We start from the raw sequence: 144179 nt of genomic DNA, 5'->3' as shown, positions 1-144179 counted from the left end.
TGAGCGCTAGAAGGGTCTCCTGAATAAAATGATGTATTTTTTTGTTTGTATTGTTAAAAATGAGGACGCTACAGGGAGTTAAAAACGAGTGACTTTTCAGCAACGTTTATACTGGGAGTCAATGAGGCCGCTCACCTGTGCTCTCCTCACTTTGAGGCTTGTCATTCAAAAACCGTAAATCCTACCGTTTAGGTAGACACATTGTGTGAATCAGGACAAGTTTTCCTACTACTTTTGAGAAAATCATGTCTGTAGAGTGAAATTTGTGGATGAAAACACAGTTTAAGTGAGAAATTTTGAGCTTTTTTTTGAAGCCGCCTACACTCTGAGATAACGAGGCGCACTGGTGTGTAACGCAATAGACACCCATTCAAAAGCCGGATTTTCTATCAGAACCCACATGGCGTTTGACCCGGGACTGATCCGAAAGTGTAGAACCTAGCAGAAAAGTTGAATGCCAGATCCACAGAGGAGAAGTTTTCCTACGTTTTAGAGTTTGAATCACGTCTCTAGGTGAAAGCATGCCAGAGCAGTGGACGTTTGAAAAACGTTGAAAAAGTGCTTTTTTTTTCAATTAATTCCATAGAAATGAATGGGGTTTTTTTGGACGATTTTTTCGCGACTACGTCGCGAAAAAATCGTAATCTATAGAGAAAAGTAATAGCATAGCGAGTCCGATCGAGCCGCACGTTTTGATACATTGTTTGTCTGTGTGCGACGTACGGTTATTGTGTTACTCGAAATCAAAATTTGTGTCGGAAGAGTAACAAATATAACACTAGACCGGACAATTCCCCGGGGGAAATTGTGAGAGGATGCAGTGCGCGAAGCAATTCGCTCACGCATGTTCGCTGGCCGTGAATGTGTGACCCGCAATGATGTTTCAATGCAATGATCGTGTGTGTGCTCGAGACAGCAGCCATCATGAAGAAGACCTATTCAAGAGAATGACCAAAGTGACTACAGGCGGAAATTAGCATGTACTGCTATAACCTGGGACAGACATCTGTCCTTACCACAAGGATAATGTTTAATTTGTGCACTGTCCCTTTTAAAAATAAAATAAACTCTAAACTCTAAGAAGAGTGTTTGTAGTTTGTATGTACGAACAGAAGTGTTCCTAATAAAGTGGGCGGCTAAGGTGAGGCTGACACACAAGGGCTGGAGTTTTCTACTGTTTTTTTTATGAAGGACCAGGCCTCGAACAATGACAAATAACTCGACAACGGAAGCAGCTATTCACAAAATTCTTTCACAGTGAGCGCTAGAAGGGTCTCCTGAATAAAATGATGTATTTTTTTGTTTGTATTATTAAAAATGAGGACGCTACAGGGAGTTAAAAACGAGTGACTTTTCAGCAACGTTTATACTGGGAGTCAATGAGGCCGCTCACCTGTGCTCTGCTCACTTTGAGGCTTGTCATTCAAAAACCGTAAATCCTATCGTTTAGGTAGACACATTGTGTGAATCAGGACAAGTTTTCCTACTACTTTTGAGAAAATCATGTCTGTAGAGTGAAATTTGTGGCTGAAAACACGGTTTAAAAATAAAATAAACTCTAAACTCTAAGAAGAGTGTTTGTAGTTTGTATGTACGAACAGAAGTGTTCCTAATAAAGTGGGCGGCTAAGGTGAGGCTGACACACAAGGGCTGGAGATTTCTACTGTTTTTTTTATGAAGGACCAGGCCTCGAACAATGACAAATAACTCGACAACGGAAGCAGCTATTCACAAAATTCTTTCACAGTGAGCGCTAGAAGGGTCTCCTGAATAAAATGATGTATTTTTTTGTTTGTATTGTTAAAAATGAGGACGCTACAGGGAGTTAAAAACGAGTGACTTTTCTATCCCGTTTATAATGCATGTCAATGAGCTAACACACACAAGGTCTTGAATTTTGTGCTGTTTTTTACTACGGACCAGACCTCAAACAATGACAAATAACTCGACAACGAAAGCAGCTATTCACAAAATTCTTTCACAGTGAGCGCTAGAAGGGTCTCCTGAATAAAATGATGTTTTTTTTTGTTTGTATTGTTAAAAATGAGGACGCTACAGGGAGTTAAAAACGAGTGACTTTTCAGCAACGTTTATACTGGGAGTCAATGAGGCCGCTCACCTGTGCTCTCCTCACTTTGAGGCTTGTCATTCAAAAACCGTAAATCCTACCGTTTAGGTAGACACATTGTGTGAATCAGGACAAGTTTTCCTACTACTTTTGAGAAAATCATGTCTGTAGAGTGAAATTTGTGGATGAAAACACAGTTTATGTGAGAAATTTTGAGCTTTTTTTTGAAGCCCCCTACACTCTGAGTTAACGAGGCGCACTGGTGTGTAACGCAATAGACACCCATTCAAAAGCCGGATTTTCTCCCAGAAACCACATGGCGTTTGAACCGGGCCTGATCCGAAAGTGTAAAACCTAGCAGAAAAGTTGAATGCCAGATCCACAGAGGAGAAGTTTTCCTACGTTTTAGAGTTTGAATCATGTCTCTAGGTGAAAGCATGCCAGAGCAGCGGATGTTTGAAAAACGTTGAAAAAGTGCTTTTGTTTCAATTAATTCCATAGAAATGAATGGGGTTTTTTGGGGCGATTTTTTCGCGACTACGTCGCGAAAAAATCGTAAACTGTAGAGAAAAGTAATAGCATAGCGAGTCCGATCGAGCCGCACGTTTTGATGTATTGTTTGTCTGTGTGCGACGTACGGTTATTGAGTTATTCGAAATCAAAATTTGCGTAGGAATAATAAATATAAGAATAAGAAGAAGAAGAAGAAACACGTAGAAGAACAATAGTTGCAGTGCTTTGCACTGCAACCTATGGGCTCCCCTAGGGGAGCCCATAGGTTGCTGTGCTGCAGCACTGCATCCTAACTAGACCGGACAATTCCCCGGGGGAAATTGTGAGAGGATGCAGTGCGCGAAGCAATTCGGTCACGCATGTTCGCTGGCCGTGAATGTGTGACCCGCAATGATGTTTCAATGCAATGATTGTGTGTGTGCTCTAGACAGCAGCCATCATGAAGAAGAGCTATTCAAGAGCATGAACAAAGTGACTACAGGCGGAAATTAGCATGTACTGCTATAACCTGGGACAGACATCTGTCCTTACCACAAGGATAATGTTTAATTTGTGCACTGTCCCTTTTAAAAATAAAATAAACTCTAAACACTAAGAAGAGTGTTTGTAGTTTGTATGTACGAACAGAAGTGTTCCTAATAAAGTGGGCGGCTAAGGTGAGGCTAAGACACACAAGGGCTGGAGTTTTCTACTGTTTTTTTATGAAGGACCAGGCCTCGAACAATAACAAATAACTCGACAACGGAAGCAGCTATTCACAAAATTCTTTCACAGTGAGCGCTAGAAGGGTCTCCTGAATAAAATGATGTATTTTTTTGTTTGTACTCTTAAAAATAACGACAATAGAGCGATTTAAAAACGAGTGACTTTTCTCTCATGTTTACAATGGGTTTCAATGAAGCCTGTCAGCTGCCCTGTCCTCAGTTTGACGCTTGTCATTCAAAAACCGTAAATCCTATCGTTTAGGTAGACACATTGTGTGAATCAGGACAAGTTTTCCTACAAGGATAATGTTTAATTTGTGCACTGTCCCTTTTAAAAATAAAATAAACTCTAAACTCTAAGAAGAGTGTTTGTAGTTTGTATGTACGAACAGAAGTGTTCCTAATAAAGTGGGCGGCTAAGGTGAGGCTGACACACAAGGGCTGGAGTTTTCTACTGTTTTTTTTATGAAGGACCAGGCCTCGAACAATGACAAATAACTCGACAACGGAAGCAGCTATTCACAAAATTCTTTCACAGTGAGCGCTAGAAGGGTCTCCTGAATAAAATGATGTATTTTTTTGTTTGTATTTTTAAAAATGACGACGCTACAGGGAGTTAAAAACGAGTGACTTTTCAGCAACGTTTATACTGGGAGTCAATGAGGCCGCTCACCTGTGCTCTCCTCACTTTGAGGCTTGTCATTCAAAAACCGTAAATCCTATCGTGTAGGTAGACACATTGTGTGAATCAGGACAAGTTTTCCTACTACTTTTGAGAAAATCATGTCTGTAGAGTGAAATTTGTGGCTGAAAACAGAGTTTAAGCGAGAAAGTTTGAGCTTTTTTTTTGAAGCCGCCTACACTCTAAGCTTAAAGACCCTCACTGGTGTGTAACGCAATAGACACCCATTCAAAAGCCGGATTTTCTCCCAGAAACCACATGGCGTTTGAACCGGGACTGATCCGAAAGTGTAAAACCTAGCAGAAAAGTTGAATGCCAGATCCACAGAGGAGAAGTTTTCCTACGTTTTAGAGTTTGAATCATGTCTCTAGGTGAAAGCATGCCAGAGCAACGGATGTTTGAAAAACGTTGAAAAAGTGCTTTTTTTTCAATTAATTCCATAGAAATGAATGGGGTTTTTTGGGGCGATTTTTTCACGACTACGTCGCGAAAAAATCGTATTCTATAGAGAAAAGTAATGTACTGTTTGTTTGCATGTACTGCTATAACCTGGGACAGACATCTGTCCTTAACAAAAGGATAATGTTTAATTTGTGCACTGTCCCTTTTAAAAATAAAATAAACTCTAAACTCTAAGAAGAGTGTTTGTAGTTTGTATGTACGAACAGAAGTGTTCCTAATAAAGTGGGCGGCTAAGGTGAGGCTGACACACAAGGGCTGGAGTTTTCTACTGTTTTTTTTATGAAGGACCAGGCCTCGAACAATGACAAATAACTCGACAACGGAAGCAGCTATTCACAAAATTCTTTCACAGTGAGCGCTAGAAGGGTCTCCTGAATAAAATGATGTATTTTTTTGTTTGTATTGTTAAAAATGAGGACGCTACAGGGAGTTAAAAACGAGTGACTTTTCTATCCCGTTTATAATGCATGTCAATGAGCTAACACACACAAGGTCTTGAATTTTGTGCTGTTTTTTACTACGGACCAGACCTCAAACAATGACAAATAACTCGACAACGGAAGCAGCTATTCACAAAATTCTTTCACAGTGAGCGCTAGAAGGGTCTCCTGAATAAAATGATGTATTTTTTTGTTTGTATTGTTAAAAATGAGGACGCTACAGGTAGTTAAAAACGAGTGACTTTTCAGCAACGTTTATACTGGGAGTCAATGAGGCCGCTCACCTGTGCTCTCCTCGCTTTGAGGCTTGTCATTCAAAAACCGTAAATCCTACCGTTTAGGTAGACACATTGTGTGAATCAGGACAAGTTTTCCTACTACTTTTGAGAAAATCATGTCTGTAGAGTGAAATTTGTGGATGAAAACACAGTTTAAGTGAGAAATTTTGAGCTTTTTTTTGAAGCCGCCTACACTCTGAGTTAACGAGGCGCACTGGTGTGTAACGCAATAGACACCCATTCAAAAGCCGGATTTTCTATCAGAACCCACATGGCGTTTGACCCGGGACTGATCCGAAAGTGTAGAACCTAGCAGAAAAGTTGAATGCCAGATCCACAGAGGAGAAGTTTTCCTACGTTTTAGAGTTTGAATCACGTCTCTAGGTGAAAGCATGCCAGAGCAGTGGACGTTTGAAAAACGTTGAAAAAGTGCTTTTTTTTCAATTAATTCCATAGAAATGAATGGGGTTTTTTTGGACGATTTTTTCGCGACTACGTCGCGAAAAAATCGTAATCTATAGAGAAAAGTAATAGCATAGCGAGTCCGATCGATCCGCACGTTTTGATATATTGTTTGTCTGTGTGCGACGTACGGTTATTGAGTTATTCGAAATCAAAATTTGCGTAGGAATAATAAGAAGAAGAAGAAGAAGAAGAAATACGTAGAAGAACAATAGTTGCAGTGCTTTGCACTGCAACCTATGGGCTCCCCTAGGGGAGCCCATAGGTTGCTGTGCTGCAGCACTGCATCCTAACTAGACCGGACAATTCCCCGGGGGAAATTGTGAGAGGATGCAGTGCGCGAAGCAATTCGGTCATGCATGTTTGCCGGCCGTGAATGTGTGACCAGCAATGATGTTTCAATGCAATGATCGTGTGTGTGCTTGAGACAGCAGCCGTCATGAAGGAGACCTATTCAAGAGCATGAACAAAGTGACTACAGGCGGAAATTAGCATGTACTGCTATAACCTGGGACAGACATCTGTCCTTACCACAAGGATAATGTTTAATTTGTGCACTGTCCCTTTTAAAAATAAAATAAACTCTAAACACTAAGAAGAGTGTTTGTAGTTTGTATGTACGAACAGAAGTGTTCCTAATAAAGTGGGCGGCTAAGGTGAGGCCTGTCGGCTGCCCTCTTCTCAGTTTCTCAGAGCAGCGGATGTTTGAAAAAGTGCTTTTTTTTCCAATTAATTCCATAGAAATTAATGGGGGTTTTTTGGGACAAGTGTGACTACTACTTCTGAGAAAATTATGTCTGTAGTGTGAAATTTGTGGCTGAAAACAGTTTAAGTTTGAAATTTTGAGCATGTAAGTGTAGAACCTAGCAGAAAAGTTGAATGACAGATCCACAGAGGAGAAGTTTTCCTACGTTTTAGAGTTTGAATCACGTCTCTAGGTGAAAGCATGCCAGAGCAGCAGACGTTTGAAAAACGTTGAAAAAGTGCTTTTTTTCAATTAATTCCATAGAAATGAATGGGGTTTTTTTGTGACGATTTTTTTTTTATAACCTGGGACAGACATCTGATCTTAACACAAGGATAATGTTTAATTTGTGCACTGTCCCTTTTAAAAATAAAATAAACTCTAAACTCTAAGAAGAGTGTTTGTAGTTTGTATGTACGAACAGAAGTGTTCCTAATAAAGTGGGCGGCTAAGGTGAGGCTGCCACACAAGGGCTGGAGTTTTCTACTGTTTTTTTATGAAGGACCAGGCCTCGAACAATGACAAATAACTCGACAACGGAAGCAGCTATTCACAAAATTCTTTCACAGTGAGCGCTAGAAGGGTCTCCTGAATAAAATGATGTATTTTTTTGTTTGTATTGTTAAAAATGAGGACGCTACAGGGAGTTAAAAACGAGTGACTTTTCAGCAACGTTTATACTGGGAGTCAATGAGGCCGCTCACCTGTGCTCTCCTCACTTTGAGGCTTGTCATTCAAAAACCGTAAATCCTATCGTTTAGGTAGACACATTGTGTGAATCAGGACAAGTTTTCCTACTACTTTTGAGAAAATCATGTCTGTAGAGTGAAATTTGTGGCTGAAAACAGAGTTTAAGCGAGAAAGTTTGACCTTTTTTTTGAAGCCGCCTACACTCTAAGATAATGACCTTCACTGGTGTGTAACGCAATAGACACCCATTCAAAAGCCGGATTTTCTCCCAGAAACCACATGGCGTTTGAACCGGGCCTGATCCGAAAGTGTAAAACCTAGCAGAAAAGTTGAATGCCAGATCCACAGAGGAGAAGTTTTCCTACGTTTTAGAGTTTGAATCATGTCTCTAGGTGAAAGCATGCCAGAGCAGTGGATGTTTGAAAAACATTGAAAAAGTGCTTTTTTTTCAATTAATTCCATAGAAATGAATGGGGTTTTTTGGGGCGATTTTTTCGCGACTACGTCGCGAAAAAATCGCAATCTATAGAGAAAAGTAATAGCATAGCGAGTCCGATCGAGCCGCACGTTTTGATATATTGTTTGTCTGTGTGCGACGTACGGTTATTGAGTTATTCGAAATCAAAATTTGCGTAGGAATAATAAGAAGAAGAAGAAGAAGAAGAAATACGTAGAAGAACAATAGTTGCAGTGCTTTGCACTGCAACCTATGGGCTCCCCTAGGGGAGCCCATAGGTTGCTGTGCTGCAGCACTGCATCCTAACTAGACCGGACAATTCCCCGGGGGAAATTGTGAGAGGATGCAGTGCGCGAAGCAATTCGGTCATGCATGTTTGCCGGCCGTGAATGTGTGACCAGCAATGATGTTTCAATGCAATGATCGTGTGTGTGCTTGAGACAGCAGCCGTCATGAAGGAGACCTATTCAAGAGCATGAACAAAGTGACTACAGGCGGAAATTAGCATGTACTGCTATAACCTGGGACAGACATCTGTCCTTACCACAAGGATAATGTTTAATTTGTGCACTGTCCCTTTTAAAAATAAAATAAACTCTAAACACTAAGAAGAGTGTTTGTAGTTTGTATGTACGAACAGAAGTGTTCCTAATAAAGTGGGCGGCTAAGGTGAGGCCTGTCGGCTGCCCTCTTCTCAGTTTCTCAGAGCAGCGGATGTTTGAAAAAGTGCTTTTTTTTCCAATTAATTCCATAGAAATTAATGGGTTTTTTTTGGGACAAGTGTGACTACTACTTCTGAGAAAATTATGTCTGTAGTGTGAAATTTGTGGCTGAAAACAGTTTAAGTTTGAAATTTTGAGCATGTAAGTGTAGAACCTAGCAGAAAAGTTGAATGACAGATCCACAGAGGAGAAGTTTTCCTACGTTTTAGAGTTTGAATCACGTCTCTAGGTGAAAGCATGCCAGAGCAGCAGACGTTTGAAAAACGTTGAAAAAGTGCTTTTTTTCAATTAATTCCATAGAAATGAATGGGGTTTTTTTGTGACGATTTTTTTTTTTATAACCTGGGACAGACATCTGATCTTAACACAAGGATAATGTTTAATTTGTGCACTGTCCCTTTTAAAAATAAAATAAACTCTAAACTCTAAGAAGAGTGTTTGTAGTTTGTATGTACGAACAGAAGTGTTCCTAATAAAGTGGGCGGCTAAGGTGAGGCTGCCACACAAGGGCTGGAGTTTTCTACTGTTTTTTTATGAAGGACCAGGCCTCGAACAATGACAAATAACTCGACAACGGAAGCAGCTATTCACAAAATTCTTTCACAGTGAGCGCTAGAAGGGTCTCCTGAATAAAATGATGTATTTTTTTGTTTGTATTGTTAAAAATGAGGACGCTACAGGGAGTTAAAAACGAGTGACTTTTCAGCAACGTTTATACTGGGAGTCAATGAGGCCGCTCACCTGTGCTCTCCTCACTTTGAGGCTTGTCATTCAAAAACCGTAAATCCTATCGTTTAGGTAGACACATTGTGTGAATCAGGACAAGTTTTCCTACTACTTTTGAGAAAATCATGTCTGTAGAGTGAAATTTGTGGCTGAAAACGGAGTTTAAGCGAGAAAGTTTGACCTTTTTTTTGAAGCCGCCTACACTCTAAGTTTAACGACCCTCACTGGTGTGTAACGCAATAGACACCCATTCAAAAGCCGGATTTTCTCCCAGAAACCACATGGCGTTTGAACCGGGCCTGATCCGAAAGTGTAAAACCTAGCAGAAAAGTTGAATGCCAGATCCACAGAGGAGAAGTTTTCCTACGTTTTAGAGTTTGAATCATGTCTCTAGGTGAAAGCATGCCAGAGCAGTGGATGTTTGAAAAACATTGAAAAAGTGCTTTTTTTTCAATTAATTCCATAGAAATGAATGGGGTTTTTTGGGGCGATTTTTTCGCGACTACGTCGCGAAAAAATCGTATTCTACAGAGAAAAGTAATAGCATAGCGAGTCCGATCGAGCCGCACGTTTTGATATATTGTTTGTCTGTGTGCGACGTACGGTTATTGAGTTATTCGAAATCAAAATTTGCGTAGGAATAATAAGAAGAAGAAGAAGAAGAAGAAATACGTAGAAGAACAATAGTTGCAGTGCTTTGCACTGCAACCTATGGGCTCCCCTAGGGGAGCCCATAGGTTGCTGTGCTGCAGCACTGCATCCTAATAAGAAGAAACACGTAGAAGAACAATAGTTGCAGTGCTTTGCACTGCAACCTATGGGCTCCCCTAGGGGAGCCCATAGGTTGCTGTGCTGCAGCACTGCATCCTAACTAGACCGGACAATTCCCCGGGGGAAATTGTGAGAGGATGCAGTGCGCGAAGCAATTCGCTCACGCATGTTCGCTGGCCGTGAACGTGTGACCTGCAATGACGTTTCAATGCAATGATCGTGTGTGTGCTCGAGACAGCAGCCATCATGAAGAAGACCTATTCAAGAGTATGACCAAAGTGACTACAGGCGGAAATTAGCATGTACTGCTATAACCTGGGACAGACATCTGTCCTTAACACAAGGATAATGTTTAATTTGTGCACTGTCCCTTTTAAAAATAAAATAAACTCTAAAGTCTAAGAAGAGTGTTTGTAGTTTGTATGTACGAACAGAAGTGTTCCTAATAAAGTGGGCGGCTAAGGTGAGGCTGACACACAAGGGCTGGAGTTTTCTACTGTTTTTTTTATGAAGGACCAGGCCTCGAACAATGACAAATAACTCGACAACGGAAGCAGCTATTCACAAAATTCTTTCACAGTGAGCGCTAGAAGGGTCTCCTGAATAAAATGATGTATTTTTTTGTTTGTATTGTTAAAAATGAGGACGCTACAGGGAGTTAAAAACGAGTGACTTTTCAGCAACGTTTATACTGGGAGTCAATGAGGCCGCTCACCTGTGCTCTCCTCACTTTGAGGCTTGTCATTCGAAAACCGTAAATCCTATCGTTTAGGTAGACACATTGTGTGAATCAGGACAAGTTTTCCTACTACTTTTGAGAAAATTATGTCTGTAGTGTGAAATTTGTGGCTGAAAACAGTTTAAGTTTGAAATTTTGAGCATGATTTGTCTGTGTGCTTGAGACAGCTTTTCCCTCTGCCCCGTCACTGGCCCCAATTGGCATGGTGACGGGCCTGAACAGGAGAGTTAAGCACACACACAAGATTATGTCAGGTGTCTGCTGTTTTGCTAAGGAGTAGGCCTCGAACAATCACAAATAACTCGACAACGAAAGCAGCTATTCACAAAATTCTTTCACAGTGAGCGCTAGAAGGGTCTCCTGAATAAAATGATGTATTTTTTTGTTTGTATTGTTAAAAATGAGGACGCTACAGGGAGTTAAAAACGAGTGACTTTTCAGCAACGTTTATACTGGGAGTCAATGAGGCCGCTCACCTGTGCTCTCCTCACTTTGAGGCTTGTCATTCAAAAACCGTAAATCCTACCGTTTAGGTAGACACATTGTGTGAATCAGGACAAGTTTTCCTACTACTTTTGAGAAAATCATGTCTGTAGAGTGAAATTTGTGGATGAAAACACAGTTTAAGTGAGAAATTTTGAGCTTTTTTTTGAAGCCGCCTACACTCTGAGATAACGAGGCGCACTGGTGTGTAACGCAATAGACACCCATTCAAAAGCCGGATTTTCTATCAGAACCCACATGGCGTTTGACCCGGGACTGATCCGAAAGTGTAAAACCTAGCAGAAAAGTTGAATGCCAGATCCACAGAGGAGAAGTTTTCCTACGTTTTAGAGTTTGAATCATGTCTCTAGGTGAAAGCATGCCAGAGCAGCGGATGTTTGAAAAACGTTGAAAAAGTGCTTTTTTTCCAATTAATTCCATAGAAATGAATGGGGTTTTTTTGGGCGATTTTTTCGCGACTACGTCGCGAAAAAATCGTAATCTGTAGAGAAAACTAATAGCATAGCGAGTCCGATCGATCCGCACGTTTTGATATATTGTTTGTCTGTGTGCGACGTACGGTTGTGTGACCTGCTATGAAGCTACAATGCCATGATTGATGTGTGTGCTTGAGACAGCTGCCCCCCTCCCCTCTGTGCTCGCTTACTGAAGCCAGTAAGCATGGTGACATGCCTGAGCAGGCTAAGAAACACACACAAGATTTTATCAGGTGTCTGCTGTTTTGCTAAGGAGTAGGCCTCGAACAATCACAAATAACTCTACAACGAAAGCAGCTATTCACAAAATTCTTTCACAGTGAGCGCTAGAAGGGTCTCCTGAATAAAATGATGTATTTTTTTGTTTGTATTGTTAAAAATGAGGACGCTACAGGGAGTTAAAAACGAGTGACTTTTCAGCAACGTTTATACTGGGAGTCAATGAGGCCGCTCACCTGTGCTCTCCTCACTTTGAGGCTTGTCATTCAAAAACCGTAAATCCTATCGTTTAGGTAGACACATTGTCTGAATCAGGACAAGTTTTCCTACTACTTTTGAGAAAATCATGTCTGTAGAGTGAAATTTGTGGCTGAAAACAGAGTTTAAGCGAGAAAGTTTGACCTTTTTTTTGAAGCCGCCTACACTCTAAGCTAAACGACCCTCACTGGTGTGTAACGCAATAGACACCCATTCAAAAGCCGGATTTTCTCCCAGAAACCACATGGCGTTTGAACCGGGCCTGATCCGAAAGTGTAAAACCTAGCAGAAAAGTTGAATGCCAGATCCACAGAGGAGAAGTTTTCCTACGTTTTAAAGTTTGAATCATGTCTCTAGGTGAAAGCATGCCAGAGCAGTGGATGTTTGAAAAACATTGAAAAAGTGCTTTTTTTTCAATTAATTCCATAGAAATGAATGGGGTTTTTTGGGGCGATTTTTTCGCGACTACGTCGCGAAAAAATCGTATTCTATAGAGAAAAGTAATAGCATAGCGAGTCCGATCGAGCCGCACGTTTTGATATATTGTTTGTCTGTGTGCGACGTACGGTTATTGAGTTATTCGAAATCAAAATTTGCGTAGGAATAATAATAACTAGACCGGACAATTCCCCGGGGGAAATTGTGAGAGGATGCAGTGCGCGAAGCAATTCGCTCACGCATGTTTGCTGGCCGTGAATGTGTGACCCGCAATGATGTTTCAGTGCAATGATCGTGTGTGTGCTTGAGACAGCAGCCGTCATGAATAAGAACTATTCAAGATTATGAACAAAGTGACTACAGGCGGAAATTAGCATGTACTGCTATAACCTGGGACAGACATCTGTCCTTACCACAAGGATAATGTTTAATTTGTGCACTGTCCCTTTTAAAAATAAAATAAACTCTAAACTCTAAGAAGAGTGTTTGTAGGTTGTATGTACGAACAGAAGTGTTCCTAATAAAGTGGGCGGCTAAGGTGAGGCCTCTCGGCTGCCCTCCTCTCAGTTTGAGGCTTGTCATTCAAAAAGTGTAAATCCTATCGTTTAGGCAGACACATTGTGTGAATCAGGACAAGTTTTACTACTACTTTTGAGAAAATCATGTCTGTAGAGTGAAATTTGTGGCTGAAAACAGAGTTTAAGCGAGAAAGTTTGACCTTTTTTTTGAACCTCTCTCCACTCTGAGCGTAACGAGGTCCACTGGTGTGTAACGCAATAGACACCCATTAAAAGCCGGATTTTCTCCCGGAACCAACATGGCGTTTGAGCCGGGACTGATCCGAAAGTGTAGAACCTAGCAGAAAACTTGAATGCCAGATCCACAGAGGAGAAGTTTTCCTACGTTTTAGAGTTTGAATCACGTCTCTAGGTGAAAGCATGCCAGAGCAGCGGATGTTTGAAAAACGTTGAAAAAGTGCTTTTTTTCCAATTAATTCCATAGAAATGAATGGGGTTTTTTTGGACGATTTTTTCGCGACTACGTCGCGAAAAAATCGTATTCTATAGAGAAAAGTAATAGCATAGCGAGTCCGATCGAGCCGCACGTTTTGATACATTGTTTGTCTGTGTGCGACGTACGGTTATTGTGTTACTCGAAATCAAAATTTGTGTAGGAAGAGTAACAAATATAACACTAGACCGGACAATTCCCCGGGGGAAATTGTGAGAGGATGCAGTGCGCGAAGCAATTCGGTCACGCGTGTTCGCTGGCCGTGAATGTGTGACCCGCAATGATGTTTCAATGCAATGATCGTGTGTGTGCTCGAGACAGCAGTCGTCATGAAGAAGAGCTTTTCAAGAGTATGAACAAAGTGACTACAGGCGGAAATTAGCATGTACTGCTATAACCTGGGACAGACATCTGTCCTTACCACAAGGATAATGTTTAATTTGTGCACTGTCCCTTTTAAAATTAAAATAAACTCTAAACTCTAAGAAGAGTGTTTGTAGTTTGTATGTACGAACAGAAGTGTTCCTAATAAAGTGGGCGGCTAAGGTGAGGCTAAGACACACAAGGGCTGGAGTTTTCTACTGTTTTTTTTATGAAGGACCAGGCCTCGAACAATGACAAATAACTCGACAACGGAAGCAGCTATTCACAAAATTCTTTCACACTGAGCGCTAGAAGGGTCTCCTGAATAAAATGATGTATTTTTTTGTTTGTACTCTTAAAAATAACGACACTAGAGCGATTTAAAAACGAGTGACATTTCTCTCACGTTTACAATGGGTTTCAATGAAGCCTGTCAGCTGCCCTGTCCTCAGTTTGACGCTTGTCATTCAAAAACCGTAAATCCTATCGTTTAGGTAGACACATTGTGTGAATCAGGACAAGTTTTCCTACTACTTTTGAGAAAATCATGTCTGTAGAGTGAAATTTGTGGCTGAAAACAGAGTTTAAGCGAGAAAGTTTGACCTTTTTTTTGAACCTCTCTCCACTCTGAGCTTAACGAGGTCCACTGGTGTGTAACGCAATAGACACCCATAAAAAGCCGGATTTTCTCCCGGAACCAACATGGCGTTTGAGCCGGGACTGATCCGAAAGTGTAGAACCTAGCAGAAAAGTTGAAGGCCAGATCCACAGAGGAGAAGTTTTCCTACGTTTTAGAGTTTGAATCACGTCTCTAGGTGAAAGCATGCCAGAGCAGCGGATGTTTGAAAAACGTTGAAAAAGTGCTTTTTTTTTCAATTAATTCCATAGAAATGAATGGGGTTTTTTTGGACGATTTTTTCGCGACTACGTCGCGAAAAAATCGTATTCTATAGAGAAAAGTAATAGCATAGCGAGTCCGATCGAGCCGCACGTTTTGATACATTGTTTGTCTGTGTGCGACGTACGGTTATTGTGTTACTCGAAATCAAAATTTGTGTAGGAAGAGTAACAAATATAACACTAGACCGGACAATTCCCCGGGGGAAATTGTGAGAGGATGCAGTGCGCGAAGCAATTCGGTCACGCATGTTTGCTGGCCGTGAATGTGTGACCCGGAATGATGTTTCAACGCAATGATTGTGTGTGCTCGAAACAGCAGCCATCATGAATAAGAGCTATTCAAGAGAATAACCAAAGTGACTACAGGCGGAAATTAGCATGTACTGCTATAACCTGGGACAGACATCTGCAGCCGGTTTCACTAAAGTAGTTTAGACTGGTCTATGGGTTAAGATTGGTCTTAAGTTTCTTTATAGACCAGTCTAATGCAAGTAAAACAGTTTCACAAAAGTTAAGACTAATTTTTTAAGTCTAATTTTAGGCTTAAAAAGTAAGACACCCTCCCCCCAGTCTAATATGGGTCTAAGGGCTATATCACCATGGTAATAACTGAAATAGTGTGTGAATCAGTGTGTGTGTGTGTGTGTGTTGTTGTTGTTGTTATTATTATTATTATAGTGTTGTTATTGTGTTCTTGTTATTGTGTTCTTGTTATTATTACTATTGTTATTATTATTACTATTGTTACTATTATTACTGGACATACTTTCTTAAATGAATAAAATTGAATTAAAAAAAAGTCAAGCCATAAGTGCCATCAATGTCAATAACTACAAGAAAGCCTGAAATATTAAGGCAGTGAAGTGCAAGTATGTAATACACAAATTTAGGCTATTATAATCTAACTATAAAGTATTCAAAAAAGAACAAACAGTGTAATGCCAGCTTATTCATTTTATTACTTATAAATAATATAAATATATATAAATAATATAAATATATCAATTCATTTATGCATATAATTACATCACCACTCATCACTTATCTCTCTCTCACACACACACACACACACCACTACATCACTCCTCCATCTGCGCGAGTCTCTTCAATTTAAGTTGCAGTCGCTCCAAAAGGAAAGACTGCAACTTAAATTGAAGAGACTCGCGCAGATGGAGGAGTGATGTAGATAATAACGGCGACTCGCCTCCGTAGATCTCTATCACCATTTCGGTGGTGACTTTGTTTCTTCGCTTTCCCTCCTCCTGTTGGGGGTCCCGTTTTCCGCTTGTATATTAACTTTTTTGCCTCTGGCAATATTTTTAAACCTCTTCTGCACAGCTGACACGTCTCGTACCGCAGCAGGGTTAACGCTGTTCACCGCATCGGTGATTTTTTTCCACACCTCATGTTTCTTTTTGTTGGTACACTCCTCATTGAATTTCCCCAACAAAACCCCTTTGTAGGAATTAAATTCTTCAAGAATGGCTAAATTCTCTGAGTGCGTGAACAGCACTGACCGGTTGCTGTCCACCATTTTTTTTTGTTTTGAAAAGAGTCTTAAATTACCAACAATCCTTTGCGGCATAGTACGACTTAAGATAGTCAGAGTCTTAACTGCTTTGTGCAACAGTTTTTGTTAGACGTCTATGCTAAGTCCGACTATACCCTCTGTCTAAGTTATAGTCATAGTCTATCTTAGTGAAACCGGCTCCTGTCCTTACCACAAGGATAATGTTTAATTTGTGCACTGTCCCTTTTAAAAATAAAATAAACTCTAAACTCTAAGAAGAGTGTTTGTAGTTTGTATGTACGAACAGAAGTGTTCCTAATAAAGTGGGCGGCTAAGGTGAGGCTGACACACAAGGGCTGGAGTTTTCTACTGTTTTTTTTATGAAGGACCAGGCCTCGAACAATGACAAATAACTCGACAACGGAAGCAGCTATTCACAAAATTCTTTCACAGTGAGCGCTAGAAGGGTCTCCTGAATAAAATGATGTATTTTTTTGTTTGTATTGTTAAAAATGAGAACGCTACAGGGAGTTAAAAACGAGTGACTTTTCAGCAACGTTTATACTGGGAGTCAATGAGGCCGCTCACCTGTGCTCTCCTCACTTTGAGGCTTGTCATTCAAAAACCGTAAATCCTACCGTTTAGGTAGACACATTGTGTGAATCAGGACAAGTTTTCCTACTACTTTTGAGAAAATCATGTCTGTAGAGTGAAATTTGTGGCTGAAAACACGGTTTAAAAATAAAATAAACTCTAAACACTAAGAAGAGTGTTTGTAGTTTGTATGTACGAACAGAAGTGTTCCTAATACAGTGGGCGGCTAAGGTGAGGCTGACACACAAGGGCTGGAGTTTTCTACTGTTTTTTTATGAAGGACCAGGCCTCGAACAATAACAAATAACTCGACAACGGAAGCAGCTATTCACAAAATTCTTTCACAGTGAGCGCTAGAAGGGTCTCCTGAATAAAATGATGTATTTTTTTGTTTGTATTGTTAAAAATGAGGACGCTACAGGGAGTTAAAAACGAGTGACTTTTCAGCAACGTTTATACTGGGAGTCAATGAGGCCGCTCACCTGTGCTCTCCTCACTTTGAGGCTTGTCATTCAAAAACCGTAAATCCTACCGTTTAGGTAGACACATTGTGTGAATCAGGACAAGTTTTCCTACTACTTTTGAGAAAATCATGTCTGTAGAGTGAAATTTGTGGATGAAAACACAGTTTAAGTGAGAAATTTTGAGCTTTTTTTTGAAGCCGCCTACACTCTGAGTTAATGAGGCGCACTGGTGTGTAACGCAATAGACACCCATTCAAAAGCCGGATTTTCTCCCAGAAACCACATGGCGTTTGAACCGGGCCTGATCCGAAAGTGTAAAACCTAGCAGAAAAGTTGAATGCCAGATCCACAGAGGAGAAGTTTTCCTACGTTTTAGAGTTTGAATCATGTCTCTAGGTGAAAGCATGCCAGAGCAGTGGATGTTTGAAAAACATTGAAAAAGTGCTTTTTTTTCAATTAATTCCATAGAAATGAATGGGGTTTTTTGGGGCGATTTTTTCGCGACTACGTCGCGAAAAAATCGTATTCTACAGAGAAAAGTAATAGCATAGCGAGTCCGATCGAGCCGCACGTTTTGATATATTGTTTGTCTGTGTGCGACGTATGGTTCTTGAGTTATTCGAAATCAAAATTTGCGTAGGAGGAAGAAGAAGAAGAAGAAGAAGAAATACGTAGAAGAACAATAGTTGCAGTGCTTTGCACTGCAACCTATGGGCTCCCCTAGGGGAGCCCATAGGTTGCTGTGCTGCAGCACTGCATCCTAACTAGACCGGACAATTCCCCGGGGGAAATTGTGAGAGGATGCAGTGCGCGAAGCAATTCGCTCACGCATGTTTGCTGGCCGTGAATGTGTGACCCGCAATGATGTTTCAATGCAATGATCGTGTGTGTGCTCGAGACAGCAGCCATCATGAAGAAGACCTATTCAAGAGTATGACCAAAGTGACTACAGGCGGAAATTAGCATGTACTGCTATAACCTGGGACAGACATCTGTCCTTAACACAAGGATAATGTTTAATTTGTGCACTGTCCCTTGTAAAAATAAAATAAACTCTAAACTCTAAGAAGAGTGTTTGTAGTTTGTATGTACGAACAGAAGTGTTCCTAATAAAGTGGGCGGCTAAGGTGAGGCTGACACACAAGGGCTGGAGTTTTCTACTGTTTTTTTTATGAAGGACCAGGCCTCGAACAATGACAAATAACTCGACAACGGAAGCAGCTTTTCACAAAATTCTTTCACAGTGAGCGCTAGAAGGGTCTCCTGAATAAAATGATGTATTTTTTTGTTTGTATTGTTAAAAATGAGGACGCTACAGGGAGTTAAAAACGAGTGACTTTTCAGCAACGTTTATACTGGGAGTCAATGAGGCCGCTCACCTGTGCTCTCCTCACTTTGAGGCTTGTCATTCAAAAACCGTAAATCCTACCGTTTAGGTAGACACATTGTGTGAATCAGGACAAGTTTTCCTACTACTTTTGAGAAAATCATGTCTGTAGAGTGAAATTTGTGGCTGAAAACGGAGTTTAAGCGAGAAAGTTTGACCTTTTTTTTGAAGCCGCCTACACTCTAAGCTAAACGACCCTCACTGGTGTGTAACGCAATAGACACCCATTCAAAAGCCGGATTTTCTCCCAGAAACCACATGGCGGTTGAGCCGGGACTGATCCGAAAGTGTAGAACCTAGCAGAAAAGTTTAATGCCAGATCCACAGAGGAGAAGTTTTCCTACGTTTTAGAGGTTGAATCACGTCTCTAGGTGAAAGCATGCCAGAGCAGCGGATGTTTGAAAAACGTTGAAAAAGTGCTTTTTTTTCAATTAATTCCATAGAAATGAATGGGGTTTTTTTGGGACAAGTGTGACTACTACTTTTGAGAAAATTATGTCTGTAGTGTGAAATTTGTGGCTGAAAACAGTTTAAGTTTGAAATTTTGAGCATGATGTGTGTGTGCTTGAGACAGCTTTTCCCTCTGCCCCGTCACTGGCCCCAATTGGCATGGTGATGGGCCTGAACAGGAGAGTTAAGAAACACACACAAGATTATGTCAGGTGTCTGCTGTAAATTGCTATGGACCAGGCCTCGAACAATGACAAATAACTCGACAACGGAAGCAGCTATTCACAAAATTTTTTCACAGTGAGCGCTAGAAGGGTCTCCTGAATAAAATGATGTATTTTTTTGTTTGTATTGTTAAAAATGAGGACGCTACAGGGAGTTAAAAACGAGTGACTTTTCAGCAACGTTTATACTGGGAGTCAATGAGGCCGCTCACCTGTGCTCTCCTCACTTTGAGGCTTGTCATTCAAAAACCGTAAATCCTATCGTTTAGGTAGACACATTGTGTGAATCAGGACAAGTTTTCCTACTACTTTTGAGAAAATCATGTCTGTAGAGTGAAATTTGTGGCTGAAAACACGGTTTAAGCGAGAAAGTTTGAGCTTTTTTTTGAAGCCGCCTACACTCTAAGGTTACCGACCCTCACTGGTGTGTAACGCAATAGACACCCATTCAAAAGCCGGATTTTCTCCCAGAAACCACATGGCGTTTGAACCGGGCCTGATCCGAAAGTGTAAAACCTAGCAGAAAAGTTGAATGCCAGATCCACAGAGGAGAAGTTTTCCTACGTTTTAGAGTTTGAATCATGTCTCTAGGTGAAAGCATGCCAGAGCAGTGGATGTTTGAAAAACATTGAAAAAGTGCTTTTTTTTCAATTAATTCCATAGAAATGAATGGGGTTTTTTGGGGCGATTTTTTCGCGACTACGTCGCGAAAAAATCGTATTCTATAGAGAAAAGTAATAGCATAGCGAGTCCGATCGAGCCGCACGTTTTGATATATTGTTTGTCTGTGTGCGACGTACGGTTATTGAGTTATTCGAAATCAAAATTTGCGTAGGAATAATAATAATAAGAAGAAACACGTAGAAGAACAATAGTTGCAGTGCTTTGCACTGCAACCTATGGGCTCCCCTAGGGGAGCCCATAGGTTGCTGTGCTGCAGCACTGCATCCTAACTAGACCGGACAATTCCCCGGGGGAAATTGTGAGAGGATGCAGTGCGCGAAGCAATTCGCTCACGCATGTTCGCTGGCCGTGAACGTGTGACCTGCAATGACGTTTCAATGCAATGATTGTGTGTGTGCTTGAGACAGCAGCCATCATGAAGAAGAGCTATTCAACAGTATGAACAAAGTGACTACAGGCGGAAATTAGCATGTACTGCTTTAACCTGGGACAGACATCTGTCCTTACCACAAGGATAATGTTTAATTTGTGCACTGTCCCTTTTAAAAATAAAATAAACTCTAAGAAGAGTGTTTGTAGTTTGTATGTACGAACAGAAGTGTTCCTAATAAAGTGGGCGGCTAAGGTGAGGCTGACACACAAGGGCTGGAGTTTTCTACTGTTTTTTTTATGAAGGACCAGGCCTCGAACAATGACAAATAACTCGACAACGGAAGCAGCTATTCACAAAATTCTTTCACAGTGAGCGCTAGAAGGGTCTCCTGAATAAAATGATGTATTTTTTTGTTTGTATTGTTAAAAATGAGGACGCTACAGGGAGTTAAAAACGAGTGACTTTTCAGCAACGTTTATACTGGGAGTCAATGAGGCCGCTCACCTGTGCTCTCCTCACTTTGAGGCTTGTCATTCAAAAACCGTAAATCCTATCGTTTAGGTAGACACATTGTGTGAATCAGGACAAGTTTTCCTACTACTTTTGAGAAAATCATGTCTGTAGAGTGAAATTTGTGGCTGAAAACACGGTTTAAAAATAAAATAAACTCTAAACTCTAAGAAGAGTGTTTGTAGTTTGTATGTACGAACAGAAGTGTTCCTAATAAAGTGGGCGGCTAAGGTGAGGCTGACACACAAGGGCTGGAGTTTTCTACTGTTTTTTTTATGAAGGACCAGGCCTCGAACAATGACAAATAACTCGACAACGGAAGCAGCTATTCACAAAATTCTTTCACACTGAGCGCTAGAAGGGTCTCCTGAATAAAATGATGTATTTTTTTGTTTGTACTCTTTAAAATAACGACACTAGACCGATTTAAAAACGAGTGACTTTTCACTCACGTTTATAATGTGTGTCAATGAGCTAAGACACACAAGGTCTTGAATATTGTGCTGTGTTTTACTACGGACCAGACCTCGAACAATGACAAATAACTCGACAACGGAAGCAGCTATTCACAAAATTCTTTCACAGTGAGCGCTAGAAGGGTCTCCTGAATAAAATTATGTATTTTTTTGTTTGTACTCTTAAAAATAACGACACTAGAGCGATTTAAAAACGAGTGACTTTTCTCTCAAGTTTACAATGGGTTTCAATGAAGCCTGTCAGCTGCCCTGTCCTCAGTTTGACGCTTGTCATTCAAAAACCGTAAATCCTATCGTTTAGGTAGACACATTGTGTGAATCAGGACAAGTTTTCCTACTACTTTTGAGAAAATCATGTCTGTAGAGTGAAATTTGTGGATGAAAACACAGTTTAAGCGAGAAAGTTTGACCTTTTTTTTGAACCTCTCTCCACTCTGACCTTAACGAGGTCCACTGGTGTGTAACGCAATAGACACCCATTCAAAAGCCGGATTTTTTCCCAGAAACCACATGGCGTTTGACCCGGGACTGATCCGAAAGTGTAGAACCTAGCAGAAAAGTTGAATGCCAGATCCACAGAGGAGAAGTTTTCCTACGTTTTAGAGTTTGAATCATGCCTCTAGGTGAAAGCATGCCAGAGCAGCGGATGTTTGAAAAACGTTGGAAAAGTGCTTTTTTTTCAATTAATTCCATCGAAATGAATGGGGTTTTTTGAGACGATTTTTTCGCGACTACGTCGCGAAAAAATCGTATTCTGTAGAGAAAAGTAATAGCATAGCGAGTCCAATCAAGCCGCACGTTTTGATATATTGTTTGTCTGTGTGCGACGTACGGTTGTGTGACCTGCTATGAAGCTACAATGCCATGATTCATGTGTGTGCTTGAGACAGCCGGCCCCTCCCCTCTGTGCTCGCTTACTGAAGCCAGTCGGCATGGTAAAGGGCCTGAGCAGGTTAAAAAACACACACAAGAGTTTGTCAGGTGTCTGCTGAATTTTGCTAAGGGACAGGCCTCGAACAATGACAAATAACTCGACAACGGAAGCAGCTATTCACAAAATTCTTTCACAGTGAGCGCTAGAAGGGTTTCCTGAATAAAATGATGTATTTTTTTGTTTGTATTGTTAAAAATGAGGACGCTACAGGGAGTTAAAAACGAGTGACTTTTCAGCAACGTTTATACTGGGAGTCAATGAGGCCGCTCACCTGTGCTCTCCTCACTTTGAGGCTTGTCATTCAAAAACCGTAAATCCTATCGTTTAGGTAGACACATTGTGTGAATCAGGACAAGTTTTCCTACTACTTTTGAGAAAATCATGTCTGTAGAGTGAAATTTGTGGCTGAAAACAGAGTTTAAGCGAGAAAGTTTGACCTTTTTTTTCAAACTGTCTACACTCTAAGATAATGACCTTCACTGGTGTGTAACGCAATAGACACCCATTCAAAAGCCGGATTTTCTCCCAGAAACCACATGGCGGTTGAGCCGGGACTGATCCGAAAGTGTAGAACCTAGCAGAAAAGTTTAATGCCAGATCCACAGAGGAGAAGTTTTCCTACGTTTTAGAGTTTGAATCACGTCTCTAGGTGAAAGCATGCCAGAGCAGCGGATGTTTGAAAAACGTTGAAAAAGTGCTTTTTTTTCAATTAATTCCATAGAAATGAATGGGGTTTTTTTGGGCGATTTTTTCGCGACTACGTCGCGAAAAAATCGCAATCTATAGAGAAAAGTAATAGCATAGCGAGTCCGATCGAGCCGCACGTTTTGATATATTGTTTGTCTGTGTGCGACGTACGGTTATTGAGTTATTCGAAATCAAAATTTGCGTAGGAATAATAAAAATAAAAATAAAAATAACTAGACTGGACAATTCCCCGGGGGAAATTGTGAGAGGATGCAGTGCGCGAAGCAATTCGCTCACGCATGTTCGCTGGCCGTGAACGTGTGACCCGCAATGATGTTTCAATGCAATGATCGTGTGTGTGCTCGAGACAGCAGCCATCATGAAGAAGACCTATTCAAGAGTATGACCAAAGTGACTACAGGCGGAAATTAGCATGTACTGCTATAACCTGGGACAGACATCTGTCCTTAACACAAGGATAATGTTTAATTTGTGCACTGTCCCTTTTAAAAATAAAATAAACTCTAAACTCTAAGAAGAGTGTTTGTAGTTTGTATGTACGAACAGAAGTGTTCCTAATAAAGTGGGCGGCTAAGGTGAGGCTGACACACAAGGGCTGGAGTTTTCTACTGTTTTTTTCATGAAGGACCAGGCCTCGAACAATGACAAATAACTCGACAACGGAAGCAGCTATTCACAAAATTCTTTCACAGTGAGCGCTAGAAGGGTCTCCTGAATAAAATGATGTATTTTTTTGTTTGTATTGTTAAAAATGAGGACGCTACAGGGAGTTAAAAACGAGTGACTTTTCAGCAACGTTTATACTGGGAGTCAATGAGGCCGCTCACCTGTGCTCTCCTCACTTTGAGGCTTGTCATTCAAAAACCGTAAATCCTATCGTTTAGGTAGACACATTGTGTGAATCAGGACAAGTTTTCCTACTACTTTTGAGAAAATCATGTCTGTAGAGTGAAATTTGTGGCTGAAAACACGGTTTAAGCGAGAAAGTTTGACCTTTTTTTTGAACCTCTCTCCACTCTGACCTTAACGAGGTCCACTGGTGTGTAACGCAATAGACACCCATTCAAAAGCCGGATTTTCTCCCAGAAACCACATGGCGTTTGACTCGGGACTGATCCGAAAGTGTAGAACCTAGCAGAAAAGTTGAATGCCAGATCCACAGAGGAGAAGTTTTCCTACGTTTTAGAGTTTGAATCACGTCTCTAGGTGAAAGCATGCCAGAGCAGCGGATGTTTGAAAAACATTGAAAAAGTGCTTTTTTTTCAATTAATTCCATAGAAATGAATGTGGTTTTTTTGGACGATTTTTTCGCGACGTAGTCGCGAAAAAATCGTATTCTATAGAGAAAAGTAATAGCATAGCGAGTCCGATCGAGCCGCACGTTTTGATACATTGTTTGTCTGTGTGCGACATACGGTTATTGTGTTACTCGAAATCAAAATTTGTGTAGGAAGAGTAACAAATATACACTAGACCGGACAATTCCCCGGGGGAAATTGTGAGAGGATGCAGTGCGCGAAGCAATTCGCTCACGCATGTTTGCTGGCCGTGAACGTGTGACCCGCAATGATGTTTCAATGCAATGATCGTGTGTGTGCTCGAGACAGCAGCCATCATGAAGAAGACCTATTCAAGAGTATGACCAAAGTGACTACAGGCGGAAATTAGCATGTACTGCTATAACCTGGGACAGACATCTGTCCTTAACACAAGGATAATGTTTAATTTGTGCACTGTCCCTTTTAAAAATAAAATAAACTCTAAACTCTAAGAAGAGTGTTTGTAGTTTGTATGTACGAACAGAAGTGTTCCTAATAAAGTGGGCGGCTAAGGTGAGGCTGACACACAAGGGCTGGAGTTTTCTACTGTTTTTTTTATGAAGGACCAGGCCTCGAACAATGACAAATAACTCGACAACGGAAGCAGCTATTCACAAAATTCTTTCACAGTGAGCGCTAGAAAGGTCTCCTGAATAAAATGATGTAATTTTTTGTTTGTACTCTTAAAAATAACGACACTAGAGCGATTTAAATACGAGTGACTTTTCACTCACGTTTATAATGTGAGTCAATGAGCTAAGAAACACAAGGTCTTGAATATTGTGCTGTGTTTTACTACGGACCAGACCTCGAACAATGACAAATAACTCGACAACGGAAGCAGCTATTCACAAAATTCTTTCACACTGAGCGCTAGAAGGGTCTCCTGAATAAAATGATGTATTTTTTTGTTTGTACTCTTTAAAATAACGACACTAGAGCGATTTAAAAACGAGTGACTTTTCACTCATGTTTATAATGTGTGTCAATGACCTAAGACACACAAGGTCTTGAATATTGTGCTGTGTTTTACTACGGACCAGACCTCGAACAATGACAAATAACTCGACAACGGAAGCAGCTATTCACAAAATTCTTTCACACTGAGCGCTAGAAGGGTCTCCTGAATAAAATGATGTATTTTTTTGTTTGTACTCTTAAAAATAACGACACTAGAGCGATTTAAAAACGAGTGACTTTTCACTCACGTTTATAATGTGAGTCAATGAGCTAAGAAACACAAGGTCTTGAATATTGTGCTGTGTTTTACTACAGACCAGACCTCGAACAATGACAAATAACTCGACAACGGAAGCAGCTATTCACAAAATTCTTTCACAGTGAGCGCTAGAAGGGTCTCCTGAATAAAATTATGTATTTTTTTGTTTGTACTCTTAAAAATAACGACACTAGAGCGATTTAAAAACGAGTGACTTTTCTATCCCGTTTATAATGCATGTCAATGAGCTAAAACACACAAGGTCTTGAATTTTGGGCTGTGTTTTACTACAGACCAGACCTCGAACAATGACAAATAACTCGACAACGGAAGCAGCTATTCACAAAATTCTTTCACAGTGAGCGCTAGAAGGGTCTCCTGAATAAAATGATGTATTTTTTTGTTTGTATTGTTAAAAATGAGGACGCTACAGGGAGTTAAAAACGAGTGACTTTTCAGCAACGTTTATACTGGGAGTCAATGAGGCCGCTCACCTGTGCTCTCCTCACTTTGAGGCTTGTCATTCAAAAACCGTAAATCCTATCGTTTAGGTAGACACATTGTGTGAATCAGGACAAGTTTTCCTACTACTTTTGAGAAAATCATGTCTGTAGAGTGAAATTTGTGGCTGAAAACAGAGTTTAAGCGAGAAAGTTTGACCTTTTTTTTCAAACTGTCTACACTCTAAGATAATGACCTTCACTGGTGTGTAACGCAATAGACACCCATTCAAAAGCCGGATTTTCTCCCAGAAACCACATGGCGGTTGAGCCGGGACTGATCCGAAAGTGTAGAACCTAGCAGAAAAGTTTAATGCCAGATCCACAGAGGAGAAGTTTTCCTACGTTTTAGAGTTTGAATCACGTCTCTAGGTGAAAGCATGCCAGAGCAGCGGATGTTTGAAAAACGTTGAAAAAGTGCTTTTTTTTCAATTAATTCCATAGAAATGAATGGGGTTTTTTTGGGCGATTTTTTCGCGACTACGTCGCGAAAAAATCGCAATCTATAGAGAAAAGTAATAGCATAGCGAGTCCGATCGAGCCGCACGTTTTGATATATTGTTTGTCTGTGTGCGACGTACGGTTATTGAGTTATTCGAAATCAAAATTTGCGTAGGAATAATAAAAATAAAAATAAAAATAATAATAAAAAGAAACACGTAGAAGAACAATAGTTGCAGTGCTTTGCACTGCAACCTATGGGCTCCCCTAGGGGAGCCCATAGGTTGCTGTGCTGCAGCACTGCATCCTAACTAGACCGGACAATTCCCCGGGGGAAATTGTGAGAGGATGCAGTGCGCGAAGCAATTCGGTCACGCATGTTCGCTGGCCGTGAATGTGTGACCTGCAATGATGTTTCAATGCAATGATCATGTGTGTGCTTGAGACAGCAGCCGTCATGAAGAAGAGCTATTCAGGAGCATAAACAAAGTGACTACAGGCGGAAATTAGCATGTACTGCTATAACCTGGGACAGACATCTGTCCTTACCACAAGGATAATGTTTAATTTGTGCACTGTCCCTTTTAAAAATAAAATAAACTCTAAACTCTAAGAAGAGTGTTTGTAGTTTGTATGTACGAACAGAAGTGTTCCTAATAAAGTGGGCAGCTAAGGTGAGGCCATTTGGCTGCCCTCTTCTCAGTTTGAGGCTTCTCATTCAAAAATTGTAAATCCTATCGTTTAGATAGACACACTGTGTGAATCAGGACAAGTTTTCCTACTACTTTTGAGAAAATCATGTCTGTAGAGTGAAATTTGTGGATGAAAACACAGTTTAAGCGAGAAAGTTTGAGCTTTTTTTCCAAGCTGTCTACACTCTAAGCTTAACAACCTTCACTGGTGTGTAACGCAATAGACACCCATTCAAAAGCCGGATTTTCTCCCGGAAACCACATGGCGTTTGAGGCGGGACTGATCCAAACGTGTAGAACCTAGCAGAAAAGTTGAATGCCAGATCCACAGAGGAGAAGTTTTCCTACGTATTAGAGTTTGAATCACGTCTCTAGGTTAAAGCATGCCAGAGCAGCGGACGTTTGAAAAACGTTGAAAAAGTGCTTTTTTTCAATTAATTCCATAGAAATGAATGGGGTTTTTTGGGGCGATTTTTTCGCGACTACGTCGCGAAAAAATCGTTTTCTATAGAGAAAAGTAATAGCATAGCGAGTCCGATCGAGCCGCACGTTTTGATATATTGTTTGTCTGTGTGCGACGTACGGTTATTGAGTTAATCGAAATCGAAATTTGTGTAGGAAGAGTAACAAATATAACACTAGACCGGACAATTCCCCGGGGGAAATTGTGAGAGGATGCAGTGCGCGAAGCAATTCGCTCACGCACGTTCGCTGGCCGTGAACGTGTGACCCGCAATGATGTTTCAATGCAATGATCGTGTGTGTGCTCGAGACAGCAGCCATCATGAAGAAGACCTATTCAAGAGTATGACCAAAGTGACTACAGGCGGAAATTAGCATGTACTGCTATAACCTGGGACAGACATCTGTCCTTAACACAAGGATAATGTTTAATTTGTGCACTGTCCCTTTTAAAAATAAAATAAACTCTAAACTCTAAGAAGAGTGTTTGTAGTTTGTATGTACGAACAGAAGTGTTCCTAATAAAGTGGGCGGCTAAGGTGAGGCTGACACACAAGGGCTGGAGTTTTCTACTGTTTTTTTTATGAAGGACCAGGCCTCGAACAATGACAAATAACTCGACAACGGAAGCAGCTATTCACAAAATTCTTTCACAGTGAGCGCTAGAAAGGTCTCCTGAATAAAATGATGTAATTTTTTGTTTGTACTCTTAAAAATAACGACACTAGAGCGATTTAAATACGAGTGACTTTTCACTCACGTTTATAATGTGAGTCAATGAGCTAAGAAACACAAGGTCTTGAATATTGTGCTGTGTTTTACTACGGACCAGACCTCGAACAATGACAAATAACTCGACAACGGAAGCAGCTATTCACAAAATTCTTTCACACTGAGCGCTAGAAGGGTCTCCTGAATAAAATGATGTATTTTTTTGTTTGTACTCTTTAAAATAACGACACTAGAGCGATTTAAAAACGAGTGACTTTTCACTCATGTTTATAATGTGTGTCAATGACCTAAGACACACAAGGTCTTGAATATTGTGCTGTGTTTTACTACGGACCAGACCTCGAACAATGACAAATAACTCGACAACGGAAGCAGCTATTCACAAAATTCTTTCACACTGAGCGCTAGAAGGGTCTCCTGAATAAAATGATGTATTTTTTTGTTTGTACTCTTAAAAATAACGACACTAGAGCGATTTAAAAACGAGTGACTTTTCACTCACGTTTATAATGTGAGTCAATGAGCTAAGAAACACAAGGTCTTGAATATTGTGCTGTGTTTTACTACAGACCAGACCTCGAACAATGACAAATAACTCGACAACGGAAGCAGCTATTCACAAAATTCTTTCACAGTGAGCGCTAGAAGGGTCTCCTGAATAAAATTATGTATTTTTTTGTTTGTACTCTTAAAAATAACGACACTAGAGCGATTTAAAAACGAGTGACTTTTCTATCCCGTTTATAATGCATGTCAATGAGCTAAAACACACAAGGTCTTGAATTTTGGGCTGTGTTTTACTACAGACCAGACCTCGAACAATGACAAATAACTCGACAACGGAAGCAGCTATTCACAAAATTCTTTCACAGTGAGCGCTAGAAGGGTCTCCTGAATAAAATGATGTATTTTTTTGTTTGTATTGTTAAAAATGAGGACGCTACAGGGAGTTAAAAACGAGTGACTTTTCAGCAACGTTTATACTGGGAGTCAATGAGGCCGCTCACCTGTGCTCTCCTCACTTTGAGGCTTGTCATTCGAAAACCGTAAATCCTATCGTTTAGGTAGACACATTGTGTGAATCAGGACAAGTTTTCCTACTACTTTTGAGAAAATCATGTCTGTAGAGTGAAATTTGTGGCTGAAAACACGGTTTAAGCGAGAAAGTTTGAGCTTTTTTTTGAAGCCGCCTACACTCTAAGTTTAACGACCCTCACTGGTGTGTAACGCAATAGACACCCATTCAAAAGCCGGATTTTCTCCCAGAAACCACATGGCGTTTGAACCGGGCCTGATCCGAAAGTGTAAAACCTAGCAGAAAAGTTGAATGCCAGATCCACAGAGGAGAAGTTTTCCTACGTTTTAGAGTTTGAATCATGTCTCTAGGTGAAAGCATGCCAGAGCAGCGGATGTTTGAAAAACGTTGAAAAAGTGCTTTTTTTTCAATTAATTCCATAGAAATGAATGGGGTTTTTTGGGGCGATTTTTTCGCGACTACGTCGCGAAAAAATCATAAACTGTAGAGAAAAGTAATAGCATAGCGAGTCCGATCGAGCCGCACGTTTTGATGTATTGTTTGTCTGTGTGCGACGTACGGATATTGAGTTAATCGAAATCAAAATTTGTGTAGGAAGAGTAACAAATATAACACTAGACCGGACAATTCCCCGGGGGAAATTGTGAGAGGATGCAGTGCGCGAAGCAATTCGGTCACGCATGTTCGCTGGCCGTGAACGTGTGACCTGCAATGACGTTTCAATGCAATGATTGTGTGTGTGCTTGAGACAGCAGCCATCATGAAGAAGAGCTATTCAACAGTACAACCAAAGTGACTACAGGCGGAAATTAGCATGTACTGCTATAACCTGGGACAGACATCTGTCCTTAACACAAGGATAATGTTTAATTTGTGCACTGTCCCTTTTAAAAATAAAATAAACTCTAAGAAGAGTGTTTGTAGGTTGTATGTACGAACAGAAGTGTTCCTAATAAAGTGGGCGGCTAAGGTGAGGCCTGTCGGCTGCCCTCCTCTCAGTTTCTCAGAGCAGCGGATGTTTGAAAAAGTGTTTTTTTTTTCCAATTAATTCCATAGAAATGAATGGGGTTTTTTTGGGACAAGTGTGACTACTACTTTTGAGAAAATTATGTCTGTAGTGTGAAATTTGTGGCTGAAAACAGTTTAAGTTTGAAATTTTGAGCATGATTTGTCTGTGTGCTTGAGACAGCTTTTCCCTCTGCCCCGTCACTGGCCCCAATTGGCATGGTGACGGGCCTGAACAGGAGAGTTAAGCACACACACAAGATTATGTCAGGTGTCTGCTGTTTTGCTAAGGAGTAGGCCTCGAACAATCACAAATAACTCGACAACGAAAGCAGCTATTCACAAAATTCTTTCACAGTGAGCGCTAGAAGGGTCTCCTGAATAAAATGATGTATTTTTTTGTTTGTATTGTTAAAAATGAGGACGCTACAGGGAGTTAAAAACGAGTGACTTTTCAGCAACGTTTATACTGGGAGTCAATGAGGCCGCTCACCTGTGCTCTCCTCACTTTGAGGCTTGTCATTCAAAAACCGTAAATCCTACCGTTTAGGTAGACACATTGTGTGAATCAGGACAAGTTTTCCTACTACTTTTGAGAAAATCATGTCTGTAGAGTGAAATTTGTGGATGAAAACACAGTTTAAGTGAGAAATTTTGAGCTTTTTTTTGAAGCCGCCTACACTCTGAGATAACGAGGCGCACTGGTGTGTAACGCAATAGACACCCATTCAAAAGCCGGATTTTCTATCAGAACCCACATGGCGTTTGACCCGGGACTGATCCGAAAGTGTAGAACCTAGCAGAAAAGTTGAATGCCAGATCCACAGAGGAGAAGTTTTCCTACGTTTTAGAGTTTGAATCACGTCTCTAGGTGAAAGCATGCCAGAGCAGTGGACGTTTGAAAAACGTTGAAAAAGTGCTTTTTTTTCAATTAATTCCATAGAAATGAATGGGGTTTTTTTGGACGATTTTTTCGCGACTACGTCGCGAAAAAATCGTAATCTATAGAGAAAAGTAATAGCATAGCGAGTCCGATCGAGCCGCACGTTTTGATACATTGTTTGTCTGTGTGCGACGTACGGTTATTGTGTTACTCGAAATCAAAATTTGTGTCGGAAGAGTAACAAATATAACACTAGACCGGACAATTCCCCGGGGGAAATTGTGAGAGGATGCAGTGCGCGAAGCAATTCGCTCACGCATGTTCGCTGGCCGTGAATGCGTGACCCGCAATGATGTTTCAATGCAATGATTGTGTGTGTGCTCGAGACAGCAGCCATCATGAAGAAGAGCTATTCAAGAGCATGAACAAAGTGACTACAGGCGGAAATTAGCATGTACTGCTATAACCTGGGACAGACATCTGTCCTTACCACAAGGATAATGTTTAATTTGTGCACTGTCCCTTTTAAAAATAAAATAAACTCTAAACTCTAAGAAGAGTGTTTGTAGTTTGTATGTACGAACAGAAGTGTTCCTAATAAAGTGGGCGGCTAAGGTGAGGCTAAGACACACAAGGGCTGGAGTTTTCTACTGTTTTTTTATGAAGGACCAGGCCTCAAACAATGACAAATAACTCGACAACGGAAGCAGCTATTCACAAAATTCTTTCACAGTGAGCGCTTGAAGGGTCTCCTGAATAAAATGATGTATTTTTTTGTTTGTAGTCTTAAAAATAACGACACTAGAGCGATTTAAAAACGAGTGACTTTTCTATCCCGTTTATAATGCATGTCAATGAGCTAAAACACACAAGGTCTTGAATTTTGGGCTGTGTTTTACCACAGACCAGACCTCAAACAATGACAAATAACTCGACAACGGAAGCAGCTATTCACAAAATTCTTTCACAGTGAGCGCTAGAAGGGTCTCCTGAATAAAATTATGTATTTTTTTGTTTGTACTCTTAAAAATAACGACACTAGAGCGATTTAAAAACGAGTGACTTTTCTCTCACGTTTACAATGGGTTTCAATGAAGCCTGTCGGCTGCCCTGTCCTCAGTTTGACGCTTGTCATTCAAAAACCGTAAATCCTATCGTTTAGGTAGACACATTCTGTGAATCAGGACAAGTTTTCCTACTACTTTTGAGAAAATCATGTCTGTAGAGTGAAATTTGTGGCTGAAAACAGAGTTTAAGCGAGAAAGTTTGACCTTTTGTTTTAACCTCTCTCCACTCTGAGCATAACGAGGTCCACTGGTGTGTAACGCAATAGACACCCATTCAAAAGCCGGATTTTCTCCCAGAACTCACATCGTGTTTGAGCCGGGCCTGATCCGAAAGTGTAGAACCTTGCAGAAAAGTTGAATGCCAGATCCACAGAGGAGAAGTTTTCCTACGTTTTAGAGTTTGAATCACGTCTCTAGGTTAAAGCATGCTGGAGCAGCGGATGTTTGAAAAACGTTGAAAAAGTGCTTTTTTTCAAATTAATTCCATAGAAATGAATGGGGTTTTTTTGGACGATTTTTTCGCGACTACGTCGCGAAAAAATCGTAAACTGTAGAGAAAAGTAATAGCATAGCGAGTCCGATAGAGCCGCACGTTTTGATACATTGTTTGTCTGTGTGCGACGTACGGTTATTGTGTTACTCGAAATCAAAATTTGTGGAGGAAGAGTAACAAATATAACACTAGACCGGACAATTCCCCGGGGGAAATTGTGAGAGGATGCAGTGCGCGAAGCAATTCGCTCACGCATGTTTGCTGGCCGTGAATGTGTGACCCGCAATGATGTTTCAATGCAATGATTGTGTGTGTGCTTGAGACAGCAGCCGTCATGAAGAAGAGCTATTCAAGAGCATGAACAAAGTGACTACAGGCGGAAATTAGCATGTACTGCTATAACCTGGGACAGACATCTGTCCTTACCACAAGGATAATGTTTAATTTGTGCACTGTCCCTTTTAAAAATAAAATAAACTCTAAACGCTAAGAAGAGTGTTTGTAGTTTGTATGTACGAACAGAAGTGTTCCTAATAAAGTGGGCGGCTAAGGTGAGGCTAAGACACACAAGGGCTGGAGTTTTCTACTGTTTTTTTTATGAAGGACCAGGCCTCGAACAATGACAAATAACTCGACAACGGAAGCAGCTATTCACAAAATTCTTTCACACTGAGCGCTAGAAGGGTTTCCTGAATTGACTGATGTAATTTTTTTGTCTGTATTGTTAAAAATGAGGACGCTACAGGGAGTTAAAAACGAGTGACTATTCAGCAACGTTTATAATGGGAGTCAATGAGGCCGCTCACCTGTGCTCTCCTCACTTTGAGGCTTGTCATTCAAAAACCGTAAATCCTATCGTTTAGGTAGACACATTGTGTGAATCAGGACAAGTTTTCCTACTACTTTTGAGAAAATCATGTCTGTAGAGTGAAATTTGTGGCTGAAAACAGAGTTTAAGCGAGAAAGTTTGACCTTTTTTTTGAACCTCTCTCCACTCTGACCTTAACGAGGTCCACTGGTGTGTAACGCAATAGACACCCATTCAAAAGCCGGATTTTCTCCCAGAAACCACATGGCGTTTGACCCGGGACTGATCCAAAAGTGTAGAACCTAGCAGAAAAGTTGAATGCCAGATCCACAGAGGAGAAGTTTTCCTACGTTTTAGAGTTTGAATCACGTCTCTAGGTGAAAGCATGCCAGAGCAGCGGATGTTTGAAAAACGTTGAAAAAGTGCTTTTTTTTCAATTAATTCCATAGAAATGAATGGGGTTTTTTTGGACGATTTTTTCGCGACTACGTCGCGAAAAAATCGTATTCTATAGAGAAAAGTAATAGCATAGCGAGTCCGATCGAGCCGCACGTTTTGATACATTGTTTGTCTGTGTGCGACGTACGGTTATTGTGTTACTCGAAATCAAAATTTGTGTAGGAAGAGTAACAAATATAACACTAGACCGGACAATTCCCCGGGGGAAATTGTGAGAGGATGCAGTGCGCGAAGCAATTCGGTCATGCATGTTTGCCGGCCGTGAATGTGTGACCAGCAATGATGTTTCAATGCAATGATTGTGTGTGTGCTTGAGACAGCAGCCGTCATGAAGGAGACCTATTCAAGAGCATGAACAAAGTGACTACAGGCGGAAATTAGCATGTACTGCTATAACCTGGGACAGACATCTGTCCTTACCACAAGGATAATGTTTAATTTGTGCACTGTCCCTTTTAAAAATAAAATAAACTCTAAACTCTAAGAAGAGTGTTTGAAGTTTATATGTACGAACAGAAGTGTTCCTAATAAAGTGGGCGGCTAAGGTGAGGCTAAGACACACAAGGGCTGGAGTTTTCTACTGTTTTTTTTATGAAGGACCAGGCCTCGAACAATGACAAATAACTCGACAACGGAAGCAGCTATTCACAAAATTCTTTCACACTGAGCGCTAGAAGGGTCTCCTGAATAAAATGATGTATTTTTTTGTTTGTACTCTTTAAAATAACGACACTATAGCGATTTAAAAATGAGTGACTTTTCTATCACGTTTATAATGGTTGTCAATGAAGCCTGTCAGCTGCACTGTCCTCAGTTTGACGCTTGTCATTCAAAAACCGTAAATCCTATCGTTTAGGTAGACACATTGTGTGAATCAGGACAAGTTTTCCTACTACTTTTGAGAAAATCATGTCTGTAGAGTGAAATTTGTGGCTGAAAACAGAGTTTAAGCGAGAAAGTTTGACCTTTTTTTTGAAGCCGCCTACACTCTGAGTTAACGAGGCGCACTGGTGTGTAACGCAATAGACACCCATTCAAAAGCCGGATTTTCTCCCAGAAACCACATGGCGTTTGACCCGGGACTGATCCGAAAGTGTAGAACCTAGCAGAAAAGTTGAATGCCAGATCCACAGAGGAGAAGTTTTCCTACGTTTTAGAGTTTGAATCACGTCTCTAGGTGAAAGCATGCCAGAGCAGCGGATGTTTGAAAAACGTTGAAAAAGTGCTTTTTTTCAAATTAATTCCATAGAAATGAATGGGGTTTTTTTGGACGATTTTTTCGCGACTACGTCGCGAAAAAATCGTTTTCTATAGAGAAAAGTAATAGCATAGCGAGTCCGATCGAGCCGCACGTTTTGATATATTGTTTGTCTGTGTGCAACGTACGGTTATTGAGTTAATCGAAATCGAAATTTGCGTAGGAAGAGTAACAAATATAACACTAGACCGGACAATTCCCCGGGGGAAATTGTGAGAGGATGCAGTGCGCGAAGCAATTCGGTCACGCATGTTCGCTGGCCGTGAATGTGTGACCCGCAATGATGTTTCAATGCAATGATTGTGTGTGTGCTCTAGACAGCAGCCATCATGAAGAAGAGCTATTCAAGAGCATGAACAAAGTGACTACAGGCGGAAATTAGCATGTACTGCTATAACCTGGGACAGACATCTGTCCTTACCACAAGGATAATGTTTAATTTGTGCACTGTCCCTTTTAAAAATAAAATAAACTCTAAACACTAAGAAGAGTGTTTGTAGTTTGTATGTACGAACAGAAGTGTTCCTAATAAAGTGGGAGGCTAAGGTGAGGCTAAGACACACAAGGGCTGGAGTTTTCTACTGTTTTTTTATGAAGGACCAGGCCTCGAACAATAACAAATAACTCGACAACGGAAGCAGCTATTCACAAAATTCTTTCACACTGAGTGCTAGAAGGGTCTCCTGAATAAAATTATGTATTTTTTTGTTTGTACTCTTAAAAATAACGACACTAGAGTGATTTAAAAACGAGTGACATTTCTCTCACGTTTACAATGGGTTTCAATGAAGCCTGTCAGCTGCCCTGTCCTCAGTTTGACGCTTGTCATTCAAAAACCGTAAATCCTATCGTTTAGGTAGACACATTGTGTGAATCAGGACAAGTTTTCCTACTACTTTTGAGAAAATCATGTCTGTAGAGTGAAATTTGTGGATGAAAACACAGTTTAAGTGAGAAATTTTGAGCTTTTTTTTGAAGCCGCCTACACTCTGAGTTAACGAGGCACACTGGTGTGTAACGCAATAGACACCCATTCAAAAGCCGGATTTTCTCCCAGAACCCACATGGCGTTTGACCCGGGACTGATCCGAAAGTGTAGAACCTAGCAGAAAAGTTGAATGCCAGATCCACAGAGGAGAAGTTTTCCTACGTGTTAGAGTTTGAATCACATCTCTAGGTGAAAGCATGCCAGAGCAGCGGATGTTTGAAAAACGTTGAAAAAGTGCTTTTTTTCAATTAATTCCCTAGAAATGAATGGGGTTTTTTTGGACGATTTTTTCGCGACTACGTCGCGAAAAAATCGTAATCTGCAGAGAAAAGTAATAGCATAGCGAGTCCGATCGAGCCGCACGTTCTGATACATTGTTTGTCTGTGTGCGACGTACGGTTATTGTGTTACTCGAAATCAAAATTTGTGTAGGAAGAGTAACAAATATAACACTAGACCGGACAATTCCCCGGGGGAAATTGTGAGAGGATGCAGTGCGCGAAGCAATTCGGTCACGCATGTTCGCTGGCCGTGAATGTGTGACCCGCAATGATGTTTCAATGCAATGATTGTGTGTGTGCTCGAGACAGCAGCCATCATGAAGAAGACCTATTCAAGAGTATGACCAAAGTGACTACAGGCGGAAATTAGCATGTACTGCTATAACCTGGGACAGACATCTGTCCTTAACACAAGGATAATGTTGAATTTGTGCACTGTCCCTTTTAAAAATAAAATAAACTCTAAACTCTAAGAAGAGTGTTTGTAGTTTGTATGTACGAACAGAAGTGTTCCTAATAAAGTGGGCGGCTAAGGTGAGGCTGACACACAAGGGCTGGAGTTTTCTACTGTTTTTTTTATGAAGGACCAGGCCTCGAACAATGACAAATAACTCGACAACGGAAGCAGCTATTCACAAAATTCTTTCACAGTGAGCGCTAGAAGGGTCTCCTGAATAAAATGATGTATTTTTTTGTTTGTATTGTTAAAAATGAGGACGCTACAGGGAGTTAAAAACGAGTGACTTTTCAGCAACGTTTATACTGGGAGTCAATGAGGCCGCTCACCTGTGCTCTCCTCACTTTGAGGCTTGTCATTCAAAAACCGTAAATCCTACCGTTTAGGTAGACACATTGTGTGAATCAGGACAAGTTTTCCTACTACTTTTGAGAAAATCATGTCTGTAGAGTGAAATTTGTGGATGAAAACACGGTTTAAGCGAGAAAGTTTGAGCTTTTTTTTGAAGCCGCCTACACTCTAAGTTAACGACCCTCACTGGTGTGTAACGCAATAGACACCCATTCAAAAGCCGGATTTTCTCCCAGAAACCACATGGCGTTTGAACCGGGCCTGATCCGAAAGTGTAAAACCTAGCAGAAAAGTTGAATGCCAGATCCACAGAGGAGAAGTTTTCCTACGTTTTAGAGTTTGAATCATGTCTCTAGGTGAAAGCATGCCAGAGCAGCGGATGTTTGAAAAACGTTGAAAAAGTGCTTTTTTTTCAATTAATTCCATAGAAATGAATGGGGTTTTTTGGGGCGATTTTTTCGCGACTACGTCGCGAAAAAATCGTAAACTGTAGAGAAAAGTAATAGCATAGCGAGTCCGATCGAGCCGCACGTTTTGATGTATTGTTTGTCTGTGTGCGACGTACGGTTATTGAGGTATTCGAAATCAAAATTTGCGTAGGAATAATAATAATAAGAAGAAGAAGAAGAAATACGTAGAAGAACAATAGTTGCAGTGCTTTGCACTGCAACCTATGGGCTCCCCTAGGGGAGCCCATAGGTTGCTGTGCTGCAGCACTGCATCCTAACTAGAAAGGACAATTCCCCGGGGGAAATTGTGAGAGGATGCAGTGCGCGAAGCAATTCGCTCACGCATGTTCGCCGGCCGTGAATGTGTGACCCGCAATGATGTTTCAATGCAATGATTGTGTGTGTGCTTGAGACAGCAGCCGTCATGAAGAAGACCTATTCAACAGTATAAACAAAGTGACTACAGGCGGAAATAAGCATGTACTGCTATAACCTGGGACAGACATCTGTCCTTACCACAAGGATAATGTTTAATTTGTGCACTGTCCCTTTTAAAAATAAAATAAACTCTAAACTCTAAGAAGAGTGTTTGTAGTTTGTATGTACGAACAGAAGTGTTCCTAATAAAGTGGGCGGCTAAGGTGAGGCTGACACACAAGGGCTGGAGTTTTCTACTGTTTTTTTTATGAAGGACCAGGCCTCGAACAATGACAAATAACTCGACAACGGAAGCAGCTATTCACAAAATTCTTTCACAGTGAGCGCTAGAAGGGTCTCCTGAATAAAATGATGTATTTTTTTGTTTGTATTGTTAAAAATGAGGACGCTACAGGGAGTTAAAAACGAGTGACTTTTCAGCAACGTTTATACTGGGAGTCAATGAGGCCGCTCACCTGTGCTCTCCTCGCTTTGAGGCTTGTCATTCAAAAACCGTAAATCCTACCGTTTAGGTAGACACATTGTGTGAATCAGGACAAGTTTTCCTACTACTTTTGAGAAAATCATGTCTGTAGAGTGAAATTTGTGGCTGAAAACACGGTTTAAAAATAAAATAAACTCTAAACTCTAAGAAGAGTGTTTGTAGTTGGTATGTACGAACAGAAGTGTTCCTAATAAAGTGGGCGGCTAAGGTGAGGCTGACACACAAGGGCTGGAGTTTTCTACTGTTTTTTTTATGAAGGACCAGGCCTCGAACAATGACAAATAACTCGACAACGGAAGCAGCTATTCACAAAATTCTTTCACAGTGAGCGCTAGAAGGGTCTCCTGAATAAAATGATGTATTTTTTTGTTTGTATTGTTAAAAATGAGGACGCTACAGGGAGTTAAAAACGAGTGACTTTTCAGCAACGTTTATACTGGGAGTCAATGAGGCCGCTCACCTGTGCTCTCCTCACTTTGAGGCTTGTCATTCGAAAACCGTAAATCCTATCGTTTAGGTAGACACATTGTGTGAATCAGGACAAGTTTTCCTACTACTTTTGAGAAAATTATGTCTGTAGTGTGAAATTTGTGGCTGAAAACAGTTTAAGTTTGAAATTTTGAGCATGATTTGTCTGTGTGCTTGAGACAGCTTTTCCCTCTGCCCCGTCACTGGCCCCAATTGGCATGGTGACGGGCCTGAACAGGAGAGTTAAGCACACACACAAGATTATGTCAGGTGTCTGCTGTTTTGCTAAGGAGTAGGCCTCGAACAATCACAAATAACTCGACAACGAAAGCAGCTATTCACAAAATTCTTTCACAGTGAGCGCTAGAAGGGTCTCCTGAATAAAATGATGTATTTTTTTGTTTGTATTGTTAAAAATGAGGACGCTACAGGGAGTTAAAAACGAGTGACTTTTCAGCAACGTTTATACTGGGAGTCAATGAGGCCGCTCACCTGTGCTCTCCTCACTTTGAGGCTTGTCATTCAAAAACCGTAAATCCTACCGTTTAGGTAGACACATTGTGTGAATCAGGACAAGTTTTCCTACTACTTTTGAGAAAATCATGTCTGTAGAGTGAAATTTGTGGATGAAAACACAGTTTAAGTGAGAAATTTTGAGCTTTTTTTTGAAGCCGCCTACACTCTGAGATAACGAGGCGCACTGGTGTGTAACGCAATAGACACCCATTCAAAAGCCGGATTTTCTATCAGAACCCACATGGCGTTTGACCCGGGACTGATCCGAAAGTGTAAAACCTAGCAGAAAAGTTGAATGCCAGATCCACAGAGGAGAAGTTTTCCTACGTTTTAGAGTTTGAATCATGTCTCTAGGTGAAAGCATGCCAGAGCAGCGGATGTTTGAAAAACGTTGAAAAAGTGCTTTTTTTCCAATTAATTCCATAGAAATGAATGGGGTTTTTTTGGGCGATTTTTTCGCGACTACGTCGCGAAAAAATCGTAATCTGTAGAGAAAACTAATAGCATAGCGAGTCCGATCGATCCGCACGTTTTGATATATTGTTTGTCTGTGTGCGACGTACGGTTGTGTGACCTGCTATGAAGCTACAATGCCATGATTGATGTGTGTGCTTGAGACAGCTGCCCCCCTCCCCTCTGTGCTCGCTTACTGAAGCCAGTAAGCATGGTGACATGCCTGAGCAGGCTAAGAAACACACACAAGATTTTATCAGGTGTCTGCTGTTTTGCTAAGGAGTAGGCCTCGAACAATCACAAATAACTCTACAACGAAAGCAGCTATTCACAAAATTCTTTCACAGTGAGCGCTAGAAGGGTCTCCTGAATAAAATGATGTATTTTTTTGTTTGTATTGTTAAAAATGAGGACGCTACAGGGAGTTAAAAACGAGTGACTTTTCAGCAACGTTTATACTGGGAGTCAATGAGGCCGCTCACCTGTGCTCTCCTCACTTTGAGGCTTGTCATTCAAAAACCGTAAATCCTATCGTTTAGGTAGACACATTGTCTGAATCAGGACAAGTTTTCCTACTACTTTTGAGAAAATCATGTCTGTAGAGTGAAATTTGTGGCTGAAAACAGAGTTTAAGCGAGAAAGTTTGACCTTTTTTTTGAAGCCGCCTACACTCTAAGCTAAACGACCCTCACTGGTGTGTAACGCAATAGACACCCATTCAAAAGCCGGATTTTCTCCCAGAAACCACATGGCGTTTGAACCGGGCCTGATCCGAAAGTGTAAAACCTAGCAGAAAAGTTGAATGCCAGATCCACAGAGGAGAAGTTTTCCTACGTTTTAAAGTTTGAATCATGTCTCTAGGTGAAAGCATGCCAGAGCAGTGGATGTTTGAAAAACATTGAAAAAGTGCTTTTTTTTCAATTAATTCCATAGAAATGAATGGGGTTTTTTGGGGCGATTTTTTCGCGACTACGTCGCGAAAAAATCGTATTCTATAGAGAAAAGTAATAGCATAGCGAGTCCGATCGAGCCGCACGTTTTGATATATTGTTTGTCTGTGTGCGACGTACGGTTATTGAGTTATTCGAAATCAAAATTTGCGTAGGAATAATAATAACTAGACCGGACAATTCCCCGGGGGAAATTGTGAGAGGATGCAGTGCGCGAAGCAATTCGCTCACGCATGTTTGCTGGCCGTGAATGTGTGACCCGCAATGATGTTTCAGTGCAATGATCGTGTGTGTGCTTGAGACAGCAGCCGTCATGAATAAGAACTATTCAAGATTATGAACAAAGTGACTACAGGCGGAAATTAGCATGTACTGCTATAACCTGGGACAGACATCTGTCCTTACCACAAGGATAATGTTTAATTTGTGCACTGTCCCTTTTAAAAATAAAATAAACTCTAAACTCTAAGAAGAGTGTTTGTAGGTTGTATGTACGAACAGAAGTGTTCCTAATAAAGTGGGCGGCTAAGGTGAGGCCTCTCGGCTGCCCTCCTCTCAGTTTGAGGCTTGTCATTCAAAAAGTGTAAATCCTATCGTTTAGGCAGACACATTGTGTGAATCAGGACAAGTTTTACTACTACTTTTGAGAAAATCATGTCTGTAGAGTGAAATTTGTGGCTGAAAACAGAGTTTAAGCGAGAAAGTTTGACCTTTTTTTTGAACCTCTCTCCACTCTGAGCGTAACGAGGTCCACTGGTGTGTAACGCAATAGACACCCATTAAAAGCCGGATTTTCTCCCGGAACCAACATGGCGTTTGAGCCGGGACTGATCCGAAAGTGTAGAACCTAGCAGAAAACTTGAATGCCAGATCCACAGAGGAGAAGTTTTCCTACGTTTTAGAGTTTGAATCACGTCTCTAGGTGAAAGCATGCCAGAGCAGCGGATGTTTGAAAAACGTTGAAAAAGTGCTTTTTTTCCAATTAATTCCATAGAAATGAATGGGGTTTTTTTGGACGATTTTTTCGCGACTACGTCGCGAAAAAATCGTATTCTATAGAGAAAAGTAATAGCATAGCGAGTCCGATCGAGCCGCACGTTTTGATACATTGTTTGTCTGTGTGCGACGTACGGTTATTGTGTTACTCGAAATCAAAATTTGTGTAGGAAGAGTAACAAATATAACACTAGACCGGACAATTCCCCGGGGGGAAATTGTGAGAGGATGCAGTGCGCGAAGCAATTCGCTCACGCATGTTCGCTGGCCGTGAATGTGTGACCCGCAATGATGTTTCAATGCAATGATTATGTGTGTGCTTGAGACAGCAGCCGTCATGAAGAAGAGCTATTCAACAGTATGACCAAAGTGACTACAGGCGGAAATTAGCATGTACTGCTATAACCTGGGACAGACATCTGTCCTTACCACAAGGATAATGTTTAATTTGTGCACTGTCCCTTTTAAAAATAAAATAAACTCTAAACTCTAAGAAGAGTGTTTGTAGTTTGTATGTACGAACAGAAGTGTTCCTAATAAAGTGGGCGGCTAAGGTGAGGCTGACACACAAGGGCTGGAGTTTTCTACTGTTTTTTTTATGAAGGACCAGGCCTCGAACAATGACAAATAACTCGACAACGGAAGCAGCTATTCACAAAATTCTTTCACAGTGAGCGCTAGAAGGGTCTCCTGAATAAAATGATGTATTTTTTTGTTTGTATTGTTAAAAATGAGGACGCTACAGGGAGTTAAAAACGAGTGACTTTTCAGCAACGTTTATACTGGGAGTCAATGAGGCCGCTCACCTGTGCTCTCCTCACTTTGAGGCTTGTCATTCAAAAACCGTAAATCCTATCGTTTAGGTAGACACATTGTGTGAATCAGGACAAGTTTTCCTACTACTTTTGAGAAAATCATGTCTGTAGAGTGAAATTTGTGGCTGAAAACAGAGTTTAAGCAAGAAAGTTTGACCTTTTTTTTGAAGCCGCCTACACTCTAAGCCTAACAACCCTCACTGGTGTGTAACGCAATAGACACCCATTCAAAAGCCGGATTTTCTCCCAGAAACCACATGGCGTTTGACCCGGGACTGATCCGAAAGTGTAAAACCTAGCAGAAAAGTTGAATGCCAGATCCACAGAGGAGAAGTTTTCCTACGTTTTAGAGTTTGAATCACGTCTCTAGGTTAAAGCATGCCAGAGCAGCGGATGTTTGAAAAACGTTGAAAAAGTGCTTTTTTTCAAATTAATTCCATAGAAATGAATGGGGTTTTTTGGGGCGATTTTTTTGCGACTACGTCGCGAAAAAATCGTATTCTATAGAGATAAGTAATAGCATAGCGAGTCCGATCGAGCCGCACGTTTTGATATATTGTTTGTCTGTGTGCGACGTACGGTTATCGAGTTAATCGAAATCGAAATTTGCGTAGGGAGAGTAACAAATATAACACTAGACCGGACAATTCCCCGGGGGAAATTGTGAGAGGATGCAGTGCGCGAAGCAATTCGGTCACGCATGTTTGCTGGCCGTGAATGTGTGACCCGCAATGATGTTTCAATGCAATGATTATGTGTGTGCTTGAGTCAGCAGCCGTCATGAATAAGAGCTATTCAAGAGTAGTGACTACAGGTGGAAATTAGCATGTACTGCTATAACCTGGGACAGACATCTGTCCTTACCACAAGGATAATGTTGAATTTGTGCACTGTCCCTTTTAAAAATAAAATAAACTCTAAACTCTAAGAAGAGTGTTTGTAGTTTGTATGTACGAACAGAAGTGGTCCTAATAAAGTGGGCGGCTAAGGTGAGGCTGACACACAAGGGCTGGAGTTTTCTACTGTTTTTTTTATGAAGGACCAGGCCTCGAACAATGACAAATAACTCGACAACGGAAGCAGCTATTCACAAAATTCTTTCACAGTGAGCGCTAGAAGGGTCTCCTGAATAAAATGATGTATTTTTTTGTTTGTATTGTTAAAAATGAGGACGCTACAGGGAGTTAAAAACGAGTGACTTTTCAGCAACGTTTATACTGGGAGTCAATGAGGCCGCTCACCTGTGCTCTCCTCACTTTGAGGCTTGTCATTCAAAAACCGTAAATCCTATCGTTTAGGTAGACACATTGTGTGAATCAGGACAAGTTTTCCTACTACTTTTGAGAAAATCATGTCTGTAGAGTGAAATTTGTGGCTGAAAACACGGTTTAAAAATAAAATAAACTCTAAACTCTAAGAAGAGTGTTTGTAGTTTGTATGTACGAACAGAAGTGTTCCTAATAAAGTGGGCGGCTAAGGTGAGGCTGACACACAAGGGCTGGAGTTTTCTACTGTTTTTTTTATGAAGGACCAGGCCTCGAACAATGACAAATAACTCGACAACGGAAGCAGCTATTCACAAAATTCTTTCACAGTGAGCGCTAGAAGGGTCTCCTGAATAAAATGATGTATTTTTTTGTTTGTATTTTTAAAAATGACGACGCTACAGGGAGTTAAAAACGAGTGACTTTTCAGCAACGTTTATACTGGGAGTCAATGAGGCCGCTCACCTGTGCTCTCCTCACTTTGAGGCTTGTCATTCAAAAACCGTAAATCCTATCGTGTAGGTAGACACATTGTGTGAATCAGGACAAGTTTTCCTACTACTTTTGAGAAAATCATGTCTGTAGAGTGAAATTTGTGGATGAAAACGGAGTTTAAGCGAGAAAGTTTGACCTTTTTTTTGAAGCCGCCTACACTCTAAGCTAAACGACCCTCACTGGTGTGTAACGCAATAGACACCCATTCAAAAGCCGGATTTTCTCCCAGAAACCACATGGCGTTTGAACCGGGCCTGATCCGAAAGTGTAAAACCTAGCAGAAAAGTTGAATGCCAGATCCACAGAGGAGAAGTTTTCCTACGTTTTAGAGTTTGAATCAGGTCTCTAGGTGAAAGCATGCCAGAGCAGTGGATGTTTGAAAAACATTGAAAAAGTGCTTTTTTTTCAATTAATTCCATAGAAATGAATGGGGTTTTTTGGGGCGATTTTTTCGCGACTACGTCGCGAAAAAATCGTATTCTATAGAGAAAAGTAATAGCATAGCGAGTCCGATCGAGCCGCACGTTTTGATATATTGTTTGTCTGTGTGCGACGAACGGTTATTGAGTTAATCGAAATCGAAATTTGCGTAGGAAGAGTAACAAATATAACACTAGACCGGACAATTCCCCGGGGGAAATTGTGAGAGGATGCAGTGCGCGAAGCAATTCGCTCACGCATGTTCGCTGGCCGTGAATGTGTGACCCGCAATGATGTTTCAATGCAATGATCGTGTGTGTGCTCGAGACAGCAGCCATCATGAAGAAGAGCTATTCAAGAGCATGAACAAAGTGACTACAGGCGGAAATTAGCATGTACTGCTATAACCTGGGACAGACATCTGTCCTTACCACAAGGATAATGTTTAATTTGTGCACTGTCCCTTTTAAAAATAAAATAAACTCTAAACTCTAAGAAGAGTGTTTGTAGGTTGTATGTACGAACAGAAGTGTTCCTAATAAAGTGGGCGGCTAAGGTGAGGCTGACACACAAGGGCTGGAGTTTTCTACTGTTTTTTTTATGAAGGACCAGGCCTCGAACAATGACAAATAACTCGACAACGGAAGCAGCTATTCACAAAATTCTTTCACACTGAGCGCTAGAAGGGTCTCCTGAATAGACTGATGTAATTTTTTTGTCTGTATTGTTAAAAATGAGGACGCTACAGGGAGTTAAAAACGAGTGACTTTTCAGCAACGTTTATAATGGGAGTCAATGAGGCCGCTCACCTGTGCTCTCCTCACTTTGAGGCTTGTCATTCAAAAACCGTAAATCCTATCGTTTAGGTAGACACATTGTGTGAATCAGGACAAGTTTTCCTACTACTTTTGAGAAAATCCTGTCTGTAGAGTGAAATTTGTGGCTGAAAACAGAGTTTAAGCGAGAAAGTTTGACCTTTTTTTTGAACCTCTCTCCACTCTGACCTTAACGAGGTCCACTGGTGTGTAACGCAATAGACACCCATTCAAAAGCCGGATTTTCTCCCAGAAACCACATGGCGTTTGACCCGGGACTGATCCGAAAGTGTAGAACCTAGCAGAAAAGTTGAATGCCAGATCCACAGAGGAGAAGTTTTCCTACGTTTTAGAGTTTGAATCACGTCTCTAGGTGAAAGCATGCCAGAGCAGCGGATGTTTGAAAAACGTTGAAAAAGTGCTTTTTTTTCAATTAATTCCATAGAAATGAATGGGGTTTTTTTGGACGATTTTTTCGCGACTACGTCGCGAAAAAATCGTATTCTATAGAGAAAAGTAATAGCATAGCGAGTCCGATCGAGCCGCACGTTTTGATACATTGTTTGTCTGTGTGCGACGTACGGTTATTGTGTTACTCGAAATCAAAATTTGTGTAGGAAGAGTAACAAATATAACACTAGACCGGACAATTCCCCGGGGGAAATTGTGAGAGGATGCAGTGCGCGAAGCAATTCGCTCACGCACGTTCGCTGGCCGTGAATGTGTGACCCGCAATGATGTTTCAATGCAATGATCGTGTGTGTGCTCGAGACAGCAGCCATCATGAAGAAGACCTATTCAAGAGCATGACCAAAGTGACTACAGGCGGAAATTAGCATGTACTGCTATAACCTGGGACAGACATCTGTCCTTACCACAAGGATAATGTTTAATTTGTGCACTGTCCCTTTTAAAAATAAAATAAACTCTAAACTCTAAGAAGAGTGTTTGTAGTTTGTATGTACGAACAGAAGTGTTCCTAATAAAGTGGGCGGCTAAGGTGAGGCTGACACACAAGGGCTGGAGTTTTCTACTGTTTTTTTTATGAAGGACCAGGCCTCGAACAATGACAAATAACTCGACAACGGAAGCAGCTATTCACAAAATTCTTTCACAGTGAGCGCTAGAAGGGTCTCCTGAATAAAATGATGTATTTTTTTGTTTGTATTGTTAAAAATGAGGACGCTACAGGGAGTTAAAAACGAGTGACTTTTCAGCAACGTTTATACTGGGAGTCAATGAGGCCGCTCACCTGTGCTCTCCTCACTTTGAGGCTTGTCATTCAAAAACCGTAAATCCTATCGTTTAGGTAGACACATTGTGTGAATCAGGACAAGTTTTCCTACTACTTTTGAGAAAATCATGTCTGTAGAGTGAAATTTGTGGCTGAAAACACGGTTTTAGCGAGAAAGTTTGAGCTTTTTTTTGAAGCCGCCTACACTCTAAGCTTAAAGACCCTCACTGGTGTGTAACGCAATAGACACCCATTCAAAAGCCGGATTTTCTCCCAGAAACCACATGGCGTTTGAACCGGGCCTGATCCGAAAGTGTAAAACCTAGCAGAAAAGTTGAATGCCAGATCCACAGAGGAGAAGTTTTCCTACGTTTTAGAGTTTGAATCATGTCTCTAGGTGAAAGCATGCCAGAGCAACGGATGTTTGAAAAACGTTGAAAAAGTGCTTTTTTTTCAATTAATTCCATAGAAATGAATGGGGTTTTTTGGGGCGATTTTTTCACGACTACATCGCGAAAAAATGGTATTCTATAGAGAAAAGTAATGTACTGTTTGTTTGCATGTACTGCTATAACCTGGGACAGACATCTGTCCTTAACACAAGGATAATGTTTAATTTGTGCACTGTCCCTTTTAAAAATAAAATAAACTCTAAACTCTAAGAAGAGTGTTTGTAGTTTGTATGTACGAACAGAAGTGTTCCTAATAAAGTGGGCGGCTAAGGTAAGGCTGACACACAAGGGCTGGAGTTTTCTACTGTTTTTTTATGAAGGACCAGGCCTCGAACAATAACAAATAACTCGACAACGGAAGCAGCTATTCACAAAATTCTTTCACAGTGAGCGCTAGAAGGGTCTCCTGAATAAAATGATGTATTTTTTTGTTTGTATTGTTAAAAATGAGGACGCTACAGGGAGTTAAAAACGAGTGACTTTTCAGCAACGTTTATACTGGGAGTCAATGAGGCTGCTCACCTGTGCTCTCCTCACTTTGAGGCTTGTCATTCAAAAACCGTAAATCCTATCGTTTAGGTAGACACATTGTGTGAATCAGGACAAGTTTTCCTACTACTTTTGAGAAAATAATGTCTGTAGAGTGAAATTTGTGGCTGAAAACGGAGTTTAAGCGAGAAAGTTTGACCTTTTTTTTGAAGCCGCCTACACTCTAAGTTTAACGACCCTCACTGGTGTGTAACGCAATAGACACCCATTCAAAAGCCGGATTTTCTCCCAGAAACCACATGGCGTTTGAACCGGGCCTGATCCGAAAGTGTAAAACCTAGCAGAAAAGTTGAATGCCAGATCCACAGAGGAGAAGTTTTCCTACGTTTTAGAGTTTGAATCATGTCTCTAGGTGAAAGCATGCCAGAGCAGTGGATGTTTGAAAAACATTGAAAAAGTGCTTTTTTTTCAATTAATTCCATAGAAATGAATGGGGTTTTTTGGGGCGATTTTTTCGCGACTACGTCGCGAAAAAATCGCATTCTATAGAGAAAAGTAATAGCATAGCGAGTCCGATCGAGCCGCACGTTTTGATATATTGTTTGTCTGTGTGCGACGTACGGTTATTGAGTTATTCGAAATCAAAATTTGCGTAGGAATAATAATAATAATAAGAAGAAGAAGAAATACGTAGAAGAACAATAGTTGCAGTGCTTTGCACTGCAACCTATGGGCTCCCCTAGGGGAGCCCATAGGTTGCTGTGCTGCAGCACTGCATCCTAACTAGACCGGACAATTCCCCGGGGGAAATTGTGAGAGGATGCAGTGCGCGAAGCAATTCGGTCACGCATGTTCGCTGGCCGTGAATGTGTGACCCGCAATGATGTTTCAATGCAATGATTGTGTGTGTGCTCTAGACAGCAGCCATCATGAAGAAGAGCTATTCAAGAGCATGAACAAAGTGACTACAGGCGGAAATTAGCATGTACTGCTATAACCTGGGACAGACATCTGTCCTTACCACAAGGATAATGTTTAATTTGTGCACTGTCCCTTTTAAAAATAAAATAAACTCTAAACACTAAGAAGAGTGTTTGTAGTTTGTATGTACGAACAGAAGTGTTCCTAATAAAGTGGGCGGCTAAGGTGAGGCTAAGACACACAAGGGCTGGAGTTTTCTACTGTTTTTTTATGAAGGACCAGGCCTCGAACAATAACAAATAACTCGACAACGGAAGCAGCTATTCACAAAATTCTTTCACAGTGAGCGCTAGAAGGGTCTCCTGAATAAAATGATGTATTTTTTTGTTTGTACTCTTAAAAATAACGACAATAGAGCGATTTAAAAACGAGTGACTTTTCTCTCATGTTTACAATGGGTTTCAATGAAGCCTGTCAGCTGCCCTGTCCTCAGTTTGACGCTTGTCATTCAAAAACCGTAAATCCTATCGTTTAGGTAGACACATTGTGTGAATCAGGACAAGTTTTCCTACAAGGATAATGTTTAATTTGTGCACTGTCCCTTTTAAAAATAAAATAAACTCTAAACTCTAAGAAGAGTGTTTGTAGTTTGTATGTACGAACAGAAGTGTTCCTAATAAAGTGGGCGGCTAAGGTGAGGCTGACACACAAGGGCTGGAGTTTTCTACTGTTTTTTTTATGAAGGACCAGGCCTCGAACAATGACAAATAACTCGACAACGGAAGCAGCTATTCACAAAATTCTTTCACAGTGAGCGCTAGAAGGGTCTCCTGAATAAAATGATGTATTTTTTTGTTTGTATTTTTAAAAATGACGACGCTACAGGGAGTTAAAAACGAGTGACTTTTCAGCAACGTTTATACTGGGAGTCAATGAGGCCGCTCACCTGTGCTCTCCTCACTTTGAGGCTTGTCATTCAAAAACCGTAAATCCTATCGTGTAGGTAGACACATTGTGTGAATCAGGACAAGTTTTCCTACTACTTTTGAGAAAATCATGTCTGTAGAGTGAAATTTGTGGCTGAAAACAGAGTTTAAGCGAGAAAGTTTGAGCTTTTTTTTGAAGCCGCCTACACTCTAAGCTTAAAGACCCTCACTGGTGTGTAACGCAATAGACACCCATTCAAAAGCCGGATTTTCTCCCAGAAACCACATGGCGTTTGAACCGGGACTGATCCGAAAGTGTAAAACCTAGCAGAAAAGTTGAATGCCAGATCCACAGAGGAGAAGTTTTCCTACGTTTTAGAGTTTGAATCATGTCTCTAGGTGAAAGCATGCCAGAGCAACGGATGTTTGAAAAACGTTGAAAAAGTGCTTTTTTTTCAATTAATTCCATAGAAATGAATGGGGTTTTTTGGGGCGATTTTTTCACGACTACGTCGCGAAAAAATCGTATTCTATAGAGAAAAGTAATGTACTGTTTGTTTGCATGTACTGCTATAACCTGGGACAGACATCTGTCCTTAACAAAAGGATAATGTTTAATTTGTGCACTGTCCCTTTTAAAAATAAAATAAACTCTAAACTCTAAGAAGAGTGTTTGTAGTTTGTATGTACGAACAGAAGTGTTCCTAATAAAGTGGGCGGCTAAGGTGAGGCTGACACACAAGGGCTGGAGTTTTCTACTGTTTTTTTTATGAAGGACCAGGCCTCGAACAATGACAAATAACTCGACAACGGAAGCAGCTATTCACAAAATTCTTTCACAGTGAGCGCTAGAAGGGTCTCCTGAATAAAATGATGTATTTTTTTGTTTGTATTGTTAAAAATGAGGACGCTACAGGGAGTTAAAAACGAGTGACTTTTCTATCCCGTTTATAATGCATGTCAATGAGCTAACACACACAAGGTCTTGAATTTTGTGCTGTTTTTTACTACGGACCAGACCTCAAACAATGACAAATAACTCGACAACGGAAGCAGCTATTCACAAAATTCTTTCACAGTGAGCGCTAGAAGGGTCTCCTGAATAAAATGATGTATTTTTTTGTTTGTATTGTTAAAAATGAGGACGCTACAGGTAGTTAAAAACGAGTGACTTTTCAGCAACGTTTATACTGGGAGTCAATGAGGCCGCTCACCTGTGCTCTCCTCGCTTTGAGGCTTGTCATTCAAAAACCGTAAATCCTACCGTTTAGGTAGACACATTGTGTGAATCAGGACAAGTTTTCCTACTACTTTTGAGAAAATCATGTCTGTAGAGTGAAATTTGTGGATGAAAACACAGTTTAAGTGAGAAATTTTGAGCTTTTTTTTGAAGCCGCCTACACTCTGAGTTAACGAGGCGCACTGGTGTGTAACGCAATAGACACCCATTCAAAAGCCGGATTTTCTATCAGAACCCACATGGCGTTTGACCCGGGACTGATCCGAAAGTGTAGAACCTAGCAGAAAAGTTGAATGCCAGATCCACAGAGGAGAAGTTTTCCTACGTTTTAGAGTTTGAATCACGTCTCTAGGTGAAAGCATGCCAGAGCAGTGGACGTTTGAAAAACGTTGAAAAAGTGCTTTTTTTTCAATTAATTCCATAGAAATGAATGGGGTTTTTTTGGACGATTTTTTCGCGACTACGTCGCGAAAAAATCGTAATCTATAGAGAAAAGTAATAGCATAGCGAGTCCGATCGATCCGCACGTTTTGATATATTGTTTGTCTGTGTGCGACGTACGGTTATTGAGTTATTCGAAATCAAAATTTGCGTAGGAATAATAAGAAGAAGAAGAAGAGGAAGAAATACGTAGAAGAACAATAGTTGCAGTGCTTTGCACTGCAACCTATGGGCTCCCCTAGGGGAGCCCATAGGTTGCTGTGCTGCAGCACTGCATCCTAACTAGACCGGACAATTCCCCGGGGGAAATTGTGAGAGGATGCAGTGCGCGAAGCAATTCGCTCACGCATGTTCGCTGGCCGTGAATGTGTGACCCGCAATGATGTTTCAATGCAATGATCATGTGTGTGCTCGAGACAGCAGCCGTCATGAAGAAGAGCTTTTCAAGAGTATGAACAAAGTGACTACAGGCGGAAATTAGCATGTACTGCTATAACCTGGGACAGACATCTGTCCTTACCACAAGGATAATGTTTAATTTGTGCACTGTCCCTTTTAAAAATAAAATAAACTCTGAACTCTAAGAAGTGTGTTTGTAGTTTGCATGTACGAACAGAAGTGTTCCTAATAAAGTGGGCGGCTAAGGTGAGGCTAAGACACACAAGGGCTGGAGTTTTCTACTGTTTTTTTTATGAAGGACCAGGCCTCGAACAATGACAAATAACTCGACAACGGAAGCAGCTATTCACAAAATTCTTTCAAAGTGAGCGCTAGAAGGGTCTCCTGAATAAAATGATGTATTTTTTTGTTTGTATTGTTAAAAATGAGGACGCTACACGGAGTTAAAAACGAGTGACTTTTCAGCAACGTTTATACTGGGAGTCAATGAGGCCGCTCACCTGTGCTCTCCTCACTTTGAGGCTTGTCATTCAAAAACCGTAAATCCTATCGTTTAGGTAGACACATTGTGTGAATCAGGACAAGTTTTCCTACTACTTTTGAGAAAATCATGTCTGTAGAGTTAAATTTGTGGCTGAAAACAGAGTTTAAGCGAGAAAGTTTGACCTTTTTTTTGAACCTCTCTCCACTCTGACCTTAACGAGGTCCACTGGTGTGTAACGCAATAGACACCCATTCAAAAGCCGGATTTTCTCCCAGAAACCACATGGCGTTTGACCCGGGACTGATCCGAAAGTGTAGAACCTAGCAGAAAAGTTGAATGCCAGATCCACAGAGGAGAAGTTTTCCTACGTTTTAGAGTTTGAATCACGTCTCTAGGTGAAAGCATGCCAGAGCAGCGGACGTTTGAAAAACGTTGAAAAAGTGCTTTTTTTTCAATTAATTCCATAGAAATGAATGGGGTTTTTTGGACGATTTTTTCGCGACTACGTCGCGAAAAAATCGTATTCTATAGAGAAAAGTAATAGCATAGCGAGTCCGATCAAGCCGCACGTTTTGATACATTGTTTGTCTGTGTGCGACGTACGGTTATTGTGTTACTCGAAATCAAAATTTGTGTAGGAAGAGTAACAAATATAACACTAGACGGGACAATTCCCCGGGGGAAATTGTGAGAGGATGCAGTGCGCGAAGCAATTCGCTCACGCATGTTCGCTGGCCGTGAACGCGTGACCCGCAATGATGTTTCAATGCAATGATCGTGTGTGTGCTCGAGACAGCAGCCATCATGAAGAAGACCTATTCAAGAGTATGACCAAAGTGACTACAGGCGGAAATTAGCATGTACTGCTATAACCTGGGACAGACATCTGTCCTTAACACAAGGATAATGTTTAATTTGTGCACTGTCCCTTTTAAAAATAAAATAAACTCTAAACTCTAAGAAGAGTGTTTGTAGTTTGTATGTACGAACAGAAGTGTTCCTAATAAAGTGGGCGGCTAAGGTGAGGCTGACACACAAGGGCTGGAGTTTTCTACAGTTTTTTTTATGAAGGACCAGGCCTCGAACAATGACAAATAACTCGACAACGGAAGCAGCTATTCACACAATTCTTTCACAGTGAGCGCCAGAAGGGTTTCCTGAATAAAATGATGTATTTTTTTGTTTGTATTGTTAAAAATGAGGACGCTACAGGGAGTTAAAAACGAGTGACTTTTCAGCAACGTTTATACTGGGAGTCAATGAGGCCGCTCACCTGTGCTCTCCTCACTTTGAGGCTTGTCATTCAAAAACCGTAAATCCTATCGTTTAGGTAGACACATTGTGTGAATCAGGACAAGTTTTCCTACTACTTTTGAGAAAATCATGTCTGTAGAGTGAAATTTGTGGCTGAAAACGGAGTTTAAGCGAGACAGTTTGACCTTTTTTTTGAAGCCGCCTACACTCTAAGCTAAATGACCCTCACTGGTGTGTAACGCAATAGACACCCATTCAAAAGCCGGATTTTCTCCCAGAAACCACATGGCGTTTGAACCGGGCCTGATCAGAAAGTGTAAAACCTAGCAGAAACGTTGAATGCCAGATCCACAGAGGAGAAGTTTTCCTACGTTTTAGAGTTTGAATCATGTCTCTAGGTGAAAGCATGCCAGAGCAGTGGATGTTTGAAAAACATTGAAAAAGTGCTTTTTTTTCAATTAATTCCATAGAAATGAATGGGGTTTTTTGGGGCGATTTTTTCGCGACTATGTCGCGAAAAAATCGTATTCTATAAAGAAAAGTAATAGCATAGCGAGTCCGATCGAGCCGCACGTTTTGATACATTGTTTGTCTGTGTGCGACGTACGGTTATTGTGTTACTCGAAATCAAAATTTGTGTAGGAAGAGTAACAAATATAACACTAGACCGGACAATTCCCCGGGGGAAATTGTGAGAGGATGCAGTGCGCGAAGCAATTCGGTCACGCATGTTCGCTGGCCGTGAACGTGTGACCCGCAATGACGTTTCAATGCAATGATTATGTGTGTGCTTGAGACAGCAGCCGTCATGAAGAAGAGCTATTCAACAGTATGACCAAAGTGACTACAGGCGGAAATTAGCATGTACTGCTATAACCTGGGACAGACATCTGTCCTTACCACAAGGATAATGTTTAATTTGTGCACTGTCCCTTTTAAAAATAAAATAAACTCTAAACTCTAAGAGTTTTTGTAGTTTGTATGTACGAACAGAAGTGTTCCTAACAAAGTGGGCGGCTAAGGTGAGGCCTGTCGGCTGCCCTCCTCTCAGTTTCTCAGAGCAGCGGATGTTTGAAAAAGTGCTTTTTTTTTCCAATTAATTCCATAGAAATGAATGGGTTTTTTTTGGGACAAGTGTGACTACTACTTTTGAGAAAATTATGTCTGTGGTGTGAAATTTGTGGCTGAAAACAGTTTAAGTTTGAAATTTTGAGCATGATTTGTGTTTGTGCTTGAGACAGCTTTTCCCTCTGCCCCGTCACTGGCCCCAATTGGCATGGTGACGGGCCTGAACAGGAGAGTTAAGAAACACACACAAGATTATGTCAGGTGTCTACTGTGTTTTGCAAAGAGTAGGCCTCGCACAATCACAAATAACTCGACAACGAAAGCAGCTATTCACAAAATTCTTTCACAGTGAGCGCTAGAAGGGTCTCCTGAATAGACTGATGTAATTTTTTTGTCTGTATTGTTAAAAATGAGGACGCTACAGGGAGTTAAAAACGAGTGACTTTTCAGCAACGTTTATAATGGGAGTCAATGAGGCCGCTCACCTGTGCTCTCCTCACTTTGAGGCTTGTCATTCAAAAACCGTAAATCCTATCGTTTAGGTAGACACATTGTGTGAATCAGGACAAGTTTTCCTACTACTTTTGAGAAAATCATGTCTGTAGAGTGAAATTTGTGGCTGAAAACAGAGTTTAAGCGAGAAAGTTTGACCTTTTGTTTTAACCTCTCTCCACTCTGAGCATAACGAGGTCCACTGGTGTGTAACGCAATAGACACCCATTCAAAAGCCGGATTTTCTCCCAGAACTCACATCGTGTTTGAGCCGGGCCTGATCCGAAAGTGTAGAACCTTGCAGAAAAGTTGAATGCCAGATCCACAGAGGAGAAGTTTTCCTACGTTTTAGAGTTTGAATCACGTCTCTAGGTTAAAGCATGCCAGAGCAGCGGATGTTTGAAAAACGTTGAAAAAGTGCTTTTTTTCAAATTAATTCCATAGAAATGAATGGGGTTTTTTTGGACGATTTTTTCGCGACTACGTCGCGAAAAAATCGCTATCTATAGAGAAAAGTAATAGCATAGCGAGTCCGATCGAGCCGCACGTTTTGATATATTGTTTGTCTGTGTGCGACGTACGGTTATTGAGTTAATCGAAATCGAAATTTGCGTAGGGAGAGTAACAAATATAACACTAGACCGGACAATTCCCCGGGGGAAATTGTGAGAGGATGCAGTGCGCGAAGCAATTCGCTCACGCATGTTCGCTGGCCGTGAATGTGTGACCCGCAATGATGTTTCAATGCAATGATCGTGTGTGTGCTCGAGACAGCAGCCATCATGAAGAAGACCTATTCAAGAGTATGACCAAAGTGACTACAGGCGGAAATTAGCATGTACTGCTATAACCTGGGACAGACATCTGTCCTTAACACAAGGATAATGTTTAATTTGTGCACTGTCCCTTTTAAAAATAAAATAAACTCTAAACTCTAAGAAGAGTGTTTGTAGTTTGTATGTACGAACAGAAGTGTTCCTAATAAAGTGGGCGGCTAAGGTGAGGCTGACACACAAGGGCTGGAGTTTTCTACTGTTTTTTTTATGAAGGACCAGGCCTCGAACAATGACAAATAACTCGACAACGGAAGCAGCTATTCACAAAATTCTTTCACACTGAGCGCTAGAAGGGTCTCCTGAATAAAATGATGTATTTTTTTGTTTGTACTCTTTAAAATAACGACACTAGACCGATTTAAAAACGAGTGACTTTTCACTCACGTTTATAATGTGTGTCAATGAGCTAAGACACACAAGGTCTTGAATATTGTGCTGTGTTTTACTACGGACCAGACCTCGAACAATGACAAATAACTCGACAACGGAAGCAGCTATTCACAAAATTCTTTCACAGTGAGCGCTAGAAGGGTCTCCTGAATAAAATTATGTATTTTTTTGTTTGTACTCTTAAAAATAACGACACTAGAGCGATTTAAAAACGAGTGACTTTTCTCTCAAGTTTACAATGGGTTTCAATGAAGCCTGTCAGCTGCCCTGTCCTCAGTTTGACGCTTGTCATTCAAAAACCGTAAATCCTATCGTTTAGGTAGACACATTGTGTGAATCAGGACAAGTTTTCCTACTACTTTTGAGAAAATCATGTCTGTAGAGTGAAATTTGTGGATGAAAACACAGTTTAAGCGAGAAAGTTTGACCTTTTTTTTGAACCTCTCTCCACTCTGACCTTAACGAGGTCCACTGGTGTGTAACGCAATAGACACCCATTCAAAAGCCGGATTTTTTCCCAGAAACCACATGGCGTTTGACCCGGGACTGATCCGAAAGTGTAGAACCTAGCAGAAAAGTTGAATGCCAGATCCACAGAGGAGAAGTTTTCCTATGTTTTAGAGTTTGAATCATGCCTCTAGGTGAAAGCATGCCAGAGCAGCGGATGTTTGAAAAACGTTGGAAAAGTGCTTTTTTTTCAATTAATTCCATCGAAATGAATGGGGTTTTTTTGGGCGATTTTTTCGCGACTACGTCGCGAAAAAATCGCAATCTATAGAGAAAAGTAATAGCATAGCGAGTCCGATCGAGCCGCACGTTTTGATATATTGTTTGTCTGTGTGCGACGTACGGTTGTGTGACCTGCTATGAAGCTACAATGCCATGATTCATGTGTGTGCTTGAGACAGCCGGCCCCTCCCCTCTGTGCTCGCTTACTGAAGCCAGTCGGCATGGTAAAGGGCCTGAGCAGGTTAAAAAACACACACAAGAGTTTGTGAGGTGTCTGCTGAATTTTGCTAAGGGACAGGCCTCGAACAATGACAAATAACTCGACAACGGAAGCAGCTATTCACAAAATTCTTTCACAGTGAGCGCTAGAAGGGTTTCCTGAATAAAATGATGTATTTTTTTGTTTGTATTGTTAAAAATGAGGACGCTACAGGGAGTTAAAAACGAGTGACTTTTCAGCAACGTTTATACTGGGAGTCAATGAGGCCGCTCACCTGTGCTCTCCTCACTTTGAGGCTTGTCATTCAAAAACCGTAAATCCTATCGTTTAGGTAGACACATTGTGTGAATCAGGACAAGTTTTCCTACTACTTTTGAGAAAATCATGTCTGTAGAGTGAAATTTGTGGCTGAAAACAGAGTTTAAGCGAGAAAGTTTGACCTTTTTTTTCAAACTGTCTACACTCTAAGATAATGACCTTCACTGGTGTGTAACGCAATAGACACCCATTCAAAAGCCGGATTTTCTCCCAGAAACCACATGGCGGTTGAGCCGGGACTGATCCGAAAGTGTAGAACCTAGCAGAAAAGTTTAATGCCAGATCCACAGAGGAGAAGTTTTCCTACGTTTTAGAGGTTGAATCACGTCTCTAGGTGAAAGCATGCCAGAGCAGCGGATGTTTGAAAAACGTTGAAAAAGTGCTTTTTTTTCAATTAATTCCATAGAAATGAATGGGGTTTTTTTGGGCGATTTTTTCGCGACTACGTCGCGAAAAAATCGCAATCTATAGAGAAAAGTAATAGCATAGCGAGTCCGATCGAGCCGCACGTTTTGATATATTGTTTGTCTGTGTGCGACGTACGGTTATTGAGTTATTCGAAATCAAAATTTGCGTAGGAATAATAAAAATAAAAATAATAATAAAAAGAAACACGTAGAAGAACAATAGTTGCAGTGCTTTGCACTGCAACCTATGGGCTCCCCTAGGGGAGCCCATAGGTTGCTGTGCTGCAGCACTGCATCCTAACTAGACCGGACAATTCCCCGGGGGAAATTGTGAGAGGATGCAGTGCGCGAAGCAATTCGGTCACGCACGTTCGCTGGCCGTGAACGTGTGACCCGCAATGATGTTTCAATGCAATGATTATGTGTGTGCTTGAGACAGCAGCCGTCATGAAGAAGAGCTATTCAACAGTACAACCAAAGTGACTACAGGCGGAAATTAGCATGTACTGCTATAACCTGGGACAGACATCTGTCCTTACCACAAGGATAATGTTTAATTTGTGCACTGTCCCTTTTAAAAATAAAATAAACTCTAAGAAGAGTGTTTGTAGTTTGTATGTACGAACAGAAGTGTTCCTAATAAAGTGGGCGGCTAAGGTGAGGCCTGTCGGCTGCCCTCCTCTCAGTTTCTCAGATCAGCGGATGTTTGAAAAAGTGCTTTTTTTTCCAATTAATTCCATAGAAATGAATGGGTTTTTTTTGGGACAAGTGTGACTACTACATTTGAGAAAATTATGTCTGTAGTGTGAAATTTGTGGCTGAAAACAGTTTAAGTTTGAAATTTTGAGCATGATGTGTGTGTTCTTGAGACAGCTTTTCCCTCTGCCCCGTCACTGGCCCCAATTGGCATGGTGATGGGCCTGAACAGGAGAGTTAAGAAACACACACAAGATTGTCAGGTGTCTGCTGTAAATTGCTATGGACCAGGCCTCGAACAATGACAAATAACTCGACAACGGAAGCAGCTATTCACAAAATTCTTTCACAGTGAGCGCTAGAAGGGTCTCCTGAATAAAATGATGTATTTTTTTGTTTGTATTGTTAAAAATGAGGACGCTACAGGGAGTTAAAAACGAGTGACTTTTCAGCAACGTTTATACTGGGAGTCAATGAGGCCGCTCACCTGTGCTCTCCTCACTTTGAGGCTTGTCATTCAAAAACCGTAAATCCTATCGTTTAGGTAGACACATTGTGTGAATCAGGACAAGTTTTCCTACTACTTTTGAGAAAATCATGTCTGTAGAGTGAAATTTGTGGCTGAAAACATGGTTTAAAAATAAAATAAACTCTAAACTCTAAGAAGAGTGTTTGTAGTTTGTATGTACGAACAGAAGTGTTCCTAATAAAGTGGGCGGCTAAGGTGAGGCTGACACACAAGGGCTGGAGTTTTCTGTTTTTTTTATGAAGGACCAGGCCTCGAACAATGACAAATAACTCGACAACGGAAGCAGCTATTCACAAAATTCTTTCACAGTGAGCGCTAGAAGGGTCTCCTGAATAAAATGATGTATTTTTTTGTTTGTATTGTTAAAAATGAGGACGCTACAGGGAGTTAAAAACGAGTGACTTTTCAGCAACGTTTATACTGGGAGTCAATGAGGCCGCTCACCTGTGCTCTCCTCACTTTGAGGCTTGTCATTCAAAAACTGTAAATCCTATCGTTTAGGTAGACACATTGTGTGAATCAGGACAAGTTTTCCTACTACTTTTGAGAAAATAATGTCTGTAGAGTGAAATTTGTGGCTGAAAACGGAGTTTAAGCGAGAAAGTTTGACCTTTTTTTTGAAGCCGCCTACACTCTAAGTTTAACGACCCTCACTGGTGTGTAACGCAATAGACACCCATTCAAAAGCCGGATTTTCTCCCAGAAACCACATGGCGTTTGAACCGGGCCTGATCCGAAAGTGTAAAACCTAGCAGAAAAGTTGAATGCCAGATCCACAGAGGAGAAGTTTTCCTACGTTTTAGAGTTTGAATCATGTCTCTAGGTGAAAGCATGCCAGAGCAGTGGATGTTTGAAAAACGTTGAAAAAGTGCTTTTTTTTCAATTAATTCCATAGAAATGAATGGGGTTTTTTGGGGCGATTTTTTCACGACTACGTCGCGAAAAAATCGTATTCTATAGAGAAAAGTAATGTACTGTTTGTTTGCATGTACTGCTATAACCTGGGACAGACATCTGTCCTTAACACAAGGATAATGTTTAATTTGTGCACTGTCCCTTTTAAAAATAAAATAAACTCTAAACTCTAAGAAGAGTGTTTGTAGTTTGTATGTACGAACAGAAGTGTTCCTAATAAAGTGGGCGGCTAAGGTGAGGCTGACACACAAGGGCTGGAGTTTTCTACTGTTTTTTTATGAAGGACCAGGCCTCGAACAATGACAAATAACTCGACAACGGAAGCAGCTATTCACAAACTTCTTTCACAGTGAGCGCTAGAAGGGTCTCCTGAATAAAATGATGTATTTTTTTGTTTGTATTGTTAAAAATGAGGACGCTACAGGGAGTTAAAACCGAGTGACTTTTCAGCAACGTTTATACTGGGAATCAATGAGGCCGCTCACCTGTGCTCTCCTCACTTTGAGGCTTGTCATTCAAAAACCGTAAATCCTACCGTTTAGGTAGACACATTGTGTGAATCAGGACAAGTTTTCCTACTACTTTTGAGAAAATCATGTCTGTAGAGTGAAATTTGTGGATGAAAACACAGTTTAAGTGAGAAATTTTGAGCTTTTTTTTGAAGCCGCCTACACTCTGAGTTAACGAGGCGCACTGGTGTGTAACGCAATAGACACCCATTCAAAAGCCGGATTTTCTCCCAGAAACCACATGGCGTTTGAACCGGGCCTGATCCGAAAGTGTAGAACCTAGCAGAAAAGTTGAATGCCAGATCCACAGAGGAGAAGTTTTCCTACGTTTTAGAGTTTGAATCATGTCTCTAGGTGAAAGCATGCCAGAGCAGCGGATGTTTGAAAAACGTTGAAAAAGTGCTTTTTTTTCAATTAATTCCATAGAAATGAATGGGGTTTTTTTGGACGATTTTTTCGCGACTACGTCGCGAAAAAATCGTATTCTGTAGAGAAAAGTAATAGCATAGCGAGTCCTATCGAGCCGCACGTTTTGATACATTGTTTGTCTGTGTGCGACGTACGGTTATTGTGTTACTCGAAATCAAAATTTGTGTAGGAAGAGTAACAAATATAACACTAGACCGGACAATTCCCCGGGGGAAATTGTGAGAGGATGCAGTGCGCGAAGCAATTCGGTCACGCATGTTTGCTGGCCGTGAACGTGTGACCCGCAATGATGTTTCAATGCAATGATTGTGTGTGTGCTTGAGACAGCAGCCGTCATGAAGAAGAACTATTCAAGAGTATAACCAAAGTGACTACAGGCGGAAATTAGCATGTACTGCTATAACCTGGGACAGACATCTGTCCTTACCACAAGGATAATGTTTAATTTGTGCACTGTCCCTTTTAAAAATAAAATAAACTCTAAGAAGAGTGGTTGTAGTTTGTATGTACGAAGAGAAGTGTTCCTAATAAAGTGGGCGGCTAAGGTGAAGTGTCATGCCGACCGAGGCTGTTTTTCTGTCACGTTTATAATGCGTGTCAATGAGGCCATTCGGCTGCCCTCTTCTGAGTTTTAGGCTTCTCATTCAAAAATTGTAAATCCTATTGTTTAGATAGACACATTGTGTGAATCAGGACAAGTTTTCCTACTACTTTTGAGAAAATCATGTCTGTAGAGTGAAATTTGTGGATGAAAACACAGTTTAAGCGAGAAAGTTTGAGCTTTTTTTCCAAGTTGTCTACACTCTAAGCTTAACGACCTTCACTGGTGTGTAACGCAATAGACACCCATTCAAAAGCCGGATTTTCTCCCGGAAACCACATGGCGTTTGAGCCGGGACTGATCCAAAAGTGTGGAACCTAGCAGAAAAGTTGAATGCCAGATCCACAGAGGAGAAGTTTTCCTACGTTTTAGAGTTTGAATCACGTCTCTAGGTTAAAGAATGCCAGAGCAGCGGACGTTTGAAAAACGTTGAAAAAGTGCTTTTTTTCAATTAATTCCATAGAAATGAATGGGTTTTTTTGGGGCGATTTTTTCGCGACTACGTCGCGAAAAAATCGTTTTCTATAGAAAAAAGTAATAGCATAGCGAGTCCGATCGAGCCGCACGTTTTGATATATTGTTTGTCTGTGTGCGACGTACGGTTATTGAGTTAATCGAAATCGAAATTTGTGTAGGAAGAGTAACAAATATAACACTAGACCGGACAATTCCCCGGGGGAAATTGTGAGAGGATGCAGTGCGCGAAGCAATTCGCTCACGCACGTTCGCTGGCCGTGAACGTGTGACCCGCAATGATGTTTCAATGCAATGATTATGTGTGTGCTTGAGACAGCAGCCGTCATGAAGAAGAGCTATTCAACAGTACAACCAAAGTGACTACAGGCGGAAATTAGCATGTACTGCTATAACCTGGGACAGACATCTGTCCATACCACAAGGATAATGTTTAATTTGTGCACTGTCCCTTTTAAAAATAAAATAAACTCTAAGAAGAGTGTTTGTAGTTTGAATGTACGAACAGAAGTGTTCCTAATAAAGTGGGCGGCTAAGGTGAGGCCTGTCGGCTGCCCTCCTCTCAGTTTCTCAGAGCAGCGGATGTTTGAAAAAGTGCTTTTTTTTCCAATTAATTCCATAGAAATGAATGGGTTTTTTTTGGGACAAGTGTGACTACTACTTTTGAGAAAATTATGTCTGTAGTGTGAAATTTGTGGCTGAAAACAGTTTAAGTTTGAAATTTTGAGCATGATGTGTGTGTGCTTGAGACAGCTTTTCCCTCTGCCCCGTCACTGGCCCCAATTGGCATGGTGACGGGCCTGAACAGGAGAGTTAAGCACACACACAAGATTATGTCAGGTGTCTGCTGTGTTTTTTGCAAAGAGTAGGCCTCGAACAATCACAAATAACTCGACAACGAAAGCAGCTATTCACAAAATTCTTTCACAGTGAGCGCTAGAAGGGTCTCCTGAATAAAATGATGTATTTTTTTGTTTGTATTGTTAAAAATGAGGACGCTACAGGGAGTTAAAAACGAGTGACTTTTCAGCAACGTTTATACTGGGAGTCAATGAGGCCGCTCACCTGTGCTCTCCTCACTTTGAGGCTTGTCATTCAAAAACCGTAAATCCTATCGTTTAGGTAGACACATTGTGTGAATCAGGACAAGTTTTCCTACTACTTTTGAGAAAATCATGTCTGTAGAGTGAAATTTGTGGCTGAAAACACGGTTTAAGCGAGAAAGTTTGAGCTTTTTTTTGAAGCCGCCTACACTCTAAGATTAACGACCCTCACTGGTGTGTAACGCAATAGACACCCATTCAAAAGCCGGATTTTCTCCCAGAAACCACATGGCGTTTGAACCGGGCCTGATCCGAAAGTGTAAAACCTAGCAGAAAAGTTGAATGCCAGATCCACAGAGGAGAGGTTTTCCTACGTTTTAGAGTTTGAATCATGTCTCTAGGTGAAAGCATGCCAGAGCAGTGGATGTTTGAAAAACATTGAAAAAGTGCTTTTTTTTCAATTAATTCCATAGAAATGAATGGGGTTTTTTGGGGCGATTTTTTCACGACTACGTCGCGAAAAAATCGTATTCTATAGAGAAAAGTAATGTACTGTTTGTTTGCATGTACTGCTATAACCTGGGACAGACATCTGTCCTTAACACAAGGATAATGTTTAATTTGTGCACTGTCCCTTTTAAAAATAAAATAAACTCTAAACTCTAAGAAGAGTGTTTGTAGTTTGTATGTACGAACAGAAGTGTTCCTAATAAAGTGGGCGGCTAAGGTGAGGCTGACACACAAGGGCTGGAGTTTTCTACTGTTTTTTTATGAAGGACCAGGCCTCGAACAATGACAAATAACTCGACAACGGAAGCAGCTATTCACAAACTTCTTTCACAGTGAGCGCTAGAAGGGTCTCCTGAATAAAATTATGTATTTTTTTGTTTGTATTGTTAAAAATGAGGACGCTACAGGGAGTTAAAACCGAGTGACTTTTCAGCAACGTTTATACTGGGAATCAATGAGGCCGCTCACCTGTGCTCTCCTCACTTTGAGGCTTGTCATTCAAAAACCGTAAATCCTACCGTTTAGGTAGACACATTGTGTGAATCAGGACAAGTTTTCCTACTACTTTTGAGAAAATCATGTCTGTAGAGTGAAATTTGTGGATGAAAACACAGTTTAAGTGAGAAATTTTGAGCTTTTTTTTGAAGCCGCCTACACTCTGAGTTAACGAGGCGCACTGGTGTGTAACGCAATAGACACCCATTCAAAAGCCGGATTTTCTCCCAGAAACCACATGGCGTTTGAACCGGGCCTGATCCGAAAGTGTAGAACCTAGCAGAAAAGTTGAATGCCAGATCCACAGAGGAGAAGTTTTCCTACGTTTTAGAGTTTGAATCATGTCTCTAGGTGAAAGCATGCCAGAGCAGCGGATGTTTGAAAAACGTTGAAAAAGTGCTTTTTTTTCAATTAATTCCATAGAAATGAATGGGGTTTTTTTGGACGATTTTTTCGCGACTACGTCGCGAAAAAATCGTATTCTGTAGAGAAAAGTAATAGCATAGCGAGTCCTATCGAGCCGCACGTTTTGATACATTGTTTGTCTGTGTGCGACGTACGGTTATTGTGTTACTCGAAATCAAAATTTGTGTAGGAAGAGTAACAAATAAAACACTAGACCGGACAATTCCCCGGGGGAAATTGTGAGAGGATGCAGTGCGCGAAGCAATTCGCTCACGCACGTTCGCTGGCCGTGAACGTGTGACCCGCAATGATGTTTCAATGCAATGATCGTGTGTGTGCTCGAGACAGCAGCCATCATGAAGAAGACCTATTCAAGAGTATGACCAAAGTGACTACAGGCAGAAATTAGCATGTACTGCTATAACCTGGGACAGACATCTGTCCTTAACACAAGGATAATGTTTAATTTGTGCACTGTCCCTTTTAAAAATAAAATAAACTCTAAACTCTAAGAAGAGTGTTTGTAGTTTGTATGTACGAACAGAAGTGTTCCTAATAAAGTGGGCGGCTAAGGTGAGGCTGACACACAAGGGCTGGAGTTTTCTACTGTTTTTTTTATGAAGGACCAGGCCTCGAACAATGACAAATAACTCGACAACGGAAGCAGCTATTCACAAAATTCTTTCACAGTGAGCGCTAGAAGGGTCTCCTGAATAAAATGATGTATTTTTTTGTTTGTATTGTTAAAAATGAGGACGCTACAGGGAGTTAAAAACGAGTGACTTTTCAGCAACGTTTATACTGGGAGTCAATGAGGCCGCTCACCTGTGCTCTCCTCACTTTGAGGCTTGTCATTCAAAAACCGTAAATCCTATCGTTTAGGTAGACACATTGTGTGAATCAGGACAAGTTTTCCTACTACTTTTGAGAAAATCATGTCTGTAGAGTGAAATTTGTGGCTGAAAACAGAGTTTAAGCCAGAAAGTTTGACCTTTTTTTTGAACCTCTCTCCACTCTGAGCTAAACGAGGTCCACTGGTGTGTAACGCAATAGACACCCATTCAAAAGCCGGATTTTCTCCCAGAAACCACATGGCGTTTGACCCGGGACTGATCCGAAAGTGTAGAACCTAGCAGAAAAGTTGAATGCCAGATCCACAGAGGAGAAGTTTTCCTACGTTTTAGAGTTTGAATCACGTCTCTAGGTGAAAGCATGCCAGAGCAGCGGACGTTTGAAAAACGTTGAAAAAGTGCTTTTTTTCAAATTAATTCCATAGAAATGAATGGGGTTTTTTTGGACGATTTTTTCGCGACTACGTCGCGAAAAAATCGTTTTCTGTAGAGAAAAGTAATAGCATAACGAGTCCGATCGAGCCGCACGTTTTGATACATTGTTTGTCTGTGTGGGAAGTACGGTTATTGTGTTACTCGAAATCAAAATTTGTGTAGGAAGAGTAACAAATATAACACTAGACCGGACAATTCCCCGGGGGAAATTGTGAGAGGATGCAGTGCGCGAAGCAATTCGCTCACGCACGTTCGCTGGCCGTGAACGTGTGACCCGCAATGATGTTTCAATGCAATGATCGTGTGTGTGCTCGAGACAGCAGCCATCATGAAGAAGACCTATTCAAGAGTATGACCAAAGTGACTACAGGCGGAAATTAGCATGTACTGCTATAACCTGGGACAGACATCTGTCCTTAACACAAGGATAATGTTTAATTTGTGCACTGTCCCTTTTAAAAATAAAATAAACTCTAAACTCTAAGAAGAGTGTTTGTAGTTTGTATGTACGAACAGAAGTGTTCCTAATAAAGTGGGCGGCTAAGGTGAGGCTGACACACAAGGGCTGGAGTTTTCTACTGTTTTTTTTATGAAGGACCAGGCCTCGAACAATGACAAATAACTCGACAACGGAAGCAGCTATTCACAAAATTCTTTCACAGTGAGCGCTAGAAGGGTTTCCTGAATAAAATGATGTATTTTTTTGTTTGTATTGTTAAAAATGAGGACGCTACAGGGAGTTAAAAACGAGTGACTTTTCAGCAACGTTTATACTGGGAGTCAATGAGGCCGCTCACCTGTGCTCTCCTCACTTTGAGGCTTGTCATTCGAAAACCGTAAATCCTATCGTTTAGGTAGACACATTGTGTGAATCAGGACAAGTTTTCCTACTACTTTTGAGAAAATCATGTCTGTAGAGTGAAATTTGTGGCTGAAAACACGGTTTAAAAATAAAATAAACTCTAAACTCTAAGAAGAGTGTTTGTAGTTTGTATGTACGAACAGAAGTGTTCCTAATAAAGTGGGCGGCTAAGGTGAGGCTGACACACAAGGGCTGGAGTTTTCTACTGTTTTTTTTATGAAGGACCAGGCCTCGAACAATGACAAATAACTCGACAACGGAAGCAGCTATTCACAAAATTCTTTCACAGTGAGCGCTAGAAGGGTTTCCTGAATAAAATGATGTATTTTTTTGTTTGTATTGTTAAAAATGAGGACGCTACAGGGAGTTAAAAACGAGTGACTTTTCAGCAACGTTTATACTGGGAGTCAATGAGGCCGCTCACCTGTGCTCTCCTCACTTTGAGGCTTGTCATTCAAAAACCGTAAATCCTATCGTTTAGGTAGACACATTGTGTGAATCAGGACAAGTTTTCCTACTACTTTTGAGAAAATAATGTCTGTAGAGTGAAATTTGTGGCTGAAAACGGAGTTTAAGCGAGAAAGTTTGACCTTTTTTTTGAAGCCGCCTACACTCTAAGCTAAACGACCCTCACTGGTGTGTAACGCAATAGACACCCATTCAAAAGCCGGATTTTCTCCCAGAAACCACATGGCGTTTGAACCGGGCCTGATCCGAAAGTGTAAAACCTAGCAGAAAAGTTGAATGCCAGATCCACAGAGGAGAAGTTTTCCTACGTTTTAGAGTTTGAATCATGTCTCTAGGTGAAAGCATGCCAGAGCAGTGGATGTTTGAAAAACATTGAAAAAGTGCTTTTTTTTCAATTAATTCCATAGAAATGAATGGGGTTTTTTGGGGCGATTTTTTCGCGACTACGTCGCGAAAAAATCGTATTCTATAGAGAAAAGTAATAGCATAGCGAGTCCGATCGAGCCGCACGTTTTGATATATTGTTTGTCTGTGTGCGACGTACGGTTATTGAGTTATTCGAAATCAAAATTTGCGTAGGAATAATAAGAAGAAGAAGAAATACGTAGAAGAACAATAGTTGCAGTGCTTTGCACTGCAACCTATGGGCTCCCCTAGGGGAGCCCATAGGTTGCTGTGCTGCAGCACTGCATCCTAACTAGACCGGACAATTCCCCGGGGGAAATTGTGAGAGGATGCAGTGCGCGAAGCAATTCGCTCACGCATGTTTGCTGGCCGTGAATGTGTGACCCGCAATGATGTTTCAATGCAATGATTATGTGTGTGCTTGAGACAGCAGCCGTCATGAAGAAGAGCTATTCAAGACTTTAACCAAAGTGACTACAGGCGGAAATTAGCATGTACTGCTATAACCTGGGACAGACATCTGTCCTTACCACAAGGATAATGTTTAATTTGTGCACTGTCCCTTTTAAAAATAAAATAAACTCTAAACTCTAAGAAGAGTGTTTGTAGGTTGTATGTACGAACAGAAGTGTTCCTAATAAAGTGGGCGGCTAAGGTGAGGCCTGTCGGCTGCCCTCCTCTCAGTTTCTCAGAGCAGCAGATGTTTGAAAAAGTGCTTTTTTTTCCAATTAATTCCATAGAAATGAATGGGTTTTTTTTGGGACAAGTGTGACTACTACTTTTGAGAAAATTATGTCTGTAGTGTGAAATTTGTGGCTGAAAACAGTTTAAGTTTGAAATTTTGAGCATGATGTGTGTGTTCTTGAGACAGCTTTTCCCTCTGCCCCGTCACTGGCCCCAATTGGCATGGTGATGGGCCTGAACAGGAGAGTTAAGAAACACACACAAGATTATGTCAGGTGTCTGCTGTAAATTGCTATGGACCAGGCCTCGAACAATGACAAATAACTCGACAACGGAAGCAGCTATTCACAAAATTCTTTCACAGTGAGCGCTAGAAGGGTCTCCTGAATAAAATGATGTATTTTTTTGTTTGTATTGTTAAAAATGAGGACGCTACAGGGAGTTAAAAACGAGTGACTTTTCAGCAACGTTTATACTGGGAGTCAATGAGGCCGCTCACCTGTGCTCTCCTCACTTTGAGGCTTGTCATTCGAAAACCGTAAATCCTATCGTTTAGGTAGACACATTGTGTGAATCAGGACAAGTTTTCCTACTACTTTTGAGAAAATCATGTCTGTAGAGTGAAATTTGTGGCTGAAAACACGGTTTAAAAATAAAATAAACTCTAAACTCTAAGAAGAGTGTTTGTAGTTTGTATGTACGAACAGAAGTGTTCCTAATAAAGTGGGCGGCTAAGGTGAGGCTGACACACAAGGGCTGGAGTTTTCTACTGTTTTTTTTATGAAGGACCAGGCCTCGAACAATGACAAATAACTCGACAACGGAAGCAGCTATTCACAAAATTCTTTCACAGTGAGCGCTAGAAGGGTTTCCTGAATAAAATGATGTATTTTTTTGTTTGTATTGTTAAAAATGAGGACGCTACAGGGAGTTAAAAACGAGTGACTTTTCAGCAACGTTTATACTGGGAGTCAATGAGGCCGCTCACCTGTGCTCTCCTCACTTTGAGGCTTGTCATTCAAAAACCGTAAATCCTATCGTTTAGGTAGACACATTGTGTGAATCAGGACAAGTTTTCCTACTACTTTTGAGAAAATAATGTCTGTAGAGTGAAATTTGTGGCTGAAAACGGAGTTTAAGCGAGAAAGTTTGACCTTTTTTTTGAAGCCGCCTACACTCTAAGCTAAACGACCCTCACTGGTGTGTAACGCAATAGACACCCATTCAAAAGCCGGATTTTCTCCCAGAAACCACATGGCGTTTGAACCGGGCCTGATCCGAAAGTGTAAAACCTAGCAGAAAAGTTGAATGCCAGATCCACAGAGGAGAAGTTTTCCTACGTTTTAGAGTTTGAATCATGTCTCTAGGTGAAAGCATGCCAGAGCAGTGGATGTTTGAAAAACATTGAAAAAGTGCTTTTTTTTCAATTAATTCCATAGAAATGAATGGGGTTTTTTGGGGCGATTTTTTCGCGACTACGTCGCGAAAAAATCGTATTCTATAGAGAAAAGTAATAGCATAGCGAGTCCGATCGAGCCGCACGTTTTGATATATTGTTTGTCTGTGTGCGACGTACGGTTATTGAGTTATTCGAAATCAAAATTTGCGTAGGAATAATAAGAAGAAGAAGAAATACGTAGAAGAACAATAGTTGCAGTGCTTTGCACTGCAACCTATGGGCTCCCCTAGGGGAGCCCATAGGTTGCTGTGCTGCAGCACTGCATCCTAACTAGACCGGACAATTCCCCGGGGGAAATTGTGAGAGGATGCAGTGCGCGAAGCAATTCGGTCACGCATGTTTGCTGGCCTTGAATGTGTGACCCGCAATGATGTTTCAATGCAATGATCGTGTGTGTGCTCGAGACAGCAGCCATCATGAAGAAGACCTATTCAAGAGTATGACCAAAGTGACTACAGGCGGAAATTAGCATGTACTGCTATAACCTGGGACAGACATCTGTCTTTAACACAAGGATAATGTTTAATTTGTGCACTGTCCCTTTTAAAAATAAAATAAACTCTAAACTCTAAGAAGAGTGTTTGTAGTTTGTATGTACGAACAGAAGTGTTCCTAATAAAGTGGGCGGCTAAGGTGAGGCTGACACACAAGGGCTGGAGTTTTCTACTGTTTTTTTTATGAAGGACCAGGCCTCGAACAATGACAAATAACTCGACAACGGAAGCAGCTATTCACAAAATTCTTTCACAGTGAGCGCTAGAAGGGTTTCCTGAATAAAATGATGTATTTTTTTGGTTGTATTGTTAAAAATGAGGACGCTACAGGGAGTTAAAAACGAGTGACTTTTCAGCAACGTTTATACTGGGAGTCAATGAGGCCGCTCACCTGTGCTCTCCTCACTTTGAGGCTTGTCATTCAAAAACCGTAAATCCTATCATTTAGGTAGACACATTGTGTGAATCAGGACAAGTTTTCCTACTACTTTTGAGAAAATCATGTCTGTAGAGTGAAATTTGTGGCTGAAAACGGAGTTTAAGCGAGACAGTTTGACCTTTTTTTTGAAGCCGCCTACACTCTAAGCTAAACGACCCTCACTGGTGTGTAACGCAATAGACACCCATTCAAAAGCCGGATTTTCTCCCAGAAACCACATGGCGTTTGAACCGGGCCTGATCAGAAAGTGTAAAACCTAGCAGAAAAGTTGAATGCCAGATCCACAGAGGAGAAGTTTTCCTACGTTTTAGAGTTTGAATCATGTCTCTAGGTGAAAGCATGCCAGAGCAGTGGATGTTTGAAAAACATTGAAAAAGTGCTTTTTTTTCAATTAATTCCATAGAAATGAATGGGGTTTTTTGGGGCGATTTTTTCGCGACTACGTCGCGAAAAAATCGTATTCTATAGAGAAAAGTAATAGCATAGCGAGTCCGATCGAGCCGCACGTTTTGATACATTGTTTGTCTGTGTGCGACGTACGGTTATTGTGTTACTCGAAATCAAAATTTGTGTAGGAAGAGTAACAAATATAACACTAGACCGGACAATTCCCCGGGGGAAATTGTGAGAGGATGCAGTGCGTGAAGCAATTCGGTCACGCATGTTCGCTGGCCGTGAATGTGTGACCCGCAATGATGTTTCAATGCAATGATTGTGTGTGTGCTCTAGACAGCAGCCATCATGAAGAAGAGCTATTCAAGAGCATGAACAAAGTGACTACAGGCGGAAATTAGCATGTACTGCTATAACCTGGGACAGACATCTGTCCTTACCACAAGGATAATGTTTAATTTGTGCACTGTCCCTTTTAAAAATAAAATAAACTCTAAACACTAAGAAGAGTGTTTGTAGTATGTATGTACGAACAGAAGTGTTCCTAATAAAGTGGGCGGCTAAGGTGAGGCTAAGACACACAAGGGCTGGAGTTTTCTGCTGTTTTTTTATGAAGGACCAGGCCTCGAACAATAACAAATAACTCGACAACGGAAGCAGCTATTCACAAAATTCTTTCACAGTGAGCGCTAGAAGGGTCTCCTGAATAAAATGATGTATTTTTTTGTTTGTACTCTTAAAAATAACGACAATAGAGCGATTTAAAAACGAGTGACTTTTCTCTCATGTTTACAATGGGTTTCAATGAAGCCTGTCAGCTGCCCTGTCCTCAGTTTGACGCTTGTCATTCAAAAACCGTAAATCCTATCGTTTAGGTAGACACATTGTGTGAATCAGGACAAGTTTTCCTACAAGGATAATGTTTAATTTGTGCACTGTCCCTTTTAAAAATAAAATAAACTCTAAACTCTAAGAAGAGTGTTTGTAGTTTGTATGTACGAACAGAAGTGTTCCTAATAAAGTGGGCGGCTAAGGTGAGGCTGACACACAAGGGCTGGAGTTTTCTACTGTTTTTTTTATGAAGGACCAGGCCTCGAACAATGACAAATAACTCGACAACGGAAGCAGCTATTCACAAAATTCTTCCACAGTGAGCGCTAGAAGGGTCTCCTGAATAAAATGATGTATTTTTTTGTTTGTATTGTTAAAAATGAGGACGCTACAGGGAGTTAAAAACGAGTGACTTTTCAGCAACGTTTATACTGGGAGTCAATGAGGCCGCTCACCTGTGCTCTCCTCACTTTGAGGCTTGTCATTCAAAAACCGTAAATCCTACCGTTTAGGAAGACACATTGTGTGAATCAGGACAAGTTTTCCTACTACTTTTGAGAAAATCATGTCTGTAGAGTGAAATTTGTGGCTGAAAACACGGTTTAAAAATAAAATAAACTCTAAACTCTAAGAAGAGTGTTTGTAGTTTGTATGTACGAACAGAAGTGTTCCTAATAAAGTGGGCGGCTAAGGTGAGGCTGACACGCAAGGGCTGGAGTTTTCTACTGTTTTTTTTATGAAGGACCAGGCCTCAAACAATGACAAATAACTCGACAACGGAAGCAGCTATTCACAAAATTCTTTCACAGTGAGCGCTAGAAGGGTCTCCTGAATAAAATGATGTATTTTTTTGTTTGTATTGTTAAAAATGAGGACGCTACAGGGAGTTAAAAACGAGTGACTTTTCAGCAACGTTTATACTGGGAGTCAATGACGCCGCTCACCTGTGCTCTCCTCACTTTGAGGCTTGTCATTCAAAAACCGTAAATCCTATCGTTTAGGTAGACACATTGTGTGAATCAGGACAAGTTTTCCTACTACTTTTGAGAAAATCATGTCTGTAGAGTGAAATTTGTGGCTGAAAACACGGTTTAAGCGAGAAAGTTTGAGCTTTTATTTCAAACTGTCTGCACTCTAAGATAATGACCCTCACTGGTGTGTAACGCAATAGACACCCATTCAAAAGCCGGATTTTCTCCCAGAAACCACATGGCGTTTGAACCGGGCCTGATCCGAAAGTGTAAAACCTAGCAGAAAAGTTGAATGCCAGATCCACAGAGGAGAAGTTTTCCTACGTTTTAGAGTTTGAATCATGTCTCTAGGTGAAAGCATGCCAGAGCAGCGGATGTTTGAAAAACGTTGAAAAAGTGCTTTTTTTTTCAATTAATTCCATAGAAATGAATGGGGTTTTTTTGGGCCATTTTTTCGCGACTACGTCGCGAAAAAATCGCAATCTGTAGAGAAAGGTAATAGCATAGCGAGTCCGATCGACCCGCACGTTTTGATTTATTGTTTGTCTGTGTGCGACGTACGGTTATTGAGTTAATCGAAATCGAAATTTGTGTAGGAAGAGTAACAAATATAACACTAGACCGGACAATTCCCCAGGGGAAATTGTGAGAGGATGCAGTGCGCGAAGCAATTCGGTCACGCATGTTCGCTGGCCGTGAACGTGTGACCTGCAATGACGTTTCAATGCAATGATTGTGTGTGTGCTTGAGACAGCAGCCATCATGAAGAAGAGCTATTCAACAGTATGAACAAAGTGACTACAGGCGGAAATTAGCATGTACTGCTTTAACCTGGGACAGACATCTGTCCTTACCACAAGGATAATGTTTAATTTGTGCACTGTCCCTTTTAAAAATAAAATAAACTCTAAGAAGAGTGTTTGTAGTTTGTATGTACGAACAGAAGTGTTCCTAATAAAGTGGGCGGCTAAGGTGAGGCCTGTCGGCTGATCTCTTCTCAGTTTCTCAGAGCAGCGGATGTTTGAAAAAGTGCTTTTTTTTTCCAATTAATTCCATAGAAATGAATGGGTTTTTTTTGGGACAAGTGTGACTACTACTTTTGAGAAAATTATGTCTGTAGTGTGAAATTTGTGGCTGAAAACAGTTTAAGTTTGAAATTTTGAGCATGATGTGTGTGTGCTTGAGACAGCTTTTCCCTCTGCCCCGTCACTGGCCCCAATCGGCATGGTGACGGGCCTGAACAGGAGAGTTAAGAGACACACACAAGATTATGTCAGGTTTCTGCTGTGTTTTGCTAAGAAGTAGGCCTCGAACAATCACAAATAACTCGACAACGAAAGCTTCTATTCAGAAAATTCTTTCACAGTGAGCGCTAGAAGGGTCTCCTGAATAAAATGATGTATTTTTTTGTTTGTACTCTTAAAAATAACGACAATAGAGCGATTTAAAAACGAGTGACTTTTCTCTCATGTTTACAATGGGTTTCAATGAAGCCTGTCAGCTGCCCTGTCCTCAGTTTGACGCTTGTCATTCAAAAACCGTAAATCCTATCGTTTAGGTAGACACATTGTGTGAATCAGGACAAGTTTTCCTACAAGGATAATGTTTAATTTGTGCACTGTCCCTTTTAAAAATAAAATAAACTCTAAACTCTAAGAAGAGTGTTTGTAGTTTGTATGTACGAACAGAAGTGTTCCTAATAAAGTGGGCGGCTAAGGTAAGGCTGACACACAAGGGCTGGAGTTTTCTACTGTTTTTTTTATGAAGGACCAGGCCTCGAACAATGACAAATAACTCGACAACGGAAGCAGCTATTCACAAAATTCTTTCACAGTGAGCGCTAGAAGGGTCTCCTGAATAAAATGATGTATTTTTTTGTTTGTATTGTTAAAAATGAGGACGCTACAGGGAGTTAAAAACGAGTGACTTTTCAGCAACGTTTATACTGGGAGTCAATGAGGCCGCTCACCTGTGCTCTCCTCACTTTGAGGCTTGTCATTCAAAAACCGTAAATCCTATCGTTTAGGTAGACACATTGTGTGAATCAGGACAAGTTTTCCTACTACTTTTGAGAAAATCATGTCTGTAGAGTGAAATTTGTGGCTGAAAACACGGTTTAAGCGAGAAAGTTTGAGCTTTTATTTCAAACTGTCTGCACTCTAATTTTAATGACCCTCACTGGTGTGTAACGCAATAGACACCCATTCAAAAGCCGGATTTTCTCCCAGAAACCACATGGCGTTTGAACCGGGCCTGATCCGAAAGTGTAAAACCTAGCAGAAAAGTTGAATGCCAGATCCACAGAGGAGAAGTTTTCCTACGTTTTAGAGTTTGAATCATGTCTCTAGGTGAAAGCATGCCAGAGCAGCGGATGTTTGAAAAACGTTGAAAAAGTGATTTTTTTTCAATTAATTCCATAGAAATGAATGGGGTTTTTTGGGGCGATTTTTTCGCGACTACGTCGCGAAAAAATCGTAAACTGTAGAGAAAAGTAATAGCATAGCGAATCCGATCGAGCCGCACATTTTGATGTATTGTTTGTCTGTGTGCGACGTACGGTTATTGAGGTATTCGAAATCAAAATTTGCGTAGGAATAATAATAATAACTAGACCGGACAATTCCCCGGGGGAAATTGTGAGAGGATGCAGTGCGCGAAGCAATTCGCTCACGCATGTTCGCTGGCCGTGAATGTGTGACCCGCAATGATGTTTCAATGCAATGATCGTGTGTGTGCTCGAGACAGCAGCCATCATGAAGAAGACCTATTCAAGAGTATGACCAAAGTGACTACAGGCGGAAATTAGCATGTACTGCTATAACCTGGGACAGACATCTGTCCTTAACACAAGGATAATGTTTAATTTGTGCACTGTCCCTTTTAAAAATAAAATAAACTCTAAACTCTAAGAAGAGTGTTTGTAGTTTGTATGTACGAACAGAAGTGTTCCTAATAAAGTGGGCGGCTAAGGTGAGGCTGACACACAAGGGCTGGAGTTTTCTACTGTTTTTTTTATGAAGGACCAGGCCTCGAACAATGACAAATAACTCGACAACGGAAGCAGCTATTCACAAAATTCTTTCACAGTGAGCGCTAGAAGGGTCTCCTGAATAAAATGATGTATTTTTTTGTTTGTATTGTTAAAAATGAGGACGCTACAGGGAGTTAAAAACGAGTGACTTTTCAGCAACGTTTATACTGGGAGTCAATGAGGCCGCTCACCTGTGCTCTCCTCACTTTGAGGCTTGTCATTCAAAAACCGTAAATCCTATCGTTTAGGTAGACACATTGTGTGAATCAGGACAAGTTTTCCTACTACTTTTGAGAAAATCATGTCTGTAGAGTGAAATTTGTGGCTGAAAACACGGTTTAAAAATAAAATAAACTCTAAACTCTAAGAAGAGTGTTTGTAGTTTGTATGTACGAACAGAAGTGTTCCTAATAATGTGGGCGGCTAAGGTGAGGCTGACACACAAGGGCTGGAGTTTTCTACTGTTTTTTTTATGAAGGACCAGGCCTCGAACAATGACAAATAACTCGACAACGGAAGCAGCTATTCACAAAATTCTTTCACAGTGAGCGCTAGAAGGGTCTCCTGAATAAAATGATGTATTTTTTTGTTTGTATTGTTAAAAATGAGGACGCTACAGGGAGTTAAAAACGAGTGACTTTTCAGCAACGTTTATACTGGGAGTCAATGAGGCCGCTCACCTGTGCTCTCCTCACTTTGAGGCTTGTCATTCGAAAACCGTAAATCCTATCGTTTAGGTAGACACATTGTGTGAATCAGGACAAGTTTTCCTACTACTTTTGAGAAAATCATGTCTGTAGAGTGAAATTTGTGGCTGAAAACACGGTTTAAGCGAGAAAGTTTGAGCTTTTTTTTTGAAGCCGCCTACACTCTAAGATTAACGACCATCACTGGTGTGTAACGCAATAGACACCCATTCAAAAGCCGGATTTTCTCCCAGAACTCACATCGTGTTTGAGCCGGGCCTGATCCGAAAGTGTAGAACCTTGCAGAAAAGTTGAATGCCAGATCCACAGAGGAGAAGTTTTCCTACGTTTTAGAGTTTGAATCACGTCTCTAGGTTAAAGCATGCCAGAGCAGCGGACGTTTGAAAAACGTTGAAAAAGTGCTTTTTTTCCAATTAATTCCATAGAAATGAATGGGTTTTTTTTGGGACAAGTGTGACTACTACTTTTGAGAAAATTATGTCTGTAGTGTGAAATTTGTGGCTGAAAACAGTTTAAGTTTGAAATTTTGAGCATGATGTGTGTGTTCTTGAGACAGCTTTTACCTCTGCCCCGTCACTTGCCCCAATTGGCATGGTGATGGGCCTGAACAGGAGAGTTAAGAAACACACACAAGATTATGTCAGGTGTCTGCTGTAATTGCTATGGACCAGGCCTCGAACAATGACAAATAACTCGACAACGGAAGCAGCTATTCACAAAATTCTTTCACAGTGAGCGCTAGAAGGGTCTCCTGAATAAAATGATGTATTTTTTTGTTTGTATTGTTAAAAATGAGGACGCTACAGGGAGTTAAAAACGAGTGACTTTTCAGCAACGTTTATACTGGGAGTCAATGAGGCCGCTCACCTGTGCTCTCCTCACTTTGAGGCTTGTCATTCAAAAACCGTAAATCCTATCGTTTAGGTAGACACATTGTGTGAATCAGGACAAGTTTTCCTACTACTTTTGAGAAAATCATGTCTGTAGAGTGAAATTTGTGGCTGAAAACAGAGTTTAAGCGAGAAAGTTTGACCTTTTTTTTCAAACTGTCTACACTCTAAGATAATGACCTTCACTGGTGTGTAACGCAATAGACACCCATTCAAAAGCCGGATTTTCTCCCAGAAACCACATGGCGGTTGAGCCGGGACTGATCCGAAAGTGTAGAACCTAGCAGAAAAGTTTAATGCCAGATCCACAGAGGAGAAGTTTTCCTACGTTTTAGAGTTTGAATCACGTCTCTAGGTGAAAGCATGCCAGAGCAGCGGACGTTTGAGAAACGTTGAAAAAGTGCTTTTTTTTCAATTAATTCCATAGAAATGAATGGGGTTTTTTGGGGCGATTTTTTCGCGACTACGTCGCGAAAAAATCTTATTCTATAGAGCAAAGTAATAGCATAGCGAGTCCGATTGAGCCGCACGTTTTGATATATTGTTTGTCTGTGTGCGACGTACGGTTATTGAGTTAATCGAAATCGAAATTTGTGTAGGAAGAGTAACAAATATAACACTAGACCGGACAATTCCCCGGGGGAAATTGTGAGAGGATGCAGTGCGCGAAGCAATTCGCTCACGCACGTTCGCTGGCCGTGAATGTGTGACCCGCAATGATGTTTCAATGCAATGATCGTGTGTGTGCTCGAGACAGCAGCCATCATGAAGAAGACCTATTCAAGAGCATGACCAAAGTGACTACAGGCGGAAATTAGCATGTACTGCTATAACCTGGGACAGACATCTGTCCTTACCACAAGGATAATGTTTAATTTGTGCACTGTCCCTTTTAAAAATAAAATAAACTCTAAACTCTAAGAAGAGTGTTTGTAGTTTGTATGTACGAACAGAAGTGTTCCTAATAAAGTGGGCGGCTAAGGTGAGGCTGACACACAAGGGCTGGAGTTTTCTACTGTTTTTTTTATGAAGGACCAGGCCTCGAACAATGACAAATAACTCGACAACGGAAGCAGCTATTCACAAAATTCTTTCACAGTGAGCGCTAGAAGGGTCTCCTGAATAAAATGATGTATTTTTTTGTTTGTATTGTTAAAAATGAGGACGCTACAGGGAGTTAAAAACGAGTGACTTTTCAGCAACGTTTATACTGGGAGTCAATGAGGCCGCTCACCTGTGCTCTCCTCACTTTGAGGCTTGTCATTCAAAAACCGTAAATCCTATCGTTTAGGTAGACACATTGTGTGAATCAGGACAAGTTTTCCTACTACTTTTGAGAAAATCATGTCTGTAGAGTGAAATTTGTGGCTGAAAACACGGTTTAAGCGAGAAAGTTTGAGCTTTTATTTCAAACTGTCTGCACTCTAAGGTTAACGACCCTCACTGGTGTGTAACGCAATAGACACCCATTCAAAAGCCGGATTTTCTCCCAGAAACCACATGGCGTTTGAACCGGGCCTGATCCGAAAGTGTAAAACCTAGCAGAAAAGTTGAATGCCAGATCCACAGAGGAGAAGTTTTCCTACGTTTTAGAGTTTGAATCATGTCTCTAGGTGAAAGCATGCCAGAGCAGCGGACGTTTGAAAAACGTTGAAAAAGTGCTTTTTTTTTCAATTAATTCCATAGAAATGAATGGGGTTTTTTGGGGCGATTTTTTCGCGACTACGTCGCGAAAAAATCATAAACTGTAGAGAAAAGTAATAGCATAGCGAGTCCGATCGAGCCGCACGTTTTGATGTATTGTTTGTCTGTGTGCGACGTACGGATATTGAGTTAATCGAAATCAAAATTTGTGTAGGAAGAGTAACAAATATAACACTAGACCGGACAATTCCCCGGGGGAAATTGTGAGAGGATGCAGTGCGCGAAGCAATTCGCTCACGCATGTTTGCTGGCCGTGAATGTGTGACCCGCAATGATGTTTCAAGGCAATGATTATGTGTGTGCTTGAGACAGCAGCCGTCATGAAGAAGAGCTATTCAAGAGTTGAACAAAGTGACTACAGGCGGAAATTAGCATGTACTGCTATAACCTGGGACAGACATCTGTCCTTACCACAAGGATAATGTTTAATTTGTGCACTGTCCCTTTTAAAAATAAAATAAACTCTAAACTCTAAGAAGAGTGTTTGTAGGTTGTATGTACGAACAGAAGTGTTCCTAATAAAGTGGGCGGCTAAGGTGAGGCTAAGACACACAAGGGCTGGAGTTTTCTACTGTTTTTTTTATGAAGGACCAGGCCTCGAACAATGACAAAGAACTCGACAACGGAAGCAGCTATTCACAAAATTCTTTCACACTGAGCGCTAGAAGGGTCTCCTGAATAAAATGATGTATTTTTTTGTTTGTACTCTTTAAAATAACGACACTAGAGCGATTTAAAAACGAGTGACTTTTCACTCATGTTTATAATGTGTGTCAATGACCTAAGACACACAAGGTCTTGAATATTGTGCTGTGTTTTACTACGGACCAGACCTCGAACAATGACAAATAACTCGACAACGGAAGCAGCTATTCACAAAATTCTTTCACAGTGAGCGCTAGAAGGGTCTCCTGAATAAAATGATGTATTTTTTTGTTTGTACTCTTAAAAATAACGACACTAGAGCGATTTAAAAATGAGTGACTTTTCACTCACGTTTATAATGTGAGTCAATGAGCTAAGAAACACAAGGTCTTGAATATTGTGCTGTGTTTTACTACGGACCAGACCTCGAACAATGACAAATAACTCGACAACGGAAGCAGCTATTCACAAAATTCTTTCACACTGAGCGCTAGAAGGGTCTCCTGAATAAAATGATGTATTTTTTTGTTTGTACTCTTTAAAATAACGACACTAGAGCGATTTAAAAACGAGTGACTTTTCACTCACGTTTATAATGTGAGTCAATGAGCTAAGAAACACAAGGTCTTGAATATTGTGCTGTGTTTTACTACGGACCAGACCTCGAACAATGACAAATAACTCGACAACGGAAGCAGCTATTCACAAAATTCTTTCACAGTGAGCGCTAGAAGGGTCTCCTGAATAAAATTATGTATTTTTTTGTTTGTACTCTTAAAAATAACGACACTAGAGCGATTTAAAAACGAGTGACTTTTCTATCCAGTTTATAATGCATGTCAATGAGCTAAAACACACAAGGTCTTGAATTTTGGGCTGTGTTTTACTACAGACCAGACCTCGAACAATGACAAATAACTCGACAACGGAAGCAGCTATTCACAAAATTCTTTCACAGTGAGCGCTAGAAGGGTCTCCTGAATAAAATGATGTATTTTTTTGTTTGTATTGTTAAAAATGAGGACGCTACAGGGAGTTAAAAACGAGTGACTTTTCAGCAACGTTTATACTGGGAGTCAATGAGGCCGCTCACCTGTGCTCTCCTCACTTTGAGGCTTGTCATTCAAAAACCGTAAATCCTACCGTTTAGGTAGACACATTGTGTGAATCAGGACAAGTTTTCCTACTACTTTTGAGAAAATCATGTCTGTAGAGTGAAATTTGTGGATGAAAACACAGTTTAAGTGAGAAATTTTGAGCTTTTTTTTGAAGCCGCCTACACTCTGAGTTAACGAGGCGCACTGGTGTGTAACGCAATAGACACCCATTCAAAAGCCGGATTTTCTCCCAGAAACCACATGGCGTTTGAACCGGGCCTGATCCGAAAGTGTAAAACCTAGCAGAAAAGTTGAATGCCAGATCCACAGAGGAGAAGTTTTCCTACGTTTTAGAGTTTGAATCATGTCTCTAGGTGAAAGCATGCCAGAGCAGCGGATGTTTGAAAAACGTTGAAAAAGTGCTTTTTTTTCAATTAATTCCATAGAAATGAATGGGGTTTTTTTGGGCGATTTTTTCGCGACTACGTCGCGAAAAAATCGCTATCTATAGAGAAAAGTAATAGCATAGCGAGTCCGATCGAGCCGCACGTTTTGATGTATTGTTTGTCTGTGTGCGACGTACGGTTATTGAGGTATTCGAAATCAAAATTTGCGTAGGAATAATAATAATAAAAAAAAGAAGAAGAAGAAGAAGAAGAAGAAATACGTAGAAGAACAATAGTTGCAGTGCTTTGCACTGCAACCTATGGGCTCCCCTAGGGGAGCCCATAGGTTGCTGTGCTGCAGCACTGCATCCTAATAATAATAAGAAGAAATACGTAGAAGAACAATAGTTGCAGTGCTTTGCACTGCAACCTATGGGCTCCCCTAGGGGAGCCCATAGGTTGCTGTGCTGCAGCACTGCATCCTAACTAGACCGGACAATTCCCCGGGGGAAATTGTGAGAGGATGCAGTGCGTGAAGCAATTCGCTCACGCATGTTCGCTGGCCGTGAATGTGTGACCCGCAATGATGTTTCAATGCAATGATCGTGTGTGTGCTTGAGACAGCAGCCATCATGAAGAAGACCTATTCAAGAGTATGACCAAAGTGACTACAGGCGGAAATTAGCATGTACTGCTATAACCTGGGACAGACATCTGTCCTTAACACAAGGATAATGTTTAATTTGTGCACTGTCCCTTTTAAAAATAAAATAAACTCTAAACTCTAAGAAGAGTGTTTGTAGTTTGTATGTACGAACAGAAGTGTTCCTAATAAAGTGGGCGGCTAAGGTGAGGCTGACACACAAGGGCTGGAGTTTTCTACTGTTTTTTTTATGAAGGACCAGGCCTCGAACAATGACAAATAACTCGACAACGGAAGCAGCTATTCACAAAATTCTTTCACAGTGAGCGCTAGAAGGGTCTCCTGAATAAAATGATGTATTTTTTTGTTTGTATTGTTAAAAATGAGGACGCTACAGGGAGTTAAAAACGAGTGACTTTTCAGCAACGTTTATACTGGGAGTCAATGAGGCCGCTCACCTGTGCTCTCCTCACTTTGAGGCTTGTCATTCAAAAACCGTAAATCCTATCGTTTAGGTAGACACATTGTGTGAATCAGGACAAGTTTTCCTACTACTTTTGAGAAAATCATGTCTGTAGAGTGAAATTTGTGGATGAAACCACAGTTTAAGTGAGAAATTTTGAGCTTTTTTTTGAAGCCGCCTACACTCTGAGTCAACGAGGCGCACTGGTGTGTAACGCAATAGACACCCATTCAAAAGCCGGATTTTCTATCAGAACCCACATGGCGTTTGACCCGGGACTGATCCGAAAGTGTAGAACCTAGCAGAAAAGTTGAATGCCAGATCCAAAGAGGAGAAGTTTTCCTACGTTTTAGAGTTTGAATCACGTCTCTAGGTGAAAGCATGCCAGAGCAGTGGACGTTTGAAAAAGTGCTTTTTTTTCAATTAATTCCATAGAAATGAATGGGTTTTTTTTGGGACAAGTGTGACTACTACTTTTGAGAAAATTATGTCTGTAGTGTGAAATTTGTGGCTGAAAACAGTTTAAGTTTGAAATTTTGAGCATGATGTGTGTGTTCTTGAGACAGCTTTTCCCTCTGCCCCGTCACTGGCCCCAATTGGCATGGTGATGGGCCTGAACAGGAGAGTTAAGAAACACACACAAGATTATGTCAGGTGTCTGCTGTAAATTGCTATGGACCAGGCCTCGAACAATGACAAATAACTCGACAACGGAAGCAGCTATTCACAAAATTCTTTCACAGTGAGCGCTAGAAGGGTCTCCTGAATAAAATGATGTATTTTTTTGTTTGTATTGTTAAAAATGAGGACGCTACAGGGAGTTAAAAACGAGTGACTTTTCAGCAACGTTTATACTGGGAGTCAATGAGGCCGCTCACCTGTGCTCTCCTCACTTTGAGGCTTGTCATTCAAAAACCGTAAATCCTATCGTTTAGGTAGACACATTGTGTGAATCAGGACAAGTTTTCCTACTACTTTTGAGAAAATCATGTCTGTAGAGTGAAATTTGTGGCTGAAAACACGGTTTAAAAATAAAATAAACTCTAAACTCTAAGAAGAGTGTTTGTAGTTTGTATGTACGAACAGAAGTGTTCCTAATAAAGTGGGCGGCTAAGGTGAGGCTGACACACAAGGGCTGGAGTTTTCTACTGTTTTTTTTATGAAGGACCAGGCCTCGAACAATGACAAATAACTCGACAACGGAAGCAGCTATTCACAAAATTCTTTCACAGTGAGCGCTAGAAGGGTCTCCTGAATAAAATGATGTATTTTTTTGTTTGTATTGTTAAAAATGAGGACGCTACAGGGAGTTAAAAACGAGTGACTTTTCAGCAACGTTTACAATGGGAGTCAATGAGGCCGCTCACCTGTGCTCTCCTCACTTTGAGGCTTGTCATTCAAAAACCGTAAATCCTATCGTTTAGGTAGACACATTGTGTGAATCAGGACAAGTTTTCCTACTACTTTTGAGAAAATAATGTCTGTAGAGTGAAATTTGTGGCTGAAAACGGAGTTTAAGTGAGAAAGTTTGACCTTTTTTTTGAAGCCGCCTACACTCTAAGCTAAACGACCCTCACTGGTGTGTAACGCAATAGACACCCATTCAAAAGCCGGATTTTCTATCAGAACCCACATGGCGTTTGACCCGGGACTGATCCGAAAGTGTAGAACCTAGCAGAAAAGTTGAATGCCAGATCCACAGAGGAGAAGTTTTCCTACGTTTTAGAGTTTGAATCATGTCTCTAGGTGAAAGCATGCCAGAGCAGTGGATGTATGAAAAACATTGAAAAAGTGCTTTTTTTTCAATTAATTCCATAGAAATGAATGGGGTTTTTTGGGGCGATTTTTTCGCGACTACGTCGCGAAAAAATCATATTCTATAGAGAAAAGTAATAGCATAGCGAGTCCGATCGAGCCGCACGTTTTGATATATTGTTTGTCTGTGTGCGACGTACGGTTATTGAGTTATTCGAAATCAAAATTTGCGTAGGAATAATAAGAAGAAGAAGAAATACGTAGAAGAACAATAGTTGCAGTGCTTTGCACTGCAACCTATGGGCTCCCCTAGGGGAGCCCATAGGTTGCTGTGCTGCAGCACTGCATCCTAACTAGACCGGACAATTCCCCAGGGGAAATTGTGAGAGGATGCAGTGCGCGAAGCAATTCGCTCACGCATGTTCGCTGGCCGTGAATGTGTGACCCGCAATGATGTTTCAATGCAATGATCGTGTGTGTGCTCGAGACAGCAGCCGTCATGAAGAAGACCTATTCAAGAGTATGACCAAAGTGACTACAGGCGGAAATTAGCATGTACTGCTATAACCTGGGACAGACATCTGTCCTTACCACAAGGATAATGTTTAATTTGTGCACTGTCCCTTTTAAAAATAAAATAAACTCTAAACTCTAAGAAGAGTGTTTGTAGTTTGTATGTACGAACAGAAGTGTTCCTAATAAAGTGGGCGGCTAAGGTGAGGCTGACACACAAGGGCTGGAGTTTTCTACTGTTTTTTTTATGAAGGACCAGGCCTCGAACAATGACAAATAACTCGACAACGGAAGCAGCTATTCACAAAATTCTTTCACAGTGAGCGCTAGAAGGGTCTCCTGAATAAAATGATGTATTTTTTTGTTTGTATTGTTAAAAATGAGGACGCTACAGGGAGTTAAAAACGAGTGACTTTTCAGCAACGTTTATACTGGGAGTCAATGAGGCCGCTCACCTGTGCTCTCCTCACTTTGAGGCTTGTCATTCAAAAACCGTAAATCCTATCATTTAGGTAGACACATTGTGTGAATCAGGACAAGTTTTCCTACTACTTTTGAGAAAATCATGTCTGTAGAGTGAAATTTGTGGCTGAAAACACGGTTTAAGCGAGAAAGTTTGAGCTTTTTTTTGAAGCCGCCTACACTCTAAGCTTAAAGACCCTCACTGGTGTGTAACGCAATAGACACCCATTCAAAAGCCGGATTTTCTCCCAGAAACCACATGGCGTTTGAACCGGGCCTGATCCGAAAGTGTAAAACCTAGCAGAAAAGTTGAATGCCAGATCCACAGAGGAGAAGTTTTCCTACGTTTTAGAGTTTGAATCATGTCTCTAGGTGAAAGCATGCCAGAGCAGCGGATGTTTGAAAAACGTTGAAAAAGTGCTTTTTTTTTCAATTAATTCCATAGAAATGAATGGGGTTTTTTGGGGCGATTTTTTCGTGACTACGTCGCGAAAAAATCGTATTCTATAGAGAAAAGTAATAGCATAGCGAGTCCGATCGAGCCGCACGTTTTGATACATTGTTTGTCTGTGTGCGACGTACGGTTATTGTGTTACTCGAAATCAAATTTTGTGTAGGAAGAGTAACAAATATAACACTAGACCGGACAATTCCCCGGGGGAAATTGTGAGAGGATGCAGTGCGCGAAGCAATTCGCTCACGCATGTTCGCTGGCCGTGAATGTGTGACCCGCAATGATGTTTCAATGCAATGATTGTGTGTGTGCTCTAGACAGCAGCCATCATGAAGAAGACCTATTCAAGAGCATGAACAAAGTGACTACAGGCGGAAATTAGCATGTACTGCTATAACCTGGGACAGACATCTGTCCTTACCACAAGGATAATGTTTAATTTGTGCACTGTCCCTTTTAAAAATAAAATAAACTCTAAACACTAAGAAGAGTGTTTGTAGTTTGTATGTACGAACAGAAGTGTTCCTAATAAAGTGGGCGGCTAAGGTGAGGCTAAGACACACAAGGGCTGGAGTTTTCTACTGTTTTTTTATGAAGGACCAGGCCTCGAACAATAACAAATAACTCGACAACGGAAGCAGCTATTCACAAAATTCTTTCACAGTGAGCGCTAGAAGGGTCTCCTGAATAAAATGATGTATTTTTTTGTTTGTACTCTTAAAAATAACGACAATAGAGCGATTTAAAAACGAGTGACTTTTCTCTCATGTTTACAATGGGTTTCAATGAAGCCTGTCAGCTGCCCTGTCCTCAGTTTGACGCTTGTCATTCAAAAACCGTAAATCCTATCGTTTAGGTAGACACATTGTGTGAATCAGGACAAGTTTTCCTACAAGGATAATGTTTAATTTGTGCACTGTCCCTTTTAAAAATAAAATAAACTCTAAACTCTAAGAAGAGTGTTTGTAGTTTGTATGTACGAACAGAAGTGTTCCTAATAAAGTGGGCAGCTAAGGTGAGGCTGACACACAAGGGCTGGAGTTTTCTACTGTTTTTTTTATGAAGGACCAGGCCTCGAACAATGACAAATAACTCGACAACGGAAGGAGCTATTCACAAAATTCTTTCACAGTGAGCGCTAGAAGGGTCTCCTGAATAAAATGATGTATTTTTTTGTTTGTATTGTTAAAAATGAGGACGCTACAGGGAGTTAAAAACGAGTGACTTTTCAGCAACGTTTATACTGGGAGTCAATGAGGCCGCTCACCTGTGCTCTCCTCACTTTGAGGCTTGTCATTCAAAAACCGTAAATCCTATCGTTTAGGTAGACACATTGTGTGAATCAGGACAAGTTTTCCTACTACTTTTGAGAAAATCATGTCTGTAGAGTGAAATTTGTGGCTGAAAACACGGTTTAATTGAGAAAGTTTGAGCTTTTATTTCAAACTGTCTGCACTCTAAGCTTAATGACCCTCACTGGTGTGTAACGCAATAGACACCCATTCAAAAGCCGGATTTTCTCCCAGAAACCACATGGCGTTTGAACCGGGCCTGATCCGAAAGTGTAAAACCTAGCAGAAAAGTTGAATGCCAGATCCACAGAGGAGAAGTTTTCCTACGTTTTAGAGTTTGAATCATGTCTTTAGGTGAAAGCATGCCAGAGCAGCGGATGTTTGAAAAACGTTGAAAAAGTGCTTTTTTTTCAATTAATTCCATAGAAATGAATGGGGTGTTTTTGGACGATTTTTTCGCGACTACGTCGCGAAAAAATCGTATTCTATAGAGAAAAGTAATAGCATAGCGAGTCCGATCGAGCCGCACGTTTTGATACATTGTTTGTCTGTGTGCGACGTACGGTTATTGTGTTACTCGAAATCAAAATTTGTGTAGGAAGAGTAACAAATATAACACTAGACCGGACAATTCCCCGGGGGAAATTGTGAGAGGATGCAGTGCGCGAAGCAATTCGGTCACGCATGTTCGCTGGCCGTGAACGTGTGACCTGCAATGACGTTTCAATGCAATGATTGTGTGTGTGCTTGAGACAGCAGCCGTCATGAAGAAGAGCTATTCAACAGTATGAACAAAGTGACTACAGGCGGAAATTAGCATGTACTGCTTTAACCTGGGACAGACATCTGTCCTTACCACAAGGATAATGTTTAATTTGTGCACTGTCCCTTTTAAAAATAAAATAAACTCTAAGAAGAGTGTTTGTAGTTTGTATGTACGAACAGAAGTGTTCCTAATAAAGTGGGCGGCTAAGGTGAGGCCTGTCGGCTGCCCTCTTCTCAGTTTCTCAGAGCAGCGGATGTTTGAAAAAGTGCTTTTTTTTCCAATTAATTCCATAGAAATGAATGGGTTTTTTTTGGGACAAGTGTGACTACTTCTTTTGAGAAAATTATGTCTGTAGTGTGAAATTTGTGGCTGAAAACAGTTTAAGTTTGAAATTTTGAGCATGATTTGTGTGTGTGCTTGAGACAGCAGCCCCCCTCTGCCCCGTCACTGGCCCCAATCGGCATGGTGACGGGCCTGAACAGGAGAGTTAAGAAACACACACAAGATTATGTCAGGTTTCTGCTGTGTTTTGCTAAGAAGTAGGCCTCGAACAATCACAAATAACTCGACAACGAAAGCTTCTATTCACAAAATTCTTTCACAGTGAGCGCTAGAAGGGTCTCCTGAATAAAATGATGTATTTTTTTGTTTGTATTGTTAAAAATGAGGACGCTACAGGGAGTTAAAAACGAGTGACTTTTCAGCAACGTTTATACTGGGAGTCAATGAGGCCGCTCACCTGTGCTCTCCTCACTTTGAGGCTTGTCATTCAAAAACCGTAAATCCTATCGTTTAGGTAGACACATTGTGTGAATCAGGACAAGTTTTCCTACTACTTTTGAGAAAATCATGTCTGTAGAGTGAAATTTGTGGATGAAAACACAGTTTAAGTGAGAAATTTTGAGCTTTTTTTTGAAGCCGCCTACACTCTGAGTTAACGAGGCGCACTGGTGTGTAACGCAATAGACACCCATTCAAAAGCCGGATTTTCTATCAGAACCCACATGGCGTTTGACCCGGGACTGATCCGAAAGTGTAGAACCTAGCAGAAAAGTTGAATGCCAGATCCACAGAGGAGAAGTTTTCCTACGTTTTAGAGTTTGAATCACGTCTCTAGGTGAAAGCATGCCAGAGCAGTGGACGTTTGAAAAACGTTGAAAAAGTGCTTTTTTTTCAATTAATTCCATAGAAATGAATGGGGTTTTTTTGGACGATTTTTTCGCGACTACGTCGCGAAAAAATCGTAATCTATAGAGAAAAGTAATAGCATAGCGAGTCCGATCGAGCCGCACGTTTTGATATATTGTTTGTCTGTGTGCGACGTACGGTTATTGAGTTAATCGAAATCGAAATTTGCGTAGGAATAATAATAATAAATACTAGACCGGACAATTCCCCGGGGGAAATTGTGAGAGGATGCAGTGCGCGAAGCAATTCGCTCACGCATGTTTGCTGGCCGTGAATGTGTGACCCGCAATGATGTTTCAATGCAATGATTGTGTGTGTGCTCGAGACAGCAGCCATCATGAAGAAGAGCTATTCAAGAGTAAAACAAAAAGTGACTACAGGCGGAAATTAGCATGTACTGCTATAACCTGGGACAGACATCTGTCCTTACCACAAGGATAATGTTTAATTTGTGCACTGTCCCTTTTAAAAATAAAATAAACTCTAAACTCTAAGAAGAGTGTTTGTAGTTTGTATGTACGAACAGAAGTGTTCCTAATAAAGTGGGCGGCTAAGGTGAGGCAAAGACACACAAGGGCTGGAGTTTTCTACTGTTTTTTTTATGAAGGACCAGACCTCGAACAATGACAAATAACTCGACAACGGAAGCAGCTATTCACAAAATTCTTTCACAGTGAGCGCTAGAAGGGTCTCCTGAATAAAATGATGTATTTTTTTGTTTGTACTCTTTAAAATAACGACACTAGAGCGATTTAAAAACGAGTGACTTTTCTATCCCGTTTATAATGTGTGTCAATGAGCAAAGACACACAAGGTCTTGAATATTGTGCTGTGTTTTACTACGGACCAGACCTCGAACAATGACAAATAACTCGACAACGGAAGCAGCTATTCACAAAATTCTTTGACATTGAGCGCTAGAAGGGTCTCCTGAATAAAATTATGTATTTTTTTGTTTGTACTCTTAAAAATAATGACACTAGAGCGATTTAAAAACGAGTGACTTTTCTCTCACGTTTACAATGGGTTTCAATGAAGCCTGTCAGCTGCCCTGTCCTCAGTTTGACGCTTGTCATTCAAAAACCGTAAATCCTATCGTTTAGGTAGACACATTGTGTGAATCAGGACAAGTTTTCCTACTACTTTTGAGAAAATCAAGTCTGTAGAGTGAAATTTGTGGCTGAAAACAGAGTTTAAGCGAGAAAGTTTGACCTTTTTTTTTAACCTCTCTCCACTCTGAGCATAACGAGGTCCACTGGTGTGTAACGCAATAGACACCCATAAAAAGCCGGATTTTCTCCCGGAACCAACATGGCGTTTGAACCGGGCCTGATCCGAAAGTGTAGAACCTAGCAGAAAAGTTGAAGGCCAGATCCACAGAGGAGAAGTTTTCCTACGTTTTAGAGTTTGAATCACGTCTCTAGGTGAAAGCATGCCAGAGCAGCGGATGTTTGAAAAACGTTGAAAAAGTGCTTTTTTTTTCAATTAATTCCATAGAAATTAATGGGGTTTTTTTGGACGATTTTTTCGCGACTACGTCGCGAAAAAATCGTATTCTATAGAGAAAAGTAATAGCATAGCGAGTCCGATCGAGCCGCACGTTTTGATACATTGTTTGTCTGTGTGCGACGTACGGTTATTGTGTTACTCGAAATCAAAATTTGTGTAGGAAGAGTAACAAATATAACACTAGACCGGACAATTCCCCGGGGGAAATTGTGAGAGGATGCAGTGCGCGAAGCAATTCGCTCACGCATGTTCGCTGGCCGTGAATGTGTGACCCGCAATGATGTTTCAATGCAATGATTGTGTGTGTGCTCGAGACAGCAGCCATCATGAAGAAGACCTATTCAAGAGTATGACCAAAGTGACTACAGGCGGAAATTAGCATGTACTGCTATAACCTGAGACAGACATCTGTCCTTAACACAAGCATAATGTTTAATTTGTGCACTGTCCCTTTTAAAAATAAAATAAACTCTAAACTCTAAGAAGAGTGTTTGTAGTTTGTATGTACGAACAGAAGTGTTCCTAATAAAGTGGGCGGCTAAGGTGTGGCTGACACACAAGGGCTGGAGTTTTCTACTGTTTTTTTTATGAAGGACCAGGCCTCGAACAATGACAAATAACTCGACAACGGAAGCAGCTATTCACAAAATTCTTTCACAGTGAGCGCTAGAAGGGTCTCCTGAATAAAATGATGTATTTTTTTGTTTGTATTGTTAAAAATGAGGACGCTACAGGGAGTTAAAAACGAGTGACTTTTCAGCAACGTTTATACTGGGAGTCAATGAGGCCGCTCACCTGTGCTCTCCTCACTTTGAGGCTTGTCATTCAAAAACCGTAAATCCTATCGTTTAGGTAGACACATTGTGTGAATCAGGACAAGTTTTCCTACTACTTTTGAGAAAAACATGTCTGTAGAGTGAAATTTGTGGCTAAAAACAGAGTTTAAGCGAGAAAGTTTGACCTTTTTTTTGAAGCCGCCTACACTCTAAGCTTAACGACCCTCACTGGTGTGTAACGCAATAGACACCCATTCAAAAGCCGGATTTTCTCCCAGAAACCACATGGCGTTTGAACCGGGCCTGATCCGAAAGTGTAAAACCTAGCAGAAAAGTTGAATGCCAGATCCACAGAGGAGAAGTTTTCCTACGTTTTAGAGTTTGAATCATGTCTCTAGGTGAAAGCATGCCAGAGCAGTGGATGTTTGAAAAACATTGAAAACGTGCTTTTTTTCAATTAATTCCATAGAAATGAATGGGGTTTTTTTGGACGATTTTTTCGCGACTACGTCGCGAAAAAATCGTATTCTATAGAGAAAAGTAATAGCATAGCGAGTCCGATCGAGCCGCACGTTTTGATACATTGTTTGTCTGTGTGCGACATACGGTTATTGTGTTACTCGAAATCAAAATTTGTGTAGGAAGAGTAACAAATATAACACTAGACCGGACAATTCCCCGGGGGAAATTGTGAGAGGATGCAGTGCGCGAAGCAATTCGCTCACGCACGTTTGCTGGCCGTGAACGTGTGACCCGCAATGATGTTTCAATGCAATGATTATGTGTGTGCTTGAGACAGCAGCCGTCATGAAGAAGAGCTATTCAACAGTATAACCAAAGTGACTACAGGCGGAAATTAGCATGTACTGCTATAACCTGGGACAGACATCTGTCCTTACCACAAGGATAATGTTTAATTTGTGCACTGTCCCTTTTAAAAATAAAATAAACTCTAAACACTAAGAAGAGTGTTTGTAGTTTGTATGTACGAACAGAAGTGTTCCTAATAAAGTGGGCGGCTAAGGTGAGGCCTGTCGGCTGCCCTCTTCTCAGTTTCTCAGAGCAGCGGATGTTTGAAAAAGTGCTTTTTTTTCCAATTAATTCCATAGAAATTAATGGGGTTTTTTTGGGACAAGTGTGACTACTACTTCTGAGAAAATTATGTCTGTAGTGTGAAATTTGTGGCTGAAAACAGTTTAAGTTTGAAATTTTGAGCATGTAAGTGTAGAACCTAGCAGAAAAGTTGAATGACAGATCCACAGAGGAGAAGTTTTCCTACGTTTTAGAGTTTGAATCACGTCTCTAGGTGAAAGCATGCCAGAGCAGCAGACGTTTGAAAAACGTTGAAAAAGTGCTTTTTTTCATTTAATTCCATAGAAATGAATGGGGTTTTTTTGTGACGAATTTTTCGCGACTACGTCGCGAAAAAATGGTATTCTGTAGAGAAAAGGAATAGCATAGCGAGTCCGATCGAGCCGCACGTTTTGATATATTGTTTGTCTGTGTGCAACGAACGGTTATTGAGTTAATCGAAATCGAAATTTGCGTAGGATGAGTAACAAATATAACACTAGACCGGACAATTCCCCGGGTGAAATTCTGAGAGGATGCAGTGCGCGAAGCAATTCGCTCACGCATGTTCGCTGGCCGTGAATGTGTGACCCGCAATGATGTTTCAATGCAATGATCGTGTGTGTGCTCGAGACAGCAGCCATCATGAAGAAGACCTATTCAAGAGTTTGACCAAAGTGACTACAGGCGGAAATTAGCATGTACTGCTATAACCTGGGACAGACATCTGTCCTTAACACAAGGATAATGTTTAATTTGTGCACTGTCCCTTTTAAAAATAAAATAAACTCTAAACTCTAAGAAGAGTGTTTGTAGTTTGTATGTACGAACAGAAGTGTTCCTAATAAAGTGGGCGGCTAAGGTGAGGCTGACACATAAGGGCTGGAGTTTTCTACTGTTTTTTTTATGAAGGACCAGGCCTCGAACAATGACAAATACCTCGACAACGGAAGCAGCTATTCACAAAATTCTTTCACAGTGAGCGCTAGAAGGGTCTCCTGAATAAAATGATGTATTTTTTTGTTTGTATTGTTAAAAATGAGGACGCTACAGGGAGTTAAAAACGAGTGACTTTTCAGCAACGTTTATACTGGGAGTCAATGAGGCCGCTCACCTGTGCTCTCCTCATTTTGAGGCTTGTCATTCAAAAACCGTAAATCCTATCGTTTAGGTAGACACATTGTGTGAATCAGGACAAGTTTTCCTACTACTTTTGAGAAAATCATGTCTGTAGAGTGAAATTTGTGGCTGAAAACAGAGTTTAAGCGAGAAAGTTTGACTTTTTTTTAGAACCTCTCTCCACTCTAATCTTAACGAGGTCCACTGGTGTGTAACGCAATAGACACCCATTCAAAAGCCGGATTTTCTCCCAGAAACTACATGGCGTTTGACCCGGGACTGATCCGAAAGTGTAGAACCTAGCAGAAAAGTTGAATGCCAGATCCACAGAGGAGAAGTTTTCCTACGTTTTAGAGTTTGAATCACGTCTCTAGGTTAAAGCATGCCAGAGCAGCGGATGTTTGAAAAACGTTGAAAAAGTGCTTTTTTTTCTGTTAATTCCATCGAAATGAATGGGGTTTTTTGAGACGATTTTTTCGCGACTACGTCGCGAAAAAATCGTATTCTATAGAGAAAAGTAATAGCATAGCGAGTCCAATCAAGCCGCACGTTTTGATATATTGTTTGTCTGTGTGCGACGTACGGTTGTGTGACCTGCTATGAAGCTACAATGCCATGATTTATGTGTGTGCTTGAGACAGCCGGCCCCTCCCCTCTGTGCTCGCTTACTGAAGCCAGTCGGCATGGTAAAGGGCCTGAGCAGGTTAAAAAACACACACAAGAGTTTGTCAGGTGTCTGCTGAATTTTGCTAAGGGACAGGCCTCGAACAATGACAAATAACTCGACAACGGAAGCAGCTATTCACAAAATTCTTTCACAGTGAGCGCTAGAAGGGTCTCCTGAATAAAATGATGTATTTTTTTGTTTGTATTGTTAAAAATGAGGACGCTACAGGGAGTTAAAAACGAGTGACTTTTCAGCAACGTTTATACTGGGAGTCAATGAGGCCGCTCACCTGTGCTCTCCTCACTTTGAGGCTTGTCATTCAAAAACCGTAAATCCTATCGTTTAGGTAGACACATTGTGTGAATCAGGACAAGTTTTCCTACTACGTTTGAGAAAATCATGTCTGTAGAGTGAAATTTGTGGCTGAAAACAGAGTTTAAGCGAGAAAGTTTGACCTTTTTTTTGAACCTCTCTCCACTCTGAGCGTAACGAGGTCCACTGGTGTGTAACGCAATAGACACCCATTCAAAAGCCGGATTTTCTCCCAGAAACCACATGGCGTTTGACCCGGGACTGATCCGAAAGTGTAGAACCTAGCAGAAAAGTTTAATGCCAGATCCACAGAGGAGAAGTTTTCCTACGTTTTAGAGTGTGAATCACGTCTCTAGGTGAAAGCATGCCAGAGCAGCGGATGTTTGAAAAACGTTGAAAAAGTGCTTTTTTTTCAATTAATTCCATAGAAATGAATGGGGTTTTTTTGGACGATTTTGTCGCGACTACGTCGCGAAAAAATCGTATTCTATAGAGAAAAGTAATAGCATAGCGAGTCCGATCGAGCCGCACGTTTTGATACATTGTTTGTCTGTGTGCGACGTACGGTTATTGTGTTACTCGAAATCAAAATTTGTGTAGGAAGAGTAACAAATATAACACTAGACCGGACAATTCCCCGGGGGAAATTGTGAGAGGATGCAGTGCGCGAAGCAATTCGCTCACGCATGTTTGCTGGCCGTGAACGTGTGACCCGCAATGATGTTTCAATGCAATGATTATGTGTGTGCTTGAGACAGCAGCCGTCATGAAGAAGAGCTATTCAACAGTATAAACAAAGTGACTACAGGCGGAAATTAGCATGTACTGCTATAACCTGGGACAGACATCTGTCCTTACCACAAGGATAATGTTTAATTTGTGCACTGTCCCTTTTAAAAATAAAATAAACTCTAAGAAGAGTGGTTGTAGTTTGTATGTACGAACAGAAGTGTTCCTAATAAAGTGGGCGGCTAAGGTGAGGCCATTTGGCTGCCCTCTTCTCACTTTGAGGCTTCTCATTCAAAAATTGTAAATCCTATCATTTAGATAGACACATTGTGTGAATCAGGACAAGTTTTCCTACTACTTTTGAGAAAATCATGTCTGTAGAGTGAAATTTGTGGATGAAAACACAGTTTAAGCGAGAAAGTTTGAGCTTTTTTTCCAAGCTGTCTACACTCTAAGCTTAACGACCTTCACTGGTGTGTAACGCAATAGACACCCATTCAAAAGCCGGATTTTCTCCCACAACCCACATGGCGTTTGAGCCGGGACTGATCCAAAAGTGTAGAACCTAGCAGAAAAGTTGAATGCCAGATCCACAGAGGAGAAGTTTTCCTACGTTTTAGAGTTTGAATCACGTCTCTAGGTGAAAGCATGCCAGAGCAGTGGATGTTTGAAAAAGTGCTTTTTTTTCCAATTAATTCCAAATGAATGGGGTTTTTTTGGGACAAGTGTGACCACTACTTTTGAGAAAATTATGTCTGTAGTGTGAAATTTGTGGCTGAAAACAGTTTAAGTTTGAAATTTTGAGCATGATTTGTGTGTGCTTGAGACAGCTTTTCCCTCTGCCCCGTCACTGGCCCCAATTGGCATGGTGATGGGCCTGAACAGGAGAGTTAAGAGACACAGACAAGATTTTGTCAGGTGTCTGTCTGCTGTGTTTTGCTAAGGAGTAGGCCTCGAACAATCACAAATAACTTGACAACGAAAGCAGCTATTCACAAAATTCTTTCACAGTGAGCGCTAGAAGGGTCTCCTGAATAGACTGATGTAATTTTTTTGTCTGTATTGTTAAAAATGAGGACGCTACAGGGAGTTAAAAACGAGTGACTTTTCAGCAACGTTTATAATGGGAGTCAATGAGGCCGCTCACCTGTGCTCTCCTCACTTTGAGGCTTGTCATTCAAAAACAGTAAATCCTATCGTTTAGGTAGACACATTGTGTGAATCAGGACAAGTTTTCCTACTACTTTTGAGAAAATCATGTCTGTAGAGTGAAATTTGTGGCTGAAAACAGAGTTTAAGCGAGAAAGTTTGACCTTTTTTTTGAACCTCTCTCCACTCTGAGCTTAAGGAGGTCCACTGGTGTGTAACGCAATAGACACCCATTCAAAAGCCGGATTTTCTCCCGGAACCCACATGGCGTTTGACCCGGGACTGATCCGAAAGTGTAGAACCTAGCAGAAAAGTTGAATGCCAGATCCACAGAGGAGAAGTTTTCCTACGTTTTAGAGTTTGAATCACGTCTCTAGGTGAAAGCATGCCAGAGCAGCGGATGTTTGAAAAAGTGCTTTTTTTTCAATTAATTCCATAGAAATGAATGGGGTTTTTTTGGACGATTTTTTCGCGACTACGTCGCGAAAAAATCATATTCTATAGAGAAAAGTAATAGCATAGCGAGTCCGATCGAACCGCACGTTTTGATACATTGTTTGTCTGTGTGCGACGTACGGTTATTGTGTTACTCGAAATCAAAATTTGTGTAGGAAGAGTAACAAATATAACACTAGACCGGACAATTCCCCGGGGGAAATTGTGAGAGGATGCAGTGCGCGAAGCAATTCGCTCACGCATGTTCGCTGGCCGTGAACGTGTGACCCGCAATGATGTTTCAATGCAATGATCGTGTGTGTGCTCGAGACAGCAGCCATCATGAAGAAGACCTATTCAAGAGTATGACCAAAGTGACTACAGGCGGAAATTAGCATGTACTGCTATAACCTGGGACAGACATCTGTCCTTAACTCAAGGATAATGTTTAATTTGTGCACTGTCCCTTTTAAAAATAAAATAAACTCTAAACTCTAAGAAGAGTGTTTGTAGTTTGTATGTACGAACAGAAGTGTTCCTAATAAAGTGGGCGGCTAAGGTGAGGCTGACACACAAGGGCTGGAGTTTTCTACTGTTTTTTTTATGAAGGACCAGGCCTCGAACAATGACAAATAACTCGACAACGGAAGCAGCTATTCACAAAATTCTTTCACAGTGAGCGCTAGAAGGGTCTCTTGAATAAAATTATGTATTTTTTTGTTTGTACTCTTAAAAATAACGACACTAGAGCGATTTAAAAACGAGTGACTTTTCTATCCCGTTTATAATGCATGTCAATGAGCTAACACACACAAGGTCTTGAATTTTGTGCTGTGTTTTACTACGGACCAGACCTCAAACAATGACAAATAACTCGACAACGGAAGCAGCTATTCACAAAATTCTTTCACAGTGAGCGCTAGAAGGGTCTCCTGAATAAAATGATGTATTTTTTTGTTTGTATTGTTAAAAATGAGGACGCTACAGGGAGTTAAAAACGAGTGACTTTTCAGCAACGTTTATACTGGGAGTCAATGAGGCCGCTCACCTGTGCTCTCCTCACTTTGAGGCTTGTCATTCAAAAACCGTAAATCCTATCGTTTAGGTAGACACATTGTGTGAATCAGGACAAGTTTTCCTACTACTTTTGAGAAAATCATGTCTGTAGAGTGAAATTTGTGGCTGAAAACACGGTTTAAGCGAGAAAGTTTGAGCTTTTTTTTGAAGCCGCCTACACTCTAAGCTTAACGACCCTCACTGGTGTGTAACGCAATAGACACCCATTCAAAAGCCGGATTTTCTCCCAGAAACCACATGGCGTTTGAACCGGGCCTGATCCGAAAGTGTAAAACCTAGCAGAAAAGTTGAAGGCCAGATCCACAGGGGAGAAGTTTTCCTACGTTTTAGAGTTTGAATCACGTCTCTAGGTGAAAGCATGCCAGAGCAGCGGATGTTTGAAAAACGTTGAAAAAGTGCTTTTTTTTCAATTAATTCCATAGAAATTAATGGGGGTTTTTTGGACGATTTTTTCGCGACTACGTCGCGAAAAAATCGTATTCTATAGAGAAAAGTAATAGCATAGCGAGGCCGATCGAGCCGCACGTTTTGATACATTGTTTGTCTGTGTGCGACGTACGGTTATTGTGTTACTCGAAATCAAAATTTGTGTAGGAAGAGTAACAAATATAACACTAGACCGGACAATTCCCCGGGGGAAATTGTGAGAGGATGCAGTGCGCGAAGCAATTCGCTCACGCATGTTCGCTGGCCGTGAATGTGTGACCCGCAATGATGTTTCAATGCAATGATCGTGTGTGTGCTCGAGACAGCAGCCGTCATGAAGAAGACCTATTCAAGAGTATGACCAAAGTGACTACAGGCGGAAATTAGCATGTACTGCTATAACCTGGGACAGACATCTGTCCTTACCACAAGGATAATGTTTAATTTGTGCACTGTCCCTTTTAAAAATAAAATAAACTCTAAACTCTAAGAAGAGTGTTTGTAGTTTGTATGTACGAACAGAAGTGTTCCTAATAAAGTGGGCGGCTAAGGTGAGGCTGACACACAAGGGCTGGAGTTTTCTACTGTTTTTTTTATGAAGGACCAGGCCTCGAACAATGACAAATAACTCGACAACGGAAGCAGCTATTCACAAAATTCTTTCACAGTGAGCGCTAGAAGGGTCTCCTGAATAAAATGATGTATTTTTTTGTTTGTATTGTTAAAAATGAGGACGCTACAGGGAGTTAAAAACGAGTGACTTTTCAGCAACGTTTATACTGGGAGTCAATGAGGCCGCTCACCTGTGCTCTCCTCACTTTGAGGCTTGTCATTCAAAAACCGTAAATCCTATCATTTAGGTAGACACATTGTGTGAATCAGGACAAGTTTTCCTACTACTTTTGAGAAAATCATGTCTGTAGAGTGAAATTTGTGGCTGAAAACACGGTTTAAGCGAGAAAGTTTGAGCTTTTTTTTGAAGCCGCCTACACTCTAAGCTTAAAGACCCTCACTGGTGTGTAACGCAATAGACACCCATTCAAAAGCCGGATTTTCTCCCAGAAACCACATGGCGTTTGAACCGGGACTGATCCGAAAGTGTAAAACCTAGCAGAAAAGTTGAATGCCAGATCCACAGAGGAGAAGTTTTCCTACGTTTTAGAGTTTGAATCATGTCTCTAGGTGAAAGCATGCCAGAGCAACGGATGTTTGAAAAACGTTGAAAAAGTGCTTTTTTTTCAATTAATTCCATAGAAATGAATGGGGTTTTTTGGGGCGATTTTTTCACGACTACGTCGCGAAAAAATCGTATTCTATAGAGAAAAGTAATGTACTGTTTGTTTGCATGTACTGCTATAACCTGGGACAGACATCTGTCCTTAACACAAGGATAATGTTTAATTTGTGCACTGTCCCTTTTAAAAATAAAATAAACTCTAAACTCTAAGAAGAGTGTTTGTAGTTTGTATGTACGAACAGAAGTGTTCCTAATAAAGTGGGCGGCTAAGGTGAGGCTGACACACAAGGGCTGGAGTTTTCTACTGTTTTTTTTATGAAGGACCAGGCCTCGAACAATGACAAATAACTCGACAACGGAAGCAGCTATTCACAAAATTCTTTCACAGTGAGCGCTAGAAGGGTCTCCTGAATAAAATGATGTATTTTTTTGTTTGTATTGTTAAAAATGAGGACGCTACAGGGAGTTAAAAACGAGTGACTTTTCTATCCCGTTTATAATGCATGTCAATGAGCTAACACACACAAGGTCTTGAATTTTGTGCTGTTTTTTACTACGGACCAGACCTCAAACAATGACAAATAACTCGACAACGAAAGCAGCTATTCACAAAATTCTTTCACAGTGAGCGCTAGAAGGGTCTCCTGAATAAAATGATGTATTTTTTTGTTTGTATTGTTAAAAATGAGGACGCTACAGGGAGTTAAAAACGAGTGACTTTTCAGCAACGTTTATACTGGGAGTCAATGAGGCCGCTCACCTGTGCTCTCCTCACTTTGAGGCTTGTCATTCAAAAACCGTAAATCCTATCGTTTAGGTAGACACATTGTGTGAATCAGGACAAGTTTTCCTACTACTTTTGAGAAAATCATGTCTGTAGAGTGAAATTTGTGGCTGAAAACACGGTTTAAGCGAGAAAGTTTGAGCTTTTTTTTGAAGCCGCCTACACTCTAAGCTTAATGACCCTCACTGGTGTGTAACGCAATAGACACCCATTCAAAAGCCGGATTTTCTCCCAGAAACCACATGGCGTTTGAACCGGGCCTGATCCGAAAGTGTAAAACCTTGCAGAAAAGTTGAATGCCAGATCCACAGAGGAGAAGTTTTCCTACGTTTTAGAGTTTGAATCATGTCTCTAGGTGAAAGCATGCCAGAGCAGTGGATGTTTGAAAAACATTGAAAAAGTGCTTTTTTTTCAATTAATTCCATAGAAATGAATGGGATTTTTTGGGGCGATTTTTTCGCGACTACGTCGCGAAAAAATCGTATTCTACAGAGAAAAGTAATAGCATAGCGAGTCCGATCGAGCCGCACGTTTTGATATATTGTTTGTCTGTGTGCGACGTACGGTTATTGAGTTATTCGAAATCAAAATTTGTGTAGGAATAAGAAGAAGAAGAAGAGGAAGAAGAAGAAGAAATACGTAGAAGAACAATAGTTGCAGTGCTTTGCACTGCAACCTATGGGCTCCCCTAGGGGAGCCCATAGGTTGCTGTGCTGCAGCACTGCATCCTAACTAGACCGGACAATTCCCCGGGGGAAATTGTGAGAGGATGCAGTGCGCGAAGCAATTCGCTCACGCACGTTCGCTGGCCGTGAACGTGTGACCCGCAATGATGTTTCAATGCAATGATCGTGTGTGTGCTCGAGACAGCAGCCATCATGAAGAAGACCTATTCAAGAGTATGACCAAAGTGACTACAGGCGGAAATTAGCATGTACTGCTATAACCTGGGACAGACATCTGTCCTTAACACAAGGATAATGTTTAATTTGTGCACTGTCCCTTTTAAAAATAAAATAAACTCTAAACTCTAAGAAGAGTGTTTGTAGTTTGTATGTACGAACAGAAGTGTTCCTAATAAAGTGGGCGGCTAAGGTGAGGCTGACACACAAGGGCTGGAGTTTTCTACTGTTTTTTTTATGAAGGACCAGGCCTCGAACAATGACAAATAACTCGACAACGGAAGCAGCTATTCACAAAATTCTTTCACAGTGAGCGCTAGAAGGGTCTCCTGAATAAAATGATGTATTTTTTTGTTTGTATTGTTAAAAATGAGGACGCTACAGGGAGTTAAAAACGAGTGACTTTTCAGCAACGTTTATACTGGGAGTCAATGAGGCCGCTCACCTGTGCTCTCCTCACTTTGAGGCTTGTCATTCAAAAACCGTAAATCCTATCGTTTAGGTAGACACATTGTGTGAATCAGGACAAGTTTTCCTACTACTTTTGAGAAAATCATGTCTGTAGAGTGAAATTTGTGGCTGAAAACAGAGTTTAAGCGAGAAAGTTTGACCTTCTTTTTGAAGCCGCCTACACTCTGAGTTAACGAGGCGCACTGGTGTGTAACGCAATAGACACCCATTCAAAAGCCGGATTTTCTCCCAGAAACCACATGGCGTTTGACCCGGGACTGATCCGAAAGTGTAGAACCTAGCAGAAAAGTTGAATGCCAGATCCACAGAGGAGAAGTTTTCCTACGTTTTAGAGTTTGAATCACGTCTCTAGGTGAAAGCATGCCAGAGCAGCGGATGTTTGAAAAACGTTGAAAAAGTGCTTTTTTTCAAATTAATTCCATAGAAATGAATGGGGTTTTTTTGGACAATTTTTTCGCGACTACGTCGCGAAAAAATCATTTTCTATAGAGAAAAGTAATAGCATAGCGAGTCCGATCGAGCCGCACGTTTTGATATATTGTTTGTCTGTGTGCAACGTACGGTTATTGAGTTAATCGAAATCGAAATTTGCGTAGGAAGAGTAACAAATATAACACTAGACCGGACAATTCCCCGGGGGAAATTGTGAGAGGATGCAGTGCGCGAAGCAATTCGCTCACGCATGTTCGCTGACCGTGAATGTGTGACCCGCAATGATGTTTCAATGCAATGATCGTGTGTGTGCTCGAGACAGCAGCCGTCATGAAGAAGACCTATTCAAGAGTATGACCAAAGTGACTACAGGCGGAAATTAGCATGTACTGCTATAACCTGGGACAGACATCTGTCCTTACCACAAGGATAATGTTTAATTTGTGCACTGTCCCTTTTAAAAATAAAATAAACTCTAAACGGGCGGCACGGTGGTGTAGTGGTTAGCGCTGTCGCCTCACAGCAAGAAGGTCCTGGGTTCGAGCCCCGGGGCCGGCGAGGGCCTTTCTGTGCGGAGTTTGCATGTTCTCCCCGTGTCCGCGTGGGTTTCCTCCGGGTGCTCCGGTTTCCCCCACAGTCCAAAGACATGCAGGTTAGGTTAACTGGTGACTCTAAATTGACCGTAGGTGTGAATGTGAGTGTGAATGGTTGTCTGTGTCTATGTGTCAGCCCTGTGATGACCTGGCGACTTGTCCAGGGTGTACCCCGCCTTTCGCCCGTAGTCAGCTGGGATAGGCTCCAGCTTGCCTGCGACCCTGTAGAAGGATAAAGCGGCTAGAGATAATGTGATGTGTGATGTGATAAACTCTAAACTCTAAGAAGAGTGTTTGTAGTTTGTATGTACGAACAGAAGTGTTCCTAATAAAGTGGGCGGCTAAGGTGAGGCCTGTCGGCTGCCCTCCTCTCAGTTTCTCAGAGCAGCGGATGTTTGAAAAAGTGCTTTTTTTTTCCAATTAATTCCATAGAAATGAATGGGTTTTTTTGGGGACAAGTGTGACTACTACTTTTGAGAAAATTATGTCTGTAGTGTGAAATTTGTGGCTGAAAACAGTTTAAGTTTGAAATTTTGAGCATGATTTGTGTTTGTGCTTGAGACAGCTTTTCCCTCTGCCCCGTCACTGGCCCCAATTGGCATGGTGACGGGCCTGAACAGGAGAGTTAAGAAACACACACAAGATTATGTCAGGTGTCTACTGTGTTTTGCAAAGAGTAGGCCTCGAACAATCACAAATATGATGTTTCAATGCAATGATCGTGTGTGTGCTCGAGACAGCAGCCATCATGAAGAAGACCTATTCAAGAGTATGACCAAAGTGACTACAGGCGGAAATTAGCATGTACTGCTATAACCTGGGACAGACATCTGTCCTTAACACAAGGATAATGTTTAATTTGTGCACTGTCCCTTTTAAAAATAAAATAAACTCTAAACTCTAAGAAGAGTGTTTGTAGTTTGTATGTACGAACAGAAGTGTTCCTAATAAAGTGGGCGGCTAAGGTGAGGCTGACACACAAGGGCTGGAGTTTTCTACTGTTTTTTTTATGAAGGACCAGGCCTCGAACAATGACAAATAACTCGACAACGGAAGCAGCTATTCACAAAATTCTTTCACAGTGAGCGCTAGAAGGGTCTCCTGAATAAAATGATGTATTTTTTTGTTTGTATTGTTAAAAATGAGGACGCTACAGGGAGTTAAAAACGAGTGACTTTTCAGCAACGTTTATACTGGGAGTCAATGAGGCCGCTCACCTGTGCTCTCCTCACTTTGAGGCTTGTCATTCAAAAACTGTAAATCCTATCGTTTAGGTAGACACATTGTGTGAATCAGGACAAGTTTTCCTACTACTTTTGAGAAAATCATGTCTGTAGAGGGAAATTTGTGGCTGAAAACGGAGTTTAAGCGAGAAAGTTTGACCTTTTTTTTGAAGCCGCCTACACTCTAAGTTTAACGACCCTCACTGGTGTGTAACGCAATAGACACCCATTCAAAAGCCGGATTTTCTCCCAGAAACCACATGGCGTTTGAACCGGGCCTGATCCAAAAGTGTAAAACCTAGCAGAAAAGTTGAATGCCAGATCCACAGAGGAGAAGTTTTCCTACGTTTTAGAGTTTGAATCATGTCTCTAGGTGAAAGCATGCCAGAGCAGTGGATGTTTGAAAAACATTGAAAAAGTGCTTTTTTTTCAATTAATTCCATAGAAATGAATGGGGTTTTTTGGGGCGATTTTTTCGCGACTACGTCGCGAAAAAATCGTATTCTATAGAGAAAAGTAATAGCATAGCGAGTCCGATCGAGCCGCACGTTTTGATACATTGTTTGTCTGTGTGCGACGTACGGTTATTGTGTTACTCGAAATCAAAATTTGCGTAGGAATAATAAATATAAGAATAAGAAGAAGAAGAAGAAGAAACACGTAGAAGAACAATAGTTGCAGTGCTTTGCACTGCAACCTATGGGCTCCCCTAGGGGAGCCCATAGGTTGCTGTGCTGCAGCACTGCATCCTAACTAGACCGGACAATTCCCCGGGGGAAATTGTGAGAGGATGCAGTGCGCGAAGCAATTCGCTCACGCATGTTCGCTGGCCGTGAACGCGTGACCCGCAATGATGTTTCAATGCAATGATCGTGTGTGTGCTCGAGACAGCAGCCATCATGAAGAAGACCTATTCAAGAGTATGACCAAAGTGACTACAGGCGGAAATTAGCATGTACTGCTATAACCTGGGACAGACATCTGTCCTTAACACAAGGGTAATGTTTAATTTGTGCACTGTCCCTTTTAAAAATAAAATAAACTCTAAACTCTAAGAAGAGTGTTTGTAGTTTGTATGTACGAACAGAAGTGTTCCTAATAAAGTGGGCGGCTAAGGTGAGGCTGACACACAAGGGCTGGAGTTTTCTACTGTTTTTTTTATGAAGGACCAGGCCTCGAACAATGACAAATAACTCGACAACGGAAGCAGCTATTCACAAAATTCTTTCACAGTGAGCGCTAGAAGGGTCTCCTGAATAAAATGATGTATTTTTTTGTTTGTACTCTTAAAAATAACGACAATAGAGCGATTTAAAAACGAGTGACTTTTCTCTCATGTTTACAATGGGTTTCAATGAAGCCTGTCAGCTGCCCTGTCCTCAGTTTGACGCTTGTCATTCAAAAACAGTAAATCCTATCGTTTAGGTAGACACATTGTGTGAATCAGGACAAGTTTTCCTACAAGGATAATGTTTAATTTGTGCACTGTCCCTTTTAAAAATAAAATAAACTCTAAACTCTAAGAAGAGTGTTTGTAGTTTGTATGTACGAACAGAAGTGTTCCTAATAAAGTGGGCGGCTAAGGTGAGGCTGACACACAAGGGCTGGAGTTTTCTACTGTTTTTTTTATGAAGGACCAGGCCTCGAACAATGACAAATAACTCGACAACGGAAGCAGCTATTCACAAAATTCTTTCACAGTGAGCGCTAGATGGGTTTCCTGAATAAAATGATGTATTTTTTTGTTTGTATTGTTAAAAATGAGGACGCTACAGGGAGTTAAAAACGAGTGACTTTTCAGCAACGTTTATACTGGGAGTCAATGAGGCCGCTCACCTGTGCTCTCCTCACTTTGAGGCTTGTCATTCAAAAACCGTAAATCCTATCGTTTAGGTAGACACATTGTGTGAATCAGGACAAGTTTTCCTACTACTTTTGAGAAAATCATGTCTGTAGAGTGAAATTTGTGGCGGAAAACACGGTTTAAGCGAGAAAGTTTGAGCTTTTTTTTGAAGCCGCCTACACTCTAAGCTTAAAGACCCTCACTGGTGTGTAACGCAATAGACACCCATTCAAAAGCCGGATTTTCTCCCAGAAACCACATGGCGTTTGAACCGGGACTGATCCGAAAGTGTAAAACCTAGCAGAAAAGTTGAATGCCAGATCCACAGAGGAGAAGTTTTCCTACGTTTTAGAGTTTGAATCATGTCTCTAGGTGAAAGCATGCCAGAGCAACGGATGTTTGAAAAACGTTGAAAAAGTGCTTTTTTTTCAATTAATTCCATAGAAATGAATGGGGTTTTTTGGGGCGATTTTTTCACGACTACGTCGCGAAAAAATCGTATTCTATAGAGAAAAGTAATGTACTGTTTGTTTGCATGTACTGCTATAACCTGGGACAGACATCTGTCCTTAACACAAGGATAATGTTTAATTTGTGCACTGTCCCTTTTAAAAATAAAATAAACTCTAAACTCTAAGAAGAGTGTTTGTAGTTTGTATGTACGAACAGAGGTGTTCCTAATAAAGTGGGCGGCTAAGGTGAGGCTGACACACAAGGGCTGGAGTTTTCTACTGTTTTTTTCATGAAGGACCAGGCCTCGAACAATGACAAATAACTCGACAACGGAAGCAGCTATTCACAAAATTCTTTCACCGTGAGCGCTAGAAGGGTCTCCTGAATAAAATGATGTATTTTTTTGTTTGTATTGTTAAAAATGAGGACGCTACAGGGAGTTAAAAACGAGTGACTTTTCAGCAACGTTTATACTGGGAGTCAATGAGGCCGCTCACCTGTGCTCTCCTCACTTTGAGGCTTGTCATTCAAAAACCGTAAATCCTATCGTTTAGGTAGACACATTGTGTGAATCAGGACAAGTTTTCCTACTACTTTTGAGAAAATCATGTCTGTAGAGTGAAATTTGTGGCGGAAAACACGGTTTAAGCGAGAAAGTTTGAGCTTTTTTTTGAAGCCGCCTACACTCTAAGCGTAACGACCCTCACTGGTGTGTAACGCAATAGACACCCATTCAAAAGCCGGATTTTCTCCCAGAAACCACATGGCGTTTGAACCGGGACTGATCCGAAAGTGTAAAACCTAGCAGAAAAGTTGAATGCCAGATCCACAGAGGAGAAGTTTTCCTACGTTTTAGAGTTTGAATCATGTCTCTAGGTGAAAGCATGCCAGAGCAACGGATGTTTGAAAAACGTTGAAAAAGTGCTTTTTTTTCAATTAATTCCATAGAAATGAATGGGGTTTTTTGGGGCGATTTTTTCACGACTACGTCGCGAAAAAATCGTATTCTATAGAGAAAAGTAATGTACTGTTTGTTTGCATGTACTGCTATAACCTGGGACAGACATCTGTCCTTAACACAAGGATAATGTTTAATTTGTGCACTGTCCCTTTTAAAAATAAAATAAACTCTAAACTCTAAGAAGAGTGTTTGTAGTTTGTATGTACGAACAGAAGTGTTCCTAATAAAGTGGGCGGCTAAGGTGAGGCTGACACATCAAGGGCTGGAGTTTTCTACTGTTTTTTTATGAAGGACCAGGCCTCGAACAATGACAAATAACTCGACAACGGAAGCAGCTATTCACAAAATTCTTTCACAGTGAGCGCTAGAAGGGTCTCCTGAATAAAATGATGTATTTTTTTGTTTGTATTGTTAAAAATGAGGACGCTACAGGGAGTTAAAAACGAGTGACTTTTCAGCAACATTTATACTGGGAGTCAATGAGGCCGCTCACCTGTGCTCTCCTCACTTTGAGGCTTGTCATTCAAAAACCGTAAATCCTACCGTTTAGGTAGACACATTGTGTGAATCAGGACAAGTTTTCCTACTACTTTTGAGAAAATCATGTCTGTAGAGTGAAATTTGTGGCTGAAAACGGAGTTTAAGCGAGAAAGTTTGACCTTTTTTTTGAAGCCGCCTACACTCTAAGTTTAACGACCCTCACTGGTGTGTAACGCAATAGACACCCATTCAAAAGCCGGATTTTCTCCCAGAAACCACATGGCGTTTGAACCGGGCCTGATCCGAAAGTGTAAAACCTAGCAGAAAAGTTGAATGCCAGATCCACAGAGGAGAAGTTTTCCTACGTTTTAGAGTTTGAATCATGTCTCTAGGTGAAAGCATGCCAGAGCAGTGGATGTTTGAAAAACATTGAAAAAGTGCTTTTTTTTCAATTAATTCCATAGAAATGAATGGGGTTTTTTGGGGCGATTTTTTCGCGACTACGTCGCGAAAAAATCGTATTCTACAGAGAAAAGTAATAGCATAGCGAGTCCGATCGAGCCGCACGTTTTGATATATTGTTTGTCTGTGTGCGACGTACGGTTATTGAGTTATTCGAAATCAAAATTTGCGTAGGAATAATAATAAGAAGAAGAAGAAGAAGAAGAAATACGTAGAAGAACAATAGTTGCAGTGCTTTGCACTGCAACCTATGGGCTCCCCTAGGGGAGCCCATAGGTTGCTGTGCTGCAGCACTGCATCCTAACTAGACCGGACAATTCCCCGGGGGAAATTGTGAGAGGATGCAGTGCGCGAAGCAATTCGGTCACGCACGTTCGCTGGCCGTGAACGTGTGACCCGCAATGATGTTTCAATGCAATGATCATGTGTGTGCTCGAGACAGCAGCCGTCATGAAGAAGAGCTTTTCAAGAGTATGAACAAAGTGACTACAGGCGGAAATTAGCATGTACTGCTATAACCTGGGACAGACATCTGTCCTTACCACAAGGATAATGTTTAATTTGTGCACTGTCCCTTTTAAAAATAAAATAAACTCTGAACTCTAAGAAGTGTGTTTGTAGTTTGTATGTACGAACAGAAGTGTTCCTAATAAAGTGGGCGGCTAAGGTGAGGCTGACACACAAGGGCTGGAGTTTTCTACTGTTTTTTTTATGAAGGACCAGGCCTCGAACAATGACAAATAACTCGACAACGGAAGCAGTTATTCACAAAATTCTTTCACAGTGAGCGCTAGAAGGGTCTCCTGAATAAAATGATGTATTTTTTTGTTTGTATTGTTAAAAATGAGGATGCTACAGGGAGTTAAAAACGAGTGACTTTTCAGCAACGTTTATACTGGGAGTCAATGAGGCCGCTCACCTGTGCTCTCCTCACTTTGAGGCTTGTCATTCAAAAACCGTAAATCCTATCGTTTAGGTAGACACATTGTGTGAATCAGGACAAGTTTTCCTACTACTTTTGAGAAAATCATGTCTGTAGCGTGAAATTTGTGGCTGAAAACAGAGTTTAAGCGAGAAAGTTTGACCTTTTTTTTGAAGCCGCCTACACTCTAAGCTTAACGACCCTCACTGGTGTGTAACGCAATAGACACCCATTCAAAAGCCGGATTTTCTCCCAGAAACCACATGGCGTTTGAATCGGGCCTGATCCGAAAGTGTAAAACCTAGCAGAAAAGTTGAATGCCAGATCCACAGAGGAGAAGTTTTCCTACGTTTTAGAGTTTGAATCATGTCTCTAGGTGAAAGCATGCCAGAGCAGTGGATGTTTGAAAAACGTTGAAAAAGTGCTTTTTTTCCAATTAATTCCATAGAAATGAATGGGGTTTTTTTGGACGATTTTTTCGCGACTACGTCGCGAAAAAATCGTAATCTGTAGAGACATGTAATAGCATAGCGAGTCCGATCGAGCCGCACGTTTTGATATATTGTTTGTCTGTGTGCGAAGTACGGTTATTGAGTTAATCGAAATCGAAATTTGCGTAGGAAGAGTAACAAATATAACACTAGACCGGACAATTCCCCGGGGGAAATTGTGAGAGGATGCAGTGCGCGAAGCAATTCGCTCACGCATGTTCGCTGGCCGTGAACGTGTGACCTGCAATGACGTTTCAATGCAATGATTGTGTGTGTGCTTGAGACAGCAGCCATCATGAAGAAGAGCTATTCAACAGTATGAACAAAGTGACTACAGGCGGAAATTAGCATGTACTGCTTTAACCTGGGACAGACATCTGTCCTTACCACAAGGATAATGTTTAATTTGTGCACTGTCCCTTTTAAAAATAAAATAAACTCTAAGAAGAGTGTTTGTAGTTTGTATGTACGAACAGAAGTGTTCCTAATAAAGTGGGCGGCTAAGGTGAGGCCTGTCGGCTGCCCTCTTCTCAGTTTCTCAGAGCAGCGGATGTTTGAAAAAGTGCTTTATTTTCCAATTAATTCCATAGAAATGAATGGGGTTTTTTTGGGACAAGTGTGACTACTACATTTGAGAAAATTATGTCTGTAGTGTGAAATTTGTGGCTGAAAACAGTTTAAGTTTGAAATTTTGAGCATGATTTGTGTGTGTGCTTGAGACAGCAGCCCCCCTCTGCCCCGTCACTGGCCCCAATCGGCATGGTGACGGGCCTGAACAGGAGAGTTAAGAGACACACAGAAGATTATGTCAGGTTTCTGCTGTGTTTTGCTAAGAAGTAGGCCTCGAACAATCACAAATAACTCGACAACGAAAGCTTCTATTCACAAAATTCTTTCACAGTGAGCGCTAGAAGGGTCTCCTGAATAAAATGATGTATTTTTTTGTTTGTATTGTTAAAAATGAGGACGCTACAGGGAGTTAAAAACGAGTGACTTTTCAGCAACGTTTATACTGGGAGTCAATGAGGCCGCTCACCTGTGCTCTCCTCACTTTGAGGCTTCTCATTCAAAAACCGTGAATCCTATCGTTTAGGTAGACACATTGTGTGAATCAGGACAAGTTTTCCTACTACTTTTGAGAAAATCATGTCTGTAGAGTGAAATTTGTGGATGAAAACACAGTTTAAGCGAGAAAGTTTGAGCTTTTTTTTGAAGCCGCCTACACTCTGAGTTAACGAGGCGCACTGGTGTGTAACGCAATAGACACCCATTCAAAAGCCGGATTTTCTCCCAGAAACCACATGGCGTTTGACCCGGGACTGATCCGAAAGTGTAGACCTAGCAGAAAAGTTTAATGCCAGATCCACAGAGGAGAAGTTTTCCTACGTTTTAGAGTTTGAATCACGTCTCTAGGTGAAAGCATGCCAGAGCAGCGGATGTTTGAAAAACGTTGAAAAAGTGCTTTTTTTCAAATTAATTCCATAGAAATGAATGGGGTTTTTTTGGACGATTTTTTCGCGACTACGTCGCGAAAAAATCGTTTTCTATAGAGAAAAGTAATAGCATAGCGAGTCCGATCGAGCCGCACGTTTTGATATATTGTTTGTCTGTGTGCAACGTACGGTTATTGAGTTAATCGAAATCGAAATTTGCGTAGGAAGAGTAACAAATATAACACTAGACCGGACAATTCCCCGGGGGAAATTGTGAGAGGATGCAGTGCGCGAAGCAATTCGCTCACGCATGTTTGCTGGCCGTGAATGTGTGACCCGCAATGATGTTTCAATGCAATGATCGTGTGTGTGCTCGAGACAGCAGCCATCATGAAGAAGACCTATTCAAGAGTATGACCAAAGTGACTACAGGCGGAAATTAGCATGTACTGCTATAACCTGGGACAGACATCTGTCCTTAACACAAGGATAATGTTTAATTTGTGCACTGTCCCTTTTAAAAATAAAATAAACTCTAAACTCTAAGAAGAGTGTTTGTAGTTTGTATGTACGAACAGAAGTGTTCCTAATAAAGTGGGCGGCTAAGGTGAGGCTGACACACAAGGGCTGGAGTTTTCTACTGTTTTTTTTATGAAGGACCAGGCCTCGAACAATGACAAATAACTCGACAACGGAAGCAGCTATTCACAAAATTCTTTCACAGTGAGCGCTAGAAGGGTCTCCTGAATAAAATAATGTATTTTTTTGTTTGTATTGTTAAAAATGAGGACGCTACAGGGAGTTAAAAACGAGTGACTTTTCAGCAACGTTTATACTGGGAGTCAATGAGGCCGCTCACCTGTGCTCTCCTCACTTTGAGGCTTGTCATTCAAAAACCGTAAATCCTACCGTTTAGGTAGACACATTGTGTGAATCAGGACAAGTTTTCCTACTACTTTTGAGAAAATCATGTCTGTAGAGTGAAATTTGTGGCTGAAAACACGGTTTAAAAATAAAATAAACTCTAAACTCTAAGAAGAGTGTTTGTAGTTTGTATGTACGAACAGAAGTGTTCCTAATAAAGTGGGCGGCTAAGGTGAGGCTGACACACAAGGGCTGGAGTTTTCTACTGTTTTTTTTATGAAGGACCAGGCCTCGAACAATGACAAATAACTCGACAACGGAAGCAGCTATTCACAAAATTCTTTCACACTGAGCGCTAGAAGGGTCTCCTGAATAAAATGATGTATTTTTTGTTTGTACTCTTTAAAATAACGACACTAGAGCGATTTAAAAACGAGTGACTTTTCTATCACGTTTATAATGGATGTCAATGAAGCCTGTCAGCTGCACTGTCCTCAGTTTGACGCTTGTCATTCAAAAACCGTAAATCCTACCATTTAGGTAGACACATTGTGTGAATCAGGACAAGTTTTCCTACTACTTTTGAGAAAATCATGTCTGTAGAGTGAAATTTGTGGATGAAAACACAGTTTAAGTGAGAAATTTTGATCTTTTTTTTGAAGCCGCCTACACTCTGAGTTAACGAGGCGCACTGGTGTGTAACGCAATAGACACTCATTCAAAAGCCGGATTTTCTATCAGAACCCACATGGCGTTTGACCCGGGACTGATCCGAAAGTGTAGAACCTAGCAGAAAAGTTGAATGCCAGATCCACAGAGGAGAAGTTTTCCTACGTTTTAGAGTTTGAATCACGTCTCTAGGTTAAAGCATGCCAGAGCAGCGGACGTTTGAAAAACGTTGAAAAAGTGCTTTTTTTCCAATTAATTCCATAGAAATGAATGGGGTTTTTTTGGGCGATTTTTTCGCGACTACGTCGCGAAAAAATCGTAATCTGTAGAGAAAACTAATAGCATAGCGAGTCTGATCGATCCGCACGTTTTGATATATTGTTTGTCTGTGTGCGACGTACGGTTATTGAGTTATTCGAAATCAAAATTTGCGTAGGAAGAGTAACAAATATAACACTAGACCGGACAATTCCCCGGGGGAAATTGTGAGAGGATGCAGTGCGCGAAGCAATTCGGTCACGCACGTTCGCTGGCCGTGAACGTGTGACCCGCAATGATGTTTCAATGCAATGATTATGTGTGTGCTTGAGACAGCAGCCGTCATGAAGAAGAGCTATTCAACAGTATAACCAAAGTGACTACAGGCGGAAATTAGCATGTACTGCTATAACCTGGGACAGACATCTGTCCTTACCACAAGGATAATGTTTAATTTGTGCACTGTCCCTTTTAAAAATAAAATAAACTCTAAACTCTAAGAAGAGTGTTTGTAGTTTGTATGTACGAACAGAAGTGTTCCTAATAAAGTGGGCGGCTAAGGTGAGGCCTGTCGGCTGCCCTCTTCTCAGTTTCTCAGAGCAGCGGATGTTTGAAAAAGTGCTTTTTTTTCCAATTAATTCCATAGAAATGAATGGGTTTTTTTTGGGACAAGTGTGACTACTACTTTTGAGAAAATTATGTCTGTAGTGTGAAATTTGTGGCTGAAAACAGTTTAAGTTTGAAATTTTGAGCATGATGTGTGTGTTCTTGAGACAGCTTTTCCCTCTGCCCCGTCACTGGCCCCAATTGGCATGGTGATGGGCCTGAACAGGAGAGTTAAGAAACACACACAAGATTATGTCAGGTGTCTGCTGTAAATTGCTATGGACCAGGCCTCGAACAATGACAAATAACTCGACAACGGAAGCAGCTATTCACAAAATTCTTTCACAGTGAGCGCTAGAAGGGTCTCCTGAATAAAATGATGTATTTTTTTGTTTGTATTGTTAAAAATGAGGACGCTACAGGGAGTTAAAAACGAGTGACTTTTCAGCAACGTTTATACTGGGAGTCAATGAGGCCGCTCACCTGTGCTCTCCTCACTTTGAGGCTTGTCATTCAAAAACCGTAAATCCTATCGTTTAGGTAGACACATTGTGTGAATCAGGACAAGTTTTCCTACTACTTTTGAGAAAATCATGTCTGTAGAGTGAAATTTGTGGCTGAAAACAGAGTTTAAGCGAGAAAGTTTGACCTTTTTTTTGAACCTCTCTCCACTCTGACCTTAACGAGGTCCACTGGTGTGTAACGCAATAGACACCCATTCAAAAGCCGGATTTTCTCCCAGAAACCACATGGCGTTTGACCCGGGACTGATCCGAAAGTGTAGAACCTAGCAGAAAAGTTGAATGCCAGATCCACAGAGGAGAAGTTTTCCTACGTTTTAGAGTTTGAATCACGTCTCTAGGTGAAAGCATGCCAGAGCAGCGGATGTTTGAAAAACGTTGAAAAAGTGCTTTTTTTTCAATTAATTCCATAGAAATGAATGGGGTTTTTTTGGACGATTTTTTCGCGACTACGTCGCGAAAAAATCATATTCTATATAGAAAAGTAATAGCATAGCGAGTCCGATCGAGCCGCACGTTTTGATACATTGTTTGTCTGTGTGCGACGTACGGTTATTGTGTTACTCGAAATCAAAATTTGTGTAGGAAGAGTAACAAATATAACACTAGACCGGACAATTCCCCGGGGGAAATTGTGAGAGGATGCAGTGCGCGAAGCAATTCGCTCACGCACGTTCGCTGGCCGTGAACGTGTGACCCGCAATGATGTTTCAATGCAATGATTATGTGTGTGCATGAGACAGCAGCCGTCATGAAGAAGAGCTATTCAACAGTACAACCAAAGTGACTACAGGCGGAAATTAGCATGTACTGCTATAACCTGGGACAGACATCTGTCCTTACCACAAGGATAATGTTTAATTTGTGCACTGTCCCTTTTAAAAATAAAATAAACTCTAAGAAGAGTGTTTGTAGTTTGTATGTACGAACAGAAGTGTTCCTAATAAAGTGGGCGGCTAAGGTGAGGCCTGTCGGCTGCCCTCCTCTCAGTTTCTCAGAGCAGCGGATGTTTGAAAAAGTGCTTTTTTTTCCAATTAATTCCATAGAAATGAATGGGGTTTTTTTGGGACAAGTGTGACTACTACTTTTGAGAAAATTATGTCTGTAGTGTGAAATTTGTGGCTGAAAACAGTTTAAGTTTGAAATTTTGAGCATGATGTGTGTGTGCTTGAGACAGCTTTTCCCTCTGCCCCGTCACTGGCCCCAATTGGCATGGTGACGGGCCTGAACAGGAGAGTTAAGCACACACACAAGATTATGTCAGGTGTCTGCTGTGTTTTTTGCAAAGAGTAGGCCTCGAACAATCACAAATAACTCGACAACGGAAGCAGCTATTCACAAAATTCTTTCACAGTGAGCACTAGAAGGGTCTCCTGAATAAAATGATGTATTTTTTTGTTTGTATTGTTAAAAATGAGGACGCTACAGGGAGTTAAAAACGAGTGACTTTTCAGCAACGTTTATACTGGGAGTCAATGAGGCCGCTCACCTGTGCTCTCCTCACTTTGAGGCTTGTCATTCAAAAACCGTAAATCCTATCGTTTAGGTAGACACATTGTGTGAATCAGGACAAGTTTTCCTACTACTTTTGAGAAAATCATGTCTGTAGAGTGAAATTTGTGGCTGAAAACACGGTTTAAAAATAAAATAAACTCTAAACTCTAAGAAGAGTGTTTGTAGTTTGTATGTACGAACAGAAGTGTTCCTAATAAAATGGGCGGCTAAGGTGAGGCTGACACACAAGGGCTGGAGTTTTCTACTGTTTTTTTTATGAAGGACCAGGCCTCGAACAATGACAAATAACTCGACAACGGAAGCAGCTATTCACAAAATTCTTTCACAGTGAGCGCTAGAAGGGTCTCCTGAATAAAATGATGTATTTTTTTGTTTGTATTGTTAAAAATGAGGACGCTACAGGGAGTTAAAAACGAGTGACTTTTCTATCCCGTTTATAATGCATGTCAATGAGCTAACACACACAAGGTCTTGAATTTTGTGCTGTTTTTTACTACGGACCAGACCTCAAACAATGACAAATAACTCGACAACGAAAGCAGCTATTCACAAAATTCTTTCACAGTGAGCGCTAGAAGGGTCTCCTGAATAAAATGATGTATTTTTTTGTTTGTATTGTTAAAAATGAGGACGCTACAGGGAGTTAAAAACGAGTGACTTTTCAGCAACGTTTACAATGGGAGTCAATGAGGCCGCTCACCTGTGCTCTCCTCACTTTGAGGCTTGTCATTCAAAAACCGTAAATCCTATCGTTTAGGTAGACACATTGTGTGAATCAGGACAAGTTTTCCTACTACTTTTGAGAAAATCATGTCTGTAGAGTGAAATTTGTGGCTGAAAACAGAGTTTAAGCGAGAAAGTTTGACCTTTTTTTTCAAACTGTCTACACTCTAAGATAACGACCTTCACTGGTGTGTAACGCAATAGACACCCATTCAAAAGCCGGATTTTCTCCCAGAAACCACATGGCGGTTGAGCCGGGACTGATCCGAAAGTGTAGAACCTAGCAGAAAAGTTTAATGCCAGATCCACAGAGGAGAAGTTTTCCTACGTTTTAGAGTTTGAATCACGTCTCTAGGTGAAAGCATGCCAGAGCAGCGGATGTTTGAAAAACGTTGAAAAAGTGCTTTTTTTTCAATTAATTCCATAGAAATGAATGGGGTTTTTTTGGGCGATTTTTTCGCGACTACGTCGCGAAAAAATCGCAATCTATAGAGAAAAGTAATAGCATAGCGAGTCCGATCGAGCCGCACGTTTTGATGTATTGTTTGTCTGTGTGCGACGTACGGTTATTGAGTTATTCGAAATCAAAATTTGCGTAGGAATAATAAAAATAATAAAAATAATAATAATAAGAAGAAACACGTAGAAGAACAATAGTTGCAGTGCTTTGCACTGCAACCTATGGGCTCCCCTAGGGGAGCCCATAGGTTGCTGTGCTGCAGCACTGCATCCTAACTAGACCGGACAATTCCCCGGGGGAAATTGTGAGAGGATGCAGTGCGCGAAGCAATTCGCTCACGCGTGTTCGCTGGCCGTGAATGTGTGACCCGCAATGATGTTTCAATGCAATGATCGTGTGTGTGCTCGAGACAGCAGTCGTCATGAAGAAGAGCTTTTCAAGAGTATGAACAAAGTGACTACAGGCGGAAATTAGCATGTACTGCTATAACCTGGGACAGACATCTGTCCTTACCACAAGGATAATGTTTAATTTGTGCACTGTCCCTTTTAAAATTAAAATAAACTCTAAACTCTAAGAAGAGTGTTTGTAGTTTGTATGTACGAACAGAAGTGTTCCTAATAAAGTGGGCGGCTAAGGTGAGGCTAAGACACACAAGGGCTGGAGTTTTCTACTGTTTTTTTTATGAAGGACCAGGCCTCGAACAATGACAAATAACTCGACAACGGAAGCAGCTATTCACAAAATTCTTTCACACTGAGCGCTAGAAGGGTCTCCTGAATAAAATGATGTATTTTTTTGTTTGTACTCTTAAAAATAACGACACTAGAGCGATTTAAAAACGAGTGACATTTCTCTCACGTTTACAATGGGTTTCAATGAAGCCTGTCAGCTGCCCTGTCCTCAGTTTGACGCTTGTCATTCAAAAACCGTAAATCCTATCGTTTAGGTAGACACATTGTGTGAATCAGGACAAGTTTTCCTACTACTTTTGAGAAAATCATGTCTGTAGAGTGAAATTTGTGGCTGAAAACAGAGTTTAAGCGAGAAAGTTTGACCTTTTTTTTGAACCTCTCTCCACTCTGAGCTTAACGAGGTCCACTGGTGTGTAACGCAATAGACACCCATAAAAAGCCGGATTTTCTCCCGGAACCAACATGGCGTTTGAGCCGGGACTGATCCGAAAGTGTAGAACCTAGCAGAAAAGTTGAAGGCCAGATCCACAGAGGAGAAGTTTTCCTACGTTTTAGAGTTTGAATCACGTCTCTAGGTGAAAGCATGCCAGAGCAGCGGATGTTTGAAAAACGTTGAAAAAGTGCTTTTTTTTTCAATTAATTCCATAGAAATGAATGGGGTTTTTTTGGACGATTTTTTCGCGACTACGTCGCGAAAAAATCGTATTCTATAGAGAAAAGTAATAGCATAGCGAGTCCGATCGAGCCGCACGTTTTGATACATTGTTTGTCTGTGTGCGACGTACGGTTATTGTGTTACTCGAAATCAAAATTTGTGTAGGAAGAGTAACAAATATAACACTAGACCGGACAATTCCCCGGGGGAAATTGTGAGAGGATGCAGTGCGCGAAGCAATTCGCTCACGCATGTTCGCTGGCCGTGAATGTGTGACCCGCAATGTTGTTTCAATGCAATGATCGTGTGTGTGCTCGAGACAGCAGCCATCATGAAGAAGACCTATTCAAGAGTATGACCAAAGTGACTACAGGCGGAAATTAGCATGTACTGCTATAACCTGGGACAGACATCTGTCCTTAACACAAGGATAATGTTTAATTTGTGCACTGTCCCTTTTAAAAATAAAATAAACTCTAAACTCTAAGAAGAGTGTTTGTAGTTTGTATGTACGAACAGAAGTGTTCCTAATAAAGTGGGCGGCTAAGGTGAGGCTGACACACAAGGGCTGGAGTTTTCTACTGTTTTTTTTATGAAGGACCAGGCCTCGAACAATGACAAATAACTCGACAACGGAAGCAGCTATTCACAAAATTCTTTCACAGTGAGCGCTAGAAGGGTCTCCTGAATAAAATGATGTATTTTTTTGTTTGTATTGTTAAAAATGAGGACGCTACAGGGAGTTAAAAACGAGTGACTTTTCAGCAACGTTTATACTGGGAGTCAATGAGGCCGCTCACCTGTGCTCTCCTCACTTTGAGGCTTGTCATTCGAAAACCGTAAATCCTATCGTTTAGGTAGACACATTGTGTGAATCAGGACAAGTTTTCCTACTACTTTTGAGAAAATCATGTCTGTAGAGTGAAATTTGTGGCTGAAAACACGGTTTAAGCGAGAAAGTTTGAGCTTTTTTTTGAAGCCGCCTACACTCTAAGATTAACGACCATCACTGGTGTGTAACGCAATAGACACCCATTCAAAAGCCGGATTTTCTCCCAGAACTCACATCGTGTTTGAGCCGGGCCTGATCCGAAAGTGTAGAACCTTGCAGAAAAGTTGAATGCCAGATCCACAGAGGAGAAGTTTTCCTACGTTTTAGAGTTTGAATCACGTCTCTAGGTTAAATCATGCCAGAGCAGCGGACGTTTGAAAAACGTTGAAAAAGTGCTTTTTTTCCAATTAATTCCATAGAAATGAATGGGTTTTTTTTGGGACAAGTGTGACTACTACTTTTGAGAAAATTATGTCTGTAGTGTGAAATTTGTGGCTGAAAACAGTTTAAGTTTGAAATTTTGAGCATGATGTGTGTGTTCTTGAGACAGCTTTTCCCTCTGCCCCGTCACTGGCCCCAATTGGCATGGTGATGGGCCTGAACAGGAGAGTTAAGAAACACACACAAGATTATGTCAGGTGTCTGCTGTAAATTGCTATGGACCAGGCCTCGAACAATGACAAATAACTCGACAACGGAAGCAGCTATTCACAAAATTCTTTCACAGTGAGCGCTAGAAGGGTCTCCTGAATAAAATGATGTATTTTTTTGTTTGTATTGTTAAAAATGAGGACGCTACAGGGAGTTAAAAACGAGTGACTTTTCAGCAACGTTTATACTGGGAGTCAATGAGGCCGCTCACCTGTGCTCTCCTCACTTTGAGGCTTGTCATTCAAAAACCGTAAATCCTATCGTTTAGGTAGACACATTGTGTGAATCAGGACAAGTTTTCCTACTACTTTTGAGAAAATCATGTCTGTAGAGTGAAATTTGTGGCTGAAAACACGGTTTAAAAATAAAATAAACTCTAAACTCTAAGAAGAGTGTTTGTAGTTTGTATGTACGAACAGAAGTGTTCCTAATACTGTGGGCGGCTAAGGTGAGGCTGACACACAAGGGCTGGAGTTTTCTACTGTTTTTTTTATGAAGGACCAGGCCTCGAACAATGACAAATAACTCGACAACGGAAGCAGCTATTCACAAAATTCTTTCACAGTGAGCGCTAGAAGGGTCTCCTGAATAAAATGATGTATTTTTTTGTTTGTATTGTTAAAAATGAGGACGCTACAGGGAGTTAAAAACGAGTGACTTTTCAGCAACGTTTATACTGGGAGTCAATGAGGCCGCTCACCTGTGCTCTCCTCACTTTGAGGCTTGTCATTCGAAAACCGTAAATCCTATCGTTTAGGTAGACACATTGTGTGAATCAGGACAAGTTTTCCTACTACTTTTGAGAAAATCATGTCTGTAGAGTGAAATTTGTGGCTGAAAACACGGTTTAAGCGAGAAAGTTTGAGCTTTTTTTTTGAAGCCGCCTACACTCTAAGATTAACGACCATCACTGGTGTGTAACGCAATAGACACCCATTCAAAAGCCGGATTTTCTCCCAGAACTCACATCGTGTTTGAGCCGGGCCTGATCCGAAAGTGTAGAACCTTGCAGAAAAGTTGAATGCCAGATCCACAGAGGAGAAGTTTTCCTACGTTTTAGAGTTTGAATCACGTCTCTAGGTTAAAGCATGCCAGAGCAGCGGACGTTTGAAAAACGTTGAAAAAGTGCTTTTTTTCCAATTAATTCCATAGAAATGAATGGGTTTTTTTTGGGACAAGTGTGACTACTACTTTTGAGAAAATTATGTCTGTAGTGTGAAATTTGTGGCTGAAAACAGTTTAAGTTTGAAATTTTGAGCATGATGTGTGTGTTCTTGAGACAGCTTTTCCCTCTGCCCCGTCACTGGCCCCAATTGGCATGGTGATGGGCCTGAACAGGAGAGTTAAGAAACACACACAAGATTATGTCAGGTGTCTGCTGTAAATTGCTATGGACCAGGCCTCGAACAATGACAAATAACTCGACAACGGAAGCAGCTATTCACAAAATTCTTTCACAGTGAGCGCTAGAAGGGTCTCCTGAATAAAATGATGTATTTTTTTGTTTGTATTGTTAAAAATGAGGACGCTACAGGGAGTTAAAAACGAGTGACTTTTCAGCAACGTTTATACTGGGAGTCAATGAGGCCGCTCACCTGTGCTCTCCTCACTTTGAGGCTTGTCATTCAAAAACCGTAAATCCTATCGTTTAGGTAGACACATTGTGTGAATCAGGACAAGTTTTCCTACTACTTTTGAGAAAATCATGTCTGTAGAGTGAAATTTGTGGCTGAAAACAGAGTTTAAGCGAGAAAGTTTGACCTTTTTTTTCAAACTGTCTACACTCTAAGATAATGACCTTCACTGGTGTGTAACGCAATAGACACCCATTCAAAAGCCGGATTTTCTCCCAGAAACCACATGGCGGTTGAGCCGGGACTGATCCGAAAGTGTAGAACCTAGCAGAAAAGTTTAATGCCAGATCCACAGAGGAGAAGTTTTCCTACGTTTTAGAGGTTGAATCACGTCTCTAGGTGAAAGCATGCCAGAGCAGCGGATGTTTGAAAAACGTTGAAAAAGTGCTTTTTTTTCAATTAATTCCATAGAAATGAATGGGGTTTTTTTGGGCGATTTTTTCGCGACTACGTCGCGAAAAAATCGCAATCTATAGAGAAAAGTAATAGCATAGCGAGTCCGATCGAGCCACACGTTTTGATATATTGTTTGTCTGTGTGCGACGTACAGTTATTGAGTTATTCGAAATCAAAATTTGCGTAGGAATAATAATAAATATAAGAAGAAGAAGAAATACGTAGAAGAACAATAGTTGCAGTGCTTTGCACTGCAACCTATGGGCTCCCCTAGGGGAGCCCATAGGTTGCTGTGCTGCAGCACTGCATCCTAACTAGACCGGACAATTCCCCGGGGGAAATTGTGAGAGGATGCAGTGCGCGAAGCAATTCGCTCACGCACGTTTGCTGGCCGTGAATGTGTGACCCGCAATGATGTTTCAATGCAATGATTGTGTGTGTGCTCTAGACAGCAGCCATCATGAAGAAGAGCTATTCAAGAGCATGAACAAAGTGACTACAGACGGAAATTAGCATGTACTGCTATAACCTGGGACAGACATCTGTCCTTACCACATGGATAATGTTTAATTTGTGCACTGTCCCTTTTAAAAATAAAATAAAACTCTAAACACTAAGAAGAGTGTTTGTAGTATGTATGTACGAACAGAAGTGTTCCTAATAAAGTGGGCGGCTAAGGTGAGGCTAAGACACACAAGGGCTGGAGTTTTCTACTGTTTTTTTATGAAGGACCAGGCCTCGAACAATAACAAATAACTCGACAACGGAAGCAGCTATTCACAAAATTCTTTCACAGTGAGCGCTAGAAGGGTCTCCTGAATAAAATGATGTATTTTTTTGTTTGTACTCTTAAAAATAACGACAATAGAGCGATTTAAATACGAGTGACTTTTCTCTCATGTTTACAATGGGTTTCAATGAAGCCTGTCAGCTGCCCTGTCCTCAGTTTGACGCTTGTCATTCAAAAACCGTAAATCCTATCGTTTAGGTAGACACATTGTGTGAATCAGGACAAGTTTTCCTACAAGGATAATGTTTAATTTGTGCACTGTCCCTTTTAAAAATAAAATAAACTCTAAACTCTAAGAAGAGTGTTTGTAGTTTGTATGTACGAACAGAAGTGTTCCTAATAAAGTGGGCGGCTAAGGTGAGGCTGACACACAAGGGCTGGAGTTTTCTACTGTTTTTTTTATGAAGGACCAGGCCTCGAACAATGACAAATAACTCGACAACGGAAGCAGCTATTCACAAAATTCTTTCACAGTGAGCGCTAGAAGGGTCTCCTGAATAAAATGATGTATTTTTTTGTTTGTATTTTTAAAAATGACGACGCTACAGGGAGTTAAAAACGAGTGACTTTTCAGCAACGTTTATACTGGGAGTCAATGAGGCCGCTCACCTGTGCTCTCCTCACTTTGAGGCTTCTCATTCAAAAACCGTGAATCCTATCGTTTAGGTAGACACATTGTGTGAATCAGGACAAGTTTTCCTACTACTTTTGAGAAAATCATGTCTGTAGAGTGAAATTTGTGGATGAAAACACAGTTTAAGTGAGAAATTTTGAGCTTTTTTTTGAAGCCGCCTACACTCTGAGTTAACGAGGCGCACTGGTGTGTAACGCAATAGACACCCATTCAAAAGCAGGATTTTCTATCAGAACCCACATGGCGTTTGACCCGGGACTGATCCGAAAGTGTAGAACCTAGCAGAAAAGTTGAATGCCAGATCCACAGAGGAGAAGTTTTCCTACGTTTTAGAGTTTGAATCACGTCTCTAGGTGAAAGCATGCCAGAGCAGTGGACGTTTGAAAAACGTTGAAAAAGTGCTTTTTTTTCAATTAATTCCATAGAAATGAATGGGGCTTTTTTGGACGATTTTTTCGCGACTACGTCGCGAAAAAATCGTAATCTATAGAGAAAAGTAATAGCATAGCGAGTCCGATCGAGCCGCACGTTTTGATATATTGTTTGTCTGTGTGCGACGTACGGTTATTGAGTTAATCGAAATCAAAATTTGCGTAGGAATAATAAAAATAATAATAAATATAAGAATAAGAAGAAGAAGAAGAAACACGTAGAAGAACAATAGTTGCAGTGCTTTGCACTGCAACCTATGGGCTCCCCTAGGGGAGCCCATAGGTTGCTGTGCTGCAGCACTGCATCCTAACTAGACCGGACAATTCCCCGGGGGAAATTGTGAGAGGATGCAGTGCGCGAAGCAATTCGCTCACGCATGTTCGCTGGCCGTGAATGTGTGACCCGCAATGATGTTTCAATGCAATGATCGTGTGTGTGCTCGAGACAGCAGCCATCATGAAGAAGACCTATTCAAGAGTATGACCAAAGTGACTACAGGCGGAAATTAGCATGTACTGCTATAACCTGGGACAGACATCTGTCCTTAACACAAGGATAATGTTTAATTTGTGCACTGTCCCTTTTAAAAATAAAATAAACTCTAAACTCTAAGAAGAGTGTTTGTAGTTTGTATGTACGAACAGAAGTGTTCCTAATAAAGTGGGCGGCTAAGGTGAGGCTGACACACAAGGGCTGGAGTTTTCTACTGTTTTTTTTATGAAGGACCAGGCCTCGAACAATGACAAATAACTCGACAACGGAAGCAGCTATTCACAAAATTCTTTCACACTGAGCGCTAGAAGGGTCTCCTGAATAAAATGATGTATTTTTTTGTTTGTACTCTTTAAAATAACGACACTAGACCGATTTAAAAACGAGTGACTTTTCACTCACGTTTATAATGTGTGTCAATGAGCTAAGACACACAAGGTCTTGAATATTGTGCTGTGTTTTACTACGGACCAGACCTCGAACAATGACAAATAACTCGACAACGGAAGCAGCTATTCACAAAATTCTTTCACAGTGAGCGCTAGAAGGGTCTCCTGAATAAAATTATGTATTTTTTTGTTTGTACTCTTAAAAATAACGACACTAGAGCGATTTAAAAACGAGTGACTTTTCTCTCAAGTTTACAATGGGTTTCAATGAAGCCTGTCAGCTGCCCTGTCCTCAGTTTGACGCTTGTCATTCAAAAACCGTAAATCCTATCGTTTAGGTAGACACATTGTGTGAATCAGGACAAGTTTTCCTACTACTTTTGAGAAAATCATGTCTGTAGAGTGAAATTTGTGGATGAAAACACAGTTTAAGCGAGAAAGTTTGACCTTTTTTTTGAACCTCTCTCCACTCTGACCTTAACGAGGTCCACTGGTGTGTAACGCAATAGACACCCATTCAAAAGCCGGATTTTTTCCCAGAAACCACATGGCGTTTGACCCGGGACTGATCCGAAAGTGTAGAACCTAGCAGAAAAGTTGAATGCCAGATCCACAGAGGAGAAGTTTTCCTACGTTTTAGAGTTTGAATCATGCCTCTAGGTGAAAGCATGCCAGAGCAGCGGATGTTTGAAAAACGTTGGAAAAGTGCTTTTTTTTCAATTAATTCCATCGAAATGAATGGGGTTTTTTGAGACGATTTTTTCGCGACTACGTCGCGAAAAAATCGTATTCTGTAGAGAAAAGTAATAGCATAGCGAGTCCAATCAAGCCGCACGTTTTGATATATTGTTTGTCTGTGTGCGACGTACGGTTGTGTGACCTGCTATGAAGCTACAATGCCATGATTCATGTGTGTGCTTGAGACAGCCGGCCCCTCCCCTCTGTGCTCGCTTACTGAAGCCAGTCGGCATGGTAAAGGGCCTGAGCAGGTTAAAAAACACACACAAGAGTTTGTCAGGTGTCTGCTGAATTTTGCTAAGGGACAGGCCTCGAACAATGACAAATAACTCGACAACGGAAGCAGCTATTCACAAAATTCTTTCACAGTGAGCGCTAGAAGGGTTTCCTGAATAAAATGATGTATTTTTTTGTTTGTATTGTTAAAAATGAGGACGCTACAGGGAGTTAAAAACGAGTGACTTTTCAGCAACGTTTATACTGGGAGTCAATGAGGCCGCTCACCTGTGCTCTCCTCACTTTGAGGCTTGTCATTCAAAAACCGTAAATCCTATCGTTTAGGTAGACACATTGTGTGAATCAGGACAAGTTTTCCTACTACTTTTGAGAAAATCATGTCTGTAGAGTGAAATTTGTGGCTGAAAACAGAGTTTAAGCGAGAAAGTTTGACCTTTTTTTTCAAACTGTCTACACTCTAAGATAATGACCTTCACTGGTGTGTAACGCAATAGACACCCATTCAAAAGCCGGATTTTCTCCCAGAAACCACATGGCGGTTGAGCCGGGACTGATCCGAAAGTGTAGAACCTAGCAGAAAAGTTTAATGCCAGATCCACAGAGGAGAAGTTTTCCTACGTTTTAGAGTTTGAATCACGTCTCTAGGTGAAAGCATGCCAGAGCAGCGGATGTTTGAAAAACGTTGAAAAAGTGCTTTTTTTTCAATTAATTCCATAGAAATGAATGGGGTTTTTTTGGGCGATTTTTTCGCGACTACGTCGCGAAAAAATCGCAATCTATAGAGAAAAGTAATAGCATAGCGAGTCCGATCGAGCCGCACGTTTTGATATATTGTTTGTCTGTGTGCGACGTACGGTTATTGAGTTATTCGAAATCAAAATTTGCGTAGGAATAATAAAAATAAAAATAATAATAATAAAAAGAAACACGTAGAAGAACAATAGTTGCAGTGCTTTGCACTGCAACCTATGGGCTCCCCTAGGGGAGCCCATAGGTTGCTGTGCTGCAGCACTGCATCCTAACTAGACCGGACAATTCCCCGGGGGAAATTGTGAGAGGATGCAGTGCGCGAAGCAATTCGCTCACGCATGTTCGCTGGCCGTGAATGTGTGACCCGCAATGATGTTTCAATGCAATGATCGTGTGTGTGCTCGAGACAGCAGCCATCATGAAGAAGAGCTATTCAAGAGCATGAACAAAGTGACTACAGGCGGAAATTAGCATGTACTGCTATAACCTGGGACAGACATCTGTCCTTACCACAAGGATAATGTTTAATTTGTGCACTGTCCCTTTTAAAAATAAAATAAACTCTAAACTCTAAGAAGAGTGTTTGTAGGTTGTATGTACGAACAGAAGTGTTCCTAATAAAGTGGGCGGCTAAGGTGAGGCTGACACACAAGGGCTGGAGTTTTCTACTGTTTTTTTTATGAAGGACCAGGCCTCGAACAATGACAAATAACTCGACAACGGAAGCAGCTATTCACAAAATTCTTTCACACTGAGCGCTAGAAGGGTCTCCTGAATAGACTGATGTAATTTTTTTGTCTGTATTGTTAAAAATGAGGACGCTACAGGGAGTTAAAAACGAGTGACTTTTCAGCAACGTTTATAATGGGAGTCAATGAGGCCGCTCACCTGTGCTCTCCTCACTTTGAGGCTTGTCATTCAAAAACCGTAAATCCTATCGTTTAGGTAGACACATTGTGTGAATCAGGACAAGTTTTCCTACTACTTTTGAGAAAATCCTGTCTGTAGAGTGAAATTTGTGGCTGAAAACAGAGTTTAAGCGAGAAAGTTTGACCTTTTTTTTGAACCTCTCTCCACTCTGACCTTAACGAGGTCCACTGGTGTGTAACGCAATAGACACCCATTCAAAAGCCGGATTTTCTCCCAGAAACCACATGGCGTTTGACCCGGGACTGATCCGAAAGTGTAGAACCTAGCAGAAAAGTTGAATGCCAGATCCACAGAGGAGAAGTTTTCCTACGTTTTAGAGTTTGAATCACGTCTCTAGGTGAAAGCATGCCAGAGCAGCGGATGTTTGAAAAACGTTGAAAAAGTGCTTTTTTTTCAATTAATTCCATAGAAATGAATGGGGTTTTTTTGGACGATTTTTTCGCGACTACGTCGCGAAAAAATCGTATTCTATAGAGAAAAGTAATAGCATAGCGAGTCCGATCGAGCCGCACGTTTTGATACATTGTTTGTCTGTGTGCGACGTACGGTTATTGTGTTACTCGAAATCAAAATTTGTGTAGGAAGAGTAACAAATATAACACTAGACCGGACAATTCCCCGGGGGAAATTGTGAGAGGATGCAGTGCGCGAAGCAATTCGCTCACGCACGTTCGCTGGCCGTGAATGTGTGACCCGCAATGATGTTTCAATGCAATGATCGTGTGTGTGCTCGAGACAGCAGCCATCATGAAGAAGACCTATTCAAGAGCATGACCAAAGTGACTACAGGCGGAAATTAGCATGTACTGCTATAACCTGGGACAGACATCTGTCCTTACCACAAGGATAATGTTTAATTTGTGCACTGTCCCTTTTAAAAATAAAATAAACTCTAAACTCTAAGAAGAGTGTTTGTAGTTTGTATGTACGAACAGAAGTGTTCCTAATAAAGTGGGCGGCTAAGGTGAGGCTGACACACAAGGGCTGGAGTTTTCTACTGTTTTTTTTATGAAGGACCAGGCCTCGAACAATGACAAATAACTCGACAACGGAAGCAGCTATTCACAAAATTCTTTCACAGTGAGCGCTAGAAGGGTCTCCTGAATAAAATGATGTATTTTTTTGTTTGTATTGTTAAAAATGAGGACGCTACAGGGAGTTAAAAACGAGTGACTTTTCAGCAACGTTTATACTGGGAGTCAATGAGGCCGCTCACCTGTGCTCTCCTCACTTTGAGGCTTGTCATTCAAAAACCGTAAATCCTATCGTTTAGGTAGACACATTGTGTGAATCAGGACAAGTTTTCCTACTACTTTTGAGAAAATCATGTCTGTAGAGTGAAATTTGTGGCTGAAAACACGGTTTTAGCGAGAAAGTTTGAGCTTTTTTTTGAAGCCGCCTACACTCTAAGCTTAAAGACCCTCACTGGTGTGTAACGCAATAGACACCCATTCAAAAGCCGGATTTTCTCCCAGAAACCACATGGCGTTTGAACCGGGCCTGATCCGAAAGTGTAAAACCTAGCAGAAAAGTTGAATGCCAGATCCACAGAGGAGAAGTTTTCCTACGTTTTAGAGTTTGAATCATGTCTCTAGGTGAAAGCATGCCAGAGCAACGGATGTTTGAAAAACGTTGAAAAAGTGCTTTTTTTTCAATTAATTCCATAGAAATGAATGGGGTTTTTTGGGGCGATTTTTTCACGACTACATCGCGAAAAAATGGTATTCTATAGAGAAAAGTAATGTACTGTTTGTTTGCATGTACTGCTATAACCTGGGACAGACATCTGTCCTTAACACAAGGATAATGTTTAATTTGTGCACTGTCCCTTTTAAAAATAAAATAAACTCTAAACTCTAAGAAGAGTGTTTGTAGTTTGTATGTACGAACAGAAGTGTTCCTAATAAAGTGGGCGGCTAAGGTAAGGCTGACACACAAGGGCTGGAGTTTTCTACTGTTTTTTTATGAAGGACCAGGCCTCGAACAATAACAAATAACTCGACAACGGAAGCAGCTATTCACAAAATTCTTTCACAGTGAGCGCTAGAAGGGTCTCCTGAATAAAATGATGTATTTTTTTGTTTGTATTGTTAAAAATGAGGACGCTACAGGGAGTTAAAAACGAGTGACTTTTCAGCAACGTTTATACTGGGAGTCAATGAGGCTGCTCACCTGTGCTCTCCTCACTTTGAGGCTTGTCATTCAAAAACCGTAAATCCTATCGTTTAGGTAGACACATTGTGTGAATCAGGACAAGTTTTCCTACTACTTTTGAGAAAATAATGTCTGTAGAGTGAAATTTGTGGCTGAAAACGGAGTTTAAGCGAGAAAGTTTGACCTTTTTTTTGAAGCCGCCTACACTCTAAGTTTAACGACCCTCACTGGTGTGTAACGCAATAGACACCCATTCAAAAGCCGGATTTTCTCCCAGAAACCACATGGCGTTTGAACCGGGCCTGATCCGAAAGTGTAAAACCTAGCAGAAAAGTTGAATGCCAGATCCACAGAGGAGAAGTTTTCCTACGTTTTAGAGTTTGAATCATGTCTCTAGGTGAAAGCATGCCAGAGCAGTGGATGTTTGAAAAACATTGAAAAAGTGCTTTTTTTTCAATTAATTCCATAGAAATGAATGGGGTTTTTTGGGGCGATTTTTTCGCGACTACGTCGCGAAAAAATCGCATTCTATAGAGAAAAGTAATAGCATAGCGAGTCCGATCGAGCCGCACGTTTTGATATATTGTTTGTCTGTGTGCGACGTACGGTTATTGAGTTATTCGAAATCAAAATTTGCGTAGGAATAATAATAATAATAAGAAGAAGAAGAAATACGTAGAAGAACAATAGTTGCAGTGCTTTGCACTGCAACCTATGGGCTCCCCTAGGGGAGCCCATAGGTTGCTGTGCTGCAGCACTGCATCCTAACTAGACCGGACAATTCCCCGGGGGAAATTGTGAGAGGATGCAGTGCGCGAAGCAATTCGCTCACGCATTTTCGCTGGCCGTGAATGTGTGACCCGCAATGATGTTTCAATGCAATGATCGTGTGTGTGCTCGAGACAGCAGCCATCATGAAGAAGACCTATTCAAGAGTATGACCAAAGTGACTACAGGCGGAAATTAGCATGTACTGCTATAACCTGGGACAGACATCTGTCCTTAACACAAGGATAATGTTTAATTTGTGCACTGTCCCTTTTAAAAATAAAATAAACTCTAAACTCTAAGAAGAGTGTTTGTAGTTTGTATGTACGAACAGAAGTGTTCCTAATAAAGTGGGCGGCTAAGGTGAGGCTGACACACAAGGGCTGGAGTTTTCTACTGTTTTTTTTATGAAGGACCAGGCCTCGAACAATGACAAATAACTCGACAACGGAAGCAGCTATTCACAAAATTCTTTCACAGTGAGCGCTAGAAGGGTCTCCTGAATAAAATGATGTATTTTTTTGTTTGTATTGTTAAAAATGAGGACGCTACAGGGAGTTAAAAACGAGTGACTTTTCAGCAACGTTTATACTGGGAGTCAATGAGGCCGCTCACCTGTGCTCTCCTCACTTTGAGGCTTGTCATTCAAAAACCGTAAATCCTATCGTTTAGGTAGACACATTGTGTGAATCAGGACAAGTTTTCCTACTACTTTTGAGAAAATCATATCTGTAGAGTGAAATTTGTGGCTGAAAACAGAGTTTAAGCGAGAAAGTTTGACCTTTTTTTTGAAGCCGCCTACACTCTAAGTTTAACGACCCTCACTGGTGTGTAACGCAATAGACACCCATTCAAAAGCCGGATTTTCTCCCAGAAACCACATGGCGTTTGAACCGGGCCTGATCCGAAAGTGTAAAACCTAGCAGAAAAGTTGAATGCCAGATACACAGAGGAGAAGTTTTCCTACGTTTTAGAGTTTGAATCATGTCTCTAGGTGAAAGCATGCCAGAGCAGTGGATGTTTGAAAAACATTGAAAAAGTGCTTTTTTTTCAATTAATTCCATAGAAATGAATGGGTTTTTTTTGGGACAAGTGTGACTACTACTTTTGAGAAAATTATGTCTGTAGTGTGAAATTTGTGGCTGAAAACAGTTTAAGTTTGAAATTTTGAGCATGATGTGTGTGTTCTTGAGACAGCTTTTCCCTCTGCCCCTTCACTGGCCCCAATTGGCATGGTGATGGGCCTGAACAGGAGAGTTAAGAAACACACACAAGATTATGTCAGGTGTCTGCTGTAAATTGCTATGGACCAGGCCTCGAACAATGACAAATAACTCGACAACGGAAGCAGCTATTCACAAAATTCTTTCACAGTGAGCGCTAGAAGGGTCTCCTGAATAAAATGATGTATTTTTTTGTTTGTATTGTTAAAAATGAGGACGCTACAGGGAGTTAAAAACGAGTGACTTTTCAGCAACGTTTATACTGGGAGTCAATGAGGCCGCTCACCTGTGCTCTCCTCACTTTGAGGCTTGTCATTCAAAAACCGTAAATCCTATCGTTTAGGTAGACACATTGTGTGAATCAGGACAAGTTTTCCTACTACTTTTGAGAAAATCATGTCTGTAGAGTGAAATTTGTGGCTGAAAACAGAGTTTAAGCGAGAAAGTTTGACCTTTTTTTTCAAACTGTCTACACTCTAAGATAATGACCTTCACTGGTGTGTAACGCAATAGACACCCATTCAAAAGCCGGATTTTCTCCCAGAAACCACATGGCGTTTGAACCGGGCCTGATCCGAAAGTGTAAAACCTAGCAGAAAAGTTGAATGCCAGATCCACAGAGGAGAAGTTTTCCTACGTTTTAGAGTTTGAATCATGTCTCTAGGTGAAAGCATGCCAGAGCAGTGGATGTTTGAAAAACATTGAAAAAGTGCTTTTTTTTCAATTAATTCCATAGAAATGAATGGGGTTTTTTGGGGCGATTTTTTCGCGACTACGTCGCGAAAAAATCGTATTCTATAGAGAAAAGTAATAGCATAGCGAGTCCGATCGAGCCGCACGTTTTGATATATTGTTTGTCTGTGTGCGACGTACGGTTATTGAGTTATTCGAAATCAAAATTTGCGTAGGAATAATAAGAAGAAGAAGAAGAAGAAGAAATACGTAGAAGAACAATAGTTGCAGTGCTTTGCACTGCAACCTATGGGCTCCCCTAGGGGAGCCCATAGGTTGCTGTGCTGCAGCACTGCATCCTAACTAGACCGGACAATTCCCCGGGGGAAATTGTGAGAGGATGCAGTGCGCGAAGCAATTCGCTCACGCATGTTTGCTGGCCGTGAATGTGTGACCCGCAATGATGTTTCAATGCAATGATCGTGTGTGTGCTCGAGACAGCAGCCATCATGAAGAAGACCTATTCAAGAGTATGACCAAAGTGACTACAGGCGGAAATTAGCATGTACTGCTATAACCTGGGACAGACATCTGTCCTTAACACAAGGATAATGTTTAATTTGTGCACTGTCCCTTGTAAAAATAAAATAAACTCTAAACTCTAAGAAGAGTGTTTGTAGTTTGTATGTACGAACAGAAGTGTTCCTAATAAAGTGGGCGGCTAAGGTGAGGCTGACACACAAGGGCTGGAGTTTTCTACTGTTTTTTTTATGAAGGACCAGGCCTCGAACAATGACAAATAACTCGACAACGGAAGCAGCTTTTCACAAAATTCTTTCACAGTGAGCGCTAGAAGGGTCTCCTGAATAAAATGATGTATTTTTTTGTTTGTATTGTTAAAAATGAGGACGCTACAGGGAGTTAAAAACGAGTGACTTTTCAGCAACGTTTATACTGGGAGTCAATGAGGCCGCTCACCTGTGCTCTCCTCACTTTGAGGCTTGTCATTCAAAAACCGTAAATCCTACCGTTTAGGTAGACACATTGTGTGAATCAGGACAAGTTTTCCTACTACTTTTGAGAAAATCATGTCTGTAGAGTGAAATTTGTGGCTGAAAACGGAGTTTAAGCGAGAAAGTTTGACCTTTTTTTTGAAGCCGCCTACACTCTAAGCTAAACGACCCTCACTGGTGTGTAACGCAATAGACACCCATTCAAAAGCCGGATTTTCTCCCAGAAACCACATGGCGGTTGAGCCGGGACTGATCCGAAAGTGTAGAACCTAGCAGAAAAGTTTAATGCCAGATCCACAGAGGAGAAGTTTTCCTACGTTTTAGAGGTTGAATCACGTCTCTAGGTGAAAGCATGCCAGAGCAGCGGATGTTTGAAAAACGTTGAAAAAGTGCTTTTTTTTCAATTAATTCCATAGAAATGAATGGGGTTTTTTTGGGACAAGTGTGACTACTACTTTTGAGAAAATTATGTCTGTAGTGTGAAATTTGTGGCTGAAAACAGTTTAAGTTTGAAATTTTGAGCATGATGTGTGTGTGCTTGAGACAGCTTTTCCCTCTGCCCCGTCACTGGCCCCAATTGGCATGGTGATGGGCCTGAACAGGAGAGTTAAGAAACACACACAAGATTATGTCAGGTGTCTGCTGTAAATTGCTATGGACCAGGCCTCGAACAATGACAAATAACTCGACAACGGAAGCAGCTATTCACAAAATTTTTTCACAGTGAGCGCTAGAAGGGTCTCCTGAATAAAATGATGTATTTTTTTGTTTGTATTGTTAAAAATGAGGACGCTACAGGGAGTTAAAAACGAGTGACTTTTCAGCAACGTTTATACTGGGAGTCAATGAGGCCGCTCACCTGTGCTCTCCTCACTTTGAGGCTTGTCATTCAAAAACCGTAAATCCTATCGTTTAGGTAGACACATTGTGTGAATCAGGACAAGTTTTCCTACTACTTTTGAGAAAATCATGTCTGTAGAGTGAAATTTGTGGCTGAAAACACGGTTTAAGCGAGAAAGTTTGAGCTTTTTTTTGAAGCCGCCTACACTCTAAGGTTACCGACCCTCACTGGTGTGTAACGCAATAGACACCCATTCAAAAGCCGGATTTTCTCCCAGAAACCACATGGCGTTTGAACCGGGCCTGATCCGAAAGTGTAAAACCTAGCAGAAAAGTTGAATGCCAGATCCACAGAGGAGAAGTTTTCCTACGTTTTAGAGTTTGAATCATGTCTCTAGGTGAAAGCATGCCAGAGCAGTGGATGTTTGAAAAACATTGAAAAAGTGCTTTTTTTTCAATTAATTCCATAGAAATGAATGGGGTTTTTTGGGGCGATTTTTTCGCGACTACGTCGCGAAAAAATCGTATTCTATAGAGAAAAGTAATAGCATAGCGAGTCCGATCGAGCCGCACGTTTTGATATATTGTTTGTCTGTGTGCGACGTACGGTTATTGAGTTATTCGAAATCAAAATTTGCGTAGGAATAATAATAATAAGAAGAAACACGTAGAAGAACAATAGTTGCAGTGCTTTGCACTGCAACCTATGGGCTCCCCTAGGGGAGCCCATAGGTTGCTGTGCTGCAGCACTGCATCCTAATAATAATAAAAAGAAACACGTAGAAGAACAATAGTTGCAGTGCTTTGCACTGCAACCTATGGGCTCCCCTAGGGGAGCCCATAGGTTGCTGTGCTGCAGCACTGCATCCTAATAATAATAACAATAATGCATGTATTAGTTTAGAGCTTTCACGCATACTCAAAGCACTTAACAAAAAGAAAAGTGTGCATATACATTCACACATTTACATACAAATTGTATGTCAGTGTGAAAAAAATGTGAAAAACTTTATTTTCCCTGACTCTGTTATGATCACTGCACAGAATTATTTTATTAATATAATGTATTCAAATAAAATTCATATTATACAAATACATCACATCCAAAACCAAGCACACTGTTTTTGTGTGTGCTAATTATCAGCATTTTTTTCTAGTTTTATTATAACTGCAATTCAAACTGATGCTACTTCTACATTATAATTATTTGTTAACACTTTAAAGTTACCAGTCAATTAATCTTATAATTGTAATGACTATAACTCTGATAGCAGTTGATGATGATCTCATGACCAATACCATCATTATTAACCTAGTTATTGCATCAAAAATTCATTCATATCTTCTGAGATTTAAAAAAAAAATGCAATTATTATAACACTTGACACAGTACTGAGGGACCATGGAGTAAGTTTTCTGGGAAGTTATAAAGTACATGTGCACTCTGCACTGGAGACCAAAATACACAAAATCAGGCAACTTGCTCATGGAAAGTACAAACACCAGACTTACCGAAAACAACTGCAAATTTTGTTATGGTCAGAAAACTCCTCTGTCATCCCTTGGTGTGCAGCATTCTCTTCATGAAAATGTTAAAAAAAAAACCAACACATTAAGTTAAATCAGACTAGTGATCATTTATCTGCATCCAACTGATATGATCAGCGATGCACTCTCTCACAGTGGCATGCGTGTCCTCTGTGTGTGCTTGTGTGTGTATGTGTGCACTCACAAAGCTTCAGCTGAGTCACAGGAGACTGACATCTTCTGTCTCAGCATGAATGTGGGAACTGATGAAAACTTTTACCCTCAACAACAGACTCACAGCTTGGTTGCCACTGACCCCACTTTCTAGAATCTTCATGTGTATTACTGCACATACAGAACTCGTATTATGAACACAACTGTGGAGATAAAACGGTATATTTTATTACTGTCATTCTTAATTACTGTGCCAAAGCGCCTCTGTACTTTTCCAGTGATATACACCTCTAGGGGACAAGCAGTCTTCAGAGAGAGAGAGAGAGAGAGAGAGAGAGAAGCTGTTGTTTAAGTTGATTATGCTGTCTCCGTGCATTTTTATCATAGTAAAGACCCTAACTGTAATTTCTGTATCATTGGATAATGTGGTACTTATGAAAATCCAATAAATTTGGAAAACATCATTCGTATCCTACTCATGTTACGGAGTGTATAAATGTATTTATAAGAAGTCTAACTAATGTAAACCTTGACTGGACTGACTTCAAATTATATAATTTGCATGGATTGCTGCACTTTTACTGTACATACATTTGTGGTCAAAATGTACATACAAGGACATAAAAGTCATCATGGACATGGATGTTATAGCAGTATTGGGTTTTCAGTAATCTCTTTGAACTGTTCTCTTTTGTAGCAGAATGACTGTACAACATGCATCTTTAATAGAAAGCAAGAATTTGGTGCACAAGTTTTAATTTATTTTGGGTTTTCTGAAATCAACAGAGTCAAAAATATACAGGATCGAAAATATACATACAGCACACCTAATATTTGGTTAAATGTGCCTTAGCAAGTTTCACCTTGATCGGATGCTTTTGGTAGCCATTAACAAGCTTCTGGCAGAAATCTGGTAGAATTCAATTAAATTTGTGTCTTTCCTGGCACAAACCCAACTTTGAAGTACAGTCCAAATACTTTCAATAGGGTTGAGCCCAGGACTTGTTTCAAGCTTAAGGTTAGCCTCCTTTATCAATTCCACAACCAGCTTTGATGTGTTTGGGGTCACTGTCCTGTTGGAAGACCCAATTGTGTCCAAGTTTCTAATGGTTTGAAGTTATGCAGAAGAATTCTGAGGTCATCTTCCTTCTACATTATTCCACTCACTTTTTTCAATGTACCAGTTCCCCTGGCAATAAAGCAGCCCCAGAGCATGATGCTACCACCACCATGCTTAACAGTTGGTTAACAGTTGGTTAACACCATGCTTAACAGTTGGTACAGTGTTCCTCTGTACCTCTGGTCATTGTGATCATCTAATCTGACCACAAAACTTTCCTCCAGAAAGCTTTTTCTTTGTCCATGTGGTCAGCTGCAAACTTTAGTGAAGCTTGAAGGTGTTGATTTTGGAGCAGGAGCATCTTTCTAGGATGGCAGCCTCTCAGTCCATGGCAATGTAAAACTCACTTGACTGTAGACAGTCTTCCAGTGGCTTCCAGTTCATAACAGGCCTGTGCCTTGGTGGTTCCTGTGTTGTTCATGACCATCCGAACCCATTTCCTCTCAGTTGAGGGTGACAGTTTGGATTTTCTTCCAATAAAGTGGCTTGGCAAAGTGGCTACACATTCACCAATAACTTTACATACAATTGTTTGAACTGATGATCTTGCAATCTGCAGTTGTTTAGAAATGGCTCCAAAAGACATTCCTGAGTTGTGTAAATCTATGATCCTCTTTCTCAGATCTGCACTGAGCTCCTTGTACTTTCCCATTTTACTGTGTGTTGGTCAATCCAATGAGTGCTGTCAAACAAACCCTATTTATGTGGGCACAGAGACACTACCAGTTGTAGTCAAACATGATCACTAGTGTTAGGACTGGGACTGTTTTGGCCTCTAGAGGCCGCTGTTATTTCCTTTTCTTGTCATGTTTGTTTTGGCCTCTAGAGGCCGCCACTGTTCCTGTGTTTTGTGTTGATTGCCTGTTTGTCTTCATTATCGTCACTGTGTTCAATTTATTTTGTGTATAAATACTCCTCTGTTTGTTCCCTAGTCACGGAGTCTTTATGCTATGCTGTTAGTGCTAGTTCCCTCTGTCCCATGTACCTTGCCTGTGTCTTAGTATTCTTGGTTTTGTTGCTTTCTTTTGGACTTTGTGGATTTTGTTTTGACCTTTGGATCTTCTGAGCGTTTGAGTTTTTGCCTCTTCTTTTCTTAGTTGGATTTTGGACATTGAACCTTGGGATATTTTTATTTTTGTATATCTTCTGAGCTTTGGATTATTCTTTTTGTTTTTTTCCCTTGGATTGTATATATTGTAAATAAACTGTTTTTGATACTCTACTTTTGCCTCACGCCTCTGCACTTAAGTCATCCCCCTGGTGGCCTAGTGGGGGTTTGCTGGATTATCACACCAGCGACCTGGGTTCAAATCCCAGCAAAACCCTAACAACTAGATTAAGATGCCTTGGGAAGTTACAAGACATTTTGGAATGGTCAGCACCACTGAATTAATAATCTAAGTGGGCTTATGCATTTTGATCTTGTATGCATAATTTCAACAATATATTGATTTCAGAAAACCCAAAATAAATGAAAACTTATGCACCAGAATATTTTTTCTATTAAAGTTGTACGTTGTACAATCATTCTGCCAAACAGAAAATAACAGTTCAAAGAAATCACTGAAAGCCCAATATTGCAATGACATTCATGTCCATGATGACATTCGTGTCTATGTATGTAAACTTCTGACTGCGACTGAATATGTAATATATTGTCAAGTTTAAATTATTATTATTATTATAGCACTTAGCAGACACCCTTATCTTGAGTGATTTCTGGACTTACACAACCTCAACTCGATTAGTGATTAAGAATATCATCAGGAAAAGTTTGCGAAAATCAATAAATATCAATGCAAAAAAAATTATTAGCATTAACTGAAGAATATGAAGAAATATAAAGAAAGAAAGAAATGAATGAAAATGAGTTAACACCCACAAACCCATAAATTAAGACAAATAAAACTCATTAAATTATGAGAGAAGAAATGGCATTTTATTAAAGGAGGGTAAAAATACAGCTTCGCTGTAAACAAATGCCTCAACTGACAGAAGGCTTAAATCTCACTTGTTAGTATTATTAATATTGTATTTAATGAAACTTTTTGTTATATAAGTGAGTCACTATAACTTCCACTTCTGTATTTCAGCCTTTACCCTGATTATTCATTTTGTGCTCCCACCTATCTGTGAACATGAACTTTTATGGAGTTTTGTGGGTATCACTACATGCAAATGAGCTGTGTTTGGCCTTGCATGTTACAAGTGATCAATATATGCAACTAATCCAAATTTTTTTTTTTAATCCAGAAGAAAATTTGGTTTGGTTTAGTTAATGTCAAACATTCACACACAACTTTACTTAAGATAAATTCAGAAATGAGGTCCATAGACACCAGATAAGACAGGAAGATTCCTCAAATATATGGTGTGCTGAGGTGTATAAACCTGCAACATAGTGCAACCTAATTGAGAATATTTACTTAGTAGTAATGGTAGGAAAGGAAGATCTGTCTGTTCAGGCTACAGAGGAGGATTTATAAGCATTAGAAATGATAGAGGGTCACTGACCGTGAATAAACAAAGCATCACATTTAGGAAATTAGAATTGACTCTTGAAACAAGTTGTGAAACCCACACGGACACCGGGAGAACATGCAAACTCCGCACAGAAAGGCCTTCGCCAGCCACGGGGCTCGAACCCGGACTTTCTTGCTGTGAGGCGACAGCGCTAACCACTACACCACCGTGCCGCCTGTACTTGTTCTATAAATAAGAAATGCTCTGAAACTTTAACTAAGCAGCCTGTGTTTGTGACCTGATGCTATTATGTCCTCATTAGCAGGAGGCTTGCAAACAAGTCTCGCTTTGTATATGCAGGCCAATCTGAATCTTTACGCAGGCTTAGGCAAACTGAATATTTGTTCTAAAGAACTTATTCCCCCACAGTGTTCTCACAGATTTCATTCTCTTTGCAAAAGAGACACAAATTATCCATAAACTCTGTTCTATGTTTTATCATAACATAAAAGATTTGAACACACTTTCAGCTCATTATCCATTGAGCTGGAATGCAATAAACAGCATTATGCAATGATTATATAAAAAGTCTTGTCCTCTTGGGTAACATGGCTGAATGTCTTCAGTGTACTGATATGTGGGACAAAGAGAAAAAGAGCTTCCAAAACAGAACAAAGTAATAAACCCAGTGATATGCCACAGCAGTTAAATTATGCAAACTATTATTCTGAATAAGAATTTTCAAGCAGTAGTTACAATTTTTGGTCTTTGTGGTGTTTCACATGTTCCTTCTCTAAATTGATTCTTTGTGTGAATGCATATCTGCATATTCCTACCTTGCGGCCAATGTTCCTGAGATAAGTTTTGCTCTAGATCCACTCTGACTTGGATAAATCAGTTATTGGAAATAAATAAATGAACAATATATTTATGTAAAAATAAGTAGCCTTTAGATGAAAGAACAACATTTGACCAACATAACTTAGATTAAAATATTCACTATACTAATGATGTTATTTGGAAAGCATCATATTTCTTTAGTTTGACAGGCTCAGTAGCAGAAAAATGACACTCTAGAGAACAAGAATCATTGCCTGTAGTTATAATAAAAAGTCTATGCCTCAAATTGAATTCTGAATGAATGTTAGTCAGATGAAGTCTTTTGCTTTGTGACAGCACCACCATCCCAGAGCACATGAAGCTTGCCAGCACAGCTTGGAATAAACTACCAACTTCTCACTCTGTGTGACCAAGAAGTCTCCTGGCTCAGCTGGCATATGCCATCTTTTCAAGATAGTAAAAGTACAGTCATAAACTCTGGCCACTACATAATTGACTCTGGCCATGGATAGTGTATGGCACCTCTGGGAATTGAACTTGGCATCCAACACTGAGCTCAGACCTCGTGTCTTGGCACAGTAAAAGCAATGACCTGGGGCTACATGATATCTGTCTAGTCTGTTAGGAATCTGACAAGTATTCATGAATGCACATATACTGTGCTGGTCAAGAGTGTTTTGATGTACATTTTTAACAAACTGTTGCAAGTCATGGGTTTGCACCAGACTCCTACATGAATTGCTCCAGTGCTTGGATAGAGCAGTGTTTGAGCATGTTTATATGGCCATGTATACTACTGATGTCACTATGCAATGGGTGTTCCAATGTAACACCAGCCCAGGACATAACCCCTTCTTGCCAGCAGAAGTTGCAATTGACATAATTTTAGCATGACCTCTGACTCAACCTCCAGGTTATGTTCTGACTTTATTGAATAGAGGTTTACCTGGTTTCATACAGTGAATATAAAAAGTGTACACACCCAGTTAAAATGATAGGTTTTTCTGATGTAAAAAAAATGAGACCACAATAAATAATTTCAAAACTTTTCCCACCCTTAATGTGACCTATAACCTGTACAATTCAATTGAAAATCAAACAAATCTGTTAGGGGGAAAAACATAAAAAAAATGTACAATAAGCTGGTTGCATAAGTGTGCACACCCTTAAACTAATACTTTGTTGAAACATCTTTTGATTTAATTACAGCATTCAGTCTTTTTGGGTTCACACCTGCCATCAATTAAAATGACTCTGATTAACCCCAAATAAAGTTCAGACATTTACTCAGTTGCATCCTCCAGCAAAAGCCAGGGTTCACAGAGAGCTTACAAAGTATCAAAGGGATCTCATTGTTGAATGGTATCAGTCAGGAGAAAGGTACAAAAAAATTTCCACAGCATTAGATATACCATGGAGCACAGTGAAGACAGTCATCAAGAAGTGGAGAAAATATGGGACAACTGGACGTCCCTCCAAAATTGATGAAAAGATAAAATGAAAACTGGTCAGGGAAACTGCCAAGAGGCCTACAGCAACACTGAAGTAGCTGCAGGAATTTCTGGCAAGTACTGGTTGTGTACTACATGTGACAACAATCTCTTGTATTCTCCATATGTCTGGACTATGGGGTAAGGTCAAAGAAAAACACCCAGGTTCGGCTAAATTTTTGCAAAAAATACAACTCTCTCAAACTCATGTGGGAAAATATGTTATGGTCTGATGAAACCAAGGTTGACCATTTTGGCCACAATTCCAAAAGGTATGTTTGGCACAAAAACAACACTGTGCATCACCAAAAGAACACCATACCCATGGTGGTGGCAGCATCATATTTTGGGGTTGTTTTACTTCAGCTGGAACAAGGGCTTTAGTCAAGGTGGAGGGAATTATGAACAGTTCTAAATACCAGTCAATTTTGGCCCAAAACCTTCAGGTGTCTGCTAGAAAGCTGAAGATGAAGAGGAATTTCATCTTTCAGCACAACAATGACCCCAAACATTTCAACAAAAGAATGGCTCAGCCAGAGCCCAGACCTAAATCCCATTGAAAATCTGTGGGGTGACCTGAAGAGGACAGTGCACAAGAGATGCCCTCGCAATCTGACAGATTTGGAGTGTTTTTGCAAAAAAGAGTGGGCAAATATTGCCAAGTCTAGATGTGGCAGGCTGATAGACTCCGACCCAAAAAGACTGAATGCTGTAATTAAATCAGAAGGTCCTTCAACAAAGTATTAGTTTAAAGGATATGGGACATGGATTTTTTTCTGGGCATAATTATGTATAAAGGACATAAGAAATGCCATCTAAATCACTGCAGGGCGTCAAAAATGTGAAAATCATCACATTATTCAAGTTTTTTTATACATCAGCGTAAAACAAGGATTTGTTAATGAGCTAGGTGGTCACGTGACCCGTGACATAAAAACTTTCCAAGGAGCCAGCCCTTGGGAATCTAATGTAAACAGGTTACCGAAATGGACACCATCGACAGTGACATTCCCAATGTTTCACAGAGATGTGAAGTTAGACCCTATCAATTTGAACCGATAGCTGGAAATTCACATGAACATGGATCTTGTCTTTACTCTGACGGGTCAGATGATTCTGAGAGTGAGAGTTCATTCAGTCCCCATGAAACTGAAAGCGGTCGGCTCGATAACACTTCCTGGTAAGTTAAAAACAATTCTGCTCAAAGGCTAATGATCTGTTGAAAGAAGTATTATTTTTGTATCATACATTGAAAGTTCATCATAGATCTAGCTAAAGTCCGTTGCAAGCTAGTTTTTTTTTACTGATATTTTTCAAGATTGATTGAGATACAATGCTTCCAGAGTCCGAGATGAAAACATTCAAAATGGCGAAACGAGTCAGAATTATGATAATCAATAATTGATACACCCAAAATTATAATATTAATCCTTACCTCGGCTTTCAGTCGCTTAGCGAATGCACCTCGTGGTGGCCGTAGCACTTCGGGTTTCACTCCGCCTTCTTGTTCCTGAATTGGGACGTTGGGAACAGCTCCATCTTTAAGTAGCCTCTTAAATTTGGCTTGGCAATTAATATCGCTCAGTACCTGAGTATTAATGTTGAAAGAATCCTCAGTGAAATGGTCCGAACACAGTTTGTGGGAAACAGTAGGTGCAAAGTTTTTTCAACAGGTGTTCTGTAAAGTTATCCTACCTCTTGGATTTGTCCTACTAAGCCTACTGTGCATGCGCGAAGCCTACTGCGCATTTCGGCTCTTTTTCGGGAGCCGGCTCTTTTGGCTCTTCTTACTATAAGGAGCCGGCTCTTTCAGCTCCCAAACGGCTCCTGAGATTTTATTTTTGATTTAATTGCTGCAATTAACTAGTTAATTAATTACATTATTATTTATATTTTATCAATAGGATGTTTTCCATTTTATTTTTTAGTTTTTGTAGCCATTGTAAAGCTTTGTAAAGTATAGCAGTGTAACAATGTTCTAGCTATAGAAATAAAACTTACTTACCAATTAATAAATTATTTTCTCACAAACATAATGCAAAACTGTGTTATATTACCAATATAAAATACACAGAAGACATCAACTGTTTATCCTTTATGGCTTTATTTCACACTCGACCGTGAACAAAATGCCACAAAATAAATTATGAAGTATAAATCAGGCCTAAGAACCTATGAAGCAAAGTTGGAAATTATTTTAACAAACACAGAACAATGTGCAACAAAATATTTTATTAAATAAAATATTAGACTTCTCTCCCCTGCGCTCCACAGCTTTAAGCATTACACCAATTTTTGTATTTTCGCAGCTGTGAATGACATCAACCCCCCCAACCAAAAAAAGTAGGCGTACACCATGCTACTTTTTTTCCTTTGAATGGTAATAGACAACACAAAGACGCAATCGGACAGCAACTTTTTTTGTGAAAGTCTCTCTCTCTCTCTCTCTCTCTCTCTCTCCCTCTCTGAGGCACCTAAGGACAAAAAACTAATTCAGCTCCCACCGAAGAGCCGGCTCCCGTCGTTCACTTCAAAGAGCCGGCTCTTTGAACCGGATCGTTCGTGACCGACACATCACTACTGCGCATGCGCAGGTGAGCCCACACTTTCCTCAGCTTCGGGTCCTTGGGGAATGCAAAAAAACTTACTCCAGGGCATTTCCCATTGGAATTATTGCAACCATAAGCAGCACAATACACCATGATGTTCAATGTACGTTAAAGACTATAAAAACAATTTTCTTGTCATCCACTTCTCCATTCATCTACCCGCTTGTGCTGTGCCCAAAAGTTTTTGTGACGTATGATCACGTGACGGCGGCTCTTCCGGTTGTAGAAAATGCATATCGGAAGTCGAGCAGAAATGCCATATAATCAATCACGAATATAACGATTTTGCTGAATTTAATAGATGATT

This window comes from Neoarius graeffei, chromosome 3 (genome assembly GCF_027579695.1).
Source record: "Neoarius graeffei isolate fNeoGra1 chromosome 3, fNeoGra1.pri, whole genome shotgun sequence".
NCBI classification, from domain to species: Eukaryota; Metazoa; Chordata; class Actinopteri; order Siluriformes; family Ariidae; genus Neoarius; species Neoarius graeffei.
The sequence above is the reverse complement of the archived record's forward strand: the minus strand, read 5'-3'. Positions refer to the sequence as shown.